This window comes from Eleginops maclovinus, chromosome 9, assembly GCF_036324505.1.
Source record: "Eleginops maclovinus isolate JMC-PN-2008 ecotype Puerto Natales chromosome 9, JC_Emac_rtc_rv5, whole genome shotgun sequence".
NCBI classification, from domain to species: Eukaryota; Metazoa; Chordata; class Actinopteri; order Perciformes; family Eleginopidae; genus Eleginops; species Eleginops maclovinus.
The window spans coordinates 9787641-9931819 of record NC_086357.1 but is presented as its reverse complement, the minus strand read 5'-3'; the positions used below and the strand labels follow the sequence as shown (position 1 = coordinate 9931819).

General features: G+C 39.2%; 2 protein-coding genes and 1 long non-coding RNA gene across 5 annotated transcripts; 1 reads left to right on the top strand and 2 right to left on the bottom strand.

The window, feature by feature from the left end:
* Positions 1–32013: 32013 nt before the first annotated feature.
* Positions 32014–32331, bottom strand: LOC134870021 (uncharacterized). Its single transcript, XR_010166486.1, has 2 exons — positions 32234–32331; positions 32014–32120 (listed from the first exon to the last, which is right to left on the bottom strand). It is a non-coding gene; the product is annotated as an uncharacterized LOC134870021 (long non-coding RNA).
* Positions 32332–45654: 13323 nt separating this feature from the next.
* On the top strand, positions 45655–91818 carry LOC134869787 (BMP/retinoic acid-inducible neural-specific protein 3-like). 3 transcript variants are annotated; one of them, XM_063891689.1, is made up of 8 exons: positions 45655–46186; positions 46516–46822; positions 62710–62900; positions 64933–65117; positions 79704–79809; positions 80224–80460; positions 84034–84256; positions 89921–91818. In XM_063891689.1, the coding sequence occupies exons 2-8, from the start codon at positions 46569–46571 to the stop codon at positions 91035–91037; spliced, it is 2313 nt and encodes a 770-aa protein (XP_063747759.1). In that variant the 5' UTR covers positions 45655–46186; positions 46516–46568; the 3' UTR covers positions 91038–91818. The 3 variants fall into 3 exon arrangements, with proteins under 3 accessions (XP_063747759.1, XP_063747758.1, XP_063747760.1); XM_063891688.1 differs by having other exon boundaries at positions 46512–46822; XM_063891690.1 differs by lacking the exon at positions 45655–46186 and adding an exon at positions 48205–48277 and having other exon boundaries at positions 46725–46822.
* Positions 91819–111909: 20091 nt separating this feature from the next.
* LOC134869189 (zinc finger MYM-type protein 6-like) lies at positions 111910–113907 on the bottom strand. The gene is made up of 2 exons (XM_063890648.1): positions 112486–113907; positions 111910–112347 (listed from the first exon to the last, which is right to left on the bottom strand). The coding sequence occupies exon 1, from the start codon at positions 113887–113889 to the stop codon at positions 112489–112491; it is 1401 nt and encodes a 466-aa protein (XP_063746718.1). The 5' UTR covers positions 113890–113907; the 3' UTR covers positions 111910–112347; positions 112486–112488.
* Positions 113908–144179: the final 30272 nt, after the last annotated feature.

The window sequence follows — 144179 nt, the reverse complement described above, 5'->3', positions numbered from 1 at the left end:
TCTACATCTTGATTTTCCTCCCCCGGATAAGATTTCAGTTGGAGCTGGTCAGTAGTGTCATGTGACTGCCCGCATACTGTCTCCTGTGTATGTGTTCTGTGTTCTGTGGGCTGTGTGTTTCCACTTTTACCAGCGCAATCTTCTTCCACTGTGACTCACAAGCTGCTCCATCTGCTGTAGACCCATTAAACAAACAGACCATATTAACTGCGTGGATTCAACAGCACTTCCACTTCTCTGGAGAACATGCCACATTTGATTTCCTTTGGAGCACATCACTAGCATTTCACACACACATACATGTACATCAAAGCTTCTGAATCTTTTCATCTGTACCACGCTTCCTGGGGGGGCAGGAAAGTCAGTCAGAATTCTCTTCGTCTATGCGTGTGTGTATTTCTGTCTGTGTAGTTTTTTTTAGTTTTTTTTTTTTATGCCCTTTCTCCTCAACCTTCATATGCCCACCTGAGGGAAGAGGCCTTACAGCAGGATGGGGATCAATGAACTGCTGTATTGCGCTCAGCCCGCGTAGGATCTTATTTAGAAGCCCTCCAGGTGGCTAGGATCAGTGGCGCACAGAGGGAGAGAGGCAAAGCCAGCATCCATTATTTATTTCCTCATTTAACACTGGCAGTATGTTCCTAACCTATTTTTTTTATTTGTTCAGAGTAGTGGTGTGTGGGGTTAATTCTGTATAGGCATTAGTATTGGGAACATAATTTGCTGCACTGGGAGAGATAGGAGTTTGAGAGATAAGGATTGTGCTGTAAACACACTAAGCCCTGTCGCTGATGAAAGATCTATTTGTGCCGCCTGGTCTTCTGCTTTAATGTCAGTGCATGCCAGAACAGGGAAGCCCATTGAAGCCTATTGATCTACCTTTACTTCTTCAATTACATGAATGAAGAATTAGTCCTTGCCAATAAAATATAACTTATTATCTCCACCACTGGTGCCCAACCCACTTGTCCATCCCTTACTCCATTCATGGCTCTTCTTCACCCTTTATCTGGTCAAGAAACCAGTCGCTGTTTTAATGAGACCTTAAGAACAAAATGCTTTGTGTTGTTGGAGGTTCAACTCCTCTGTAGAAAAATAAGACTTCCTGAAGGTAAAGTGACAGTATTGTCTGTATATAGGGTGGTTTTTGATATAACTTTGTACAGCCTGATAGTCGAGAGGTATTTGGGGTAAAACTATTTCAAACATTTTCTCTGTTTCTCTGGTTTAATGTCTGATATGAAAAGTTAGAGGGAATATTTTAGTTTCACTGCTTTAATTTTACATTTTTAAAGTGAGATGGAAACATTTTGCTAACCTCTTCATACGTGCTGAATCTCAAGGTGTCATTTTATACCATCATTATTAAAAAAATCCAGGTAACCGTATGGGAATTCATCAGCTAATTAAAACATAAATGTGGCGTTATCCTTCCAGCTACAAGCATCACATTAACTGTACATCGACTTTGCTAATGGCCTACATTAACTGTAACATAGACCGTCAAATTTGCAAACGGATTACAAAGTGGAGAAAATGACTGAACCAACCATCCATGTTAAAGGTTTTAGTCATATTTGCTTTTGTAGGAATAGCACAAATGATATTAAGTTTAACCATATGCCAATTTGCAGGACTTCTGGAAAAGTGTTTTTACAGTTAAAAAGGCTGCTACTTTAAAGTGTGATTCCTCTAAATGTGTGACATGTTACACTGCCAGTGCTCAACAACACCCTTTAATGGGATCCAGTACCTAAAATATGCTAAATTATCTGATATTAAAATACTTTTCCCATAATAATCAGCTCCCCTGCTCAAAATGGATGAGCAGTAAACGTTAAACTATAAAACTTTTATTAAAAAAAATAATAAAAAGAGAAGAATAAATTATATTTAGCTGCTCCCTCCAAGGGGTGAAATCCGCCTTCTATTCTGTTGTAAATTGAGCACACCTAGCAGCTCACTGCGAATAATCAGGAATTAGGGGATAAATGCACTAACTGTGACGAGTAATACTAGCCTGCATTGCTCTTTCACTCTGAGTTTATAAAGCTCTCTTCCGCCCTTAAGCTTGTGGCTGTGCTTCTCTGTTTGAATGCTGGATTTAAAAGTCTCTCGAGAAGCACAGTGGGTGAGTGAGAGGTGTTTTTATGTCACGCTATAAGCTTGCACTCAAGATATTTTCCAACCCTTTTTTAGATTATTTCTTTCTTTTCATCTGTGAGTGATATGGATTGTCCTTTTAAATAGCACAGAGAGAATGTGACATTCTGATTGCCGCAATGAGAGAGAGAAAAACACTTGCGGTTTCAAATGCTTTGACAAGAAATGAAGGGCAACTGTGCGCAGCAGACTCTAAATGGTGGCCAAATATTACAAATAAACCAATTCAGACACACCTGATTTAAAAAAGCATCATATATCAGCTTCTCCTTGTTCTTTCCTGTCTTTGAATTATAATTCACCGTCTGAGAGTTAATTATGCACTCTGATGTGTATATGTTCCATAGCATACCAATGACTAGAACTGTGGTAACAGCAACACAACTTAAATTGACGGCAGCACTGGTTTTGTGTAACTGTCCAAATCTTTTTTCCATTAACAACTATTAATGCCAGAGCCCATACTATTTTTCTGTTAGTGTTAACATCCTGTCTGTCTTCTTCTGCTGATTTCTCTGACATCCAGCACTTTCTTTCTCATGTGCTGACATTCTTATCTTCACTAGGGACAGTTTAGGGTTGGGCTCTTAATCTTGGAGAAGGGTATAGGCAAATAAAATCCAAGGAGCTTCTCGTCAAGTTTAACAGCATTTACTAATACAATGATATGATGTATCCACACAGGAAACACAGCTGTGGTCCATCCCCATGTCACTGACCACAGTCCACATCTGTCTACAGCTGCATGGAAAAGGCCTCGATCTTCTGTTTACATCATGCATTTCTACTCTCTGGTCCTTCTGGTGTCGTCTTCTCCCATTGGTTGGTAGTGGAAGGATCCTATTGGCCCCTTGGCGTCACAAGGGCATATGGCCCCGTCTCTTCTATTGGCTGACGTCTACGGAGGCTGGTCCAGGGCACGTTCTGCTTAGCCCTCTTATAAAGTCACCGTCGCCATCTGTTGATGTAGTCATGACGCTTCCCCTCATGATATTCTATTATACAGTTCTGAGGTTTATTGGTTATTAAACACGTAATAGTATTATTGCAGCATCAATGAGTGAGAGTTAGAGGGGGTGTGTTAGATATACTATTAGCTACATGCTAACTGAGGCTAAAAACAATAACATCCGGCACTACCAGAAGTACAAAAATCTGGTCCGTTGAGAAACAGTGAATTATATAATGTAATGTTCCATTTCAATATATTGATTTATAATCACTTTAGCCATCATGAATCCACAGTTTTGTACTGTCCACACATATAAAAATAAGTATTCCTAAAGTATTCCATTGTGTTTACTGATGCACGATAACTAATGTTTAATGTCCACAGCGGACTACTTTCTGCAGATTGATGACTCGTCCCTTTATCCTCCTTAGCAATGGCCTATTGACCTTACCAATGAGCTGTTGGTGTCCAACGTGACCAATCAGAGTCGAGTACTCAACTAAGCCGTACAACCAGCAGATTATAATACGCGACTCATATTGTTTTCTCGGGTCAGTCAACAAATTTAAATGCATAACACAGTTGTGCATTGAATAGAAGAGAAAGTACACCCCGGATTTTATGAAAAGCGTTTGAATCAAGTAATGTTTATAGTATTTTACATTGTGTTTTTTTCAGAAATGTCTGCAAGTATCACTTTCAAATCATTTAGGGTATGTTTCATGTTCTTATCCGCCTTTGTAAACAATTGATATGGAGTAAAATGAAACGTATCCTGCGTACTGCTGTATCTAGCACCTTATTACTGTATATGAATTCTCAAATATTTATCCTTTCTTTTAGTCTATAAATAACTACTACAGTCTGTATTCAAGAGGGTAAATGATGCACTTTGATGTGCAAAGTGTTTACAATATACGACTCATTGTATCTCTTGTCCTTCTTGCCACAGTAGATATCAGCAGAATTGACAACCCCTATCTTTAATCCGCAGAATTATACTCTGGTGTAAAGGTGAGGGACACGGATGACGCCATGGCCACTTCGCCCCCCTCACATGTCCTTTTGGAGATGGAGTTAACCCCGGTGCTGACAACAGCCGTCATTGCAGCTATGGACGTCCCCGCTGGAAATTGAGTGTCAGGTATTTACTTGAGCGGATTAAACAGTGGCCGAAAGATTGTACGGGTTATTTCTTTAATCCTTGCAATTCTGCTTCACCGTCACTGTCATGTAAACAGGGACACAAGCTGTTTGGACCAAACACAGTTTTTTTTCTTTTTTTTTTTTCATGGCAGCAGACATGACCAGACATGTAATTACATGTAACGCTCCATCGTGTTTATTAAGGTTTGTGTAATGGAAAAACACCATAAATCCTATGGTGTGCACATAGAAAAGTTATATTTGACATTCAACAAAAACAGCATTTGATAAAAGATTGACATTTTGAAGCCAAAACAAATGATTTATGTAATTTTGTGTCAAACAATCCAGAACACAATATTTACCTGTGGCTCCTGCTGAAAGAGGTGGAACATATTTTCAGTGATAAAAGCTTCTCTTATATCCTTTTTTGGATAAGCATCCATAAATCCGTTTAGAGCTCACATAAAGGCTTTTTTTAATGGTATCTTTTTGTCTTGCAGACATGTTCTTCTGCGTTTAACGCAATTCATTTGATTTTTGTATTGCATTTACGGTTATTTGCTAAAAGAATGGATGCATGGTAATGTGGCAGATTTAAACAAAAATCTAACAAACATATAAATGTTCTTTGAGAAGTAGAGCACCGAGCGTTTTCCTTTCAAAAGAAAATATTCAAAAGAAAAACCCAGCAGTGATGTCGTCCTTTTTTTTTGTTCTTTATTGGCAGTTTTAGGTATTAGTTAGGCATATGGCTATCCCTCTTTACTTATGGAAAACGGACATTCTCCCAAGTAATTAACATACTACCTTTATGATGATTCTTTCAAGATTCTTTAATAGTTGTTATTATTTAGACATGAAGTAAATTAAGTAGATCACAGACTACAAAGTACTGTAACAAGGGTTGAATGGTCACACATTGAAAATGATGCATTGGTAAGTCGCCAAACTTGACATTTATTATATTGATTTTCTTAATTGTATTTGCAGAATACGACATGACAACAGTTGTCATGTCGTATTCTGCAAATACAATTAAGAAATTTGCAGAATACTGCTTAAAGGTCCCTTATTATGCAAAATGCACTTTGTAATGTATTGATTACATGTATAGTATGTCTCCCCTGTGTGTTAAGAGCAAAAAAGGATTTCTCTCTTTCCCTCCTGATCCATGTATGTGAAACCCGCTCCAAAAATGGGTGAGTTAGGTTTCGGTTCATATGTGACGTAAAATTCATCTTTGACCTCATTTGGGGGATGTACGGCATTAGCAACAGACCAACAAAGGTAAGCCCCTGACCGACCCTCTTACCTGAATCATCTCCCGCAGCTCCTCTGTGTGTCTTTTTTATTTGGCCACCAGTTTCAGCAGGATGTCTAAGATGACCAGATTCTGTGCTGGATTCACCATAACAATGGAGCAGCTCGGGTGGGGGCAGGAGAGCCAGAAACACATCCGCAAATGGGCGCGGCCAGCAGCAGCAGCTGATTTGCATTTAAAGCTACAGACACAGAATCAGCACTTTTGGAGAAGGGTTTATGTCATGCAAATTTCATCATCTGTTTCATATTTCAGCAAAAGCTTCAGAAACATGTTTTGTTTATATCTGAGACGTATAATAGAGTGTTGAAATACAGTTTAATATGTGACCTTTAAACTGGTAAATACATGTTGGGCAAATAGAGCATCAAAAACCTATGATTCACAAGGTTAATTATTTTCATCCACTTGTTTTAGGGTGCTACTTATGCAAAAAATATGTTCTTGGTTTCAGCTGAATCCTTCAGTTGTCTCTGTCAGATAAGGGATAATTAGCATTGAGCCTGTACGTGATCCCCCTATTGGTATGAGTGGATCACTGCACTGTGAATCATTCAACTCATTTCACTGTTAATTACTAAATTAATATATCATCAATATATTGACTGTAACAAGTTTTTATTGATATCAAACAGATTACATTACTTCCGCTAAGAAAAAATGGTCTGTTCTACATCCTAGCAACAGCTAAACTGCACGACAGCAATATGACTGATTGAGGATTTATGCCTTGTAGCATTCCAAGTCTAATCAAAGGTTTTTTTTTTTTTTTTCATTTCAACCACTTCTGCTAGATTCTTCATACAACCCTTTAAATGTCTTAGCCGTCTTCTTCTCCGTCCATATTTCGCACTGTTTTCTTATTTCTTCGTGATCTTGTTTTTGGTCACCAATGATGGTAATTTGCCTGGACTTCTTTCTGCGGATAGATATGACTGCACATAGTCCCTTTATTAAAGTGTCCTTAGCAACGTTCTGCTTTCCATAGCAGACCGCTGAAATTTCAAATTGACCAATCAGAATTCAGAGTTAAACTAAGTAAGGTATGCACATATTATACATAACAATACCAATCTTCCGAAATCTATACCAATCTGTTGATCGTTTTTGCTGTACTTAAAACTATTTCTGTTTACCGAGTAAGAGTACACCTTGTCCCACCAATCCTGGCATTAATTTGTGTTTTCTTGGCAAGTTATCATGACCACAGGGAGGACAACAGTGCCAGGACTTGGCAGAGCAGTGATGTGGTTTCATAAAATAAAAGTTGTCAGACAGTCCTGCAGACTAACAGGGTGCAACCACATTAATCCTTGGAAACTACATTATACTTACAGCAATAGGAATTACATCAGCAGGTTGCCGGCTAGGTCTCCAATCAATCTAACCTTGTTCTCACAGCCTACTATTTTAAACAAAAAAAACATGCTGGTATATTTTAGATTTTTGCATTCATTTTAACCTAAAGTTTGAGGCACCCCTATTCATTAAACTACACTGTGAAAATCAATTAAAACTTTCTCCAGCTCTGCAATCCATCATAGGACATGAAGTTTGCATTAATATTTGTCAAAGTTACCTATTGTTGTTTAATAATACAGTGCAACCTTTTCCAATCAGTCCATTCGTTTAAAAGCAAATGTATGTATGTGTGTTCTTTACTACTATCACCATCAAACAATAACTATATATATGTTTGTTTTATATTAGTTTCTTTAGTCGAGTATAGTCCCTTACTATTTTAATTTTCGTGTATATTTTTCTTGACTGATACCAAGCAAATCCTTTTAAATATGACTTTGCAGAGTGAACCTCTTTTGCTATTCCTTGCCTTATTTTACATATACACAGTCGCACACACACAGGTGTAGATGTGGAAAGATTGTACACATGCATACCATACACTTCAAATGTCCTTTGTTGTCTCTTAGTAAAATTGCTATTTTTCTGCCCACGCACATATAACAACCACTCTTAATATTCACATAAACACAATTTCAGGTGACTGTGGAGATGCAATGCTAATTATATGCTCCCTCATCTCCATGGGAGTGACCCACGGTCATCACTGACAGGCATGTGACTCATCATAGAGCAACAAGTCCCCCCTACCAGCAGCAGCAGTTGTGTGTAGTTAATGTACGTTGCGAGAACACCCCAGCCCGTGAACACTTCTCAGCATGATTTCGAAAGAAGTGGAGCCAGTGAGGCACATATGCAACATGACCACAGCAGGGGGGCCCACAAATACTCAGCATGTCACTTTTTATTTCAGAAATCTGTCTGCAGTGACAAACTTCAATTCAACCTTTCGCAACGGAGAAACAACACGTAAATATAGTATGACTTCAAACACTGCGACAGATAGTTCTCTGACTACCATTCCCATAAACAACACAACGACACAGGATTGGGGTGACTTTAAGTAATAGTTGGCAGCTCATGAATGCAAGCTAGGAGAGTATGTTTTTGCAGTTTTGTTAATGCTTTTTGAAATGCATACTCCTGCAGCAGAGCGCCTCGCTCGGTCATTCGGGCATGACGAATTACTCACAACTGTATACACTTTCATTCCCGCATTGCACATTAACAAGAAGGATGGCAGCTGATGCATTTTGAAAAGAAATGTAATTGAGACTGTGTGCAGTGGACACTCAGATATTAATTTCTCCGAGGGCAGGGCCTGCTGCGGGGCATCAGATAAAATATAATTAGGCCCACATTTCATTTGAGAGTGTCTGTGCAACAAACATAGTCCTGAGGTGAAATCAGGTCACTGCTTTGATGATAACTAATATTGCACGCCCAACGATCTATCAATCAGAGCTGCAGGTTATTTAAAATGTTTAAATCTAAATCCCTTTCTGTAGATGGTATACAGCAAGAACAAAAGGCTTTGAAAACACATCGAGAATTAATACTTCACATTTGGCACTCTTCCATTCTAAGTGTGTACAATGTACAAAATTTATCTTCCCTATCTTCCCCACAACTGGCCCTCTTTAACCTGTTCTCCTATTGGATCAAAGCATTTTAATGGTCATTATAGTGACAAGGCAAAATAAGAAGTTTAAGGTTTAAAGACTAACGTTCCTTCAGCATCAACCGAATGAAATTAGCTTTAAAAAAATCTGTTGAAACCTATAACACGCAAGCATTACAGTCCAAGGGTTGTATCTATTTTTTCTCGAAGGCTCTTTAAGAATGAACTGTTCTCAAGTACACTCCTTTCAGTCCCAGAAGAACATGGGATTGGTTAAAGGCTGCTTTTTATTTAAATTTCTCTTTAAAAGAAAACACTCAGTACATTACACAACAGGTGCAAATGCGCTACAATGGCCCAAAACACTTCCATTAGGAGAAACACGATGCACTTTGAAAAACAGTGCAAATTTAAAAACATGAATGTCACAAAACACATGCAAATGACTAACATCTTCATCAACTTAAGAACACATGTTCAGCATCTACAAAAACATTCAAGAAATTGACGAAAAATGCACAGAGTTTACTCAAAGCGCTGCATAAATGAAACGCTGAAAATCACAATGCTGCAGACAAATACATCAAGAAGCTCAAAACAAAAGGAAACAGGGACACTAAAAAGTGCTGCCCCAAACCGGGACTGGAGTGCTTGTTGACATTCAGGGATTATAAAGTGTTCAAGCTGTCACAGCGAATGGAAACTTACCTCAGATGTAAGTTTTATTGGCTTACTTTAACAATGTGATCGCACGATTCCATCTGATATAATTGCAGATCTAATGCAAGCTAACACTAACGTAGTTAACCTTCTTCATGCAGCCCTCTTGGCCAGGTCGCTCTTGAAAAAGGGGATTTTAATCTCAATTAAACCTTTTACCTGATTAAATAAAGGGTATATGAAGTAGATATTTCAAATATTCTCACTGAACACCTACAATTATGAATCAGACTTATAGACCTAAAAGGGTTTTGGGAATTTAATTAACTTTTCCTCATCAATGGTTCCACGGATAGGTACATGTTGTTCAAGTATGCCGAGATATTCTGTTTATGATGAAAAAAGTAGTCGCTGCCATATGCTAGCTGGCAGCACCTGGTCTTAATTTGTGAAGGCCACTGTTCTTCAAAGACTAAAGTACATTGCATTACTAATTATTGATTAATCATTCATATATTCATAACTATATGTATATATATGCATAGATAAAGCATTTATATAACATTTCAGGAATACCTTTTCCTTCCTGTTGAGTTATGTCAAACTTTCATCTATTTACTAAATATTTCTGCAAATGGCAGTCCTCTCTGTCTCATTGCTGCTGGTTGGAGCCAACAGGCGTTTCCATACTTCAGTGCGCAGGGTAATGACATTTATCATAAACAGCTGCCTGCTCATGCCACTTATGAATGAGGCATCAAAAGACTTGTCCCTGTAGTCCCTTAATATCGAACAGTAAATAATGTTTTCACCTACCGACAAAATAGGCACTGCATAATCCCAAAGTTGTGCGTTCAGTATTGGATAAAATGCATTTCACTTTAGCTTACATTGCACTTGCAGATTCAAAGGCATTTTGTAAGACGGGCTGATGCATTAATCTAAACGCCACCCGCCTTTCCCTCTCTGCACACAAAACAATCTACAATCTGTTTCCCCCTTGGTGGCTCCTCCTGACTTATGCAGAACTCCAATCGTGCCAGAGTTATTTATCACTTTCCATTGCGTTGGGCGAATCCCCATTCTGCAGTATATAGAGCCAGCATAGAGGCCGAGATGCTCCTACATCCTTACAGCAGTACAGAGATAGTGACCTGGCACATTGGCTCTTTTGAGCTTTATCCATATGAGCTAATTCAGGAGGATTTCTACCAGCTCTTCAACGGTGTGAACATTATGGCTCTGACCCTTGCACGGTTCACTGGCTTCACACCCGTTCAGCACTTCCAGAGGGATGGAATGTCATCACGTTCCTTTCATGGTGAATCACAAGGACACAGTGAATCATGATTAGGGGTGATAACTGGGCCTGTGGATGCAGGAATAAAACGCACAGCGTGTTGGGAACTGGCAGTTACATACATTACAGTATGTCCCAATGAGTCATAAAAAAAAATGTAAAGGGGAATACCATTTGCATATTGTTGAATGTTTGGGATTAATCTGGCTCCTTTTATCCTGCTGCTGTGCAAATACTACTTATGTGTTGTGAGCTATTGTCTGGCCCCATTGGAATGTTTTCCGATGGTGCAGCTTGATTTAAAGAGGATGCACTGATGTGTTCTCTCGTTCTGAACTGTAACTGACTGTCTGCGTTTCAATGGACATCATTGTCAGATCAATTGCGTTGGCCTCTTTGCTCAAGCTTTGGGGACAAACAATCGATGCTCAACTGAGGAAATAAAACCTGTTTTTACCTCTGTGGTTACCTTGCTGCAAGTGTCAACAGGGAGTTCAGTTTAGGACAAAGGGAACAACAGGTAATACGTACATACAAATGTTGGGGCTGCAGGCCACCAAAATGTAACTCTGTGTATAAAGTATTTATTGTGCATTGATCAAACATGTGTGATTCTAAAGATTAAATAAAAAACATAAATCAGACGCTTATTAATTCAGGATCTTCGTGTTCAAAGATTTTATGTAAATACAACTCAATCCCGCAGGACTAGAGTGGATTTCTCACATGAGAATAATGTTAGCCAATTTTGCAATTTGCAGTTGTCAGACTTCCCAGATAACCAACATTACTAGCGGCTACTGAAAAACCAATGATCATGAGTGCATTCGTAAGAATGATGGATTCACACAATTATTTTACTTGGGAAAATTGAATGTCTACATTATGTTTTGCAAATAAAATGTCAAATACTGCTTTTATTGGTAGACTTCATAAATAAAAAGCCAAGCTATACACAATTTCAAGGTTGACTAGGTGTGTTGACATTACTATCATTTTATTACCTTCAGAGAGGAATTCAAACAGTCCAAATGGAATTACACTCTTGAAACTTCCCTACTTATGATACTGCAAAGGCCCACATCATGTAGAGTTCTTCACTTCTTTAAAGGAAACCTACACCAGTGTAATTGAAATGGCAGCTGACTGTTTGATTGATTATCATCCTGAGCATCAATCGCTCACCAGATGCCTGCCGGGAAAATGCATTTCAGGTGTTTTGTAATTTAGAATTCCCTATCCATCATACTTGGAGGCATCGCCACCAAAATGCATCTATAAAGAAGAAAGTATAGGTGAAGTTTTGCCCGTACAAGAACATAATGCAGTTAAGCTTGTTCCTCTAAAGAGGTAAAACATTTTCTGTTAGATCCTGTGAAAGGGGTGTGTTGCTGTGAAACAGTGTGACACCACACATGGAGGCACCTGGATTTAAAGGTTATTCTCTAGCATTGCAATTCCGCCATTCACTGCAGAGATTCAAGAGATACGCGAAGTTTTATCTGCAGGTGTCTCAGACTCCAGGAGGGTCACAAAGATGAGACAGCCTTGTTGTTATGATTACTGATGGATTTCAGAGAGAGAAACAGATAAATACAGAAAGAGGAATTACAGTGGAATGCCACAGTGTCGTACGACATTTTAATAGTAGCTACACAGAAATATGGATGCTCTTGGCTGAATTATTACTCGTAATATCAGGAACGGAGGATCTGGAGAATCAGGAGTAAAGATAACAATAGCGTGGAGGGGGTGGGACAAAGAAAGGGGGAAATGCCGCCTGCACAATCCTTTTAATGGAGTTTGTTCAAGTCACATTTCTTCTTGCACAATAAGCAATTTTTTTCCCAGTCGATAAAAGGCGCTGCAAAATTGTTGACTTCCCTTGCAGGTAAATCATTTCAAAATTGGTTTGATATTAAGGCATATCCCTGAGAGCATGTACACAGTGGATGTGGGTGATTACAAAGCAAACTGCTGCAACCTTTCTGGACTTGGTAAGGACCCCTGTACTCTTTCTAATTAGCTCTCCATCCCCTCCAGGACACAAGATAATGGCCAGGTGTGAATTGAAATTTGTAGGTGGATTTTTGCCCTGGGCATGTGTCGGATGCTGTATGTGTTAGGTGAATGAAAGCAATTCATTTGTAAAGACTCAGAGTCAAGTCGGAGCAAGTCATGTTATTAAAGCATAATCTTGTTTCTGCCCTTGGTAGTGTCCCACTGGCTCCCAAGGGCTGAAAGAAAAAGGTGTGTCACTAATGTATGCTATGCAGTACTTCTATTAACAATGGAATGGAGAAAAAGAAGACACTCAAATGTGTCACCAGTGGCGAAGAAGTACTCAGATTTTATACTTAAAGGGGCCCTACTTGCTTTTTGGAGTTTTTGTTTCCCTGTAATGTGTTGTAGGCCTACTGGTTTTTGTGCATGTAAAGGGCCTACAATTCCCAAAGTTCCTTCCAGAGGGAGTTTCTCTCTCTGCCTGAAGCTCCTTGATTGGACCCCTTTGTTTACTTGTGTAAATGTGGTGAGTGGAGTAAAACTACAACATTTGCTTTCAAAATGTTGTAAAGTAGAAGTATAAAGGGACATCAAATTAAAATAATCAGTTAAAGTACCTCAAAATTGTACTCAAGTACAAAAATTAGGTAAATGTACTTCAATAGATTCCATCACTCTGTGTCACTATGCTAACTAATCAGTGATCAGAATCAGAAATATTTTATTTATCCCAAATCTGGAAAAGTTTGATGTGCTGATCCTCAATGCAATGAGCGATTGAGGATCCTCTCACAGCTGGATACAATTAAAGCTAATTGTGAATGGTGATGAGACAGCTCCAGGAACATCTGAGAAAACAACATTTTGATACAACATCTTTGGAAATACATTGTTTGCAGGTTAAGTTTGTCTTCTGTTCAGTGATTCAATTTCATCTTGATGAAGTTACCCATGCTGCTATGCAAACTGATTTTCACCCACGCGCTACTGTGTGCCTCCTTCTGTGCAGCTGCTGAAATATTACTACCATGCGCACATGGTGTCATGGTGACCCTCTTCATCTTCTACTCCTTGGACACAAAGACACTCTGACAGCCTCGGGCACTCTACTCATGATCACCGGCAGAATCCCCTCGCACCAGCATGCACCACTGCTTTCCAGCAGAGAGAGGGATAATGGTTAACCTCATCCAGTGCAGTGTTGAATACTGCTCAGATTTTATATGTTTTATTAGGTTTGCCTTTTTTTAAATAGGCAGGAAATCTTCGGATGGAGATTGCAGTAAAACATATTTCATGACAGGTGAGTTTTCGTAAAGCGCCTTTTCAAATCATGCAGGTTTAGTGCATAAGGGCTAAGAGCATTATGATGGAACTGCATTGTGGCTATTCAAATGCTTCATTATGTTTCATAAGTTGTTACAGCAATGTGTTGGTTCATACAATAAGCAACACCATTTATAATGCCAGCGATAACTTCTGTTTTTGAATTTGCTCACACCCCTCTTCCCACCTAGAAATCTGTACACCCTTTAAAATGCCCAAGGTCTTTAGTTTGTGGTTATAAAGTTTTATTAGGCTGTTATTATCATGGAGGTCAAAACTGGTTTTATACAATGAGGTCAAGCTTCAAAAATGTTCTCTGTAAAATGAAATGGCTACTATGGGCACTAGCATTATCACATATGAATACAAATGGGTTCATTGTATCCAAAAGAGTCTCATATTTACATACACACCAATACCTATGCATTTCCAAGACTATTTAGGAGCCACAGTGTGCAGAAAACATTTTTAGATGCATGGATTCCTCCCAAATCAGCACAGGATTAGCACACATTGGGTGAATCTGTAAAGGGGAGAATCGTACTACGTTATATCGTTTTGTTTTACAACGGTACCATTACGCTTTGAAAATAAGCCAGCTTGAGTCTCGGACAGACAGTAAAATCCTCCTAGGAAGCAAAATACAACAAAGTTAAATGTTACCCTGTACAGATTACAGATCAGCTATGCAATAATTTAGAGGGGAATATTACTGTATGCCCATTTTGAGGTTCACAATTGTATTTTGTACCTCTTCTGTGACATGATAAAATTCCTTAAAGGTCCCCAATTATGCTATATTTGAACAATATATTGTAGGGCGATATCTACAAAACATGTCTGTGAAGTGTTTTGCTCAAAATACCAAACAGAAAACCATTGTAGCATGCCTCATACCCTTCTATTTCAGACCTGTTCCTGAAGGGCTGTCACTTTAAATTTGAGTTGAGTTGAAGCTGGCCACGCCCCTATAGAGCGTCATGCAGCTCTCTACTCTCTGAAGTTTTCTACCGGTAAACTGATACACGTTGCGCATTGTTTCTGATACAGCACTTAGCTTGACATGTTCTTTCTTCAGTGTTTACCGCGAGATAAATGCGATTTTATGTATTATACAAGTCCCTCCTTCAGACATCCTGCTGAAAAGATAGACACACAATGTATAAGGGAGACGATACGTTGGGTCGTGTCACGTGGGTGGGACGTTGCCGTGAGTTCAATCTAAAGCCAGCCCACATTTCGGTCAAAACGTCATAAGGAAAGCAAATCTGGATCAGTTCGTGTGTACCCACGTTTTTAGAGATGTGGCTACGAAGGAAAAGAGAGAGGGTTGTATTTTCTGACACGTCTTGAGTCTCCGTACACACCGGGGACACATTTGTATGTATAAACAACATCAAAAAGTGCATTTTGCACAAGTGGGGACCTTTAATGTTAAAAAAAAACTGCTTAATTTATCTCATACTGCCAGTGTTGCAGCACCTCTTTTCACCCTCTGTCTGAAACCAGATCCAAATCAGCTCTGACTGGTTAGCTGGCTGGCTCAGTTGTGACTGTTCAAGCCATAGAAGTGTGGGTGGTACATAGTGATGTAAATATTTTACAGTTAACAAAGGAGAACAATTGAGGCCTTTCAGGCAGGGGATGAGTGTGCCAGTGAGAAAGTCCCTCTGGAGGGAACTTTGGGATTTTACCTTTTTGAGACAAAACCCCAAAAAGCGTAATAGGGCCTCTTTAAGGGCTTTTTGACTCTTCAGTGCTCTAACATCAAAAATGATTCAAGGTATCCTTTTCGAACAGTTATCATGTGTGAATCATATGATGTCGAATTGGCTTTGGGCTAAGCTCTTAGCAGTGACAGTTTAACTCAGACTGCTAATCAGCCTAACCTCACATTAAGACATTTGTGTCTAGAATTCCTAGAATTTCAAAGCATTCAACAATCAAACGTCTTCGAAAGACTGCTGCCTTTGGGTCTTTCCTGTGGCTGGTGCTTTTGACTTTTTGTTGCCAACAATTACATTTTTAGATCTGCCATTAAAGAGCTTCTCAAACGGCCTGGATCCTACAGAACTTTTCTGAAGGAAGAATTTGGAAGTTTATGGTGTTCATCGGAAGGAAAATGTCTAATAGAAGAAAAATGTTACGTTTTATGGCCCGCACTAAGCAATTCTGTATATCACAACTAAAGAAGGATAAGGGTGCAGGAGATTCTTTATGGCAGTCACAGAGTTGCTGTTGGACATTTTTATTTACTCCTCACTGAAGGATTCTTCTCTCCCTTTTCAGTAGCCCTCTATATAACACCCCTACCTTTTCCTGAAGCCTATCAGATGTAATTCTTTCTGAAGGATTCGGTGTAGTTAAAAGATGTTTTTTTTCACAAAAAGGGTGGTGCCTCACCAAAGTCAGCCTTGGTTTACATCCTGCTGAACAAATATTCCCCTAACCACCAGGTGAATGAGGGATGCTGGCAAGATTTACAGAGTGAGTAGGTGCGTGTGGAACTGGTGATTATTGAGCTGTACCTTTTTTCACCTCACTATGCATTTGTCTTGTTAGATGTTCATTCATAACAAACAGGGCCCTGTAAGTAGTTTGTCAGCTCTATTGCGATGGTATTTTTTCACATATTGCCTACATTTTTAGTATGTGCCCTCGTAGGTGACTTATAACTCCAAACAAAATACACATCATGCTTTCACTAGCGTACATGAATTACGCATCAGCGGGATTTATCCTGTTGCAGAGGAGTATGCAGTAAACAGATACCAACACAACATATACATTTTGTGAATTATTCATTTTCAAGCATGCAACCACATATTAAAAAAAATGTAATATCTAGTATGCTTTTCAGCGCTCTGATGGATAAAAGGCAGGCTCTGCCAGAATTATTGCTTCATTGTGTTCAACACTGCAGGGACCTCTAAAAATAAATGAGGAAGCACACTGTAGGAAGAGCGCTGGGTGGCTATTTAATCAGCACGCCTGTATTATCTTACTGTAGGTTTCAGTGTTTCTTAGTGTCTCTGTCATGGCTACAAAAACGTGATCGGCAAGTAAATGTCTTTTAAGGTAAACACGCTCAGTATAGAGACCACTATTTATTGCTTGTTGTCACCTCTAATTGTTTGGATTGCAAAAATGGAAATAAGTTGATGTTCTGTGCCAATGTGCAATCTGCTGCTGTTTGATAATTATATTTTAGTATTTGCTCGCCAAAAGAGAAAAAATAAATCTGTTTTCTTTTCACAATATTTTATATATGCATTCATAATGTCCTTCTGGAAGAGCTTAATGTAAAAAAAAAAAAAAGCCAGTGGAAAATAGTGAAAATGGAAAACAAGATATATACTTACATATGATATTAAGTAATATTGAGAATGATGATTATGAGAAAAATAGTAAAAGACAAAAAAAACCAAACCAAATGGTTGGAAGTAAAGGGGTGACATACAGAAGGACAAGATAAAGAATAAAAACTAAAGTCTGAGGATCAAGAGAAGATATTCAACATAAGAATAAGCTAAGAACATGGCAAAGGAGAAACAGGGAATGGGGAAGAGGTGACAAAAGCCAAGCAATAATTAAAAATGACACAAAGAGGGTTGAGGGACCAAACAAGCAGGAAAAAAAATTAAGACATGAGGGAGTCAAACAAAAATGAGTCAAATCAAAGGTTGGAACGGGAAAAGTAGAAGCAATAAGTGAAAATAATTATAATTTGTAAAAGCCGAAGAAAAAGGAAGAATATGAAAGAGAAGAAGAAACGGGAGGAAAATTCAATATCAATACAAAGCCAGCTTCTTCGTGTGTGTGTGTGTGTGTGTGTGTGTGTGTGTGTGTGTGTGTGTGTGTGTGTGTGTGTGTGTGTGTGTGTGTTTCTGACATTGTGAATGTATGCATATGGTGGCATGGCTAGCCCTTTCAAAATCTCTTGCTCTGAACTCTTTCATCTCGAGTAATCCCGTTCTCTTTGGAAGTGCGGATTACATCCACATATGGTGGACTAAAGTCTTCATCCAAACAGAAACTTGATAACCTTTCAGGCTCACCTTCAAAATCACCCAGCAACGGAAAACTATGGGCACCACGCAGACATGTTCGGGCCTGTGAAGGAGAGAATGTTTATCTTGTTCTGTCAGTGCGAGACAGACGGTGTCATTACACATGCTGCTGCCATCGCTGCCAGAGGCACGGCAGCAGAGCCAAGCACCGCTGGTTTCTACCGAGGTAATCTGCAGTGGCAGAGGCAAGCTAGATTATGGATAGAAGATGAGACTGCGGGCTGGCCACGGGCGTCCCCCCAAGCTTTTGTCTGTCACGCTGTTTCGTTGAAGCGCAGGGCACCTCTTCGGGGGATGAAAGGATCTATCTGTCTGTAACTGAGCTCACAGTGAGGATGAAATGGATTTGGCTGGAAACAGGCTGGTTGAAACATTTAAACATCTCTACTAGACCCGAGTCGGAAAGCAGATACACAGAGCAGGGCCGCTCGAAACAGGTGTCCAAAGCAATCTTGTAACACTAAATGAAGACAACAAGCCCCGTGCAAAGCCTACACACGAACCTCTGTAAAGGATGACAGCGTAGAATCCACACCTACAAATCCAAGTGGATTAATGTTGTAAAGCAATTGAGCATTTCCAAATCTAGCTTTTCAAATTGTGTTTACAGGATTTTCATGCTGCGTGTTTACCATGAAAAAGAAAATCTATTTTAGCACAAGCAACCTTATTGACCTCCCAATAATGCTACATTTTACATCATCCCTCTGCGTCTCCACTTTATCACCTCTGCGTCAAGACTCTCTGTTCCTTCTGACAGATATTATACAGACATGCCTGAGCATGAAATCCTCCAATATTCATCCAGCACTATGTATTCTATGAAGCATAATTTGAGTTTTGACTTCAAAAGGATGTCTGTCTTTAAGTGAAACGTACATTCTCGTAGAATTCATGCACCTTCAAATGTTGAACTACTACTTACATAAAAAATTGAAAATACACGTGTCACTGAGAATAGGGAGTATTATTTTCACGAGGGCATGAATCCAAGAGAGATGCTCGAGAAAATACGGCAGGCATAAATGCTGCTGAGGGATACTTTTCTTTATTTACTTTGGAAGTCCAAAAGTTTACAAAGTAATGACTGCGGCAAAAGACATGACATTTTGATTTCATTTAATATAAAGAGAAACGACAGCCAAGGGAAGCTTCCGAGGAAGCCAAATAAAATGTATCGAAGAACAATGCAATAAAAAAGGAGGAAAAAGCTACCTTGCTCCATCTACAACAGCCCATAATTTCATTGAATGTTCAGTAAAGAAGATTACTATTTCATCACGCTGCATTTTATGAGGTGTATATAATACAAAAACGGTATCTGTATTTCATAAAACCGAGGTATCATGCAGGGCTTGAAGACTGTGCATGCTGAGACTGAGGACAAAGTTCGCCAACCCATCTACTTCTGCAGTTTTATATAGGTCTAGTGTGGTAGAAATCCAACCCCTGGAGGATAGTGTGTCAGGGGTGGTATGCATTAGGAAAGATTTTGCCTGTGGGTTTGAAGCATACAAGAGCATGAAAAGCATTTGTGTTGGAGTAAATTGTGCTGTAGTGTTGATGAAGTTGCCAACAAATCTATACTGCAAGGCATGAATTATTTGAATCCCATAGTTTAATCTACCTCTTACAGCCATCCTTGACTCAGTTTGTGGTCTTCATCCAATAGAGACATGGTCAGGTCAGGGTCATCTGTAGAGGAAGTATTGAAAATATTGAAAGTATTCATTTGAACATAAACTATATTGCCTGGTTAAAATGTTTTAAAATATGAATGTAGAATTGAATAAATCAATTATAACCCTGGCCCCAACACTGACTATGCAAGGAGGTGCAAATTAACTTCACAGAGCCACTCTCAGTTGTTAACATGCATTCATGGTGCGTTGACGCCATGTCAACAAGGTGGGAAGAAGAGCTTGGGAGTAGCCTTTTCACTATGCGTGTTTGTGCTTCCTTTTAGATAATAGAACCAAGAAGGCCACGGATATAATATTGTTGTTAGTTTAGTTTTTGTTTACATTTAAATACAAATTGGGTCAGATGTTACATATATCATTGTGTTTATGGTGAATGTTGTGGCCCTTGTTAATATTAAGGAAAATAGGCAAATAGTTACGCTATAAATGACGTTTCAGTAAATTCAACGGAATCATTATTTTGTTTGCGTGCACATACATTTGGTGATAGTAGTCAGTGAGAAATCCTATAAATGTTTAGTGAGTTATGTTAAATCATTTTAAGGCTTGATCGTGGATTAGCTTACCCTATACCTTTCTGGAGAGGTGGTAAATTCAAGTTTAAGAGAGCTCAAGAGGTAAAATAACATGTATTATAGAGGTGGAGAGATGAGGTGGCAGCTTGCTGTGCGGCTGCTGATTTTGTTTTCCCATTTAATTATGTTTTGTTGAATTTAACATTGACTTTGGAGATTGCATCTCATTAAAAAAAAGGTTAATGTTGGTTTCTTTTAACTATAACCCCAAAGTATCTACATTTCTGTTTATTTAGGAATACAAATGGGGTCTTGGAATTGTGTGAGTAAAAGTACTAATATTTGCTTAGTTGCTTGTAATTATCTATCAGTACACACCAAGCGTCAAGAGCAAAAAACAGCAGAATAAATAATGAGTTAGCCCTATTTAGAAAACAAACGCAGCCTTTTTCCTTGGGGGACTGTGTGGTACACTTATTTGATTATTTGTAGAAATAGCCAGCCAAAACGCAAAACCACTTTACAATGCAACAAATAAGAAACAAAGGCAAAAAAAGGCATTATATAGGACAATGGAAATGGAGTAAGACAAATAGCTCATTAAGCCCCTTCACTCGATAGTTGTTCTTCCTATGCACTATGTCAAAACTAATGGCAAAAACACCTGAGCAAAACACATATCAAGGTGTCAAGAACAGGAGCCCATTTATTTATTGTCACTGGCCTCCTTTCTCTTTCTTTCTCTCTCCAAGGTGCTTTACTTTTGCCTTATAAATCTAACCAAGGTGAGGCATTGGCACAGAGTTGGATGTGGCAGATGGAACTCGGCTCAAGTCTCCAATCATCAACCAATCACAGATTCTGGTGATTTATTTTGCAGAGGAGTAGCTTTACAATATAAATACTAATAATACAGGAAAACAAACAACTACGATATAAAAGTGTAAAAAGAATAAGGAAAAGATTTCAAACGAAGCAAGAGTTAAATATTTCCATCATGCACACATTCGCAATCTTGTGTAAGATGTAGTGGTGCAGAGTGCTGCAGTCTTCACACCAGGCAGCTGTAATTTTCTCCGACATATGCTGTGAAAATGACTTGAACATTATGCAGGGACTTTGACTTCGTCCATCACAATGAGAGCTGCACAGTTTCTTCACCTTCCCATGCTCTCTAAGAGCCTTCGAAGGCGACAGAAGTGTTGGCACATGGCTCTCAAACCGTGCAGGGAGGCATCTCTTGATGGGAATGGTGATAGAAACCTTGTGGTGGTGTTGGCTGTTAGCCTATTGTGCTCTGCTGGACAGCCATTTTCTCACCAATTTGACACGCATGACATTTTGTTATCTGGCAAGCACTTCCTAGAGTTAGTGGACTAGATTACTCTCTGAATGTCGAGGAGGGATATTGTGTCCCGTCTTCCTTTAAGGGTCCAGAAATCTCAGTGACTCCTTATCTTTCTCTGTTATTTTTAAGCATATTCAGGGTATATAATAACGCTTGAAGTTAATGACATTACAGTCAGACGCAAATGTCTCCATGCCGTCAAAGGTAGAATAAAAATCATTTAAAGATGACGTGAAGGATTTAATTTAAAAAATGTTCAAAACAATGTATGCCAATGTCAGCAAAAGAAAAGAAAACTGCAACTAATCCAATGGTCCTGAGCAAAAGCAATACACCTTGATACAATTTCCATAAACCTTTTGACAGGACCATAAGGTGAATATTAAACAATCTACATTTGACTATAGACTTTTTAAGTGCATGTTTCTGCAAAAGACATGCTACACATTTCCCTGCTTAGTTCAATAAAGCTTTTCATTTTGGAAAAACTAACCAACGTTGACTTTTTCTGAACATTTAAAGCATTTCACCAGTCCTGCAGGCTTGAACCCCCATGTTAGATCCCAACCTTCAGGATGGCAATCTTTAGGTTTTGTAAGAGAGCAGAGACAATTTTGGAGCAAATCCACAGGAGTGGAAACCTTTACAGTTGCTGCTGTGGCCTAACAAATAGTCTTTCATTGGCAACAGTCAGAACTCAGCACTAAAGGCAGTGACATTTCAGAAACCTCTGGAAACAGAATCAACAGCTTGAGCTGGATCGAACAAAAATACACAGGATAGCCCCTTAAAAGAGAGTTTAGGCTTTAGTGACTTTGGTACCGGAGACTAAGGCATGTTATGATACTGTATAATAGAAATACAGATAACTCATCTACTCTAATAGAACATGTATTGATGTTTTAATGAAGGTATCTTAAAGAAAACATTGAGGCTTTGCACATAGGTGAATTGTATAATATGTAAAAAGTCAAAGGGTCAGGTCGCCATAGAACTCAATTAGTGCAGCTGGCAGCCTATAATGGGGCTCGGTCTCCATGCAGATGACTTGAGTTTTGAATTCAGCCCTTGACCATTTGCTACATTTCATCCCTTCAGTCTCCCTTTCAATTATATCCAGAAATAACATTTAGAATAAAAAAATGTTTTTATTTCAAGAGTTGATTTAGTTTTCACTGGTTTCACTCAAAAAATAAATGACATTTATTTAAAAATGGCAAGACTGATATTTTGAGACTGAATTGAATGTTGTATGCAGCAAATGTATGAATACTAATTGAGCCTGTAGCTGTCATGGTGAAAATGTGCTTTGTAAATTGAAATTCCAACTTTTGGAAAAGCCTCGACGGAGGAAAACATCTTCCCCTAGTTAAAAAAGGTATTTCAAATGAAGATCCATTTGTAATTCTTGTAGAATGGCTGCAAAAAACTTCTAATTAACCTTCATAAAAGAGTAATAGCATAAGCTCTTTGTTGCATGCATAGATATTGTATTCTCTCAGTGAGACAAGGATATATAAGTAAATTAATCAAATTGGGCCACCCAAATGGAGCCATGGAGTAATCATACTTTATGCAAGTGTATATTTTAAAGGCAATACATTGAATTTGTTGATGTTCAGTGTTTATGTTTACCTATTTTAGGATTCCCTTCAGCTGTGCCCTAAAGCACATGTACTCTTCCTGGGGATCACATTTCAAAACAGTCATTAAACATTGTGCTGAACATAAATCAACAAATTTGGTACATGAATTTAACATGACAATCAACACAAATAAAAACAAAGCATACTTATTCAGCATAGTTCTCAATAAAAAAAAAACCCATCCATAGCATCTTACACGAAAACGTTCCAAGGTTATTCCCTATTTCCCTTTTAAACATTGATTCCTGTGTTAATTTAGTCAATAACAGTGTTTTCCATTGCTCCGTATGCTACTTTGGGTTTTGGTAGATTAGAGTGTGCCTTGTGGAGTGAAAATTGGCCTTCTGTTTCCTGTTTGCAGATACAGTCAATATAAACCTTTAAAAACTTTGCATATACACATAAAATATTTCCTCATGCGGGTTCAAAATATGTGATTAGTTTTTTTAAAGACATCATATCCAAAAGGACTACCTTAAAGAAGCAGAGAAGGTTGTGAAGAGCGGAATCTGTTTTATTCTAGGGTTGGACATTTTAAGCTATTCAATACACTTTATTATTTTTTCATGCAATCCATTCATCAAGAAAAATAATAATAAGACATGAATGAAATTACATATTTTTAGGCCGTTTCAACAAGCAAAAGAAAACAGTCAAAATGTTCAAAAAAATGTTATTGTGCATAGGCTAATGTACATAGGCTTACATATGAAGGCTAATGTATGCAGTGTTGCTTGATCAAAAACAGGAATACATTTTTTTTTTTAAATAGGGATAAAATGCAACAAAATCCCCTATCTTTTTTCAGCTACTCAACTGTTTTAGCTGCTATGTGTTTTGTTAGTGTCTGATTAACATGTCTAAGAGTGACAGATTGTTTTGTTTGTTGTTTAACTGCCCAACAGTTTATCCACCATATTGGAAATGCTAATACAGTGGACTTGACTTCTGTGTGTATGTGTTTTTTGTCTGTGTGAGTGTTTAATCCACAAGATATTTGTCTCCTGGCCAGCCACCTAGCTCGCTAACTATGCAGTCTGCTCACACCCGCACAGCTCTCTCCTTTGGACAAACACAGCAGTCTCCTCTGTGATGGATGTGGAGTCTAAGTGCCACCACTGTTTTTAGCCTTCTAAATATTTCTGGTCTCGCACAAATGCTTCCATGTGCTTGACACTGCCTTCTCTGTTTGGCCTCTTTGTTGGCAATATTTGCACCTGCTCATCTGTCTCTCTGCACGGCATGCTTTCTTTACTTTTACAATTTGTTTTTGTCTCAATATTTATTTTCTTCTCTGTGTGTTTCTTAGAGAAAATCCAGTAGATATTTACTGTAATGCTATGCTAATTTCCCTGACAATAGTATGAGGAAAACATACTGCCTGGTGAGAAAATGTGCCTGCATACAAAATAGCATGCATACATTTTTGTGGGCATCCATATGTTAGAGTATTATTCTCTTCCTTGTCTGTATGCAGATGTGTTCTGCATTCTGCTCCAACATTAGCTGAGTTTGAGTTTATTATGGCTCATGTGAAGCAGCATTACAGGAAACCCGTGGTGCCTGCGGTGCCAGACACTGTGCTCTCAGCAGCCCTTTTTCTGAGATTTGTCCGAATAAAGATTGGGATCTGCTGCAGAGGGCAAGCTAGCCGACATGCTTGCAGACAGGGAGGGAAGCGGAAAAAAACAAGTTTTTATGAGGCTGAAGAAAACGTTAATTCTAAATCTTATCTGTGAGAGATCAAAAAAATGTATGCAACATCCAATATTATTTAAAAGGTTTAAAATAAGGTGGACTACTGCAAGTACACGTTTTAAAAACTATACTGCTGAATTTTAATTTGTAGTTACCGTATATTTGAAATATACTTATTCGTTATTGTGTTAATCAGAAGGTGTTAAAGCTGATAAATACATGTTTTATTTAATTGAGTATGATTGTATTCAGCAATATAGAAAACAAATGTTTGATTCAAACCCACTGTGCTCAATCAGTGCTGTGCCAAAAAAACACCTTGTCATTAACTGCATGACATCACTGGAATGACACAGCAGGAGTAATAACACAGGCGGCTTTGGCAAAATTGGATGGTGGTCCAGGCCTGAACCTTGCTCAACTTTTGGAATACAGCAATTAACACATGTTTAATTCATGATTAGAATACCATATTACATGAACAGTGTTAGAGAGTAAAATGTATCCTATGGAAGAGAATTAGGGCCACATTTGAGATCTGACCAAAAGTGATTTTTAATTTTTAGTTGTGAGATTAAAGAATCCTTCTCACTGCGAGGATGGGCATAGAGCCTTACGGTGAAAACAGCTAGTAGGGGAGAGTAGGGTAAGACGAAGCAATGTTTACTTATGTTGTCCTCTGGTCAAACGACAACAACAACCTTTATTTCAGGATGTCTGCTGCAATCGAAATGAAAATAATGCATCTATCACAAATGGTGATAAAAATATGACTTTTTAAAACAATGGTCTCGTAAAGGGGTAAGTTGATACACATCAAGGGGTAAATTGAGCCAATTGTGGGTAAATTGGCTCAATTTTTTAAAGTTTCACCTTTTTGAATTACAGAAAGAAAAACAAACATGAAAGAGCCAGATCGGAATCAGAATGAACTAAACAACCCTAATAAGTATTTATTGTCAGTCTGATTTCACTTGTTTATATACTGTGGGTGTTGTAATTTGGTATGTGTTGTCTTTGCCTCAGGAGACTGCACGTAAACAAGTGGCTCATTCGTAGGTTTGCAGGCCATTCATACTGCTTTTCAGTATAGGACACATATCTAGTTTTGTTTTTCATTTTGTTCATATCACCTCCCAACAAGAACACAACAGGTTTCTGAGTTTTGAGATATCTGTTCGTGTCGACGCCTCTGTGACCTACGTTTATTTGAAACACCAGCAGACACCTGCATGTTGGCAAATCATTGTTCCGACCTAACAAGCAGAGAGTAGCTTGTTTTTAACTGTGAGCGTCAACCTTCCCTGACACATCGGTTTCAGGCTTTTGTTTTGCCAGATTCTACTGCCACTATTGGACAAAATGCATCGGCAAACGTTTGTTTTAGGGTTATAAAGACATACAATATTCAGTCCAAATGTTCAGCTGGGTTTTCAAATTGTAAATACATATACACACCGAAAACCATAAAAGGAAAGCTGTGTCACATAGTTTGTTCTCATTATGTAGGTTTGAATATTAATATATACATGTGAAGAAACTCAGTTAGAAATTGATGACAACAAATATGATGTTTTTCCCTTTTTTATTCAGCATTTACAGGCAATAAAAACATTCAGGCTACTGGCGTGGCCCAAAGGCACAAGTCTTGATAGTAAAATGTTTTATAGTGTCACGTTGGAGCACAAATCAACCTGGGAGACATGATGTTCCTGAAATGTTCAACCAAACAATATTCCACATTTTTTGTCCTCTTCCTTTTTTAAGTGCTGATTTAAAACAGAAGCGGAGGGAGTCAGACTCCGACTGCGACATTCACAAACAGACCATGAAGGGAAGACATCAGTGCTGAGCTGTTCCCGTCATCTTTAGGGAGGAGAGAGTAATGCCGGGAGACAGCCTGAGAGTCAGAGATGCACTGAAGGGTGTCAATACAGTACAAAATTGAATTAAAGTATAATTAGGGAAATCATTACCTGTCACGTCTGCACTTGGGGGATTTGGTTAATTTACTGAATAATCCTTCAGCGAGTGGGCTGCATCTAAGAAGATTTTTATGTCAAGGGTGACAGAGTGGTTGTGAGTGGTAGAGGATGAATTCATAATGCAGTCCTTAATAATGGAACACCCATTAAATCAAATCTGATTTAAAAGTGGTTATGCGGTGTAAAAGATGACAAAGTTGGTTCTGACTGAAGCATTTCCTATCCCTTGTTTAAATATTAAGCATAATTGTGAGGGGCAATGCCTTGCTGTATGCCTTGCTCTATACGCTTTTAAACATTAGTTTAGCCTCCAAATCAATTCAAAACTTTAAGATATTTTGTTATGATAACGATTCTGAACCCAAGAGCAGACAAGAGACGGTGTTGAATTGATGCAAGAGGGTTTATTGAATGAGGTGGAGGAGCAGGTAGAGGACGCGGAAGCCGGGGGGAGGGTGAGGCAGGCGAGCTGGATTGCGTGATCCGGATAACTGCAGGCAGAGGGAAACAGAGTTAGGTTGTGGTCAAAGGCAACAAGAGACGAGAGTTCGGTAGCGAGGTAACAAGGTAACAAGGTAAACTGGAGCCAGGCACGTATCATTACCACTGTAGAGCGAAGTACGATCTGGCACCGACAGCAGGGAATCCAAGGGTTTATGAAGGGGAGTTGATTGGAGATGACGACCAGGTGAGCATGATTGCAAATGACGGCCAGGTGTGAAGTGAGACAGACAGGGGGAGTGGCAAACCCAGGAGGAGGAAAAACACAGCAGACTGCTGTGACCACAACAGTACCCTCCCCTCAATGGACGCCTCCAGGCGGCCTAGGCCTCTCTGGGTGAGCCCGATGAAAATCCCGGATGAGGGAGGGGTCGAGGATGAGGCCCCGCGAAACCCAGCTCCTTTCCTCTGGCCCATAACCCTCCCAATCCACGAGGTACTGATACCCCCTGCCCCGACGACGAATGTCCAGCAACTGCCGGACGGTGTAATCTGGGTGGTTGTCAGTCAAACGGGGAGGTGGGGGGGGAACGTCCGGGGGGGAGAGGGGACTGGTGGAGACTGGCTTTAAACGAGAGACATGGAAGGTGGGGTGGACGTGCATGGCTGGAGGCAGCTTGAGTGTGACCGCTGAGGGATTGATGACGGAAATAATAGGGAAAGGGCCAACAAAACGAGGGGTTAACTTCTTGGAGCCAGTTTGTAAGGGGAGATCCCTAGAGGACAACCACACCTGTTGACCCACCCGATAGGCAGGAGCGGGAGCCCGGTGGCGATCAGCAATGCGCCGGTTCTGCTCTGCAGAGCGCAGCAGAGCGGTGCGTGCGTCCCTCCACGTCCTGCGACAACGGCGGAGATGGTGCTGGACCGAGGGGACGGAGATGTAATCCTCCTGAGCAGGAAACAAGGGTGGCTGGTATCCCAGGGAGCATTCGAACGGGGACATGCCGGTGGCAGCACAGGACATGGAATTGTGGGCATACTCGATCCAAGAGAGATGGTCGCTCCAAGCCGAGGGGTTGCGCGCAGCCACACAACGCAGCGCGGTTCCGAGGTCCTGATTGGCTCTCTCAGCCTGCCCATTAGTCTGCGGCTGGTACCCTGATGACAGGCTGACAGAGGCCCCCAGCGCTCGGCAGAAGGCCTTCCACACTTGGGAAACGAACTGGGGACCACGGTCGGAGACGAGGTCAGCGGGAATCCCGTGGAGGCGAACGACATGCTGCACAAGCAGCTGGGCAGTCTCAGTGGCAGTGGGGAGCTTAGGAAGCGCAATGAAGTGAACCGCCTTCGAAAATCTGTCCACAACGGTGAGTATTACAGTGTGGCCCTTAGAGGGAGGAAGACCAGTCACAAAATCAAGGCCAATGTGGGACCAGGGCCGACCAGGAACAGGAAGAGGGCGTAACAGACCAGCAGGAGGTTGATGGGAGGACTTGGCCCGAGCACACACCGTGCAGGCAAGCACGAATGCCCGGGTGTCAGCGTCCATCGCTGGCCACCAAAAGTACCTCTTCAGGAGGGACAGGGTGCGGCCCACGCCAGGGTGACAGGCAAAGCGCGATGTGTGGCCCCACACCAGAACTTGAGAGCGAACCGAACTGGGGACAAAGAAACGGTTAGGAGGGCCGTTGCCCGGATCTGGTTCGGTGACTTGGGCCTTCCGGATGAGGGACTCTATCTCCCAGGTGACAGCAGCAACCTTGAGGCAGGAAGGAGAGAGGATAGTGTCAGGGGAGGCCGGTGTGTTCCTAGTGTTAAACTGACGAGAGAGGGCGTCAGGTTTGACGTTACGGGATCCGGGACGGTAGGTGAGGGAGAAATTAAACCGCCCAAAAAACAGGGACCACCGGGCTTGGCGGGAATTCAAGCGCTTAGCTGTCTGGATGTATGACAGATTCTTGTGGTCGGTCCAAACCACGAACGGCTGTTCTGCCCCCTCAAGCCAGTGCCGCCATTCCTCCAATGCCAGTTTCACAGCCAGCAGCTCTCGGTTACCAACATCATAGTTACGTTCAGCAGGTACCAGCCGGCGAGAGAAAAAGGCGCAGGGGTGAATCTTCTCATCCGAAGCTGAGCGCTGGGACAGGACCGCCCCCACCCCCGTGTCAGACGCATCGACCTCCACGATGAACTGCCTGGAGGGGTCAGGTTGGATAAGAATGGGGGCAGACGAGAAAAGTCTCTTAAGACCAGAGAAGGCAATCTCCGCCTCAGGCGTCCAGGCAAATGGGCGGGCAGGAGAGGTGAGACGGGTGAGAGGTGCTGCAACCCTGCTGTAATCACGGATGAACCTCCGGTAGAAATTGGCAAATCCCAGGAACTGCTGTAGTTTCTTGCGGGAATCGGGAATGGGCCAGTCTGTCACTGCACTGACCTTCTCGGGACAGGTCCTCACTTGCCCGCTCTCAATGATGAACCCAAGGAAGGATACAGAGGTGACACTGAACTCACACTTCTCGGCCTTCACATATAATTTGTTCTCCAACAGCCGCTGAAGAACTTGCCTGACATGCTGGAAGTGTTCCTCCTGGTTGCGAGAAAAAATAAGGATGTCGTCTAAATAGACAAAAACTGAGCGGTTGAGAAAATCCCGGAGGACATCGTTTACCAGGTTCTGGAACACGGCAGGGGCGTTAGTGAGGCCGAAGGGCATGACCAGGTACTCAAAGTGGCCGAGGGGGGTGTTAAAAGCAGTCTTCCACTCATCGCCCTCCCGGATACGCACCAGGTGGTAGGCATTGCGTAGATCCAACTTAGAGAAGACTGTAGCACCCTGCAGCGGCTCAAATGCGGCACTGATGAGGGGCAAGGCATACTTGTTTTTGACTGTAATGTTATTGAGTCCCCTGAAATCAATACATGGACGAAGAGACTTGTCCTTCTTGGCAACAAAAAAAAAACCCTGCACCAACAGGAGAAGAGGAGGGTCTCATGAGGCCAGCCGAAAGAGAATCCTTAATATACTTCTCCATGGCCTCCCTCTCAGGACGGGACAAGTTATACAGGCGACTACTGGGCAAAGGGGCGCCGGGGAGGAGATCATTGGCACAGTCATAGGGGCGATGGGGAGGCAGGGTGAGTGCACGACACTTACTAAACACCTCTCCCAGGTCATGATAGATGGGGGGAACCAAGGAGAGGTCGGGGGTTTCCTGGGGCAAGGGGACACCACCCTCTGTTGGAAACAGGGCAGACTGTAAGCAGGTGGAGTGACAAAAAGTGCTCCAACTCACCACCTTGCCAGAAGACCAGTCAAATTGGGGATTGTGCCGCTTGAGCCAGGGGTGGCCCAGAACCAGGGGAGTAAGGGGAGACAGGATGACGTGAAACTGAAGCATCTCGTGGTGATTACCAGAAACAATTAACTCAAGGGGCTTAGTACAGTGAGTAATAAGGGCCAGGTGGCGGCCATCTAAGGCGGTAGCGTTTAATGGAGAGGGTAATTGTTCCAACTGAATGCCAACCTGAGACGCGAAGCCGGCGTCGATGAAGTTCTCATCCGCTCCCGAATCCACAAGGGCCGATACCGGAAAGGGATGACCGAGGGACAGCAGAGTGGCATCCAGCAGTGAGCGTGCATAGTGAGGAACGGGGACGGAGGGGGCGTGGCTCAGCAGGGCCCCGAGTCTCACTGCCGAGCCCTGTCTTTTGGTAGAGACGGACAGGTGGAGATGAGATGCCCGGGCAGCGCACAGTACAGACACACTCCGGTCTTGATCCGATGACGCCGCTCCGCTTGGGTAAGACGAGTGCGCCCCAGCTGCCTGGGCTCCTCTTCATTGACTGCATGTGTCACGGGGGCAGAGAGAGCAGCTCTCGGGAAGTGAGGAGAATAGGACGCAGCGAGTGCCGGGGGTACGGAACTGCCTGTCCTCTCCCTACGCCGCTCGCGTAGACGATTATCCAGCCGGATGGAAAGGGAGATCAGTTCATCGAGAGTGTTAGACTCCTCCCTAGTAGCCAGCTCATCCTTAATTGACTCGCTGAGAGCGGAAAGAAAAAGCCCACATAGTGACCTGTCGTTCCAGCCCGACCTGGCTGCATGGGTCCGGAACTCGACGGAGAACTCGGCTACACTGCGGGAGCTCTGTAGCTCGAAGGGAATTAAGCCGCTTGGCGGCGTCCCCTCCCTCTACTGGATGATCAAAAACTTTCCTCATTTCGGCTACAAAAAGCTCAAAATTATCGTTGACTGGGGAATCACTGTCCCATAATGCTGAAGCCCACTCTAATGCGTTACCCTTAAGTGACCCCATAATGTAGGCGATCTTAGCCTTTTCAGTGGGATAGGTGAGGGGCTGCTGACTGAAAACTAGTGAACACTGGATCAAAAAGGCTCTGCACATACCCATGTCCCCAGCGTAGCGCTCAGGCGCAGGAATGAGAGGCTCACGAGCTCGTGGCAGGTGTGTCGGGAGAGTGGGGGCCGGCGGAGGTGAAGCTGACGGTGGAGGCGCTGTGGTAAGGGGGGCTAGTAAGTCCAATTGCGCACCCATCTGAGTGACTCGGGTAGCGAGATTCTTAAAGGCTTCCATAGCTTCCCGGAGGGCTTGGCTGTGCTCAGCAACCTGAGTGCCTTGGGCGGCGAGAGCTCCGCGGACGCTGTCAATGTCCGCTGGGTCCATTTTGGCCAGATCGTTCTGTTATGATAACGATTCTGAACCCAAGAGCAGACAAGAGACGGTGTTGAATTGATGCAAGAGGGTTTATTGAATGAGGTGGAGGAGCAGGTAGAGGACGCGGAAGCCGGGGGGAGGGTGAGGCAGGCGAGCTGGATTGCGTGATCCGGATAACTGCAGGCAGAGGGAAACAGAGTTAGGTTGTGGTCAAAGGCAACAAGAGACGAGAGTTCGGTAGCGAGGTAACAAGGTAACAAGGTAAACTGGAGCCAGGCACGTATCATTACCACTGTAGAGCGAAGTACGATCTGGCACCGACAGCAGGGAATCCAAGGGTTTATGAAGGGGAGTTGATTGGAGATGACGACCAGGTGAGCATGATTGCAAATGACGGCCAGGTGTGAAGTGAGACAGACAGGGGGAGTGGCAAACCCAGGAGGAGGAAAAACACAGCAGACTGCTGTGACCACAACATATTTTCCAATATGAAAACTCTGAATGACACAATCTATGCCATACATGTATTGTAAGACACATCTGGCCAAGAGGGTGGCATTGAAACATAGTTGCAACAATATATGCAAAGAGTGAAAACTAGCTAAAACACAGCCTCTAGTGTTGTTCAATTTTTACATATTTATGTAGATGTAAGAATGAAACAATCACACTTGAATAAAAAGGAACGTTAATGGAATGTAAGGGTCTGTAAAGCACAAAAGATAACGTTACCATCATTACAGAAACGGTACACAGCTTTGACCAGTTATAACAAAGACTAAATGGTAAATGACAATGGTCCAAATGTAGAGCCCTGAGGTATGCCCATTGAGAAAGAAGCAGGTATCTTTGTCTATAAAGATAGAGCAAGCACATTTTTAGAACAAGTTTATCATGGCAAAAGTGGTTCATAGCTTCTCTAGATAAGGCAATACCGTGGAGTATATTAACCGATGAGACATATTCAAATGTAATAAAGCATTGGCCGTTAAATTCATAGGTTTTAAACATGCTTGTGGATATAAATCTAATCTCCTCACATTTTTGCTTGCTACACACAGATCATTTTCAGTCTAAACAAAGTAGCTACACGCAAGTTACATGACCGCAATTAGCTACAGCGGGTCCCTCCGGGGGAGAGATTTATGAGCAGGTGCATGCTTTTGTGTGTTGATTTGTATGTGTGTGTGTGTAATCTTGAAAGTGCTGCACAGGGGCAAGACATTAGGGTGGGTGATGCTATTATTTTCACAGAGGAGCTTCATTTGTTGCTCCTTCTCAAGTAATTAATTTATTCATGCCAGTTAAAAATAAAACCAGGAGAGGACCCTTGTGAGAATATTGAGGCAGGGGAGAAAGCTGCAAGGGTGTCAAAACATATGCTCTTCGCACTGCAGAGCTGCATCCAATTACAATCAAAAACACCAAAAATGTTACTTTCTGGGCTCTTCGTGGTGGTGATTTCTTTGGTAAAATAAATAAAATCTTAAATCCAGAATACTGATGTATACCTGAATTGCTCTTTTGGATTTGCAATGTAGTTAAAACCAGCAAGATGTCCAAGTTAAGATATGTGTATGTTCCAATGGAAGCTTAATTGAAAAAATGCATTAAGAAAATAGTAATAAGTGAGAGGCTTGGGAACCTGGTAAGCAACACCTTATTCAGCGAAGGTGAGGGTAGTTGTCAACAAAATGTTCAAAGTGCACATTCGCATGAATTATTTAATCACCCAGGGTAAGGATACGACCAGTGTGCGACCTGTGGGTAATGATGCATCATCAAATAAAAAAAGACTGGAAACTATGACCTTCAGTCTTTGAATTATGAGGTAAACAACTACCAATAAGAAAAGGAAAATCAATTATTCTTTCAAAACGCATTTGTTTTTTCTCTTAAAATACCCTTCGCACTAGTACATCAACATCCTATTTTGAAAAGTCTTTAAATTAACCGTTAAATTAGATTATAATGCACTAAATCAATGTATGTGCCACATCCCACTAAATCTCAGTGTGTGTGGCCCTGCAATTATAAAACATTGTTTTACTGTTTAAGGTATCAGGCTGTGTCCTGGGAGAGGGAGTGGGTTGTTGTATAAATTGTGGCAAATAGTGTCCATGAGCATGAGACTAAACCCCGGGTTCCTCCCTATCAGGAAATCCAGCACCTTGCATGGCAGCTCATCCGCTATCTGCCTTTGAATGAGAGGCAAAGGGCTTTGTAGAAAAGCACTTTATATATATATATATATATATATATATATATATATAAATATATATATAAAAAAGTGTCCAGCATTTATCTTCTCACACATCTTGTGATTTTCTTTCTTTTTTCCACATCTCCATGGCCTGAGTTGTGACAGCTCAGGTCCCCGAAGCCTCCCCTGGTGTCAGTCATTTTACAGCAGCACCCTCAAATCACAACATTCCATTTATTTGGTAAGTGTTTGTGATCACATGTAATTTGGTTTTCTCTGCACTGTCCCAGTGTTGATGGCAGTTGATGAGGTCTTAGAGAGCCAAGCCTTTTATTCTCCCGAGAGTTTGTCCCAAAACAGCATCTGGCCATGCCTCACAGCCAAACACACACAAACACACAAACAGTCTGTCCCACAAACTGCCACACACACACTGAATATACTATATTTAACCAGTGCAGTCCTTTTCAATGCTGCATTATCTCTAACCATTTGTCCATCTGCAGTCATTCCATTAAATCTGACTGCAGTCTGTTCTCTGCTGTTTAAAATCTCACTTTTGAGTAATTTCAGCATTGCAGAGACATATGGTCTTTGGTAAAATCATGACATTATGATGTTCTATATGAAAAGCACAATCAATTCATGATTATGTCTTGAGAATTATTCTCATAAGACACATTGGAGATGTTATAATGTGTTCGCAATATTCATGCCTTTTGGATGTTGTTCCAAAATAAATACCTACCATAAGTCAATTTCCCCGTTCTATTAAGATTCTGATAAATGTTAAACCTCAGCCACCATATCTCACATATAGCCTGCAGCAAACGACAGAGCAATTCTCACAATCTTTTAAGGTAATAGTCTCTGAATTTTTTAAATTATTATTTAATTTATCTGGTATAACTACAGAATATAATTAGTGTGAGAGAGGAGAGAAAATGAGGTTAAATTCAATGCTATCAAGAACAAATATTAACCAACCAATGAAAATCTTCTTTCCACTTATTGAAATTGCATGGATTTATAAATTAACGCGTCTGATTTTCTCCCATAATGTTTGTGGCCCATAATGAGGTCATTGAGATCTCATGTGAGCCAACAATGACCGTAATATGTCTGCAAACATCTAGCTCAGCACAATTGAAGAACTCAAAGTCTAATATTTACCTCATTATTCCCAAGCGTATTATTTCACCACTCACCATGCAATTGAAAAACGTACTACTGCTGCTGCTTCCACCTTCGCCTAGGATCTATATAGGTCCTTCTTTTTCCGTTTGTCAGCAAATAACAGCAAAACTAGTGGTCCATAATAAGAAACCTGGTGGAAGGGTCTAAGATGGACAAACAAAGAAGCAACTAGATTTTCAAGTGGATCCTAATTCTAGGCCGAATACACACATTACTTTTTGCTTATGGAATAAGCCTTTTGGTTAATTAATATGAACATTTATTTAGTTTTTGCTCTTGATGGTGGCTGAATATCGGTAAATCCAATCTTAATGTGCAATCACCTTATTGTCTATTTACACAGATAGCAAAATTGGGCTACAGAAGCAAAGCTGTGTCTATGCAGTCTGATGAATGTAAGTTTAATGGATCACTCCCTAAGCTCTGCAAGGTTTCCTGTTTGGTCTCCGCCAATTCCTTTCTTTAATAGCTTTTTAGGTTTTCAATTTAGTACCAGACAACTTTTACACTTAAAATAACTGCCTATAGCAGCTGGAAATGAGGATGATTAGAGGTGTAAAAAATGTTTCTATTTGGTGTATGACTAAAAAGAGTTAAAAGAGACTACAACAAGCAGCAGAAAGGAACTACAGAGCTGTTAATACCTTCCTGTTGGTTCATCAAGATGAGCAACATTGCATGAAGTCATTTGATCCAGCAGTGGCTCAGTCAGTAGGGGCTTGGACTGGGAATCGTAGGGTCGCCGGTTCAAGTCCCCGAACAGACTTGAAATATGGAAAGTGGACTGCTACTTGGAGAGGTCCCAGTTCACCTCCTAGGCCCTGCTGTGGTGCCCTTGAGCAAGGCACCGGACACCTCCAATCCCCCCTCCCCATTGCTCCCCGGGCGCTGCACGATAGCTGCCCACTGCTCCTAGCACTAGGATGGGTTAAATGCAGAGGACCAATTTCACTGTGTGTGCTCTGCTGTGTGCATGTGTGTGACAATAAAGAGGGTTTCATCCTCCGATTCTATCTATCTTGATCCCCTCTACATGTATATATAATTTAACAATGATTGAAGCCTTTATACTTTTGTTTAAGTCCAGGCTGAAACAGTTGATTGACATCAAGTACATTGACAACATATTGGATAATAAGTTATTTATGCAAGCCATTTCAACCAAATGTGAAATAAAGTGCTTTCGAAAATGTAATTAAATCAATCTGGGTCTAAGACTGATGAAAGCTATATTGGAAATTAGAGTTCAATGCCCAGGAATTGTTTCCAAGTATACAAGTACTTGATGAATTTAGAAAAAAAGTATAATCAATGTCCAGCAAAGACTTTAGTCTGATTAACAAAGTACATGTTTCATTTTGGGGATTATCCTGCTTTTTGATCGTAAAAATGGGAATGACTCATGTCTTACATGCAGTGTTGACTTTTTACCAGAAGGCAAAACTAACTGATTGTAATAAGCCATTTGCAAACTCCAATGGCAGTTATACTGACAATGGGTGAGCAATAGCAATCCAATCAGGCTTGTATACAATATGTTTGCTGCACGGAGAGGATTGGATCAGAGCTCTTGGGTATTTTAGCTGGACGCTGCGCAACACTGGAGGCTGTTGGCTGAGGTCATTTATCAGCAGCCAGCCGCACAGGCTGAGGCTGGGCACATTCTATCCCTGACCTATGTTCTCTATAAACTAAGACAATGTCCTACTAAGACTGTTTTTTTTTCCGTAAAAAGTCTCTCTATCACTGGTGAATTGTTTCTTTGTTTTTCCCCAGGAGGGAATGGATCGTCCTTGGCCCCCAACACCCGCACCCCCCTGCAAATACAGATCAGCATCAAGGGAGAATAACTGAAAAGGTAAAAACAGGAGAGGGATGAAAACATTACGTTAACAAAGTGTATACAGTACAGCGGGTAGTGCAGGCCAAGCACTCTGCATGGTCAGATAAGCATTCTTACCATGTTTTATGAGACCCTTAACAACATTCAGCCATGCTGGACAAAAATGTAACTGGTTGTGATGCTAAAACGTTAGCAATGGTATAATTTAGGAAGATAAGTAACCATTTTCTTCAGTCTATTTTATATACACCACTTTAAAGGCAGGATTTAGATAATAAACAAGTACATATTATTTAAAATATTTAATAGGAGAGCCATCTGAGTTTACATATTTTACTTTATCATTTTCTTTTTACTTATCTGTACTTTCTTTATGAATGATTATTATTCCAATGGCATTTCCCTAAAACAAAAATCTGCAAGTGACTAAATTACACAACTGCTTAAAAGCATCTCAATCATTTCCGAGGAACGACTACGTTGATAAAATCCCAAGCTCCATTATGTACAAACATAATTAAGGGCAGAGCTGCACTTCACACAATGAAAATCAAACATAACTATTGATAAAAAGGAATTAACAACAAATAGATTACATAAGGCGGACTTGTGAGTCAGCACATATAACACATTGCTTACTAATGCTGGAGTCATGGCAGGATAAAGATGGTGTAAAAAGGACTTTTATCCATTCCTGTAAAGCAGAAATTACAGGGTTTACTAAATTATTAGACAATGCTTTTACGATATGTATTTTGTGTTATTGGTTTGATGATTACCGGTAAAAAAAAAAAAATTGTTCTGGATAAAGTACTATCGTAGTATTCTCAGCATCTTACATTGTCTTTATCCACACTGTAAAAGGGTGAGGCAAATTTGTTTTAACAATCTGGAAGATTTAGTCAATACCAGACTCATTGTTATTCTCCAAACCAGTGACATGAAAGATATTATGGACAATATAATTGTTATAATATTAGCCAGACAGACAGAGATTGCACTGGTATGCCCACTGTTGTATCTCTCAATAAAATGAAATATTTGTACCATTTATACAGTGTATATATTTCAATCGCTGAAGTTAATGCTTTTCCAAGTGAAGTGGCCACATTTGCAAGTAACAATGTTGCTCCTGCAAATGAACTCAACTCCCTGATGATGTGAAAAGTCTACGAGCCTTAACAAAGACGAACAATTTCACAAGAGCCCCTTATCATATCATAGACACACACGCATGCATGAACGCACACAAACACACCGTCTGTCACTACATTCCTGACTGAATATGTTAATGTCAGAATCATTCAATGAGAGGAGCAACAACAGGGAGAGGCTGAGCATCTGGGGAGGCAGTACGGAGAGGAATGAGCCTCTCCCTCTGTGCATAGACTGACACATTTTATTAATTTTCTCACCTCTCTCTTTGTATCACATACTTTCCTTTTGTTCCAGTATACTATGTTTGCATCAATTGGTATGTCACTTCCACAGGATGCATTTTTGCTAGACAAATGAAAACCAATGACAACGAAATACATACGAGTCTTTAAAAGAACATACCTAAAACGTGTCCATGATTAGATAAGAAATATATATATATATAGCTTATGCATACATTTTTTCCAAAACACATATTTATGTTTTGTATGAGCCACAATATTGTGTCGTGCTTTGTATATTGCAGGGTTAATATTAGAAATGTTTTCTCTAGAGAAAAACTCAATGCAGTTGTATACAGCTAAGACGCAATAGCAAATATCTTGTATATAAGCAATGCTGCCTATAATGGAAAAGTAAACCTTATTCAGTAGGCAATTCCATTTCCTCTGAAACCTATTTGCTATTTTGTAGGGGACATGCTTGAAAACAAATCTAAAGAAAAAAGACTTTAACGAAATGTTTTAGGAACCTTAATATTATACTATGCAACAACAACAACAACTACAACAATGTGTTATTTTTGCACCATATTAGACCATACACACATCTCTATAGATTCACATATTGTCAACACGGTCATGTGAACACATGTTGTATACGTATATGTAAATATATCTGAATAGTGGGTTAACAGGGTGTCATCAAACATCTGTTATCATATGGACTGATGAGAGGTGAGATTAGAATCTGCAGACATTTCTGTTATTTATATATTTTCACACTGTTTAATGCACACCCTCTCCGCACAACTGAAGTTGCAGATTTTTCACACATTTACAACCTTCGAAATAATGAAATCCTAGAGAAAATAACACACATGCCCTAAACTTACAGGGACAAAAAACAGTGCTTATTGGCGGAAAGATGAATATAACTATAGAAAAAAACTAAGTTAAAAAAAGATACAATTGAATTTGCTAATCCAGCAAGACATCTTCACCACAAGAAGAACGCGTGTAGCAGAGGTGGGACCAAGTCACTGTTTGGCAAGTCACAAGTCAGTCCCAAGTCTTAGCAGTCAAGTCCATGTCAAGTCCCAGGTAAAGACAGAGAAGGGCAAGTCGAGTCCAAGTCCAAGTCACGTCGAAACCAAGTCAAGTCCAAGTCCCGATCTTTTTCAAGTCTTGAACAAGTCATCATGTACTCTTCACTTAATATTTCAATTATTAGACTATCGATCATAATTTTAATTTCATCAATCTAATCTACAGTCTAATTTTACAGATTGAAATACGTTCCAGACCGTCAAAGTATCTTAGAGAAGAAGTGAGAGTGAATATTGGGTTTGAATTGTATTAGCACGGAAGGCACCAATGTGACCATAAAGTTAGTAAAGCGCCTTGACCAGAGAGGCATATGAGCTGTGTGGATGTCTGAAAGCAGTGCTTGAGCAGGCCAGTTACAATACGTAAACATTTTCCTTTAATTACAATGAGACTTAATATTTCAATAAACAATTGAGTGTGTGTGTGTGTGTGTGTGTGTGTGTGTGTGTGTGTGTGTGTGTGTGTGTGTGTGTGTGTGTGTGTGTGTGTGTGTGTGAGAGAGAGTGTGTGAGTGTGTGTATGTGTTTGTCTGTGAAAATAAAAAGATGTCTGATGAACTTAAGATGAATAGCATTTGTAAAGTCAACTTTGACAACAGTGTGTTTGACATCTGTGCACAACTAGAACATCTGTGCAACAAAAATCAGTAGAGTTGAGAGAAAAATACGGGTACAGTTATCAGGAAAATTTATTTTTCTCTGGTTGTGCCTCCAAATGTAAGGGTGTGTGTGTGTGTGAGAGAGAGAGAGAGAGAGAGAGAGAGAGAGAGAGAGAGAGAGAGAGAGAGAGAGAGAGAGAGAGAGAGTGAGAGAGAGAGAGAGAGAGAGAGAACTAACATGTGCCACAGCAATGAGAAGGTTGTTTTTTCATGCAGACTGGACAGACAGCTCTCGACTAGGCTTCCCTTCCGCGGCGCAATTGCATCTTTTCCGTAGGTGAAATCCAGAAAAATCGTGAATATTAATGAGGGGAAAACCGGGTATTATCCAATCACGTTGGTTAAATCCCTGATCCAATCCAAAAAGGCCAAAATCCGCCACGGCTCTCGCACTACGGTCTTCGGGGTTTCGGAAGTTGGCATTGCAGGGAATGATGTCCATGACCAGGAAATTTAGTTTTTGACTCGAGACATGTCAAGTCATTAAGTAAAAGAGGCAAAGTCCGAGTCAAGTCTTGAGTTAATAGTATTCAAGTCTAGTCGCAAGTCATGCCGAATTCGATCAAGTCAAGACTGAAGTCATTAAAATGACTCGAGTCCAAGTCATGTGACTCGAGTCCACATGACTGGCGTGTAGGTTGTAGGAATATCACCCAGGACACTGGAAATAATGTCTCATGTAAAACCAAGAGACAGCACAATGTATTATTTTAAGTAATGAGTGAAACAATTTCATCATATATGTAACATAGTAACTATGTCACATAATTAAGTATCTAACAAATATCATCATTTTAAACAGAACCGTGATCTTTTTCTAAAAATAACCTAGTTGTTTTTTGCCCAAAAAAAGGTATGCAAAGGCTACAATAGCAACCCCCCCCCAAAAAAACAAACCCGATGAAAAGGTTCAATTGATCAACTTTCTTTACTTGCATAACGTAGTGACATCACTATGTAACATTTGCACTCCTATTGGCTAGAGCCCCAAGGTATTGTATGCAATAGGCTGAGGTGCGGGACATCTATGAGTGGTTTGACAATCACGATATATGATTGACCAATCAGAGCACACTTTGCTCTCATTCAAGACAGAGGGTCAAAAGTGCTTTATATGAAAATAAAGCACTTTTTGAACATTAAGGCATGTAAAAAATGTCACATTACAAGCATAAATTCAAACATGAATTAGAAAATGAGCATAATAGAGCCCCCTTAAAAAAATCATGCCAGAAAACCTTGAAACAACATCAACTGTTAATCCCTGAAACAGCCTTGCAGCCCTGATCTATCTATTGACTTTTGTGCGCAACACAATCATGTCTCGTACAGTCAGAGAACAACACAAGTCTTCACAGTGAACCAGACAGATAATTAGAAACCATATTTATTGTACTCAAACAAAGAAAAACATGTGCAATCCTGCTCAAGTCTAAAACGAACCTCAGCGTTTTCCTAAGTTGATTAATGGCGACTTGGGTGACCCAGATGAGCAATGGTAATGCAGATACTGATTAAACGCTGTCAGGCAATTGGCTCTTTTAATCACCACATTATGCATGCTTCTGGCCGCGCTGACATCTATACTCTGGACAACATTAAGTAAGGATGAGTTTCATTTTTCACAATTTTCTGTTGGCAATTTATCATAAAAACAAGCAGTTAGGCATTCTGCTCTACTACTTAGTACTGCTTATCCGAACAAAGAAGACGTTGTATCTGTCAAAGCTTGTAGGTGGATGACTTTGAAGCTTTATTTTCTGAGAATGAACACATCTGCACATAGTTCAATGTGGTGCATATTTCATCTAGCACCTTGATGTGTCAAGCAAACTCTAGATTTCTCTCCTCCCGTAACTCAAAATGAGAAAATGAGTAAAGCCAAAACTGCTACAACAAAGCACTGACAAAGGCTGTCAGGTTCTCAGGCTAATTAAAACCTCAGCTTCACTCAGTTCCCTGATCAGTCCTCACAAAGACCCTCGAGTGGCGTCAATGAGCACGCCCAAGCTTAAGTGAATGTTTACCTCCCCTAATGACTATCTGTCTCAGTGCTGAGTAAATGCAACTGCCTCGGTCCTCTCCACGACTTGTTAAGGTTACACACTCTCACGCAGAGATGAAACCTCAGCCCGAGGTCTGTGCGCCAGCTGTTTGCCAACATAAAAACAATTTGCAGGTTGTTATTATTTTCCCGTGAGTAATAATTGCTGGACTGCATGGAGGCTCAGTTGTACACAGTGTTGCTTAACAAAAAGAATGCATGTTTCTTTAAAATTGTTCCAGTCAGGTGGATGGAAGATGGCTCTCAATGGCATGTGTGAATACAGTAGGAATGTGAATGTTTCTGTATCAGTGGACACACTGTGGTGGGGTGAAGAGCTTACCGGGGATTTTCCTGCTTGCTGTACTTTAACCCAAAAATTACTGGTAGAGCCTTTGATGATAAGGTTAAACCCGGTCCCAGTGGCTCGATGAACTCTAGATGTTATTGTGTGTAACATTGCATTTATTATGTACTCATACTTTACTATCTATAAGAAACTAAAAGAATGTCATACAAAAGTTTAAGATATAATTACTGACAATTACGTCCTTAATACAATTGCTGTTATGCAGAATAAAATTATCAATTAATACTTAGCTGTTCCTGATAAAGATCTGTTACTCTCACAGAGTTAGTCTGTTTCATAATTGTATGTGTTTTGACGGTATACTTGTAATGACTAGGTTTGCTATGTTAGCTAGCTAGCTTACAGTAGATCTGTGATACAAGCGGAAGGAATCATGCAATTGCAATGTTAAAACAAACCAATACAACATTTCCGTTTAGTTTCCTGTGACAGTAAGAGTTGGCGAAGCTATAACCCCCGTACATCAAGAAGCCCTTAGGCCCCAGCTGTGTGCATCACTTGTTGGTGTCCCTGTTGTGTTTTGAGCTTCTTGGAGTGTTTTTTTTTGTGCAGGGCTTTTAGTAAAAGCTTCATGTTTCCTAAGATGTTGATTGTTTTCTACGTAATTGTGCATGTGTTGTCAAGTAGGTAAAAATGTTTCATCATTTGCATGTGTTTTGACACATTTGTGTTTTTTTTATTTGCATCGTTTTTGAAACTGCAGCACGTTTCTCCCTATGGAAGTGTTTTGGGCTGTTGGATCGCATTAGCACTTGACCCCACCGTATTCAACCCCTTGGAAGGTTTGTTGACCCTACCAACCATTGTGTTCCAACTTCAACTTTTGTACTCTTTCACTATGACCTCTAAACTCCGGAGAACTTGCCCTTAAGAACTTAGTACTGTAGAGAAGACAACAGGGCTGAATGGATAGTGGTATTAGAATAACATTAAGCTTGGATCTTAATATGTCTATAATTGCATTCATAACTTGTTTAAGCTGCCCCCAAGTAGCCAACAAATAAATGTTCTTGCAGGGGTTGGTTAGCATACATGTTCTGGTCACTAATAATGGCTGCAAAAACTCTTTGCTCCTATATAGCTCCTATAGTAATATGATAGGAATGGACATGTGTGGGGTCTATTACTCGATAGTACTAGAATTGTAGACTTCCAAGTTACATTTCTTCATGGTTTTTGCACATTTCTAAACCTCTGCTGAGTGCGGTTGCTAAGGTTCCGCTTTTGATATCTCTGGTCAGTGGCCCTCAAAGAGCATAAGATGAATCCTTGTTATACTGCAGGTCACTGCTCAGCCACTGTGACCTACACATTTCTTGTACCGTTCTGGAGTCATAATGATCCTTTTGTTGGGACATTCTCTTTTATCTTTTCAAGTGAAGTGCTGGTTTAAATCCAATCTTTATTGCAATCCTCATTTTGCATCATTTGGCAATCGATGATGTTGCCTTGAATGACACTCCTGAAAAAAAATAAACAAGCAGAGTTGCTTGCACACAAACGCACACAAATTGATGAATGATTTATTTAAGACAGTAAATATGCAGGGACTTGTTTCTACTCTGCTCATTTGAGTTTTGGGGCGATGAAACTTGAAAACAGCATTCTAAAAATTGCTTAAAATGCTATATCAATCCATGTTATGAGCCATGATACTGAATTAACTTTTATACACTGTGTGTTTGCAGACAAACTTATATTGGTCAGTTCTATTGCGACGTAAAACACAGAGAAAATTCCTCCTGCAAAAACAACACTATAGACCAAAGAATGTCTCTTCCTATTAGGTAGTTGTCCTTCACAAGTCTTTATGGCTTCAAGGCAGGGTCAGAAGGAAAAGCCACCGAATCCCAAAACGTGATGATGAAACCATGACAAATCAACTCATTCTTTCACCCATAATGTGCAAGTCCCAATGCCACGGGATTTCAGTTTCTCTTTGAGTTTGGGAGTCAGTGAATCTCGCGTCTCAATGGTGTTCATTTCTCTAATCCAATCCCTGTATAAACCCCCGCTTTGAACGTCTGCAGGAAAGCTGAAAGGCAGCACATATCCCTCCCTGCTCTATGCCTCTCTGATCCACGCTGTGTCCGACTCAGGCGCTCGGATGGAGCGGGGATAGAGCAGATCTAATTAAGTTTGCTGATGGTGAAAGTGATGATTATTCTGCAGGAAGAAAAGGAGAAGGAGGAAGAGGGCAATGGAGATAACGAGAGTAACTGCAGGGGGCTGAAAAAACTCTCTACTCCATCAGAATCGTCATCATCACCATCTTCAGCATCATCATTACCACAACCATCATTAAAGTCATTATTCAGATGGCTCAAACTTTTGATTGAGATTCATTTACACAAAATTATATCCATTTGAACAATCTATAATTAGTAAGTGACTACATCTAGCAGAGTAGAATATTAATGAATTTAATCAAATTACACCTCTTCTGGTTCTTTGAACAACTTCACTTCCATTATATATAGTGATTTAAATATATATAATTATGTTTTCTTATTATAAATTAGAACATTGATTTTGCATTTTTCTTTTCATCTATTTTCTTGAAATGACGAAAAATAATACATTTAATTGCCTAAATGGACATTCACTGCTTTTATCCTGATCTCATGCTGTTTCCTGTTGTCCACACTTTAATATATTTTAATCTCAACAGCAGGTAACTTCTTCACATTGGCATCCTCTGACCATTGCCTCATCCAACATGTCCCCCCCCCCCACCACCCTCCCTCCTTCTTCTGAACACCTCCTACTTTCACTTCCTTCAGTTACGCCTCAGCCAACCGGGAGTGTGCTCGTTGCTGGAATACATTAAAATGCGGGGGTATGGTACAGGGGGAGGGGGAGAGCGCCGCGATATCCATTCACACATTCAGTGCGCTGGGAGTCCAGGCACCGTCAGCAGCTTCAGCGGGTGTCCGTGCGCCTTGCATGTGCACAGAGCGCGACTCTCCAATAAGGAGCAAAAATGAGTTAGAAGGCAGCACCCAGCGACGGCTCTCATATGCGGGTGGTCATTTGGCCCCTGCACATTCACCGAATTCCAATACCTACTGGCCTGTTAAATAATTAGTCCACTTGGAAGGTTTCACCCTGCGCGCTCTGGAAGCCGAAGTGTCCGCTGCGACTCATTCCGTTGGATTGGACCTACATAAACTACTGCGCCTCGCGTCTCTGCTTGGAAATACGCCACTTCGAGAAAGAGGAGAAGAGTGCACTCTCGGGAGGTTGGATGACATGTTCTGTTTAGCTCAAGTTCGGCTGCTCATAATTGTGCGTGTGTGTACATTTCTGGCGATCATCCTCACCTAAAAAAAAGTCCTTTGCCAATGTCGTCGCGTTTTTGCGAAGAACCGAACCTAACTTCACGGTCCTGTAAGGGGATTTTGAGGAGACTAGCCAGGGACCACAAAACTTACAGAAAAAGGTAAAAAATAAATTAAAAAAACACTCTTAATCTAACAACAAGGTTTTTTTTTTCTGTGATTTGGAATATTTTCTACAATTAAAATATTAAGGTAAATTACTTTAAATTGTATTTGCATTTCAATTTAGCCTAGTCGACATTAAAATGTCCTTCCTTTAGAAAAAGAGAAGCTTTGAAAAGATTTCTCACCCTGCCATGCTGGAGAAAATCCTCCCTCTCAGTTCATCTTCCTACTCACGCCCAAACCAAAATTACAACCTTATTGTTCTCTGTCTCTGCCCTGCTTCAACTTCTCTCCCTCTTCTTCTCCTTCCTCTCTTCCCAGCAAGACTCATCCAGAGTGCAGGGAGAATGACGAGTCACCGGGGCCGGGGGAAGCAGCATGAGTGGCCCGTGCATCTCCACTAGACTGACGGCCCTCATGTTTCTATGGAAGTGGTTAACACTAAGCCTGCTCCAGAGCTGGGTGACACTAGGGGCCGGAGCAGCGGACCATGCTGGGGCTGGCTTCGGGGGCTCAGGTGGGCAACTGGGCTGGCTCCTGTCAGACAAGGGACCCTTTCACCACTCCCAGGAGTTTGTTGATTTCACAGAGCGCTACCATCAAGGATTCACTACCAAGTACAAAATATACAGGTGAGGAACTGTGAAAGGTACGGTCAAAGGTTGACTGTCTGCAAAGCTGATTTGTGAAATGGACCAGATGCAGATATGTGTATTAAAAGCCTTTTTTTGTTTTTTTAAATGGGATTCCAGAAAAGTATAGGCAAGCAATCAACTAACACTTTTCTGTAGAGTATAAAAGATGAAGATTAAGTAGGTGGCACCCTGTGGGATGAAGCTTTGAGACAATTACTTAGTGGAGTTTTGCATGCAAAGCTCTGAATGTATGCTGAAGCATCTCTGGGTGCGACTGCTTCCTTTTTTTGTGGGCAGCAGAGACATATGCTTTGAGTACGATACAAAACCTCCGAATGCTGCATATCAGTTGAAACTCAAGCGGAGATACCGCAGGAGGGTTTGGGCAAAGCGGCGGGACGTAACAGATATCTGACTGAGCCAGTTGATGTGTGACTGTGGGAAGACAGGTTGGCTTCAGAAGTGTGTGATGTGAAGTATAGTGGGTGTGTGCTTAGGAGCTGCAGGGGGATTGTTTCAACGCTTCATACCAAGACGTTTTTCTTCAGTTTCTTATTTTAAATAGAAATTTAAAGGATTACGGGACAGCAATTCAAGATGCAAATTCCCATCAATACATTCTCAGAATATATGATAAGCTAGCAACTTGGATGTCATTTAGATATGAAAAATAACAACTATGCTGTTTCAAATATACCACACAAGTAAGAATAGAGTTCACAAACCACAGTGTATCAGCTGAAAACATTAACTGCACCCATCAGGCGTTTTTAAATGGTAAATCTGTGTGTGTGTGTGTGTGTGTGTGTGTGAGCGTGGGTGTGTGTTTGTGCTGGTATTTTCCCCCAGTTTTTTTTTCTTTTCTTTTCTTCAGCATTTAATCTTAACACTGAAATTCAGACTGATGAAATATTTTTTTGCCTTTGGCTAAGTGTCTGTTTAAAGCAGCATGACCCACACACAGTGTATAACTGTAAGGACAACAGTGTGTGTGTGTGTGTGTGTGTGTGTGTGTGTGTGTGTGTGTGTGTGTGTGTGTGTGTGTGTGTGTGTGTGTGTGTGTGTGTGTGTGTGTGTGTGTGTGTGTGTGTGTGTGTGTGTGTGCGTGTGTGTGTGTGTGTTTGTGTGTGTGTGTGTGTGTGTGTGTGTGTGCGTGCGTGCGTGTGTGTGTATACGTGATGAATATATTTTAGTTGTTTTTTTTACAAATTTGCCGTGATAATTAGATTTTCCCTTGGTTCCTGTTTTCACTCAAGACTGTCATGGTCCTCTAGATGATGAGAAATGTTTCTTATCTAGTGAAAACTTTTTATTTAAGTAGAGCAGCCCAAAAATGTTAGTGGTTTTTTTAATTTCACGAAAAATTTAACTGTTTTCAGACAACAACAACATCTGAGTGTGATAGGGCGTGCATACCTGAGTGTCTGTATCTGTGGCTGTTTGTTGTGCCAGGTAAGTGTTGTGATACCCGTTGATGATAGTGGATGCTTGGGGAGCGTACACAGCCTTGAAGTGGTGGGGCCGATGCCAGCTGAACAGAGCTTTGAGTGACACTGGCATTTAGCAGCTGACAGGAGTGACAATACCAGGCAAAGATAGAAAATGTAGCGCTGTTGGCTCCCTCCCATCTATCACTTCCTCCCTTGCCGCCTTTCTGCTGGTCCCTCCACCTCCTTTTCTCGCCTTAGGTGTTTTTGTCTTCCTGTCTCCACCCTTGGCATGCAAATCTAACAGTTATTTGCATACACAGGATTTGCAGTTTCCATAACACCGATTTCATCTGACTACTTTCCAAACTATACATTTATTTAAGCAGTCTGTGACCTACAGTACTGACTTCTATGAGCCAATCAGAAATGCAATCTTGACAAGTCTATAACCCTCATTTCCCCTTGAGCTACAGTGGCCTTTTCGGTTTCCTCTTAAGAGAACTAGGCTGACCAATTAGAACAAGAACCCAATAGTAACTCAAGAGAAGAGGAAGGATATCACCATTTCAAAAAAGTGGAACAATGTTCCTGAGTCGTCAATTCGCTTCCCTTGCCTTGAAAAACAAGTCCTTTCAGGCTTTAAATATCTTGCAACCCAAGCTCTGTCATCAATCGCTGAGATGTCGAGGATGCCAGTTATCTGAGAGCTGAAAAGATCAGAAGTGCCTCTGAAATTCCATGGGCTGCACAGCTTTTTATTTGTGTTGCCCCAAAACAGAATTGTTAATTTAAATAAAAAGCCAGAAGAATCTAGGCAAAGTAATCTATGGGTCCTTCGTATTGATCAAATGTGTCTTGCAGACACATTATGTTTCCTTTATGGGTCAGTAAAAGCTTTGTTATTGGCTCTTAAATTGTCACTTCTACTTGTTGTAATGCTAAATCTGAAACCCAAACTGGTCTCTTATAGAACTAAGGAGCATTTTCGACATTTTTGGAACAGATGTGTGGCTCTTGTAGCTTTAGAAAATACTATAAGTGCAAGCACATACTGAGATGGAAACATAGAATCATTTTAATTAACAACTGGGTTAAAATAAGTTTAAACACAGTAATTAAAATCCACTCCTGCCTCTGCTTTTATCTCCATGTCTTTCTCTACTTTCTCCCTTTTTCCCTGACTCCCTTTTGCCATCCCCCATCCTCCCTCCATCCCTTGTCGAATGATCTCAAACCAATTGCTCTCCCTTGCTCATAAATATTCTCCAGAGCTCAGTTGGCCTTTCCCGTCAGGGGGCAGGGGAGGGAGCTGGGGATGAGAGGGAGGACTGGAGGAGTTTTAGTACAGAGGAAGGGGACATGAGAGGAACCAGAGCTTTACCCCCCCCTGCTGGCCAGCCACTGCACAAGAGCAGCTTGTAGTCATTTCTAATTCTAATTAAAACATGACATTTAAATTGATTATTGTTCGGAGTAGAAGTTAAAGTGTTTCTTTTTATACTTACAACCTTTTGTCTTCTGTATGTTCTGCTTTAAAAGGGCAGATATAAAAGCTTGGAGAGTTACAGCTTTCTGTCCCAGCGTAATTTAGTGAGCAAAACAATATTTTAAACTACAAATCTTTTGAGAAAGGAAATGAGATGAGAGCAATACATTAATGGATTTATCGGCTTCAAAGGCAGTGAATAAGAGGAACAGAAGGCACTTAGCATTATTACTTAAGCTGTAATCGCAGGAAAATGCATGTGTTGTGTCAGTCAAAATGGCAGTTTTAAAACACATCTGTTAAGTTATTCTATTCTTTGTATTCTTGCGGTGGGATTGGCAAATATCTTAAAAGCTTTGTGGCTTTAATGTTAGAATGAATGCAGTCAGCTGCTTTCCCGCACCCAACAGATACACCTGCGTCTATTTGAAAAATACACAATTAAAGCAATTAGTGGAATTTCTTTATCGACTGCTATGCTAGTTCACAATGAAAAGCATGACTTCCAATTAAATATATTTTCATGCAGTTTGTGCAGAGGTGGAAATGGGTGTGTAATGAACAAAAGCATATTTGATTTTCCAATATAGAAGCTCTTGCTCATGGAAAATTGTTCCTGTGAACGTGACAAGTCCTGGTTGCATGGCTTCTAGTAGTCGAGCCATATCCACAGACAGTAGCATATTAGTCAAAATGTCAGCTCCTCCTTTCTTCTTCTTCATGGGCCATAACTTTTATATCACGCCTCATCTCCCGTGTTTTCTCCTATCTTTTTCTCCTGTCAACCCACTGGCTATTACATTGACTTTATGTGAAGTAAGGACACGTCCATTCTAATTATGGAGGGATTATTGTTTCATTATATGCACATATGTTTGTAGAGAAAATAAAATGCAAACACATTTGCAGAAAGAACGTAATGCCAAGATAACAGTGCTGCAGTGTATAATCATGTCATTAAGAACTGGAGGGAGTATTGTGCTTTATGTGTTTGTTTTTTTCTTTTGTTTTAAATGCATTAGACGAGAAAACGCATTTAAAATACATTATAATATTGGATGGATGTACAACTGCATGGCTCGTAGGAAGCGATGTCAAAAAATGAAAAGGGAGAATTAAAGAACATTATGTCACAGTATGCAGGGATGAAAAACAAATCCATGGTAAATCGTATAAACAGGTAAGTAGGTGTAGAGGAAAGTATGCCCTTTTAAGACAGATATACAGCTCCAAGCCTTTTCAATTCTGATAACATTTGTCCTTTTTGTGTAAATTAATCAAATCAAAATGAGATATATATATATATATTTATTTTGCTTATACTGTTATATTGCAGCATGCAGATTAAAGTTACGCTGATTAGTGGAGGTAAAGGGCATAAACGCATAGCATTACAGGCGTTTGTTAGAATTTAATGCAAGACACAACATGTTGGCACTTGGTTGTGGTGATTAAAACGCCACAAAATACATTTAGGGAACTCAGCTGCAATTTCCCTATTCAGAAATCATGACATGTTGCTCAAAATAATCCACAGACCTTTTGTGAGCAGAATCATGTAGGGACAATTTTCTTTTTTCACACCTGATAATAGTTTCAACATCTATTCAGTTTGCTATTGTTAAAACTCAGCGTAGAATATAATCATTCATTTCTTGAACTCGTCCGTCAAACCTCTGGGCCATGAACAGATGCTCGTCGATGTGGCTTGTGGTGGAGTTCGGTAGTTCCATTCTGATTTAGAAAAGGCAGGCGTCGCTACGGCCAATACCTCAAACACTCGACCCCTCAAATAAAAAAAATCTAGATGGCAGCAAGGCAAGAGGAAATGCATGTATTTGGATTTGCAAACTACATTTTGTTCACTCAAATGCTTAAAATTGTTCAGTTCATGCAGACCGTTGGTGTCCATGAAAATAGCTGTTGCCTCTCGAATCCAGGGCTATTGCTATTATTGCATCACAAAACCTCCCATAAAAAAGGTCAGGATATGGTCAGCAAGACTTTTACATGCTGGTTAATGGTTTTGGAAAGCCTTGACATACAGTTAATACTCAAGATCAACAAAAGACTTGAGAAGGAAACGATAAACCGAATTAGGTGTTTAGTTTGGAGAACATGTTGGGGTGATTGCCTTAATGTAACCAATAATTTTGACATACATCTTTCCCTCTGACATTGGAGGGGTCAACTTCCGATAGTAAACAAAGACAATTTGTTTTGATGGATGCAGACCCTACAAAACCGTTGATAACTTGCTTTTTAATAGTGTAAACAAGACACTTTTTGCAAGTGTATTTAACTATATATGTCGGACACACTTTGTTCTGGAACCTTGCTTTAATGTTTTGTGCTCAGATGGAATGGGACAAGAACATTGGCTCTCTTGGCTCAACGTAACACAATTGCACACAAGCCCATCCAGATTTGTAGTAATATAACACTGCAGCACTGTGATCCTTGTCCCAAAATAGCACACATAGATTATTCCAAGCAATTTCAAGATAATGAGATTTCTGGGCAAGAACAGAAAGGTAAATAAAAAATCTAAACTCTTCTTTTAAATGCATCAATAAGACTATCCTGCCTTGGTATAATTACAATAGACAATTAGCCAGTCGACATCGGTTCATTTCACACTTCATTTATTGTTGGTGCTATGTTCCTTTAAATGCAGAACACATTGCAGCTGATCCCCTGTGTCCCTCCACTTTCCTGGCATACGTAACCAAATCAAATATGACCTTGTTGCACACAATGTAGAATGCAAATGCAGGTGGAGGATGATGATCCTCAGTGCAATATTCTTGTTTGTTTAGGATCAATATATGAGTGTCTGGAAATGATTATGGCAAAGATTTTTTGCAAACACATGATGGAACAGGGCCAGAGAGAGCAGAACTGTATAATGGGTGGTCATCGAACTGCAGTTTTCTCTCATGCATGCCTTGTTCAATGACATTGTTGTGCTAGAGACAAGTTTAACGTCCTCAACTCAGAGGTTGAATATCTCTCCAGGACAAAGGCTCAGCACTCTTCTTCATTTTGATCACCAGCAGCCATGGCAGTGACTAGGACTTCACCCAGCGCAGAGCTTATGGCTTCTGACAAGTGTGTGATGGGGGAGTTATCAGGGCCAGAGGTCCACGGAAACAGCTTTTATGAGAGAGTGACTGCATGAATGTTTGAGCCATGTTCATTGGGGTAGGAATTTCATGACAGTTAGAGTAGGTACAGGTTATTTTGTCCCCTAAAGGTCTCACTATAGATCAGCAAAACAAATCTTGGATAGTAGATTACCAAATTTAAACTGGTGTCATAAGTGGTCAATAGAAGGATATATTCTCAGTGCACCGGAAGAAATTAACCAATATTGGTTTTAACTCCCAGTGCGCCACAGCAGTGGGCGTCAGCGTCTTAATATTGACCCATTATTCATCATTAAGCATCAAAAATGGATGCTACTACCAATGCATAAAGAGAACTGGATACAACACTGAGGTGGGACTTCGGTTATCCTTATACAAGTTGCTCAGTGGCCATGAAACAAGAAACGGCCAGACTGGAGTACAAAAGCACCCATATCAAGACCCATAAAGCATGTGAATATGCATTTTGCAGACATACCTGCCTCCAACCTGGACCATCGTGTCGGGTTTCGGCTCAGTCAAATGAATTGAGATAGAAGAATAACTCTAAAAATGGCTTTCGGCACATTTTTATAACTTTTAGAGACCAATGATTCAAGTATTGGCTATAGAAGTGCTGTACTGGTAAGTTGATTTACTTTAAAAAAAATATCAGCTCCTTTAAAGACATCTCTCTTCCAATATAAGTCAATGTCAAAAATAAAGTCATTCAGTGTATTCAGGTAGTCAGCTGACCTCATTCTTTGGGCACATAACGTTGCTGAACCTAGACCAGACCAACTGCAGCAACCCCAGATCATAGGGTTAGGGAACGTTTTTTTGGCCAGGCAGTGTATTAACGTCGAAAAACTCCACTGTTGGTGAATTTGAGGTGTGGCTGATGGGTAAAAAATAGCCTGACCCACAATGATATGCAAACGAAAACAAAATAAAAGGTTTAAGGTACTATTCATACTGTCCATTTCCTATGCAATTCAATTTTCTCATTCAGCACACCTTTTATACCATATTGTCACCACCTGAAGCGGACACATTATAGAAAAGAAACGCATTAACCAAATTGAATCGTTGCAACATTAAACACGTATGTGAGTGAAAGAAAAAAATACTTACTTTCCTTTAATTATAATTGTAAAGATCCAATGCCAGGCATTGCATTGACAGAAAGCAATTGTGTCACGAGGAGCTGGATTTAGCGTAGCTGGTGGCACTTTTGTTCCAGTTGTTTGTGTGTGTGTGTGTGTGTGTGTGTGTGTGTGTTTTATGAGGTTGAGTGTGTGCACAGCGTGTATTAACAGTATGCTCATGCCTCATTATGTACACAATGTGATTCCAGGCATTCCTTGTTCTCTGTAAGAAGACGAGTCTCTTGTCAACATGGTTGTGACAAATCGCAGTATAAAAGGGATCAGCAGTCTTCATGTCATCAAACCAACCTGCAAATCATGCTCTCTGTCTCTCTCTATCCTCAACATCCCCTAGCTTTGTATTATCATAAGTGTTGTGATATTCATTGGAGCTCCAAATCAATCAACAAAACCCACCCTTTTATTTCATTTTCCAACACTGCACAGCGATATACAAAATTGGCTCGGGTTTAAAATGCCTCAGCTGGCTATAATACAATATAATTGTAAGATTGTTGTTTTTTTCTTTTCATCCAAGAAAAATGTAGATGTTTAAACTATATTAAAAAAAAAAGGTGATACAGTTTTCACCATTTTATATAAAGGGTTCATTTAAAATGTTGTTGGGAAAGCAAGAAATCAGTCGCGTCAAACTCATTCAAGTCAAGTCAAGTGACCATTAATAGGATATGGCAGTATTGGAAATGTGTCCTTTAAGTTTTTCAAAGAGAGTTTTTCGAGAATCACGGCAACAAGGGTTCACTAACCAAACACACAATACAATGTTACAATACTAATGTCAATATTAACAAAACATACAGTAAAAGGAGGTGGCAGCAGAGGGAATAGGGAAAAGAATCAGACACTGTGTCTTCTAAAAATATGATTTGATGTTTCAAGTCATTTTGTAGCCAATTAGCTGATAAATGAGCCACTGACGGTAATGCATGAATGAAGCAGCTGATGCAGATCACCTAATTAAAGCTTGACTTTAATGCTCTGCCCTAACTTCGTTCACAGCTAACTTCATAATTTAATGAAAACACAGACTTGTTTGTGTTAATTTCATTAGTTCTATAATTATCCCACGAAGAAACATGTAAAATCAAAGATGATTGTTTATTTATTCCAATAAATTTGGCTCCAATCATGTTTTCCTGACAAGGTTGTGTCTGTGAGTCAAGTGCCCAGTCATGCATCTTGACGTCTTTTTATAAAGAGGTTTTGGCGTACTACTTCCATGTGTACTTCTCAGAGACATTTCCTTTTTTTCTATCTTCTACACTCGACCCAGTCCTTTAAATAATTTCTTTTTTTTTTCTTTTTTATCCACGGAGTAAGCTGAGAAGATTGTCATTACTTCACATCTGTATGCTAGCTCCTGCCATTAAGTGATTAACCTAGGATAATGCTTTTAAGCAGGGACTCGCTAATCTATAGCATGGATCTTTCCAAAGTTGCGAATAAATCATTATAGCAGTACCTCTGTAGCTCACTAATTAATGCATTATTTTATAAAGACAAGCTTTGGTTTTATCGTGAGTTATGCACCTGAGTATTTCTTGGCAGGAGCTGTGAATTTATGGCTCTTGTTGTCATTGTAAGTGTTTGCAGGCAAGCATGGAGTTTCCTAAAAAGAGTTATACACAATTTCAGTTGCCAGTTTAGTCAACCTTATGAATATTTGTTATTACAAATATTTAAAGTGTAATATTTATGTATGACGCTAAAGACGCAAAAGTGTGACCCATGCATTACAGTGTCTTTATAGAGTTCATTTAACATCTATTCTGTAAAGTACCTTGAAAATGTACGTCAGCCCCTCAGCATATTTATCTTTGCTTTTAAAACCATTTAACATCCCCAAATGCACTTCATCCTTATCCTCGCTTTCAAATGTCCGTGGCAATGGTCACAGTTTTACGCCATAATCAAGTCTTTGAAATGCACACTTGAACCCTTAGTAGCATCAAAGGCAAGAAAAAGTGAGGAAACAGTAAGGGGTCTTGTTTATAGGACCTCTCTGCAGGTTTAATAGGATTTTCACCAATTAATGGTCTGATGTTTGTTTGATGTTGTTAGAAGAACCGTCGGAGTCAATTTCGTGTAGCCTTCATAAACCAGCGGCTAATATGATATCATTACACTCTCTTCTCCCGTGTTGATCTGGCTTTCGTTGTGTTTCTTTTCACGCTGGGTGGATTACAAAATGACAAGAGAGTCTTCATCTTTTCTCCACTCATCTTACTTTCATTCTCATTTGATTCTCCACTTATGATCATCAGAAGCTCAATGAAGACAGTTGCATCTGAAGGTGCCTTTCAAGAAAATATCCAAGATGCAACTGGCATGCATAGTATTTCTTTTGACGATGCACCAATGAAACGCCTCCTTAGTTTTTTAATGTATCTCTTGCTGATGGTGCACACATATTGAGAAGGATCAATGTTCAAACCAAGAGTATGAAAAAAAATAAGAACATTGAATCCAGCAGAGCAGTAACAGCTTGCTTGCACTGTCTTCCAACATTTTTTTTATTTGGTTTATCATCCTGAATGAAGCATGAAGGACCCATTTTGTGCTATGCTCTTTGGGGATGTCCTTGAAATAACATTGAGTCTTGAATCAACCAACTGTTTTGCACAACCGGTTATTTTGGTATCTGGGGTAACGCAGCTACAAGTACACACACACACACACACACACACACACACACACACACACACACACACACACACACACACACACACACACACACACACACACACACACACACACACACACACACTCCTATATGTTCTCACTTCGGTCTTTTTATGATGAGCACATTTTCGTCTATCAAGTTACAGTAACTGTGAGATTGGATATTTGTCTTTCTTCTCAGTGATTTTTAGAAGCTTTTTTCTTTATTTTATTTAATTGAACGCAGCGTTCCCGAAACTTTGATAACATCTGAAAAAAACTCCAACTGCAAAAACATTGCAAACCAGTTTGCCAACCTATCCTATTATAGATATTCTGGTTCAAACTTCTGTCCTGAGTTTGAGTTATTACGTTTTGCTATTATTTGAGAGATGCAATCACATTTATTCTTAACATATCAGATCTTTGACAATGCATATATATTCATTGTTTTGTTTTGGCACTCAGAGCATTTTCAAAAAAATAAGGAATGTGGGGTTTCATATTGATAAAAGTCAACCATGACAAACAATAGGGACTGGATGAATAGTTTCTTCAACATGCGACCAAAGTGCTTTTGTTGCCTAGCCTTAATGTATGTGGGACTCAGGATGATGTAACACTTATTCACTGAGGAAAATTGTCAGTGATCATTCATAAACTAAATAGTCAAATCTAAATTTAAAGTACACATAAAATATAATTCCTATGAGATGGGGTTGTCTGTTTCTGCATGTAAAGGGATTTTTGGGTACAAAGAAAGACCAAGCTGAGATTTAAAAAGGCTAAAGGCCCAATACTGAGTGAAGTCAGTGTGAAATTAGTATTTTCTGAGTCAGTTGGGTAATTTAATTAACTTCCTCCCCTCTAAACCACTGATATGGCTCAAAATAAATGTGCATTATTAAAATATGAATAAAAAAAAAAGAAGAAAAGCCTGTTTTGCAATCCACAGTTCTGCCAGAGTGTAAATATTGTGCATTTGCTTTGTTGATCATGGTTCAAACCAAGAGTTTTTGATATGTAGAGCACTGATCTGACCTAACTGCTGTACAGTCATTATACCGTATCTGTAGTGAAACAGCGAGGACATGACAGATGGAAGAAAACTGTATTCAGAAGTAATCAGCTCGCAGTCAGAAACATAATATCCCGAACACCTGCGAAGACAACTCTCCATATTATTGCTTCAGTTAAAATGAGAATGCATTGGAGCTCGCCACATTAACATTAGCATGATTGAGACAGCAGCAATAGAAAACATTATAGAGCTCATTCATGCTAGACTAATTAACAGCCGAGGAGGGATTTTAACCTTAAATGATAAATTCTTTTTAAATACAAAATAAATCTACTCAATGTATGCTACACAAGATAAACTGGAAATGTCAGTAGGTTTCAATATTAATGATACATCATGATACAGAGCTGTGAGAATTTATTTCATATGATCTTCACCCATGTTAAGTGGTATATGACTTTGTTATGTGAAGTTTTTAATGCGCTTAAGAGTTGTTTGGGCTAGCAGGAACACACTACTTCATGTGTACATTTCTCTAAAGGAATTTCTAAATTCAGCATGACTTTACCCTCATGCTATTTTGCCCCAAGTTTGAAATACATGGCATTGCCCCGTGTGGTTTTCTATCATAACGGCATTGTTAAACAGAAGCAGCATAGCTTGTGGGCATTTTTGGGGGTCAGCCTCTCACCCTGCAGAAGGCCTTTTTATAGATGTTCCCTCAGCTATTTTTCACAACGAATAATGACACCAAGGGTGATCTAAACAATAGTGTATGTAGGGCAGGACCACTGTTATTGTTCATGTGACATGCAGTTTCGCATAATACAGTTACAGTAGAAAAGTCAAAAGGAAGTGCTTGAACACATGAGGAAAACAATGAAAGAGATTGTGTTGATTGCCTGATAGTCCTCTCAAAAGTTGGAACTAAATGAAAAAAGGTTACTATAAGATAAAAGGCAGTTATATATTTATATTGCTGCCATTAAATTGATTTTCTTTTGCACTCTTTTTAATATAATTTTCTAAAGATAATTTCCCCACCTTTGATATAACATTAGCAGTAGCACCGTCCCCATATAGCCTGCTCAGTCACACGCTGTAGTCTACCACACAACCTGCATTGCTATGCATGGTAGCGTGTTTCGACTTCATCAGGTTATCCGCTGGGTTGACTCCCTGATTTGTTATGTTGGGCACCAAGCGGCACCCTCAGGCAGCCTGTATGCTTGGATGGATCTAAGACACCTAGGCGGTGATGGACAGGTAGTAGCGTGCCATTCCAACGCTCTGGTCGTGGCCCCTGTAAGCTCCTGCAGCTCCTCACATCCTGCTGTACGGCGCTCTGGCTCGATCGGAGGGGGGGCTGACAGGTATATGTGCAGCGAGCCCCCCGCTGTATTGAGCTGCGGGAGAAAAAGAGCTGCATGCGTTTGTATCTGATTGACTATTTCAGTCACTCAGCGTCTCACTGAGAGGAGTTCAGGGTGAAATAGACCAGCAGTCTTTCGAGAAATGCATAGATTTTTCTTCGGTGTGTGAGGGGTGTAAAATATGACGAAAATAAGTAAAATCTTATAACATTACAATTGAACTTTTCAATAATACACTTGAAATATATAAGCAGATATTGAAGTGTATTCATTTCATGCTGGTTTGGATATAATGCTAAAATGCAACGAAATGTTTGATTGCATTAAACATTGAACTGAAACCCAAAAGGCTCAAATAAAAAGACAAACAGATGATAGTTAAATTGTTGAGTGCAAATGTGTGTCCCTTTTAGCAACTAACTCAAGAAACCCCCTAAGATAAGTGTCATGAATTTACGAAGTTTTCATCGCAATGGGGATATGAAAAAAATAATCCAGTACTGTATTGTGTAGCCATAGTGTGTATCTGCGTAGAATGCAGGAGGTGAGGCCAAGTAGAGGGTGTCAACAACAGATCTGTGTGTGTGTGGGTGATGTATCCTCCAGTTTAGCTGCGGAACCGTTCATAAATGTCCATCAGGGAGTAGCACAGCCAGGCATTGTGTCGATCACAGTTAAGTTCTCCCCCTTCATCTCTGCAATGCTCCGTTCTTCCGCCGGCCCCGGTGGACGGAGAGAAACACTAATGGCTGCTCGTTATCGAGAAATCCAGACATGAAATGGGCCTTAATGAGCTGTTCTCTGCTTTGTATTTTTCTCTGGGGGTCATTATTATTGGTTAGAAATTGATTGGCAGCTGGCCAGCTCCCAAAAGGGGCTTTGCGATATTCTGGGCAAAAGCAAAGTTGTTGCAGCAAGGGCAGCTTTGTTTAGATGTTTGCAGCTGCAGGCTTTGTGAATGCATGTGTGTGGGCAAGTGTCTTTCCATGAGGGAGTTGGTGTGTGTCGTGTGCCGTGTTGGGGGTTGGATGCATTTTAGAGAAATGTATAAAGGAATATTTACCTTGGCCGCTAAAGATCTGAAAGAAAAAGGCAAAAAGACCTGTCTATGCGATTAGAATAAATATGTAATTTGACATTTGACAAAAAAATGTCCTATCTCTATCAGAGATAATACCTCTCTATGTGAAACTTGGCAAAAAATTGAATATCCTGCATGTCCAGCAAGATACAACATACAATGCTTGAAGAGCATAACCTTGCCAATACTCCCCCAAATTAATCATTTATAAAATCAATCATCACAAAGCCATAACCTGCCAGGAGCTGAAGCCAGAGAAGAGTCTCCTCAACCTGCTGGTTATCAACAAACGAAAAGAAAGGTGATTCCACATATTGGAATAAAACCAATATATCTCCATAGCAAGAGCTGGCTGCAAAGGGAGGAGGATCCCTTAATAATAGGAGTCAGAACTTCATTTCATGACCTCTCATCTGATGTTCCAAAATACCAGTCTCTGAAAAAAAGAGAATGTCTCAATATAATGGAAACGGACCCTTTTGTTGCACACATAACACACATAGATGAACCACCATCATTCCTCGGAGAAATGCCCAAATGTGATATTTTTTACAGCAACATTTATCACCTTAAGTCATGACCTGAGGACAGTCAGTGAACCTTGAGAAGCAAATCTACATTAATTTGTGTAGTTATGCTTTAGCATGATTTCCTTAAATCGTTGTATTATTATAATTGGGTAAGATGCACACACACAAACAGCATTAACACACACCACCACACTGCAATGGTGCTTTTTTTTGCTTCTTTTAGCTTTTTTTCCTACAGCGCGAGTACTGTATTGTTCTGTCTCAGTGCCCTCATCAATCCTGTTTGCAGCAGCAGCAGCGGCAGACAGCTGTGTTCAGCAAACAAGCCCAAATAAATCCCCTGTAAGCTACCTGCCCAACAACAAACAGCAGACAGACAAAATTAACTGGTAAAAGAAGTGGAATATTTAGGAAAAATAAATGCCAGATATTTTTTTCACAGAAAATGGTGAGGACAAAACCAGAGTTTAAGGGACGTCAAGGGAATACCAATCACTCATTCAGTATATCAACTCCAAATAAAGCCATGTCTGCATGAGTTATTTTTGTTTGTAAGACATTATCCATTGTGAAATGCTAATAGCTTTACAGTAGTCAGACATGTCAAGAAAAAAAGTTCATTACATTACTGTCCAAAAATTGATTGATTTGATGTTTTTTCAGGCATTTTGAAGTTGTCAAAGTCATGCCTATTGTTCAGTTTACATTAAAGATATTTACTCCTCTCTTTATTTAATCAGCAAAATGAAAATACATTTAATTTTTTGATCACAGGACAAACATAAAAAAGTTAACTGCATCCTAGTAATTTCTTAACTGCTTCAGATTACATTTTTAAATGTTCGCTTCTCTCATTTGTAAGTTCAACAGACATCATTACATTCGAATAAGGAAGGTAGATGTAACATATTGAGGAGAGAGCATTTGTGTTTCAGCCTTTTCTTTCACATAACATGGCGTGTTTTCACAGCTTCACGAAGCAAAAAAAACCTCCAAACTCACATCCAGGATTATACTCCTGTTCCTTTTCCCAAAAGGCAAGTCCACCAACAACCAAAAAGTGATTCAAATGTCTTAAATATCTCCCGTGCTAGGTGGGAGTAGAACCATATTTATTGAAAGCTGCATTTGCATAGCACTAATCTATGCATCAAGCAGCAACACTCTGCCTGCAATTGGTAGATAAAGGAAGCTGGCATGCTCCAAGGCCAGGCTGAATATCAAACGACTTCAGATGAAGCCTGTTCCTTCCAAGAGAGGCCCTGAAAACAGCAAGACTCCATCCGTGATTACAGCCCGTCCAGCAACAGCGTCTCCATTTGTGTCTCAAGATGAGAAAAGATTGCGCAATTATTTAAAATTGCTGGAGTAACACAATGTTTTCCGCTATGTTGCAATGCAATTCTCCGAGCCGGAAGTAGAAATGGCATCAGTAAACACCTTAACTTGAAGGTCCGACACTTAGTATTTTAAAAGCAGTATTTAAACAGCCATAACATATTGTTTTAACATTTAAATACAGTTATACGCAGCTATAAGGATAACTTGTTAGGGTTTATTAATGTAGCGTAATTGTCCAAAATGTCACTCCTTATGGTATTTTGCCACCCAGCCTCAACAATTGTCTGCTCCTCCTAAAAAAACATTGTTTATCCACCAATTTTAAACAATAGCACAATCACTTTTTTCCTCTTGTTATTCAATTTGAGTTTGTGCAGGTTTCAAGAGTTTTTCCATAGCCTCTGCAAAGGACTAAGGACAAAGGTTGTCATATGTTGTATACTGTAGATTGTATTGTAGATGGTGTGTGAGATCTGATTATGAAATAAAGATTTTTCCACTTCATAATCCCAATAGGCTGCCTATTGACAAAAGCTGAATACAATTCCTCAGTGACACTTCCAATTTCATCTTGCCATTGTTCATTTGGATGTGGTTTCAGCGCCTGAATGCGGTTTAATGTTTTGTGTGTTCACTCTTAGCATGTGTTTCTGTGATATTGCAGGGAATTTGGCCGCTGGAAGGTGAACAGCTTGGCCCTGGAGAGACAAGAGAACAATGGCTTTTCCTTGCCACTGGACCCCGAGTTCCTCCAGACCATTAGGCAGCTGGGCAGGAGGCCTTGTATCAGCTCCATCACTGACAACATTATCAGGAAATACGGAACCCACTTCCTGCTCTCCGCTACACTGGGAGGTAAATAAAGTAGACAGCTTGTTGTTCTCTTTGTTTCTTTGTTGTTTTTCTTAATTGGCCTATCTGTATGTGATGGAGTAAGCTATGTGGCCCTATTCATAACAGGACAACTTCCAGAAACCTTTTTAATGATTTGAGGATACCATAGGTCACAGGAGAAAATTGAACAAAACTTGTTTTTTATGTATCCAACAATAAAAATAAAAACAAATACAAATGAAGAATACTTAATAACTAATCCTATAAAAGAGGTAACAAAAAGCACCTTTACAGGTGTTAACTGAACAAACTGACCTGCCACAATGACGCAACATGGAACTTATCGCCAAACCAAATAGTAAACAAGGGGTAATTAAAATTAACAGAATACAAAAGGACACTGAAAAAACTAAAATCCCCTTTTGACATGGAAGCATTTGGTTTGTTCCCATTTGGCCATATTGGCTGCTTGCAGTCCTCAGCCCTCAGCCAAGTCTTTTGCTGAAGCAGGAAGTAAGCCCCTCCAACGATCACGATAATTCAAAGACAAAGACAATTATTATTACAAACAAATACCGGGAAACTGTCCTAAAATGTATAGAAATTAAGTAAATAATATAAGGTTACAAGCAAATAAAAAGTTAAGTATTTAAATCAAATGTGTGGTGTTGATTGTTGGTGTGGCTGCTGCCATCAGGAGACCTTTGAACATCTTCTATCCAACCCTTCAATTCATGTCCATAGTCATTCAGCAGTTAATTAAATTCCAGAACCAAGCTCCTATCTACTAAGCTGAACCCCAAACAGTAAAGGTCTAATGGGGCTCTTTTTCCCATTCTGAATGTATTTAATCCTGCCTCTCTTATTCCTTAAACTATTTGTATATTGATCATTGTGTCTACATTTTGGACCGTGTCCTACATCTTATTTTCCACACAGTTACTGTAGACATTGAGCTTTCTGAGATGAAGATGGATTCCCAGAATGATCTATTTGTTTGAAAGTTTGAAAGCTTGTATGCTCAAACAACAAAATATTTGCCTAAGTGGTCTCAGTTGTGACTGTGGGATTGTTTGTTGAGGCTGTGTTTTTGGGTTCATAATATCTGATTCAAGATGTAAAATCTATGTTTGCAGTTGTTAAACAAGAAAGTTAGTCGATTCCCTGATTCCATAACAATAGGTGTAAGATGTTAGTTGGCCAGACTATGTGCTGCAGAGCTCTCGCGGTTATCCGCTGCACAATCTCCTCCCGACTTCTCTGCTGGCTCTTTTCATCGTTGTCTCTAGTGAACAAACTCTCAAAGCAAAGATAAATAACAACCGTACTTAAAATAGATTGGCAAGACAATCCTGTATGTCATAATATAACCTCCCATATGACCAGTAGGCAGTGTTAATGGATATAAAGTTTAGGATTTTAAATGTTTTGTCTTAGCATCTTATTGCAAGTGTATTACAGGTGATTTATAAAGCTTTTTAATCATGATTATGTCTTGAAATAACTGATGCCTGTTAATAATTTGTCTGATTAATTAAATGTTATTCATATTCATAACAAATCAATGAAGCAATGCTTTTTAAATAATATTACAATACAATTAAGACAATTATTATCCCTGTCTCTCAATTTTGATTGGAAAAACATGGTTGTTAAAAGTTTCTAAGACTCAATAATAGACAAAAGTGAGTTATTATATTTGAAATGTACTGTATGTTCACTCTAAAGTGTCTCCCAATTAAATTCCCCATAAAACCTAATGCTGTTAGAAAGGATTTTATCATCGATCTTAGTCTCTTTACTCTTTGTCGATACATTCTGCTCTGTTAGCATTGAGAGACTTGTTCCATGAAACATCTCAATTGCACTCTAGCTGCAGACGTATCACCAAATGGACACAATGTAGAGCACAGTATAAATTGCCTATGGGATTGTATAATTAGCGCTGGCAGGTATTAATGGGTTAATATTTACCAGTACATCACTTTATGCATGTTCACAGGGGATGAGTCATTAATGAAGTGTGTGCATGTGACTTTGTGTGTATTCATAGGGGAAGAGTCGTTAATGATCTTTGTGGACAAGCGGAAGTTGAGTCGGACGTCTGAAGTGAGCGAATCCAATGGCACAGCTGTGACTTTGGAGGCTCTGCACCAGCTGGCTGCCTCCTACTTCATTGACCGGGAGAGCACCCTGCACAAGCTGCACCACATTCAGATCGCCTCCACTGCCATCAAGGTAAAAGGCTTGATCTGAATCAAACACAAAAGGTTGAAGATTCACAAAATCATGTGCTCCTTTGCCAACACTATTTTTACCACCATCCATTTAATGCGTTCAATTCTATTCTGTTCCAGTGGATACATCTAATAATTGCATTTTTAATAACATGGCAAATTATCTTGATTAGCTCATTCACTAAAGAATCAAATAAATAATGGCCAGTATTAAGCATTTGAAATGGAACCCTACAATCAGCAGGTTCAGCTGATTTTAATGAGACAAGCTATTAAAGTGACCAATCAGGGTCCAATGTTGTATTCCCTCTTTAAATTCACTCAGTATACAACAATTATTTCTTAAACGTTACGAACATTGAGGTTATTGGGTTGCTGACCTGCATGACAATGGAGTTTATACAAAACATTATGATGATAAAAAAGTATTATGGGATGTTTAATATCTCATATCCTTTGACTGTACATGCAAAAACCTGCTTCCCTAATGAAGGCAATAACATTCACATTGTCGTTCTGTGGTTTTACTGCTTTGTTAATTGTTCTGTGGGAAGCTATTGACACACCTCCAACCATACATGAGACAATCTTTAAAGTTGAAAATTCCAAAATGTTCTGTACAGTAAATACAATACTTGTTCTTGATGGTTTTTTACTTATCTTCTTATGTTTGCGAGATAATTATGGTACTTGTGCTCCCTTTCCTGCATAAGTATCCGAACAAATTAAGAAAATCTGACTCTAAAGCAGTCAGTACATGCCAAGTTCTTGCTGCTTACTACCAATTACTGGAAGCAGTTGGCGACCTATCAACAGGCACTTAACCGACACTCTAGCCCGCTTCATATGCAGAAAATCATAATGCTACAGATTAATAATACATAACTTTAAGGGACATAAAGCAGACTCAACCCTTTGTATGGAACCGCTACTTTCTTTTTAATTTATGAACCCTTCATAGTGAATGCACTCTAAGACCTCACCTAGTGTTTCCTATACTCTGTCACAGTAGAAGCAGTTTTATAGTTTCAGGTCTTCAGGAGCAGGACTCTAGATTTTTTAGAAGGGATGTCAGTTAGAGTTGGGGGTGCTGAGAGAAAGTCTGTCTATTTGAAGATGCAGTGCAATGCGGTGTGACATTTTAATGGCAGTGTCATTTATATTTAAAGGTTTCAACTTTTTACACTACTTTTAGAATGGTTCAGACCCTATATAAGATATGGATGTCATCATTGTTATGTCACCAATTGGTTTGTTGACTACTGTCTTAAAGCCTTGATTCTGATTTCATGGCCATTGCCATCTTGACCATCAAAGCATGTGACCACTCAGATGTTTTTTAGTTGCTTGATGTCTTTGTTGGCCATTTTGTTGGTCCATGAGTCCTCCCTCTCCCTTTTTATTCTGAACAGACCAGTGTCATTATTCACATGATGGCTTGAGGTATCTTAAAAATTGTCACTTAAAAATGAACATATGTGGTTTCAGGGCATCTATTTCCTGCATATGGCCTATTCTGCTGTGCTACAAAAGCTTACCCTTCTAACCAAAACCAGTAGCTGCCAGTGTTCTGTCTCATATTAGTCGCTTTGGTCGGCTCAGATCTACTTACTTCTGAGACTGTATTGAGATTTATTGGAATTTCTATGCACTATATTTGACATTTGTACATTGAGATATAATTATGGTGCTTATTTTGAAGGTGGTGTTTTAGTGTCTTTGCACCTGAAAACTTGGGTGCCAACATTTTTTTTTCTAATGAAATAAGATGTTTCTGCTGAATTGAATAGCATGCAATGTTTTTTTTCAGATTATTTTCTGTACGTAACCTACAGTACTACGTCATACATCTGTCATCCCATGCGCTTTTATGAAAAACTGCTTTTTATTTAAAACAATCAGAAAAAAGGGAATTTAAAGCAAATATTATTTTTAGTAACTAGATCTACTTGAAATTCTTCATTTTGCTGGTTGGTTAAAACCATCTTTTTTCTTTCCTTGGAGAGAGTTATTTCATGTGACACTGAAGTAAACATGTTCACCTGCTCACTCAATGATCAAATGAGATTCCAACCAAGAGAAGAGATGAAGCGAGCAGTACGGTTTGCTCTGGTCCTTGCTCTTCCACCCGGGTGCAGGCTTTTTATATGGAACAGCATGCAATGCATATTGAGATATGCTTATGATGTAAATATCACCTTGCATCTTTTACTGCTTAATACCTTCGGGGTGTGTTCATTCATCACTCTGTCAGTTGTTATCAAGCAGAATGAATTGAATCGGTTGAGCTTGCCCTTCGCACCGCAGACTGAATTCTCTTTGCTTTCTGAAGAATCTATTCCCTCGCGTGGCTTTAATGTGTTTGCACTGGCTTGTGGTAAACAACAGATTAACGTCACAGAGTCCAGGTTATATCATCTACCTGCAAAAACACCATCTGAGACACTGTCAGCTTTTTCAGTCTGCTTGTGTTGTATACTGTGTTGACACCTGCTTCTGCAGTGGTAGTTTTCTGATTAGATTAACCTAAACCCAACACAGGACGTGGCTCATATATCACAAATGTATTCTTTAATTTAGAATATGTATAGATCTGTGTGGGACTTTTTTACATGACATTAAACCTGACAGAATAATGCCACAATGACAACATCTACCTTTTGAAAATGAAAACTCTACCGCGACCTTGGAAATGATCTCAAATCCAAAATTACAAAAGATATTTTAATGAGCTTTCAGCAGCTTCTCAGTTCTGATATACAATATGGCTCAGGTTTCATCATATGACCTAAAAATATTGCTTTAAAATTGCTTTTGGAAACATTTGTTGCTGTCAAATAAACCACGTATTTCAATCCAGCAGCCCTGTTAGGCTTAATATGATAATCATAATGTTTTTTAAATCGCCTATTTAGCTTTAAATAAAGGAAGCTCATGAATATATTTTGTCCTTAGGATGAGGATTGTGTAAAGCTTTATTACTTTTGTTATTCATCATTATGTAGAAAATATTAGATAGCATCCATCATTTCCCTGAGCCCAGGATGGTGCACTCACATTTCAGTTTTTATCTGAACAACAGACCACATTAGAATAATGACGAAAACAAGAAATAGCAAATCCTTTATTAAAAAGGAGAAACAAGTTTGTCATTTTTGCTTGATCACCTAAATCTTTTAAACAGTGAATTGATAATCATAATGATATATTTATTAATTCAGTTATTCAAACTATAATCAATGTAGTGCTTGTTTAGACACTATTATTTTACTTGTAACCCAATGAAGTTCCACCCAACCAAGTTTTGAGACATAACACGTAAAATGTGTTGGAGCGATAGCAAATAGGAGCATGTGTAACATAGTGATATGATAACGTTACGAAAGTAAACAAAGGAGTCCATCGAGGCATGTCAGATAGGGGAGGAGTATGTGGGGAAGAAACTCCCCCCATTTCATCTAAAACGTTTGATCAAATGATTAACTGGGTGAAATTAAATGTAAAAGGAAATACTGGCAAACCCTAGTGTAATATTCTTGATGATTTCTGACACAAGCACATAGTTATCTATTTATTAAAGGCCTCGATTGTACAAAGAACATTAAACAGTCGTCAGCGAGTAGAGATTTCTTCCTCCATTGAAGAAACTGAAAATGGGTCTGAATCCCTCATTCTGACTGTGTAGCTGCAGCTAAAACATTAAGTGCTTTACTTTTTTTCTCAGCTTCAGCCCATTTTTCATCGACTCATCCTTTGCTTTACAGCGCATCGGAGATAAAACTGTACATTCTCCAAAGTGAATTGGCAAGAAGATATTGAGCTGATTTGGCAGCTGCTACTGAACCAAAGTGCTGCTAAAAACCCCCGTGATTGAGATGAATAGAGAAGGAGTCCTCTGGGGTACATTTGTTTGTGAGGAATTTCAGGTGACTGATGTAAGATATGCACAACCTCAGCAGCACTTAATTGGGAACATGTTTTTTTTTTTACCTCACCCAGATGAAGACAGATGCCAAAACAAAGCTGCCTTGAAGAAGAGCACAGGTTCCCTGGTTCCAAGAGATAACTATTTTAAATCGTAAATATGCCTGGCATTAAGGCCTGAAGTAAAGCAAAACCTGGGAAAAAATCAAAGACGAGGGGCAAAGGGAGAGGAGTGCCAAAATAAAAGGTGTCTGCTATTACATAGTGTCATGAATCAGCCCTTCCATTTCTGTAATTTCCTTTGAGAGCCTCCATCATTTGTCAAACGTTTTGCAGTATGAGTTAAGGTGTCATATGCGACTGAACAGGAGAGATGAGACGGGGATAGACAGGTCTTATTTAAAAAGGCTTCTCAGCCCAGGATGGAGGTGAGGCAGTTTCGCAGGAAAAGTGGCATCAATCAACACGTTTACCCTTGATTTGCAGCCCAGGCTACCTCTGTATTGAAGATTCATTAAAAAAAGTTGGGAGGAGAATATCATTGACGGGGAGGAGAAGTGATAAAAAATGTTTGACCCAATTTGCCTTGCAAGCCTTGTTTGTTCAGTCAGTCGTGCGGCGTCACGGTTCATTTCTTGGCGTGGAAGGAAACACACGTAAAAGTCGAGCTTTGGAAATCAGATAATGGCTACTGAGGAGCGGTGGCAGGGAACACGTTTCCCTGAGTTCGGGGCAGTTTTGACGGCAAGATAAACAAAAAAAGCCCCAGAGTTATCGAAAGCACTAATGAATAATTCATTACAGCAGATTTCTTTTGGCATCCACATTATTCAGAAAGAAACATAAACATCCTGCTTTTTGTCATTTCAACTCGTCTTTAACATTTAACAAGATCTATAGGTTTCCTTCCTTGATATGTGTGGGAGTGAGAACGAATCCAAAGATATTCCTCCATATAAATAGATGTATGATAGCTCATGGCTCTAGTCTTACGTCTCACTTCCGATTCTTTTTAGAATTGTAACTTCTTCCAGCTATTTTGCTTTAATCTGCAGCTGGTTCAAAGAAGTGAAGCCTGGAGAGCAAAAATAAATAGACAGAATTTTGCTCCCTTGGCCCCTTTTCAAGTGACTGGTACTTCCTGTAAAATTGCATAGCTTAGCTTCCCTTAGAGAGTCTCAGTGAATATAACACCACATAGAGGATTTAATTCCACTTTCTTCTTCTAAAGGTTGCCCTCTCTTCCCCTGTGGCTTGGAGTGACATTTTTTTTCTGGTAGACACATAATTGCTAATCATTCTGATGCTATTTTCTTCCCTTTCCCCCTTTCGTACTTATAGTAAGCTTATCCCTCACTGGTTGACATTAGTCTGAAAGCCATTGCAACAAAGTGGTCTTAAAACATGCATCGAAATCCTCAAAGTCTAAATAAACAGCCAGAAACATATCTGAGATGCAAATGTGGTTTTTGCACATCTACTATGCCGTGGTGATTAAGCCTTCGACAATTCTGGAACGTGCCGCGAATGAGGCGATTCTGAAATGAAAGATGATTTTCAAGAAACATTAATGCTATCTTGTAGGCCTACTTTTTTTCCTCCAGCAAGAAGAAAGTGCAGCGATTTAAAGCCCAGTGTTGCTCATTCTGACAACAACAGCTCACTAAGTGACATGTTATGCTGTTTATGCGGAATTATTCATATGAGGAATTTGCAGCACTGATAAATGTTCATTAGTAACATGCTTTCACCTAACTGGCCTACAATAATATTAAAATCTTCATTTAGTTTTTTTAAATAATGGATGTGCCTTGGGGCTATAAATATTAGTAGACCATGTTAACAGGATAAGTGCTGCATTGCCCTGTAGATAACACAACATCTATCATCCAATCTAAAAATATGTGCATAAGGGATGAGGCATTATCTTATTTACATGATGCAGCTGTTTAACTTATCACTTTTCAAGCATTACTTCTTTGAATTATGTAATTTATTTTGAACGCATAAGTGCTTGGAAAGGTGCATTATTTTTAAAAGCCAGCTGTCGTATTAGAAATCTATGAGAAAATGACCCTACTTCTTATCATTACCCTGGTGGACATTTTTCTGATGAGTTCATGGTTTCAAATGCTAGTTTCAAGTGCTTTTTTCTTAACAGCATGATACTTTTCCAAATCATGTTTTCATTAAAAGCAAAACAAAGCTTACATTTGAAGGAGGTGCCAGCGTGTGACTGTGGCATAGTCAAATTATCGCCTTACAGCTTTATTTCTTTCACAGTGTATTTAATATAAATTGTATTGTTGTGTCTAAACATATTCAGTGTTCAGATATCTCCACACATTTAAGTAAAATACATAAAGAAAGGCCAAGATGGCGACGTCCGAAATGTCAAAACCACAGTCATGTAACTTTCTTCTTACCACTCTATGTGTTTAATTACTACCTGCTATGTGAGAGGGAATAGTGTCATTTATTTAATCTAGTTAACATTCCTTATTTATTAATACTGTGTTTTCATGTTCCTCCCAGTGTTCAATCAGAATCAGAATCAGAATACGTTTATTCGTCCCATGGAAAATTTGCATTTGTTACAGCAAGAAAAGATCCAAAGACAACTTAGGAATACCCAAGAAGCAAGCAACACATTATTAAAGATTCAACACTTACATTTAAATAGAAAAAATTACACAATTTACAAAATACATATAATACACATCCAGCTAGGTTATTAACGGCTAGGTTATTAACGGTATATATATACATATATATATATATATATATATATATATATATATATATATATATATATATGTATATATATCTATATTTTAATATGCTTTTGCAACAAAAACAAAACTAATAATTCCCAAGTAACAGTGTTCTAGCTGGAACACTTGTCCCAACATTACCCCTCTCTGCTGAAGAAACTCAGTTAAACTAGCAGCTGAGTAGTGTTCAATCCAGTTACAATGCCAAAAACTATCTCCGGCTCTCACCTGCTCCAACTGCTGAAACGACTCGCCCTGAGTCACCGCACTTGTGTGTTGGGCCACTGTGTAGTCTGAGAGTGGAAATATGTCAACTTTCCAAGCAGGAGTTTTCCCTGAACAGTTTGTCTGGCAGAGCTACTCTTTCAGCGACAGAGTGCAATGTGAAGTTAAAAAAGGATGCCTTCAGGGCTCACTTGGGATTGTTTGCTTCGTGCAAAAAATACACAGACTGGTGACGAATAAACCGAAACATAATAAATGCTGATGCTTCCAAGCAGGGCACCTGAGCCCAGCGAGTGGTTTTATGACAAGGATGAATGATATATAGTATGCTAATTCAATGCTATGGCAATGTTACCAGATTTCACCTCAGTTGAGCTTTTATTTATCAGCCTTCACCAAAAGAAGAAACTAAAGAAAAGGGACATTTTAGCAAAAACGAAAGAAGCAAAGGAGGCAGTCAGGACATTTGAAGATCCAGTAACAAACAGAAAACAGCCCTTTCACCCACGAATAGTTTGAAACAATCCAACCATGAGTCTTTTGCCACCAATGTTACTTGATTGGTAGCCAGTATTTACTTCTCTTTGCTCTGTTTTTGTCACTTGTGTCACAGCTCAAATGGTTACACTTGAATACAAAAAACCTACAAAAGCAGTAGCAGTATCAAACAGAGTTTATTTTTCTCCAAATGTTTTCATGTTCGAATGAAAGTTGAATGACATGCACCTTCGTTCACCCAGCAGGCTGGTGTTCGTGCCCTAAATGAAACAATAAAGTCATGTTTGAGTTGATGAATGTACGTTTACACTTCGTTTTACAAATCTAGTTTTTATAGTTGGGTTTTTAAGAACGAAACTAGTTATACAATAGTATGGTTGCAATAACTTCAAGGAGTAATAGCTCTGTGGCCTAACCCCAAATAAATTATGCTTGTGCTCAAAATGTCACATTAGTTTCCCAGCACATTATTTTCATGTTTTGTATTCACTTTGACAACTAGTAGTTGCCGTTTTCAAGCCTGAATTATTAGATCCACAACTATAACCACTGATATATCAAAGGGGGCCCGATTAAGCTAATTTACAGTGACGTGTTTACATGCTATAATGTTTAAAACGTGCTTTATTTCCCTCATAGCCCCCAAAAGGGACCGTGTAAAATGGCAGATACCATATGAAATCGGGGACAGATTTAAGATGCAGGTGTTGGACCACACTATTCATTATTACACCATGAGACTGCAGTTTATGTGGGTAGGATTGTTTTCACCCTTCTGATAGATTTTTGGAAATGTACCAATGAGCAACAGCTTGTGGTAATCAAACACCTTTCTAATACACATCATGTGAATATTTCCAGTATAATTTGTCATCCGTCTGTAGTGGGCTTACTGTCTGTTTCCTCCCTTTTCATCGTTGATTTGGGACAACATATTAAAGGCCTATATACAGAATGTGAAGCTAAGCACTGAACTGATGCCAATGAGCTTTTTTCCCTGCCAGCTTATGAGCCTGCAGGTTTAAGGATTCTGTTCACAACGGTGATCAGCGGAAGACAGACAGTAACTGCAAAAGAGTTTGAAAAGGACAAAAAAAATCTCAGCCTAATGGAAAACTGAAAGAGGCATTAGCATCTGTGAATTTAGGAAAAAAATTGCCATTCGCTTTTTCATAGATTAGTTTCTGTTAAGCTGCTACTCCACCAGGATTGATTAATATGATAAGTCATGATTTTACCTTGCCACATTGTGACAAAGTACCCTCTTCTATTAGTTTGGTGATATTAATTTCAGACAGCGAAATAAATGTATTACAAAGATTAGATGTTCAAGACTTTCTGCTTTATTTATCCTAAAAGTAGGTATGTTGTGAACTCTGAAGAAGCATTAGGACAGAGAGGAGACATCAAATGGTATTCCTTGGGGGCATAAGAAAGTTAAGTGATAAAATAAACAAGTTACGTCCTTAGTGTGTGTAAGCATCTCACTGTGCTTATTCTAGGAAAGCCTTAAAGTGCAATTAAATGTTCCATTACATGCAGCTGTTAGTTATTTCAACACAGTCAGCACAATTATCGTGTACTCAATTATGACACATTAATCATTCCCCTCCAACTGATCCATGTCATTTGCATATAATATTCTTGGAATAACTGTTTCTCTCACATATAGGATCAAAATAAGTGCCCAGTAGGGTCTTGGAAGTAGTGAAATATAGAAAAAAGATTTTTCATTTCGGGGTCGATTTCTAATGGCGAAGGCTGACTGTGCACACATGCTCTGCTCCACTGGGTTCTCTTTGCAGATGGTCTCATTGCTATGCATGGAAAAGACATCTTAGATTTGCATTTGGTAAATTTTCCCCTTTAAGTTGGACATCTGTCTGTGTTAAAAATGTATCTGCTGATCCCTACGGAGGTCGCCGGGATTTTAATTAATTGTGTTAACGTGTCAAACATATAAAAAAAAAGAATGCAAGTCAGTTACGATCCCTCTCCAACATACCTCTGTCTGACTGTCCAGTCTAAAATGAGTGTTTAAAAGACAATATTTGAGGAAATAGCAAGTTGACAAAAACGTCCAACTATGAAGTATTTTAAGAAGGAGACCAAAGAGACACAAAAGGTACATACAAAGCTCCCAGCTATTATTCATCCCGAAGTCTTTCTGTACTTAATTTCCTCTATGACCTTGTAGTTGTCAAAAGTAGATGTCAAAAGAATGACAACTTTTCTGCCCACAGCGGCAAAAGTCTTCCATTTCCTCCTGGCTGGATACCATAGTTTCTGTCATTAATCTAGCAAGGAGATGTTGTTCCCGTTATTGGACCTTTGGGGAAATATTAAAAGAAGACACCGTCATGGTGTTTGGCAATAATTCGCAAGTGACAGCGAAGGAGATGGATTTCCCTTCAGGTTGGCAGTTTATCTTTGCTGCCCGTGGAGCCTGGATATATTCGGGCTCCAAATCAGGCTTTTGTCAAGGATGATTGAGCAGAGATTGCGAACAATCTAACCATGAGCTCCAACCGAGAGGAGAGACTCCAAACTGTTCTTTTGTGGGGGTTTTGTCAGCACAAATCTTGTGTTGATGTCTTTGAAGCTTGGATATGGTTGCAACTTTCAAGATGTACGTCAAAAGTTTATGGATATTTATATACCTGCCTCAGAAGGTATTCATGTGTTAGTTAACTTTAGTTCCTCGCCTGCAACTTTTTACCAATTAATTTCAGTTGAATTCATGCAGTATGTCTCTTTGACCTTTATCTTTAGCTTTTCGGCTTCATTTAATTGACTTTCCGAACTTGGGGCAATTATTATGGTCCGTACATGACTCATTTTTATAGGTTTGCTGTTTGCTTGTTGGCAGTGTTACTTTCTTTATTGCTTGCCCTGTGTTTGCTCTTCTTCACATTTATTTTGGATTAAAAAAGTCATTGTGAAACCTTGGTACAATTAGCAGCTTTGAAAAGTGTAGGTGCACTCATGCTCTATTGTGAGCAAGCTTGGCATTCAACCTAAGACACTAACTCTGAGTAAAGTAGGAAATAAACGATTTGACTGTCTAACTATAGAACCTTAAAAAAAGAAAGACCTTGACAAATCCTGCAGTGAATGCAGTTTTTAAACTACTTTCAACAAAATGCCCTTTAAATGAACATGGTATGAATATATCGTGCTTTAGTTCTCAGTATAATATGTAGTTATCGCGTTACTAAAAATATATCCAGACTGACCTTTGCTACACGGCCAGCTTAGGAAAAGTAAAATATATCTTCTACCCATGTTTGTACAAACTAACTGTATGTCTAGGTGTCCTTTTCTACGATGCAGAAGTGTGGACTAACACAATCTAGGACATTGAACCAATCTGGCTTGGATCTCTATTTAGACTTTAAAACTAAAGACTTGTGACTTCCCTTGGACTTGAATCTTTTGACTACCATCTAGCAAGCCCAGAGATTAAAACGTATCTCATTCAAAAAGTGTGCCATTTCCATTTCCTCCATCAACTAACATTATACATTGACAGAATGCCTACACTTAATACCCCAGATCCACTTTCTTTGAACCAACCCTACAGTATCCATTTATGTGCGTAGGAAAACCATGTTAGAACACATGTAATTAGGAAAGATCATGTATTGTTTAACACTCAAAACTCAAAGTAAGACTCAACTTGGGAATTGAATGCAAATAATTTCAACTTACTTACAAATGACTTGGTCCTTCTTCTGTAACAATCTATTTTAATACATACATTTATGATTAATGTTGACAGCAGGGTGAAACCTAATAGCTTTAGAAAATGTAAGCGCTTTGGATGAAGATGGTTTGCTTCTGTACATTATTACTGTATTCAGTCAACCCACACATTGACTCACTGTGTTTTCATTTGGAATACATTAAAATCTCAAATTTGTTTTGACGTTTAGTGAGAACAAACTGAGCAATGAGCTTTAACAGATCACCTAACTGGTAATAGAAAAATAATAAGACATTCAGCTTGAGTGGAGCTGTGTATCAGTTATCTGCCTGAGCAGCTTCTAAAGTTTCATTTTTGCTAAGAAAATGATTTTCTCCTGGCACACAGGAGGTTCTTTTATTAAAAACAGGATCATTCTACTTGTTTATTAAAATCCGTGCAAGCAACAGATTCTATAAAACTCTGTTAGGTCTGCTGTCATTTAACTATTTTGTAAGAAAATGTTACATTCAATGCTTTAATTCCACAAGAAATGACCTTTTCTCGTACTTCTTTTTTTGTTTTTTTGTTAATCAACAAGTTTGAACCAATGACACAATGACAACATATGATTTAATGGAGAGTTTATACATACAAATAAAGCTTCTTTCAATAGACATCACCTTAGCACAATCATCCATGATGTCACAGGCACGCTAGTTTATAGGTCTTTGCAAATGAATCCTTCAATTCCCAACAGAAGTTGAAAAATTCTGGAGTGCGCCAATTGGATTTTCACTCCTAACCCTCTGTGGTGCCCTTGAGTCAAGGAGAAATTCAACCCTACCATTGCACGGTGTGCATAAAGCGCCATACTCTCCATCTCCATATAGGTGTTTAAATCGGACCATTCATGTGTTTTTTTGTGCATGTGATTTATGGGGATTCATCCTCCACTATACAATCCTTAACCTGTAACAGGAAGGTTCTTGATTTCGCATTGCATTTATAACATCCTTGGTTGATAATAACTGGACTGGTACATAATCTTCTCTAGTGCCAACAATCCACTTGTTTGAACATTTTTTGGCCTTACTTTTCCACTGACTACGTTTTCATTGTTATTACAAGAGTTACATCTGCTGGAGTCATAGAAAAATATGGACAAAGTGTTTTTAAATTTGCATACTGCATGTAATACAATTACTTTAAACCTTAGATTGCATTTAGATTGTTCACTCGAATGAGACTCACAATCCTGCTAGCATGTTATCTCTTTGGGAAATAAAAACAGGCTCTCAAACTGCTTGATTGTTCAAGTTGTCAGACTGTCAATAAAAGTGCAAGTCCCTGACGAGAGTGTAAAAGAGAACTTGACTCATATTGATTATTTACACATCATTACATGCGCCTGAAATATGCATTCCATTCATCAGGTTCTGTTTTCAACAATTGTCCCACAGACACTTGTAATTTGTGGGAAAAATCAATTCATTGAAAACTATATGATACTACCTGTGACATTTGGGTTTGTTTCCACTATTGTTTGAAATATAACGGGTTTTTTGATGGAGCTTTACCTTTAAAAAACCCAAACAAGGTTTGATCATGGAGAAGTTTATCATCACAATTATCACCAAAATAGAAGCTATACTTTCAATGAAGAACTCAACCATTTAAAGAGGCAGATACAGTATACCCATGTATGTCCAGCAGTGGCTAAGTAAGTAGGGGCTTGGACAGGGAATCGTAGGGTCGCCGGTTCAAGTCCCCGAACAGAATTGAAAAAATATGGAAAGTGGACTGCTACTTGGAGAGGTCCCAGTTCACCTCCTAAGCCCTGCTGTGGTGCCCTTGAGCAAGGCACCGGACACCTCCAATCCCCCCCTCCCCATTGCTCCCTGGGCGCTGCACAATAGCTGCCCACTGCTCCTAGTACTAGGATGGGTTAAATGCAGAGGACCAATTTCACTGTGTGTGCTCTGCTGTGTGCATGTATGTGACTAATAAAGAGGGTTTCATCCTCCGATTCTATCTATCTATATCCGAGGTTATTCACCCTTGCTTTTATAACATGTGCGTAATTGTTTTGCTTTTGGAATGATTCTCGCGATTGCCATTTTCATACATCCTTGGTCTGCATAAATCACACTGACTTTGGTAACGCATCAAATGTTACTCTAGTGCCACCACAAATTCCACATTTGTAGTTTTGAGTAACATTTCTTAAAGACCATTAGAACATTTTCCCACTAGCTTACTTTTCATTGTGTAATCGTCACAAATGTTAACATTTGAATTAGTCTGCAGTAGTTCTTAGGTTTATGAAAAATATGGACAAAACGTGTTATCTTTAACATTTGGCATACCAACATGTCAAAACAAATTGGACATTGTGAACAATCCTGCTTAGCATTAGCATGTTAGCATTGTTAGCATGCTGTCGTTTGAATTGAGTACCTCACAGATCCGTTAGCATGGTGGTAGACTCTTCGTCTTGATGAAATACTGTACCAAACTGGGATAAACAAATCAATCCACCACTTGCATTGATGTTCAGTTGTATAACAGCACATCAATAAAAATGCTGTTCAAGCCGCTGGCAGAGTGATAAATAAAGAAAACCTTGTTATCTCAAAAATAATTAATTATTTAGCTAACATCATGTAACATGCAGCCTTGATTAGTTTATGATGCATTCGGCCAATTTCCCACATCAGGGTCTCTTTACAGGCAATGAGAACTACAACGAAAAATGTGTCTAAAGCACATTCATATCACTTGGTGGCAGGATTTGTCAAGGAAGCAAAAAGCATGACATCAATTAGAAAGACAATATACTGTAGCTAGCTCTGCTTCATCTATTCTGATACTTTGTCTCCATATTGTGTTTGAAATTATAACAGGAGTGAAATTCTTATTTGATGGAGTCTTCTTTTAGCTGCATTTGAAGAAAAATACCCAAAACATATGGGTTTTGTTTTTTGTGCCAATCCTCTCATTACACTTCAGTGTGTGTCCTGAAACAATATTGCACACCCCATCTAAAAGTTTGCACCAAGCAATTACACAAATCCTCAGGTGCATGTATAATTCAATAGGACATGCTTACACCAGCATCAAAATAGATTTTAGCATGTTACGGGTGTCAGGGGGGCTTGTAATGGGGAAAAACAATGTTGAGACGAATTTGACAGATGACACAACTTACTCATTAAGGTTTACTCCAGAGATATCACAACACAGTTTCCAGTCCACGTCATTCTCCTAGTTTAGATTTTCATAATATACATCTCAGTATATATAATGTGTTTATAAAGGGGAGAGAAGGTTAATATTATTCTGCGTGACAAGTCAAACATGATCTCCCTTTTCTTTTTCCTTTATTTCACTCTCTACCTGTTTATATGTAATGCCATTGGGTGGGTTACTTTTTATCAATATTGATTATTGTTATGTTTCTTTGTATTTCTCCGTTTAGGTGACCGAAACAAGGACGGGCCCTCTTGGATGCAGTAACTATGACAACCTTGACTCTGTCAGCTCCGTTTTGGTTCAGAGCCCTGAAAACAAGATTCATTTGCAAGGTTGGGCATCCATAATTGAACTCCTCCAATTTTTGATGGAATTGTCGCAGTGTCTGTTCTCCAGTGAGCTTATAACAGCAGCATGAGCGTGTCAGAACGAGTTTAGCTTCAATCACTCTTTTTTTTTGCCCATGCATGCTTGCAGAGTTCTGAAGTGAATCCAAGTAATGATTCACAACAAAAGTAGCAGCACTGTGCAGTAAAAATAAAACTTTAAGTGAATCTCAGCACATTGTATGTGACGCCAAGCATATGTCAAGCTTGGCAAGAGAAAAACAGAGTAAACTAGCGTAGGCCCTTAGTGATTTACAGATCTAGTGTACAACAGCCATTTCAACTCATGTACTGCTGTACCTGAAAAGCTCTGTATTCATTCAGCCATGTGACATTTCCGTGTTTTTGTTCTTGCCTCAGGCCTTCAAGCCATTCTGCCCGAGTACCTGAAGCCAAGGTTTGTGCAGGCAGCTCTCAGCTACATCGGATGTAATGAGGAGGGCCAGTTTGTGTGCCGGGACAATGACTGTTGGTGCCACTGCGCCGTGGACTACCCGCAGTGTAATTGCCCGGAGGTGGCTCTGAGAGCTATGGAAGCCAGTGTGCTGAAAATCCGAGATTCCTGGAACATGGCCAACCAAGATTTCGAGGAGTCAGGTCAGTGTTGTCCTTTTTGCACTCATTCAGTAGGGGTGGAACTCCTACTGACAGAAAAATAAACCCCATTGTTAGTGGGCAAAAAAACCCAATGAAAACAAGGGACAAATTCGAGCCAATCGATGTAATGGGGGTTCAACGGTACACAGAGAACTTGCCTATTAACTTTAATGACTTAGATTTGGTAGTTTTTGCCAAAGTCCCAGTGTTATGTACTTTCAAAGCCAAACATGTCTTTCGCAAATGTAATGTATGTATGAATGTGTATCTATTTTATTCTCTCTTTGCTACACTTTGACTGATGCATCTTGATATAGACTGAGTCATGATGTCATTTTATAATATCATTATATACAACCGCGGAAATAATTAAGAGACAACTTCAGAATTATCAATTTCTCTTGTTTTATTATTTATAGGTATGTCTTTGAGTTAAATTTGTTCTCTTACCGACACTGGAATGGCTGCCATACATGTAGAGATAAAGATTTATCAAAACATTTCGAGTGGTCTCTTAATTTTTTCCGGAGCTGTATTCCGTAAAATAACAGCAATTTAAATTTAGAAAATCCTTTAATTTAGTCGTTGATGGTTGTGATGATATATAAATTAAGTTAAAGATCCAATACAGCCTGCCCTTGATTTGCAACAATTTCCTCAGTGACTTGATATAGGCAGATATTAAAGGCATCACTGACTCAGTAGCATGGATGATCTCTTGATAGTTGACAAACCTGTAATCTCAGAGTGTAAGTTGTCAAAACACCTAACGCTCTTCCTCGCCACTCAAACAACTACCCTTGGCTGCCATTTGAGCCTAGCTGTGTGCTGAAATTGCATGGAGAAAATCTTGATGTCCAGAAAATGAAAGGGTAGCATTTGCTGTAATGTGACTAGGTCAACAGTGAGTCAGCCAGATGAAGGTTTTTCAGTACCGTAGGGGGGAAGCTGTCACCTCAAACAAAGCACCGTAGCTGTAATATGTTAGCAGACTATGATGTAACCTGTGATGTAACACTTATTCACATTTTACGAGTGAACCATATATTCTGTTGGAATGGTAAAACAGGCAGCTAAAAACTGTCTTGTCCACTTCAAGATTTCAGCTTAAGCTTTTTGCAAGGAGATGTTATTTTTAAATCTGGTTCACACGTTAGATTTAACCTCAAATCGTGGGCACTCACAGTGTATCACATATTTCACTGAATGTCCCGACATACCGTAGCTCTTTCTCTTTTCCAGTCATTATTGAAACTATGAACCTATCCACAGGCTCTCAGGGCATCTCGCTGTTTCAGTCATTTCCAGCCCAGCCTTCAGCCGTTCTTTGTGCACCTCGGTGGCTCAGTGTGCCATTACTGGCTACATGCTTCTGTACTAAGGACAATTTGATTAGTACACAGCTGGCAATAACTTAAGCAGCAAGGTGCCCTGAGAACTGTGGTTGCTGTGTTGTATTAAATAAAGAAACATAAGTAAGTTCCTTTGAAAAGCCCTGGGGATCCACTTGTATATTTAATCTAATAGAGAACAACTAACATCAGCCGCAAATAAATTAATGATCAGTGACTTGATGGCGGACGTCATTTGCTTTGACCTTTTACTGTGTGATGCTTTAATTAGGAAAATGTATATTATAAGAAAAGGTCTCTTCACTACTACACTTTTGTTTTTCCCTTTGTGTCGTAGAAGATATTGGTTGTGTAAATTTCACTCGGGATGATTACAGTTTTTATCTTTCTATACTGTTCGGTATATAATGTATGTCATGTCAGCTGGTAAAACTTTTGCGAGTCTATACTTATCGTCCAATTTACGCAGCATCAATGATAAATAAATTATGTATTGCAACCTTATAATTTAGCAATTAAAGAAAATCGACCAAATGAGCCTCTTGATACACATCGTTACCATCCAACCCCAATTTATTTTTAACAATGCCCAGAATCTGTCTGTACTTGTGCTCCTCCAAATCTCCCAGTGTTTTCTATTTTTTTTAAATCATACCTAAAGGGGAAGGCTGTTAGTGTCCTGGGTTCAGCATCCGACAAGATAATAATGGTGGGCAGAGAATGAATTCCCAGGGATGAGTGATTGTTGTCCTGGTGATAAAATAATGGTCGAGCTCAGCAGTAACCCGGAGTATCAAGCTTCCGCAGGAAACTGGAGACTATGAATAGATATAGTCATCGTTTTGTGTACTGCACTTAGTCAATATATTTTTTGAGCAATGTTTCTTTTTTTTTTTAACCATGATTAAAGCTATGATCTTGAATCCGTAATTAAGCTGAGGAGAAGTCTTTGCTTTTGTGACAGAAACACATTTTGAGCAAACAGTGCCAGAGGGTTTCAATTAAAACAATTCTGCCGACTGATTATGCTTGATGAATCAAATTTTTATGTAAAAAACCCAGAACAATAGTTTTCATTTCTGATTCCTCTCTGCATGGCTGCAATTTTATTCATTCATTTCCCCCCCCTTCCCTTACTGCTGAATCAATATAGTATACAACCATGTATTTTTGTAACTTATTTGCATGGTTAAAGGTTACCATTCAGAGTGAAGTATGTACAAACCTGATTATCCATGAAGTAAAGCACTATATATATGACCATGGATTTTCTTGCCACAAATTCCCTTATTATGTGTTTCATTGCAGCCCTTAGGGAAACATAGACCAATATTGCCTGTGTCGCTTTTAAAGCAATGGACATGTACTGCCCTGCAATGCCCCCTTGGTCACATTGACTGAACCTATTTCTAAGATGTAAAGTATATGACCACAAAACAGTGGACGTCTCATTTTCAGAGACTCATTAAATGTAATAGGTCTTTTCAGGGGATTGGAAAACAATAGGAAAACTATTATCCATTCAACCCCCTTATGATGTTGTAGTACAAATGTCAAAGGGTAACATCTGAACAGAATTTGTGGAATCATAGCTCGCGTTTTAAAAAGCAGACCATTGAAAGCTCCCCCCAAACACTCTTTTCATATATTTTATTACAAGCTGTTAAATCAACTTATTAATTTCACAGGAACATGTAATACACCTTGCATAATCACCAGGGAAGCCAATGGCACTTAATTGGTTTTATAATCAGATGCTGTGTTATCAAGATAACGTGAACTAATTACAAACAGTGCAGTCATTTTCTCATCAGTGCTGCACTTCACATTGATTTTCCATACAACCGATCATGATTACAACGATGACAATATTGTTATTGAGTGCCTTGGAATGTAATCTGTTTGCTGTGCTGTGTGTGAGCAGTGGTTTTAAAAAATGTTTTTTCTTGCTTTCCTTCAAAACAGAATAAGCCCTGCAAAAACGGTTTGCTGTTCATTATAGAGTAAAAACTCACTCAGACTTCATATTTTGCTCAGCCCTTTTGCATTAATGTATGCATCAAACAAGTCACATCCAGTATGCCCTACAGCTCTTCAGCCCAGGTGGCCGTTCTCTCATTTTGGTTTGACTAAATCAGCCAAATATAGTTGGAAGGAAGTAGAAAAGTTAGTTTGGCGGAGTAGTTTCAACTCTAAAATTTCATCTCTCCCTGACTTGCAGATGAGTTTCAGAACTTCGTCCGAAGGCTTCCCACGTTCTACGCCCTGAACGCAACCGCCATCCAATACTTCTGGAAGGCAGAGCCGACCATCCACCAGCGTTACAAACAGCTAGAGCTCAGCACCAAGCAGCTCCTGAGCAAAGCCCGACGCATCATCAGCAAGCTTTTCGCCCTCAGCAAGAGGTGTCAAACTCAGCCCAAAATCATTATGCTGAGGGAGAGGTGAGAAGCTGATAAGTATTCCTGCTGACTTTCTTGTTAATACGGATGTGCAAGTGTGTGTGCGGGTGGTTGTTCATGTATGGAATTAAGCACAAACTCCCAAAGCTTGCAGTCACATAGCAATTCCTTTCAAGCAAGGTCTGAACGGCAATGCTCATTTATTTTCTTCCGCACATGCTTTGCTATGCCCTCAACCTCACATTATGCTAATAATGCACACAATGTACCAGCGCTTTGATATTCCATTGAGGTCCTGCTAAAGTGAGCTATAGTGTCACACCTTGATGACTTGGCTGTACTCCCAGCACAGGTCTCCTCTACACGCAGGGAATCAAAGCCACCCTCCTGTGAAATTAAAATTTGCTGTGTTTTAAAAGAATATGCTAAGTTTGGGAGATGTTCTTGTTGGTTAACTAGCCTGAGATGAAATCATGGACAAAAAAAGTTTTTCTCGTCTCCTCAGTACATCATTCAATCGATTTTATTCCTCATACCGAGTCAAATAGTCTGCAGACTCCAAGCTTATGAAAAAGAAATGTGATTTAGGCAGTACAGTAAATGCAGCCAGGCTTATTTTAGGGGCTATTTCAGGTGAAAAACTCTGCAGATGGGATGTTAGCTGCATCAATTTCACTGCCCAACACCTAAAAGAATATAAACCAGTTCATTATTTTTCTCATATTTTACCATAACTTATGCAATCATATCAGACCCAAAATACCTCTGCTGTTTCAACGTCTTAAATATTTTGGCTTTCTTATTGACTTTTAAAAATAGCAAAGACCAATGTTTTAATGTGAGTACAATAGCCAGATATATTAAGATACTTTTAATGATTTAGTGCCCACTTGTCCTTATTTTCCTTTAAAAAATGTGCCAAGTAAAATTGCAAGTTTGGTCTCATGCAGTATGTATGTTAAGGTGATCATTTTTAAAGGTGCAAATATTGAACACCATCTCTCTTTGGTGGTCATTTTGTGTCTCTTTGTAGATGTGACAGTTTGTGATCATTCTGTCTATGTATATGGTTATTTTGCCTTACTTTACCTTATTTATCTCTTTGTAGTCAGTTTTTGTTTCATAATTCTTCAAGATTCAAGACTTTATTGTCACAGTAGCTACAGTGTAGATATGGCAATGAAAAACATAATGCCCAGGCTCCTCCAACAATGCAACTTGAACAGTATAGAACATAAAACAAATAAAACAAATAAAAATAGGGAAAGAAATAACAGAATATAAATCAAAGTTGATTGGTGTATCCTGCCTGTACCTAGTAGGTCGCTCAGTAATTCCAAAACGGAACCGTTATACAAACAACCGTTAGACATTATTTAACACCTTAGTTTAATCGAATTCTACAGAGGAAAATGAAAAGTCTGAGAGAGGACACTTTGAAATGTATCTGTAACAATGTGAGACTACAGCCAGGCACAGTGAGAAATAGATAGATACAATATTATGCAATACACTGTTATTTTATCTCCTTTTGCGACCACAGAAGAGGAGCAATGCAACACTTGTTTATCTCTCACACTACTTTTTGTATACCTACTCTTATCTAGTACAATATGATTGAATGAGCCAGTTATCGTCATTCAGTTGGCAGCTTTACCAAGGAACAATATTTACACATCTTAAACCAACAACAGATCCTATTGATGAAGCACATATCATATCCCTCATTATCTCATATTGACTTATATTGCTTTGAATGTCGTAATTTGCCTCAAATTATCAGTTTTTATGACTAATATTACATTTTACAAAACTGAATAGATTCAAGTGTTTTTCTTAAGGATGTGTTTTTATTTGTTTGGTTAGTTTCATTATTTACAGTTTAAATTTAAAAGGGTGATTCTAGTCGGATGCAAAAAGACTCCCTGTTCAAAAGCAAGTGCCAGTACAAATGCTTACCTATAGCACTATTTAATTACAATGAAATAAGATGATGCAGTTTTAAGTGACGTGTAAGTGATGAGCTAATAAAAAGGCACACCCATAAGTGCATTTGTATTAAATCCAGCTTTAGAGTATCTGAGGCAAATTTAGAGGGAGCCGTATTAGTGCAATAAAACATATATTAGGAGTGAGAGTAAATTCTTAAACTGGATATTGTGGATCCTGCTGTGATATACCCTGGTGCTCTCAAAAGATCTAAGCAGGAGTCCATTAGTTCATTAATCAGCCTCACACATTTTTACGGTAGGAAATCATTGCTTTAAAAGATTTGCACAAAATGCATTACTAAATTACATGTCAAATGTCGACAAGTGTGATACTACACTATTTTACATTGTGCACTGATTGTCAATATTCTACAACATCGTTCCTTAGTACCTAATGACCTTTTTAATGAATGAACGTTTTTTTTCCCCATCATTATTCAAAAGAAATGTTTATGTATCTCTGCATCAGTATGAACAATGAGGAACAACATTAACAGAAATATGAAATGCTTATGACAAAGTGCACAGATCCATTTCTGGGGTTCTACAGTAGTGTAACTCCCTGGTCTGGAAATAATAAAATAGTAATTATTTTTCCGGAAGCTGCACTGTCTGAAATTACAAGGTGTCAGAATATTATCGATGGAGCCGCCATACTAATGTTTTTTTGGTTCACCAAGCAAACAAATATTGCTTTTAAGAGGAAATAATTGAGTGTATCTTCTTTAGGGGAAAAGTTTTGCTCCCTAGTGGAAATTGAATCTGCAGCAGAAGGAGAAAGATAGTGTGATGCATTGATCAGTGTGAATTGAGCTGGCAGACAATGAACAGATTGCAGAATGAACACCCGGCTTCTCTTTGGTCCACACTGCATACTGCGTCTGCATGACAGTTTACATGTCCTGCTGACACGATGCGCTTTGTGATGGCAGGAAGGCTTCCTCTCACTTGCTGTGCACAGCCTCCACTCTGGAAGTGAGATATGCACAACTGACTCTAACTGATGAGTTTCAGAGGAGCTGGGTGATGTTAGCACATTGTATCAACTCAGGGTTCACACAGGTCATTAAAAAGTTTTAAAAGGCATTGGTTTTCTGAATCCTAAATAGAGTCAACATTCCTAAAACCAAACTTCTCCTAAGACATGGACAGTAGTATTGCATGAGTCTATTTAAGGGGCCCTATTCTGTTAATTTTCTGGTTTTATAATTGTGTTTTACTGCCTCTGCTGCACCTGTTTTTGCCCTCGAGAGCCCAGTGTGTTCTGATTGGTCTGTTGTGATCGACAATCTCAAACCCTTAGAGATGTCCCGCCCCTTAGCCTGTCACAAACAATTTGTTGTAGTGCTAGCCAACAGAAGCGCAAGTGTGTGTCACTATGTCGCGGAAGTAAACAATGGACTATAATTGAGGTATTTTCAGGCAGGAGGGAGTATGTGGGAGAGAAACTTGTGAACTTGTGGGATTTCAGCCTTTGTGGACCAATTACATGTGCAAAAACCTAGATAACACATTAAAGGAAAGGGGAAATCCCAAAAGAACAATAAGGCCCCTTTAGAAATTACAGAATGCCTCTTACTCTCAAATATTTAAGGCATTGGAATAAAGACAGTTTTTCTCAATTGTTTGTATTGCTTGATAAATGCAGCAACAGAGTCATTCGCAGTATTGGAGACTGAAGTTGTAAAGTGGTATATGTTAAACATACAACATGCAACTGAATTGAAAATGTTACTTTCTTGTTTTTTGTACTTCTATCATCAACAAGCATACAGTAGTATGGTGTTATCACACTCAGTTTGGCATGTCTATGGAATAATGATGGGTTCCTGAAGCTGAGACAATAGTGTTTCTTTGTCATACAGTTAATTAAAACAAATTGCATTTAAATATGTTGTATAAAATGAAACAAAAATGATCACGCTAATAAAGGACATTTTTTTCTGCACTCATTAGCTATGTGGAGCAGTTTTCCAATTTAGAGCTTCATGTAAAATGTATCAGAGTAAATTCAGTCATTAGTTGAGTTTGAGCGTTCTGTTATAAACGATTGCAAATTGCTTTCATTTGTTGTACTTGGCCATGGCATGCTGTGTGCACTCGCATGCATTTGACAGTTTTTATTGTTTCTCATCACATTTTTGGTAAAGAAAAGTCAGCACCACACACTGCTTTAGTATTTATTTCTGTGTAGAAATGGGAAATGCACTGATGTAGACCCTGTTTAAAAGCACTAAAATATGCCTTTTGTTTGCTCTACACTTGGTTTGTAAAGTTGTGAAAAGAAACATGTCTCACTTTGGATGCCTTTGATCTAATATTCATCATTAAAGGTAACATTTCCAGGGCCACACACACTCTGAAGCCCAGCTTTTTAAATAGTCACACAACTGCTGGGAACAATGTTCAAAAATACATTTGTTGAATTTAAATGACTTGTACATGCACTTTTGTTTGCCCTAATTTCATTTAACAGCTGCAAATGACCAAACTAACAAAACTGCTTACTCTGCACGAGAAGAAAAGGGAGGGACTCAGAAATGTGACAGATGTGGAACAAAGTGAATGAAAAGACTGATCTACAACATTATATTCTAGGCATGTCGGCCATCTGCTTTCATTTTTTTAACAAAACAAACCCAGGCATTTTGATTTTAAAAGATGAGGCTTTCTTCTACAGCATCAATCAAAGTGTAACAACAAAGTAATCAGAATCCGAATGAAAAATCATTGTTCTGCGATGAGCTTATCACACCCTAGGAGGTATTGTCATTGTCATTTGATAATTCAAATTGGCTAACTTTTTAGTGCTAAACTAAAATATAGAACTATGGACTGTTATTCTCTAACATTACATCTTTAGACTTGTATTTCTGACCAAAAATACCCGAAATATGTGGGCAGAGAAGCATTTCTAGAAGGATTTTATGGTGTTACGTATTTTCTATGTAACATTTAAATGTGGGCTGGTGTGAATCTCTGGAGAATATGAAGCAATACAGATCTGTGTAGGACGGTTGACCTTCAGCCATACTGCCCTCACCCACGTCGTTATTAGGAAGCTGACTAAGGAGATGTTATGCTGTATTTTTTATTACTTAAAAATTCAAATGTAAACACACAGTACATCTCAAACCAATTATATCACTTGTCTTAAAATTACAACACGGAAGCTAAAGGTTAAACTAGGTTTCATATAATTAAAGGCATTAGTTGGATGCCATATATCACATTTAGCAATATGTTTTTTTAAACATATTTTTTCCTAGTGCAGTTTAAAATGAAAAAGAAGTGTTTACATTTTGAGGTGCCTTGGTACAGTTTTGTTTATGTGGTTTTGAGCAATGGTTTATTTCATTTCATTTGTACCTTTTATGGATGTGTAATAAAAGTAACTTTGTGTTTACGGTAAAAGCAAAGACAGAACTTGATAATTAAACTTTTACATTTTTAATTAACTTTTTTAAATATAGATTATAGAAAAAATAACAAAAGGGGAACAGGATAAACACTAATTAAATTTTAAACAAAAAGAAAAACGTGTTTTTAACTTTTGTTTTCAGGTAAAAAGACCTCGTTACACAACTCTATTTATTATATTTCTTATTAAATCCCATATACAGTTAATACTTGTATTCATGTGGTTCTAAGGAAGAGGTTATCTTGTATTAACTGTAAATCTTACATACTTCTATTTTATTTTTTTTTGCAACAGGCCCTTCAGCTACTGGCTGAACTACATCCTCTCCATCATGTACTGCAGTGAGAACAACCACATTGGCTCCTACCTGGAGGATACCCGGAGTTGCTCCTGTCCCTACGAGCACCCCCCCTGCCAGGGTGTGATCCCCTGCACGGTGGGCGAAGGCACATCCTGTGCCTCCTGCTCCTACGAGAACCGCTCCCGCTGCGCCACCTGTAACCAGGGTTACATGCTGAGTCAGGGCTTGTGCCGCAACGAAGTACCTGACTCCACGGATCACTACATCGGCTTCGAGACGGACCTACAGGACCTGGAGCTGCGCTACCTTCTGCAGAGACGTGACAACCGCATCAGCATCCACGGGATCTTTGTCAGCAACGATGTCAGGCTGAATAACTGGTTTGACCCATCATGGCGGAAGAGGATGCTGCTGACGCTGAAAAGTAATAAATATAAGTCAAACCATGTCCACATGCTCCTGGGGATGTCTTTACAGATCTGCCTTACCAAGAACAGCACTCTGGACCCCTTGCTGTCTGTGTATATCAATCCGTTTGGGGGGAGCCATTCAGAGAGTTGGATCATGCCCACTGAACAGGACAACTACCCAGACTGGGAAAGGACTAAATTAGACCTTCCCTATGACTGCTACAACTGGACTTTGACTTTGGGCAACAAGTGGAAAACATTTTTTGAGACAGTCCACTTTTACCTGCGCAGCCGGATTAGAGGGCCCTCGAGTAGTGGGAATGGAACTGTATATTATGAACCCTTGGAGTACATGGAACCGGGGAAAAATCTTGGCTACATGAAGATAAACAGCATCCAGGTGTATGGCTATAGTATGCATTTTGACCCAGATGCGATCCAGGACTTGATTTTACAGCTTGACTACCCATATACTCAGGGATCGCAGGACTCGGCCCTGCTGCAGCTGCTTGAGATCCGGGACAGGGTCAACAGGCTCTCCCCGCCCGGAGCTCAGCCTCTGGACCTTTTCTCCTGTCTGCTGCGCCACCGGCTCAAACTGTCCACCACGGACGTTGCCAGGATCCAGGCAGCGCTGCAGACTTTCAGTGCCAAGCAGCCCAACTCGTTGGAATACGAAACTACCAAATTATGTAGCTAATAAGTGGGCAGGAGGCCAGGTGCACAGATGGCGGAGAAGTTATCACACAGGCATGATGACGGTTAAGAGCAATTCTGGAGCCGAGGAAGGGACATTTGGGGGACATTTTTGTTGTTTTCATGGATCTCAAGAGCGCATTTTAGATCCTCATGTCAGCTTTCGTATAAATTTGTACAACATTGTAGATTTAAGGAGCACCAAATTTGCCTCATGCTGTAGCTTTTTTCCGTTCCTCTACGGATGAAAATAATAACTTTGACAGTCGATAGTATAAGTTTAAATCTCTGCCATCACTGATATGTTGCCAGTGTGATGACGTTTGTAGGTTGCACAAATTGAAATCGCTCACGTAAGTAAACAAAAGCTTTTGCTGAAGTATTACCCAAGCAATGTAAGCATCTCACAGATATAAACATCTCAACACCAGCATGTTTTTTTGTTTGTACTTTTCTCATCACATTTACTTCCCCCTCAGTACAAAGATAAACATATATCCTTGTTTTACTACCATGGACCTCCCTTATAACCTGGCACATGATGGGCACCTCATTGTTTTTAGCTTTCCATTCGACAATAAACTCATTTTTTAAAACTGTAATACACATTTTTGTAAGAAAATGACAAACAACAACTCAATAAACAAACAAATAGACAATGTATTATTCCAGATTTGCTGATAAAAACGACACCATGATCACAGTATATGTTACATGTGCTTTTATTTTTATAATGCTGTTGTTTGTGACAAAGTAAAAAAAAAACTAAAAAAAAACAGTGTCTATAAAATGTATGATACAATTTGTTAATACACTAAATAAAAACATTTTTATGTGTGGTCTATAGATGGTGTACTTTTTATACAAGGAATACAAGTACTTTTTCACAGCAGCTGTCACTCCTCAAGCTTGATTGCAGCAGCTCGTTAAGGGTATTAATAACACCTGTGCTTTTTCTGCTATCGCACGGCACTGTCCGTCGTACAGCGCCACTTTAGCTTGACTTCACATAAAGCATTTTATAAAAGCATTTCTCTGTTATGCTGGCACTTTCAAATGCATCTGGATCTGTTGTCAGGGCACCAGCTCTTCAAGGCCAAACATGCAAATGCAATGGCTTAATAATAATAGATAGAATCGGAGGATGAAACCCTCTTTATTGTCACATACATGCACACAGCAGAGCACACACAGTGAAATTGGTCCACTGCATTTAACCCATCCTAGTACTAGGAGCAGTGGGCAGCTATCGTGCAGCGCCCGGGGAGCAATGGGGAGAGAGATGTCTGGTGCCTTGCTCAAGGGCACCACAGCAGGGCCCAGGAGGTGAACTGGGACCTCTCCAAGTAGCAGTCCACTTTCCATATTTCAAGTCTGTTTGGGGACTTGAACCGGCGACCCTACAATTCCCAGTCCAAGCCCCTGCAGACTGAGCCACTGCTGTCAAGGGAAAAATGTTTTACAACTCAAAACATTTCTAGAAAGGAATAAACATGCTCCAGTTTCGGAAACAGTGCCAATTGAAAATCACATACAGAAATTCAAAATCAATACTCAGAAACATGCTGCAAATGTGCTGCAAAAAAAGCCAACACAGAGAAGAACAGCCTTTAGGAGGAGTGCTACGTTGACTTTTTTTATTTATTAGGTGTCACAATATTGTGAAAGAACAGATTGAAGTCTAATGCCAAATGTCTAAGGTGTTGTATTTTGATTACCCTAGTTGGGCAGGTCACACAATGTTTGTCAAATTTGAGCTGAAAAACTAGCAAATATGTAATGTATCCATATTTCCACAATAGGTTCATGTTCAGATAAATCAATACACAATAGACACCATATCCACAACGATAATCAACCTTCTTAAGCAACCAAACGATTTCTGTTTGTTGAGCAAAAGCGGTTTACAGACCTTTTGGGGGCTCGATTATTTATGATAACATGACATTTTTTGGATGAAGACGGATAATGTTATTGGGAAGCCAATGTCATATTTTCTTTGTGATTATGACAATTTCAAGACTTGAAATTTCAAAGCTTAGGTGTTGGTTACTAGCTATGTTTAAAAATAATCAAACATTAAATTGAGTTATTATAAAATAATAGGCCTTTTGTCATCATCATGCATGGTAAAAAAGACGCAGAATGTACTGTCACACTTAAAATGTTGCTCTAGTGCCCCTTAAACACATTCAAGCTGGTTGTAAATCTTGACTGGATTCCACCTGTTGTAAATTCAGTTTATTGAAAGCCAAACCTGTATACTGTATATGAGGTTTCACAGCAATAATGCTTATCAAAGCAAAAACCACAAAGCATGTGGTCAAAGGACCAGCCTGCATAGCTCAGACACAAGGTTGTATCGAGGCACAAAAGACAATCCTGCTGCATTGGAGGTTGCCAAGAACACAGTGGGCCCTAGAAAGTACTTAACCAAAAGTACTGAATAAACAGCTAAGGCAGCAAGGGTGGCTTCGGGACAACTCTACTATTGTCCTTGAGCCCCAGCCATACTCTGAAACCAATCGAACATACAAGTGCGGAGAGGAACGGCAGAAAATCCCCAAATCAAGTTGTGCAAAGCATCAGGGATGAAACCGCTGCCAAATAAGTACTGAGTTAAGCATCTTAACACTAATGTCCATGATGTGATCTTAGAAAGCCATAACCCTAACCCTAACCCGTTGTCACAATAGAGTATTGGGTGGTTTCACAATTGGAAAAAAATGGGTCTCAATGTGCTGTGTATTGATCAACCACCTGTAATGGACTTTTTTCACAGCAACGATTTTGACAACTCATGGTGGGAGAAGCACAGTATTTAACAACCTTAATGAGCTACATTACACTTAGGGGAGGCCCTGGTGTTGTGCATGCTGGTTTACTTGAATAGCTTACTGTGTCACTTTATGGACTGTGTCATTGTTAATTATATCGATATCACCTGTGCTCTTGCTACTATGACAATTCAAATTCAGTTAAAATGCTCGTACCGTAGAGGCCAGCTGTTATTAATGTGTCTTACACACATCTGTAGTGTGCAACATAAGCAGATTAAAGTGTGAGAGGATTGTTTTTTTTTTATCATCTGCTTTTTATAGGAATTATATTTTTGATGTTGATGTCTACTGGTATTTCTATCTCATGAGCTCCTTGAGTGAATTTATTCAAATTTAGCACACTTGTAACTTGAATTGTCAAGAACTCACAACAAACCATTTTTTGGCCCTCTGTCTCAGGCTTACATTTTCCAGGGAAATATTCCCTGATCCGTCCTAAAACCTATAACAGAAATGCTCAGAAGTCTCTTCCAATTCTGGGAGGATACAATGAATTCAATATCTAGGAGGTGGCTGTTAATCCAGCCAGATGAGGAGTTCACATGTTATACTTAAGCATATTATATTTTGTTGTTTAAAGCGGCCATAGAAAGCATCTATCTGGTATTTTAAATTGTTCTCTGATATCTGCAAAGAAGGTATATAACTTTAGTTGATCCAAAAAATGTCCAGATGCGGTTTTACAGGCCCATTTACAACTCTATGATTTGGTCCTAGAATGAAACAAGCTGAATTGCCTTATTTGGGGCTCATTTAAATAATTTTGATGAGCTCTGCTCTGATGGCTGGTTTATAAGGAGTGATCCATGGCTGCCTCAGAGCCCGCAGAAGTAAGTGAAGTTTGCGAAACTGTGAGAGATGAACCATGGAGGCTATTTGCATCCAACCTTACATGTTTGAGCCTTTATCGGAGGAGGAAACCGATGAATTTGAAGAACCGCCAGTTGGTCGGAGATTGGAGAGCAACGTTACGGAGTGGTAAGTGTTAGCGTTAGTGTTTCCAGCAGCTGGTGTATGCAAATGTTGGGGCTGGACTACCGTGTGTGACGTCACACACAGGGACTGTTGTAATTCGCCCGTTTTACTGCTGTGATATGCATATTCATGATGTGCACGTGAAGGAGAACAATTGTGTCTGAGATTCACAGTATGTCAGTTCAATGTACCGAACTCTCCTTATTCAACTATGCCAAGGTAAATACAGGTTTCCATTCTATGGCACATTTAAATGTATACAAAGAGTAATATAATATTCAAAGAACTTGTTCAATCAGAAAAAGAGATGTTTCACATCAGAGAGATTAAGAAAAATAGCCACAATTGAGACAGCAACATTTAAGATTCTTCTCATACTGCAACAAAAAAAAGTGGAAAGTGAATATAATGGGGAGCCATTCCGTTAAGAGCTCCCTTTTATATACCTTCCTGTAGTAATATTCAACAGTCAAACTTTTCTTCTTGAGTGAAAATTAGCTGTAATTTTCTTTTCCTGCTTTAAGAGGTCAGGTAATCTATGCAAAACAGATTTACAGAAAAATAATATGTCAGCCTTTCTTTATCATTAAAGTGTAATTCATTCCTTTGGACATCAATTCAGTATATGAGGCAGGATAAAAAGTGTTCTTTTTCGTGGTGTGATAGCTCTTTACAGAGCATGTGATACTATATATTTGTATTGTTTTTAGATTAAAGCTACAGACTACCACATTTGGCAGATTATCAAGATATTCAGCAATGCATATGATGCTTGTGGTAACAGGAATAGGATTTCAGTGCCTAAGATTATATTTTGGATTTGTGCGGATGGATGGCTGCTGCAGGTGGGGGGTGGGGTGGATACTGCATCAAAGCCCGTTATCTCAGGTGGTTCTTTAACTGGTTTGTAGCAGTCTGTTGTAATTTGCTGGGGTTTATGTCTTACTCCATAAGCCATAAAAATAAACCATCACTTCCTGTGACCATAAATTGCTCTGTGCTGTACACGTCTAGTATGCAGCTGCTCCTCACAAAGCCATTCTCTTTCTCCCCTTGATCTTTAACCATTTCAGAGGATGAAAGCGGAGACTGTGGAAATGCAGGTTCAAAGACTCAAATCGCCCAGAGTGATCCCTATCACACGATAAGACGGCAATAATGCCTTGATGAAAACACAAAACAGAATCATTTAGCTCTCCAGCCAAAACATTAATTTTGTTCGTTCCAATTAACAGAAATTGTATTCAAAGCAAATGCTGATCAAGGTAGTGTCAATATGTGAACAGATTTTCCATTTAATAACTGTTCAAGATTTTATTTCCTGCAAGGCTAAAACAAATGTGATTCATTCAAGTGCATGTTTTCTCAGAAAATATAACCATGACACACATAAGGCTTGCTCTAGGTTGAAAACATATTCCAGACTGGAAGTGCCTCTATTAGCCAGCAGGGGGCAACTTTTCTGGTGGCATAATGAAGTACGAGTGTATAGAAATCTATGAGAAAGTGACCTTACTTTTCCAAAATGTTATACTTCGGCAAACGTGTTACTGACAAGTTCATTGTCTGAATCGCACAGCATGTTGTTTATTTTTTATTTAGAGTAAATGAGCAAACAGCTAATGGCTAAATTGTGATGCGCACGTCCGGTTTGGGTGCACTCTGTGTATTTGTCTGACAACATTAATGCTTTCACAGTGTGTTTTCAGTTCATGAAAGTTAAATGGAACCTTTGAGTAATTCTGCAATACAGTGTAAAGGCTAAACATGTGTGTCAATTCTGCCAAATTGCCAGACTCAAGGCTTAATAACCATTGACCAACAATTTGACATAACGGTGACAGCATCCACTTCTTAAATTTAAATAAAAATGTTGAAATTGTAATATTTTCTGTTTTTATAATGAATCCTTTCTAGCTCCTATACAAATGTTTATGTCTAGATCTTAGTTCAACACAACAGTGGGTACATTTTTTGTTTGCATGATGGGCTGGAAGTAGAACCATTTGCCTCCTCAAGAGACAGATGTTCTGCGATTTGAGAGTCAAAATACTTCCGCAATCAGCATGTGCTGCTTTGCTTTTATTGTTCAGCATTGTGTTGTTTCTCCTCAGCCTAGTCCTAGCCGCAGTTCCCCACAGAGCAATCTGCATGGCTCTTTGAAAATGTACTTCATAGTTCAGCACACAAGCTGCAATCAGACACAATTCCCAAAGTGACCCAGAGCGTCGTAGCCTTTTTCTCCAACAGAAAGAAAACACTCATGCATGCTCATAATGCCTTAATAGTAGCACTAAAACATAGTGTGAAAGGATGAAAGTGAAAGAGTGTCATTTGTAGAGAATGCGGTGGGTGAAGGTGATAATATTATCATCATCTCTATGCCAGATCCTCAGAGAAAACATTCCCTCGGAAACAAAGCAAGCAGAGACACAATGTCCTCTCCTGTGACTTTAAGAACTGCAATCTAAAAAGAGAGCCAGAGTAATTTGCTTCATATAACAATAAATGTCTGAAACATGAAGGAGTCGTGAAGGTTATTGACATTCAAGTGGCCCACCTACAGTGTACTTGAACTGAATATTTAGAGAACAAATGTTTAGGGTTATAAGTTATTTTTATGCACAATGTGCTTCTTTGCTAGAGGGGGTAAGTGAATCTAATTTAGCGGCAATAAAACTAAATTAATGGACTGCGAGCATCGGAGCACATAAAGAACTAATTCTATCTGAAAGTAACATTAACATAGAGAATATGTAATTGCAAAAGGGGGTCTATAAAAATAGTGATTTGCTCGGCCAAATGCAAATTTGTCCCTCAATCAACTGCCAAATTCTGTTCAAGCGTGATGAAGGCTAAAAACTGGATCAGGGGCAAGTATTTTATCCTCACATCATCAGATTTCAGAAAAGCCCTCAAGTGAATAAAATATTTGAGATAATGGAGTAGAAAGATAAGCACAGCTTCGAGGATTTCCAACTGCAAACTTCCCTATAGTTACAGCAATGCTGTGTTCCTCCTTGGTTGCCTTTAGAGCTGTACCGACGAGAAAGTCATGTTATGGACCCACATCAAATTTTAATTAACTCCAAGGAGTATGAAGAACCCTAAACGTTACTTTTTAGCACATCTTTTTGGTTTTTCTTCTGTCAAGAACTTCTCTCAGCAGCTTAATTTCCAGTCACTAAAAGCACTTTTTAGCTAGCAAGTTCTGATAAACCATAAATGCTTAGCAACAATTGTTAGACAGACAAAGTAAAGCAACTGGCCCATCTTAGAGCTCAATGTCAACTGTCTAAAGAAGATGAGCTTTTGGAGCATGTGGCGATATCTCTAGTTTTCCGGGGCAAGACTGTGCCGGGCAAATGTTTATAGTCCAATGAAATACTTCAGGTGCAGGGCTGGAGTTGTAATTGAGACACAATTTTTAAAACCACATTTCTTTTTACAAGTTTAGAAGTCAATTTTAGGCTGAATCATCATCAGACAAAAGCTAATGGTTTCCAAAACTGCAATCCTCCAAATGCAATATACATAATTAGCGTTTCTAAAAGGGATCGTTTACATTCATAAAACCAAAACCTGCTCAAACCAAAGTTTTCGGATAGATCTTCTCCCATTGCATTGCATCATTGCAGAATCAGATTAGCAACTAGCTGGTGAAAATAGTCAAACAGGTAGCTGCTAAAGATCCCAACAGTTTTTTAGGAATTAAAAAAATGACAGTACATGGTGGGTTTAAATCCATCATTTGGTCAGAAACACTGAGGTTATAATATTTCTTTTTAACCAACTGTTTGATTTCAGTCTGGCATTTGAGTGTTTTTGTCCGTAAACAGCATAAACTCAAGCTAATCAAAAACTCTGATAATGCTTGTGTAATGTAGTGCAGATGTGTTGTGGACAATTGAGCTATGAAGAACTAACTACAGAAAGACACAATTAAGAGTTATTAGGCAGAGTTATAATGTGATTATAAATCAAATGACATATCCTCCAGCAAACCCATCCCATTAGCTAGTACCTGTAATTGTATTAAAGTTGTATCATGGATATTAAGTATCTGTAGGCATACATTTCTTTATTTCACATCTAATTGTGTCATCCTTTCTTTCTTTTTGTCCACCTCCTTTCCCAGTGCTGGTGAGCCAGGTGTGAGAGAAAGAGTCAAATACTCCATGCTTAGTATCACACCCACTTTCCAGCGATCACATTTCTCAATCATTGATAAATCCCATTTAAAATCCTAGTAACATGCTTGACTTTGCAATGGAAACGTAGATCCGGCACTTCACTCTGTCTTTCAATATGGAACATGTGTCATTATATTTGTTTTTTGATTAAAGAAAGCTGACGCTCAGATGTCTAGTATACCATCACACTTTTGAAAGAGGTTTTAAAGCTCTGATGTGAAAATGGAGCTATTTCTGCTCAAGGCTTTGAAAGCTCTGTCACTGGGAGCAGGATGCATAACAAAGCCCTTACTGTTCTTTTTAGAATTTGAATACCATTTCTCTGATCTCTTTTTATTCTTTAAAGAACCAGAAAATAGAAATGTGAGGCTCAAAAGGAAAAACTACAGTAATAAAAATATACTAACCTCATTCCTTTAGGAAATAAAACACATCCCGCTCTTTTATCAGCCGCCCTTCTCAACATCATAGCTTGCCCTCTTGCCCGACCTAATTATGCATGCCAGCAAAAAAGTATTTGGTGTCCATTTCTATTCCAATTGCTTATGATAGCAGGAGCACCATGGTCTCCTCTGGGGCCAGAGAAATGCTCATTTGAAAAATTGCCCAGACGTGCAAGGAGGTTGCCAACCTCAATTTTTGATGCAGTAGCTCATTTTGTGTGTCTTCCTCAGGAGTCAAAGCCCAGCCCCACCGGAGGCCCGAGCCACACTAGCCAGCCAATTATCAAGGCCTTTTCCTGCACCTGCCCACTGCCGCCAAATACAAGTCTGCAGCTCCACCGCAGGCCAGGGAGCAATCAAAGCTGATGGCCCACTACAGCCCAACTCTGACAGGCTAACGGAGCTGTGGTGGCATTTAATGACAATAGTTCAAGTGTTTTTCCTGCAGTGACAAATCATGCATCAAAGACTCAAAACATCGATTAAAAAAAATTAATAAAATGACAGACCTAAAAGAAAAAGATACATCTTTAGGGGAAACAATCTGACTCTATATCTAGTCCACAATTATTTATTGATAGACCTAGTCCTCTTTAACATATGTGTGTTTCCTTCTACCTTAGATTTGTCCTAAACTGCCAGATTTATATTCAAGTACACTTTTGGCTTGGAAAATAATGTTTGTAGTAAATGAAATTGTGTTGCAATGTTCACTCCCAGCTAACCCAAATCAGTAATCAACCCTATTTCAAAATCCCAATTTCCTGCTTCCTCCCGGCCTCCACACTGTCCTTAATCATCTCAATCATGCATTGCTGCTAAACACTTCTGTAGATAATATTTTGAAACTTCCGTGTGTACAGTGTTATTGCAGCAAATGGAGTGAGTAATGTGGTGGATGCTGTCGGACTGGCAAACGCATTATTGGGCATCTGTCCGTGTGATGGAGTGATTTGAGAGCAAGAGAGAGCCCAGCCAGTGTGACTTTCCAAAACATGTCATCTCAAGGTAAAATCACAGAACACTTGCTCATTTACCCAACCAGATTGAGTGTCTTGGCAACAAATAAAGGCATCATTTAGTGTTGGTGTATATCAAAAAACTCAAAAATGTTGCTAAAGCCCAAATACTCTTTATGTTTCACTTTCTCTTGAAGCCACTTCCAGGGATGCGTTGCATTTGCAAATCACAATAATTCAGCAAGCTGATCAAAACAAGGCAACTGATTGAGCGCTGTCCTGGATGTAAATTAGTCTAGGTCTTTTTTCCCAGCCTCCTGAGACACAGGAGATTGAGTGTTGAGGAGATAAGAGGAACAAGTTGTCAGTGTGAGGCGATAGACTGATTGGAGTCTAGATTGGATGAAAAAAATGGTCTGCATAAGTAGTTGCTGTCGTTTCCAATCAGTTGGACAGCAAAATCCAAACATACTTTGTTTGTATACACTCCAGTTTTCTCATCACATTCTTTTTACGAAATGCAAGAGTTTTACCATGTATCCTTGAAAGAGGCCCTTCATGGGGGACCACTGTTCTTGATAAGTAAGGCATAATTTACATCAGCATTTTATTTTGTCCAGGAGATTCAAATATTAAACAATAATACAGCTTTAAAAAAGTGCGAGTGGTTTTCTAATCATGCTTTCACATAGAACAGAAATGTTGAGAGTGGCAGCCTTTCCTGAGATCATAAAGTTTAAATATTCATTTTTATTAAGGAAACACATTTCCAATTACACTTTCCAACCTACGTGGAATTCATGCATCGCATGAACTGGACTTAACATACTGTAAGTAAAGCTGGGGCTCATTAAATTGTCCGTAGTCCTGCAGTCAAAGCTAACTGACACTTCACCTCCTGTGAAGTGTCAGTTAGCATCAGCATGAACGTTGGGTATTTTCATCATGGATGTGAAACGTGTGCCTGAGTAAATGCAGGATGTTCCTGAACTAATACAATATTTTAGTGGGAACCATTTCTTATAACCAGCAAACAACACCAATCAGAGTAACCTGGGGCAACATGTATAAACTACAGAAGCATAAACGACTAGCCGAAAGAGGAGATTGATATGATGGTAATAAGCTCCTTGTTACCATCATATTCCTAGTTAGTTCTGAGATAATTCAGCAGCTGATCTGAACACAGACACTGAAAAAAACTTTCCAATATTGCACTTTGTACATCCTTGATTCATTAATTTCTTGGGTTACAGACCGACACACAGGAGATGTAAACATAGGGGGTGAAAAAGGACTCTTTAAGGGGAGCTGAGGTATGAGGCATTATAAATAAGATTCCTTTCCTCGGAGCCGTCAAGTTAAAATATGATATGACGTGTGGCACAATCGCATCAGATGTCCGTTTGTTTTGTTATTCCTGTGTATTTTATGATATCTGTCAGATGAATATAATAGCGTTTGTGACATTATATATATATATATATATATTTACTCTTTATTCAATTCAAAATGTCTCAATGTGACATGAATGTGAGCTTTCGATGTCGTACTTTTTTTAAAAGACATTTCTAAAAGAGATGTGCAGTGTGGCATTTATCTTGACAGTCTTATGCTCTGAAATAAAACCATATTTATTCAATTTCTGCATAGTAATGGGAAAGATTTCAAGTCAATACGATCTCTTCCTGATGATCTATGATGACCTCGATCATTTGCATGTTCCAAATTAGTGTATATATCATGTTAACCTACGAATAAACAATCTCTCCGTTTGGTGAGCAAAAGATAGAAATGTGTGTATAATAATTAACCTCCTACCATCTGAGAAAGAGTGCTGTGTGTGTGCGTGTGCGTGTGTTTGTGTGTGTGTGTGTGTGTGTGTGAGAGAGGGGTCTATTATTTTTTTGTAAGTCAGAAAAGTGCAAAATAAATAATCAAATTGTAATTTCATTTAGACAGACTACTCAAACATGCTGCGGATTGAGCAAAACAAATCACAATGTTCTGCAGTTCCTCTGAATCACTGATATGTTATTCCTACAAAAACAGAATACAACACCTTTGCTGAGGTTTTCACACTTGCTTCCAGAACATTTTTGAATTGATTTTAAAATGTTGTGTTTTTAGACCCTACATGGTCCAGCTATATCTCTCTGACATGCTTGTCAGCTCTGAACCGGCTAGACCCCTCAGGTCAACTGGAACAGGCCATCTGGTTATTCCCTGGGTCCCAACTATAATTGGTGAAACTGCCCTTAGCTTTTTATGCTTCAAGCTGCTGGAACATCCAACCCAATCATGTTAAGAGTGCTCCGACACGATGGAGCACATGGAACACTAAGGGTCTCTTAAAACTAAAGTACTAACATTCCTTTAAGCTGTGCCTTTCGCTTGGTGTGGTTAGCTGGACTTAATTGTTATTTTATTAACCTTTTTTATTGGTTTTCATTTCTTTATCCTATTAGCTGTTGGTGAGCTGTTGGTGTATATTCAATTATTCAAGTTTATTAAGACTTTTTCATTGATTATTACTCTACTTTCGTGATGAGTTACTGATATCATTTGGTTTAATTGTATTGCTCTTTCTTTATGGTTTTAATTTCATTGCATCTATATGTGCATTTTATTTCTGTTTACATCTGTTATGTCTCAAAAAAATGTCTTACACCAGCCTTTTTCGGCTAGCAGCTACAACTTTTGCGGTACCTTAGGCTCAGAGTAGCACAATGTGCTTCCACTTGGAATGACATGTGGCATAAAATAAAATGTTGCTTTCATTATTCAGTAGAACTTGATATTCATACAAAGCACTCACTTTATTATTGTTCCAGGACATGGATATAGGGTCGTATACAACCTTTTATTCTTATTTTTTAGAAACAACCGCATTTCATCTTGAAGCATCTATAGCTGAATATTTCGGACTTTCTTTATAAACTAACTGTGTATGAAAATATTCTTTATTATGGGCAGCATCATTTTGTTCTGTGACACGAGTAGTACATTCCTATGATTATGTTCCCAGCACAAGAAGAAGAATCTGTCATCGTCTCCAAACAAAATGAATCCATGCTGTTTGTCATCCATGCCGAGGCCATTCCTCCGGGGTATTTTTCCATTTATGACAGGATTTATTCTCTCACTCTCTCTCTCACTTGCTCTTTCTATTTCTTTAATATATGTCCTGACTTGCGGGCACTTTCTCATTATTCCTATCTTGATATCTGCCACTGTTAATGAGTGGAGGGACTCGAGTTGCAGAGTTTGAACATTTGGATTAATGTGGGCGCTGCAGTGGGGAAGTTTGGGAATAGTACGTGCTCTCACAGTTCATTACTGTGGATATATGACATTTTAAGGCTGTGAGACGCCTGGCTAATGATGCTACTCGGTAAACACTGGAGACTGCCAGCCACTGCACCTGAGCATGTTCCTCTAATAACAGGGATGTCAGCATGGTGACAGGTCCACCTCCTCTGTACCCACTGTTCAGCAAGTCTTACTCCTTCGGTTAATTGATAATGGACACATTTTTAGAATGCATGGGGTGGATACAATAACCTCTTCTCTCCATAATAACACCCAAACTGAACATGTGTCAGAAGTGACAGTGTTCAAATCTTGGGTTATTTTTGTGAAAAGTTGCTCTTTTTTCTCTCTGTATGTCATCACCTTTACTGTACAGTATGCAGCGAGACCTCGTGTAGTTACTTTTGATGAGCAGCGCCACAAGTGACTGACAGAATAATGCCACATGTCATTCCCTTTAACTCCCTAGTTTCTCTTTAGTCAGCTTCTGTAAGGATTTCATTAGGCTACCTGACTGTCAGAGGGGACTAAGTTGCTCGCCCGGCCCCTTTGCTGAAAATGTTCTTCAGGCATCAATGCTTTTCATCCCATATAGCCTGAACATGAGAATCGTTCAGCTTATTGCCCACATGGCCCTCAATTAATATACTGATACGGCTATTTTTCCTTTTTATTGGACCTAATTGGATTGACTTTTAGATTGTGTTTGCATTTTATATTTTAATTCTGGCCCAGTATCAGTTACACAACACTATCTCATATTTGCTAAAATTGGCACATTATACAGAGGGGAATTGCAGCAGCTCTCCCTGACAGGGGCTTTATAGATGCTTAGTGTTGGAAAATTGATGGACAATAATTCAGAAATCCTGTTATGAAACAGTAAAACCTAAAACAGAAAAACTAAGATTTCCCTTTCAAATTAGGAGTGCACTACTTTGTTATAAAGAAACACATGTATCTGTTTTATCTCCCCCAAAATATGAGTGCGAGTATTTCAAACTTGTGAAGATTATTAATGTGATTGATGTTTTTACATTTTTTAATCTTTGATCACTAGTTTCTAGTGGAGGAGCTGTGTTTTGTTTCTTCTTCGTTCAACCTGCTAAGTGGTAATGTTCTCACTTTACACATGTCCAATGTATTGAAGTTCAGCTGTTAGTATTCAATTTATGGTTTTGTATGAAAACATTAAGACAATAAAGTCTTATTTGACCAAAAGTTTTGTCATTCACCTTTTTACCTGTTAGCTTTGACTCTTGATTTAGCCATGCAAACACAATATGGCCATCAAGGTATTAGTTGAAAGACATTGATTACCTCAGAGGCTTGACAGCAACCTTTCCTTAATTTGAATTAATGTCATTGGGCAAATGGAGGTCATATTTCAACTGTATCCAGTCTTGCCCCATCAGCATGGTAGCCCATTGAGTCAGCATAAAGAAATCCCTTCGGATAGCAAACCAAACCTCTCTTTTGGGGATAAGATCGGCCAATTGTACACTTGAAGTATTTATCAGGCATCAAATTGATAATGTCAACAGCCAAGGCGTAGCCAGCGGCAACCACTTCACATGTGCAGCTGACCTAATGTAAGTTTTTGTCTCACAAAAGCCTTTATTTGAGCGGGAGACAAATGATCTTTTGATTTGAAATGGACCATTTCCTTAAATACCTGTATTCCTAATGAGTCCGCCCGCCCCCCCTCTTTGGCTCTCTGCTTGTCTTGCTATTAGTGTCCAGGGAGCTGGCAGCGAGCTGCCTGGCTGCCTGAGTGATTAACTAAGGCTTGCGGCTGACAGGGTAGCCCTAATAGAAGCAGGAGGGGGATAATGTGGGGCTCTGTTAAGGCGGAGAGGACAGGAGAAAATAGTAGATGGGTTAGAAAAGAAGCAAGGAGGAGGGGGAATACAGGGGAGGCAGAGATGATAGAGAGGAGAACAAATGGTCAGAGTGAATGCGGGTTGAGAGGCGGAGAAAAGGAAGGGAGAGTTGGTGGAGAATTGAGGATAAAAATATAACAAAACAAAGCTGATGAGATGGAATAGAGATGAATAGAAAGGCAGCGGCAGTAAGGTAAAAGATGATTGGAAGGCACACAGTGGGAGAAGCGATGCACAGGACTGCAGGTGGGAGTCCCTTGTGAGATAACGGTTAAGTCTATGTAGTGATAGGGGCTCAAGCTAAACTAATGATCTCGACCAATCGAGAATAGCCCACCTGAGACTTTCTTGTATGTAATGGATGGTGCAGTAGGCTGTGCAGGTGTTTCAGATAGCCTTTAGCCACGTTTTCCCTTAAGAATTCATGCATAGCACATCAATTGGTATCATGCTCCACCGCATCATACATTTATGGGAAGCCAAAAGCATGTTGTTACTTGCATTTCAAGCAGGACAATTCTTATAGCAACCATGTATGAAATAGACAAGAGTTTGACATTTTTATTTTAGTCAATACAATAATTAAAAATATTAGTAACAAATCCTAAACCTCATAAACAAGATAAATAAAAGGAAACATATATAACATCACACTGGCTGTACATTCAATACTTTGAAGCAAAGTTTGAAGAATTTGAGGAAAATGTCTTAATTGAAGAACAACTCATTCGAAGATTAAATTGATGTTTTGAGCTTAATGAATTTACATAAGAAATTCCTCGAGAAAAGATGCAACCAGACCTTCCAAAGAAATGGTTTCTTATCGATGACAGGCTTAGGATTCAGCCAGATACCCCAAGACTGGTTTCATCTACTCTTGATTCTGGGTATTACATATCCATTCCACATGTTGGAGACCAGGGGTACTCTGAGATTGCTCCACCATTGTTGTATAAAGAAAAGAGCAGATATCTTCACACTTTGGAACAACATACCAACCTACATTTGATTCAGTTCAATAGGCTCTGTAAGATGAGTACCTTAAACCAAAAGCCTGTTAGAATATAAGGTGGTTCAGAAGGCCTAGCACAGTTTGGTTCACTGTCCTCTGTAAGTTAATCCTAGGGTGCTTGTTATTACCGTGCCTATTAAACTGCGTTGTGTTTATGTTTCCAATGCTAGGCTGGAGAATGTTGTGAATCAAACTGACAGCTGCGGGGTTGAAGTCCATGAAGCGCTGATGAGCGAGTGCAGTTTTAGAAATGATTCTCCCGTGGATACGGAGCTGAGAGTGAAAACAGGTTCATTAGCACAATGGAGCGTTAAAAATAAATAACAATAATCTGCTACTTCTATGCGTTGGCCCAGACGCGTCATTTCTGTTCTGGTGAACACGTTTCAAAACAACTGTGTCTCCCGGGGTGTCTTAATTGACATTTAGTATCAAGATGCAGCAATTACAAATGTCCATTTATAACTTCAGCTTTAACATTGGCCAGGAGAATTCTGACTTTAAAGTTACTTTCACATGTTTCTTATGATATGTTTGCATGTTTAAGTCACCATATGGATCTATTTTCCTGGTTATTTGTGAATGTATACAATTCATGAGCAGTCTATGTGTGTTCTGTATAGCTGAGGATGCTAATTTTCCATCACTTTCCTGAAATAAACCAATGCAAAAAGCCATTGGTCATGAAAAGATGAAAATGACTGTGCCAGCATTTTTCTGAATCATTATGCATTAGCTGCGAATAGAGAGCATATCACACAAGTTATTTTTCCTTCTAAAAGGGCCTGGAGAAATCTGCACATTTTTGGAGGCAATAACTATTGAACAATTCTGAGAGGACAGATAAGATTCAGGATTGCAGCAGAGCACCACATTAATTTTCTTTTCCATATGAAATCATGGTGGCAGCATTCTACCCCTAGAAAATGCTTAGCGCTGTATTTTGTCACCTTATTAGTGTCTTCCTGTCCTGCTGCTGCTGCTGTGGGTACATTCTATATATGACAATCTGACAAGCTGTGGAAAGCCACTGGGCATTATAAGAAGAGGAACTGTCACTGAGGAGCGATGAGAAGTAAGTTTAAAAATAATAAATTCTGCACTTAGTGAGGCTAATGGGGGCATATATTTAGTTATGCTTCAAAATCCCTTGTTATCATACTTTGTATTAATATGTTATAGGTAGATAAATACGGTATAACCTGAAAACAAACCAGCAAAAAGGAGAAAGCTGATAAATTCATAATTTAAGTTGCTGTAATAACAGAAAAAGTAATATTTTAGAAAACTAATTCGCCCTTCACTGCATTTGTCTTTTGTCTGTATTAGAGCAAAATGAGAGCCTAGAGCTTATACAGAATGTACACATTCACTCACAGACTTCCTGTTCTGATTTTATTAAACATCTTTTTTTCTCTCTCAAGTTAGAACCACATGAAACAACCTCAAATGAAGCAAGTAAGGAAAACTCTTCACCAAGAGGGAATAAAATACTGCAATCTGTCATTTTGCCACTCAAGTTCCTTTCTGGTATTGTTATTTTGAAGTCTTCTCTGAGGCATTGAATCATACATTATAAGGGTTAATGGCAGAAGTGCAAATCACAACAATGAGCAACCATTAGTAGGCACACATAAACAAGGATAGGCATTGATCAAAAGGAAAAGTTGTTGAGTTGCAGCGTGAACAAGTTGAAAAGTTTATTTTGCTTGTGGACCTTCATTTAAAGTGTTTTTATTTTATTTTATTGTAAATAAACACACATCTAAAGAGAGGCAGTGTTGAAAGATGCACAACTCATAGACGTTATCCCATCCATAGCAACACCGAGGAAGACTGACATGTATGCCTTTGCTCAGTGCAGCCAATTATTTTCCTCTCCAAGCGAGTACTGCTGTGCTGACTCTCAAATACTGACACATTCAGCAACAGTGTTTGAAGAATATTTCCCCACCCTCACCTTCACTCTCTAAGGAAGCAAAGAAAAGAGCTGCTCTAAGTGTGCGCCTTTGGAATCTACTTATTTCAATTAGTTTTGCATGGAGTTCTCTCTGGGTTTTACTTCAAATATCTTAAAAGCTGCAATTATGTTTTTTAATCTTTCGCATGTGTTGTTGCTGTTGCTGGAAAAGCCTGGCGGAGAAACGCAGAAGGTGGAGGCTGTAAAGAAGCAGAGTTCAGGGATCAGAGATGAGAGATGACAAAAGGAAATCAAGCCTCGAGCCTAAATCCGCTTCTGTTTGCGCGTCACATGCAGAAATCGGGTTCACATAAACCTCATTGAAGCGTGAATCCATAACCACATAAACACCCTGAAATCAACCTTTGGCACTTTTCATTGTAAACAATTTAAAACAGGGCCTGATGGGAAAAGGCATGAAGGCATCTGTCACCGCTGTGCTTCGCTCCCTCTAAAGCATATTCAAAGAAGCTCTAAATCTGCTTGACTAATCTTCAGAATGATGAGAGATTTTTTTAAAGCGAGGATCACACAACGGTTTTGCCTGTGTAGATGTTTTTTTCTGTTTTGCCTGAGGGGGGCCCAGGAAGATCTGAGGACAACCATCTCCATACCCCTCCACCTTTAAAGTATTTTTGTTCCTTGATAATAATAATAATAATAATAATAATAATAATAATAAAAACCTGCTCACATTATCACACTGACATACTGTATGTCAACACCACATGTGCTTCATGTTTTTTAGAGAACAAGGTTGCATTCAGTGAAAATACTTATTCCGTGAAGTTCTTTGCCATTGTGCAACTTCGTAATTACTTGTTGTGTTTTTCCAATTGAGAAACTTTGAACAACTTTTTGCCAACGTCAATTGATTGATAGAGTTTATTTCACAGCATAAATTCACCTTCTTGAAAACAAAAGCAAGGCCATACAAGAGATACTTATTCTACATACGAGTGAGCAAAACATAAATTAGAAGGGTAATAAACAATGACAAGCTGTCGTTGTTGAGCCTTCATCCACCTACCACAATGCACAACATGATCCATCAGTTGGCTGCTTTCTTCTGACTAAATGCTGAATGTATGAGTCTTCAATGAATACTTTGAGGATGGGTGAATTTACATCCGGCTGTAGTGATATAAAGCGTTTTGTTGAGCATGTGTTCGGGCAGGATGACACTGAAACTTTAGGATTCCTCCCCATTTGTACCTACAGAGCCATTCAAACTTTATGGAGCACACTGTACAACTCTACAAGAGACATCAAAAAAAGCACAAAAGTTTGTATTGTAAGTTTTTTAGTGCTACTGCAATGTGTGTCCATTGACTTGTTTGCTTTCTCGTGTCTCTCTTGAAAAAATAGTTTTCTGACATCTTTGCTGAATCTGCATACCATTCAGAGAATGTTTCTGCACAAGGCAAACAAAAAAAGATGAATGCTAGGAAAATGTGTGTCCAGATGTTAAGCATGTCAGATTTGGGATTTAGACAGGTCAGACTTAACATTGAACCCTGACTAATTGCATTTGAAGACTTCTTCAGACCAGTAATCCTGCTAATTGCATCTATACTAGACAATTTGGCACGTCACAATTGCTGTCCATTACCAACATACCGTATAAAGCCAGTGCAGGAAATAGAATGACCTTTTAGGAAGAGAGAAAGAAACCAGTGTAGGCGCAGGGTTGTATTACACTTAAGGATGACACCATTGTTATGTCACACACCTTCAACAAATGTCTTTACAAATTCAACTTACACATTTTTAATCTTAACCATGGTTGAGTTGTTGATATTATAGTTGCCACGGAAACATGTTGTAGACAGCTAAAACAAACAAATAAGAAAATGGCATGAAAGAGAAATACCTTCTATCAACCACCACAGCGTTCAAAGCATCAGGGAGCATATAGTTGTTATCAAACTTTGACAAGAGAAAGTGTCATAAACAGCGAATGTATTGTGTTATGCTACATAAGAGATTACTAAAATGTGTCATCTGTAAACCACACAAGGCTATTTGCCATTTTTGGCTGAAACTGTGTCCTCCCACCTTCCTTTAGAGGAGGTTGAACACATGACCTAAGTTGTAGAATAGCTTTTGATATGTATCTAATTAACTAATTATCACTAAAGGAACACAAAAAATGTAAGCCACCACTGCTGGATGTCCCCAAAAATCAATGAAAGCTACAATGCTAAACCAAAGGTTCAAAAGATCGACCAAGAGATTGACCAGATGAACAAAAAGTAGAACTATATGTACTATATATAACAATTGTCTTACAAACACAAAACCCACTTACTATAAAAAATGTCAAACAAAAACCCATTTGTGTGTCTTTGTGCTCAATAAAATTTGTGCAGCCTTTATACTTCTACTGAGCCTAATTGATTTAATGCCATTCATTCTGTTGTTTTGGCATTATTGTCTAAAGTGCTTTGATATTGTCCTGTGTACAAAATGTGATAAAGCGTCCTTTTCGTTTCAATGTTGTATGCAGTGATGGCCTAATTGACTCTCAGAAATCATCATTTCATACAGTCTACCATCATATGAGCTCAAGGACCTTCAGCATCAATGACTAGGGGTATGCAATGAAAAGATCAATTTATACACTGTCAGGGTCACTGTCGCACAAGATCTCAAGCAGGGGTGCCCAAATACTTCCCGATGGAGGGCCAAAATTGAACGTGAGGGGAGGGCCGAGGGCCAAAATGATAATTTTGCAGTACATTAAGTGTGCGGTAAATATATGAGTGCAGTACATTACGTGTGTAAGTTAAGCATACGTGTGCAAAATAAACACTATATCACAAAGTCATTTTGAAAATGAATTGCACTGTTTATTGTGCTTCACATTTAGGTCAATAACATTTCATAACATCGATCTGGCTTCTTTAAATTAAAAAAATAACTGAAGCACTATGAAATATTTGTGGACAGGTGTGGAACATTACCAGTCCTTGGGCCTACCATACTCCCAGGTGACACAATGGGGGCCTAGGGCAGGCCTACATATTCTGCCTGTAGTAGTCCAATCAGTGGGAAACATGAAGCCTGTTCTTGGTTTTTAAAAGCCTCTCAATATCAGGTTCAAGCTGACTAACTGACAAAGTGAGAATGTCATGTAGGTGAGAGTCAGATAAAGCATTCCTCAGTTTGGACTTGTTAAGATTCATCAGGCTGAAAGCCTGCTCACAGACATAAGTACTTCCAAAGAGGGATAACATAACCTGGGCATGTTTGCGGATCTTGCCATATCTGTGTGCGGGAATAGACCTGTAAAAATCTTGTAAGGCAGGGGTTTTCAACTGGTTTTGTCCCAGGGACCACCATTCGGACTAGAAAGCAATCCGCGGCCCACTGATGTGCCTGCGCGTGCGCGTGTGTATTTGGTGTTACATGCATAGCTCAATGCATGAAACATGAAAGAGAGGCCACGCAGATTTTATAATAATAAAAGTAGATTTATTAAATTAAATTAAATTAAAGATTATTTTAAAGAAAGAATAAAGAATAATAAAGTGTTGTGCAATTCAGTATTGGGAAAAGTAACTAAAAATGTCATGCAAAGTCAGTCTAGGTGTGTGACAAAACAACAACGGAGAACAAAAATCCAACAACACCGGAGAACCAAAATCCAACAAATGAAGACCAAGGCAGCCTCAACTGCTGGCTGGTCAGGGCTTTTATAACCCAGCCAGGACAGACCTGTCACCAATCACCTGCTGTAGAGACAGAGAGATTGAGAAAAGCAGAGAGAGATTGAGAAAAGCAGGGAGAGAGAACAGGCTTACCATTAACACAGGGCGGGGCCTAAACCCGCCAGGGTCGTAACAGTGAAAACATGGGAGAATTAGGCCTACCTGTCAGTGTGATATCTGGGCGTGGTGAAGTCCACACAGCCTGTCTATTCGTGGCGAAATGGTAGACAGAGACAGTCTCATGTCATTCTCTGGATCAAGCCTAGCCCTGTACTTATTCTTTAAGTACGCCAGTGTAGAAAAACCACTCTCACACAGGTATGTGGTTGGAAAGGGCAAAAGACACCTCATTGCTTTTGCAGCAAGCTGTGGAAATTCTGTCTGGCAACTTATCCAGAATTTAACAAGGGGCTGTGTGTCGTACATATGCCTCCTGACAGAGTCTGTGGACATCTCAATCAGCTTATCCTCTTCCACAGCCGTCAGACTTGACCCTACTGATGCATCGTCACTGAATGGGAGCAGGATCCACTTGCTGTCACGGCGCCACTCTTCCGAATCAGTGAAGTACTTTGCGAATTGACGCACAAGCTTCCTCAAATGCTCACATATAGTGTCGTTGATGTCAGTGCTGTCAGGGTATTCCTCAACTGAAGGAAACATCGCCAAGTTATTGCTCTCCACTCGTTCGATCCACTTTGACATTTTTTTCACAAATGCGTCGAGCTTCTCGTAGAGCTGCATGACGTTTGCATCTCTCCCTTGCATGGAGCTGTTCAACTTGTTCAGCTCTGCAAAAACATCTGTGAGGTACGCCAGCTTAGTTAACCAGTAACTATCGTTGAAATTGGAAGCCAGATCAGAATGCTTCTCGCACAAGAACTCGTAGATAGCTCCGCGTAGTTCAAACACACGGGCGAGCACAGCGCCGCGAGACAGCCAACGCACCTCTGAATGATAAAGGAGAGAGCTGTGTTCACTTCCCAAGTCATGGCATAGGGATGAAAACAGGCGTGTATTCAATGCGTTTCGTTTTATGAAGTTGACCGTCTTGACAACGACATCAAACACACCACTGAGCTCAACACTGAGATCTTTGGAGGCGAGAGCCTCTCTATGAATCAGGCAGTGTGTCCAAATTACCCCCGGAGCCACCCTCCTTACATGCGCAAACAGTCCAGTCTTGCTGCCACTCATGGCTCGGGCCCCATCGCTGCATAATGCAACGCACCTCTGCCACGAGATATTGTGCTCCGTGAAAAAATCGTCCAGTGCTTTAAATATTTCTACACCGGTAGTTCGCCCGGGCAGTGGTTTGCAAAAAAGAAATTCCTCGCACATAGTGCCACTGTCCTCGTATCGCACAAATGTTAACAGTTGCGCATCATTAGTAACATCTGTCGTCTCGTCGATTTGAAGGGAAAACAGAACTGTCTGAAGTTTTGCCATCAGCTGGTCTTTGACATCATTTGCCATTTCCCCAATTCGTCTTCCGATTGTGTTGTCTGACAACGGAATAGTTTTTAATTTGTTGGCACATTCTTCGCTTACCATAGCTCTGCACATATCTATGGCTGCTGGCAATATAGAGCTCCTGCAGATGATGTCATATATGCTGGTCACGTGACGAGATACGACAGGGGCAGCCATTTTGGCAGTCATCGCGGCAGTAAATTGACAGGCACTGGCAGACTGTCAAGGATGGTGGATAACTGCTGTGCACCAGGTTGCACAAATAGGCGTGGGAAAAAGAAAGGTGTATCGTATTATCGCATTCCTAAAGACGCGGAGAGGAGGGAGAAGTGGATTGGAGCGATTAAAAGAGCCAGGAGCCTTCAGAAAAAGACTGAAAGATGGGACCCCCCGGCCGTTGGCTTTCGCTTATGCAGTGATCACTTCATATCAGGTGGGTGAAGGAATACAGTACAATGCTACAAAAAGTTTCTGGTCAGTTTAATTAAATTTAATTAGTTTAATTTAAGAAGTAGCACCCAGTTATTATAGCTAACGGACACTGTGATGTCCCTGTCCCCGGATGACACTTCCGTAGCTAGCCAAGCTAATAAACAAACAATGCTAACGTGACACTGCCTATCAAACTGGAATAATTTAATACTTACCCTTGCAGTGATGATGCCGAAGTTTTTGGATGTAAGACTCCACAGTTGAATGTTGTTTACGAAGCCGGACTGACACCATTTGTAAGCCTCCAAGCTTTTGTACGCTCTGAGGGAGTCTCCTGAGTACACTGATGGAAAGCTTACAAGATAGCTGTGGATGTCTGCGTAGCGCAAGTCGGGTACATCGTCTTCAGAGCAGGAGGTTATGCTCTTGAAAAGCACACCGGGTGAATTATATGGGTCGCTTATATTTAATCTCTCTAATTTTGTACTATAAAGCCGAATTTCACTTGAATTAAAATGAGAAGTATACTCGCTCGGTAAGAAAACACTGGCACCGGTGGTCATGTTGACTGCCAAAATGGTGGCTCCCAACCAAAAGTCACGTGACCGCAGGAGCTCTATAAGCTGCTCTGCAATGGTATGGGGCTTCTTACTTTTTGCAACCCTGAGAGCGACCAGATACGATGCTTTCAGTGCGTTTTCATTTATTTTTGCACTCTTCCTCATGGTAGCCTGCTGTCCTTTGAAATCACGCAACATCTGTTGCATGTACTCAACGGGTTTGGCCTTCAAGTGGACGTGATGCGTCTCCATATGCCGCGTAAGTTTCGACGGCTTCATAGCTTCATTACAGAGAATTGTTGAACATACGAAACACAGTGGTACCTCCTCTCCTGCTCTGTCTGTCGTCACTGTGAATCCATATTTAACATATTCCTCATTGTATTTTCTTTTTCGTCTTTTTTGCGAAGTTGACGCTTCGGAAGCCTGTCCTTGCCCTATCGTGGCGGCCTGTCCCTCTGTCGTGGCAGCCTGACCCTCTGTCATGGCAGCCTGTCCCTCTGGCACTTTCCTCACTACAAAACGATCCATTGGTGCTAGATATATAGCTAGACTAGTACATATGTAACAAATGTTTGCTGTACTACAACCTATCTTAAAATACTCTCGTCGGCTATGCTTATAAATGTGTGTCAACTTTGCTCGCAAGACTGTACGTAATGAATAATAAGTGAGGTTAGCGACACAACTCATTACCATTAGCGAATCACAGGCTACCATAGACTGGATAGGCGCAAGGCTACATTCTGTCAGCTTGAATTTCCTTTATATTATTTTAAACATATTTTTCACGATATGTAACGGTATTCTGGAAATGTGTTGAAATATCAAAGCGAATTTATATTTAAAAAAAACAATGGTGAACTGATCAACATAGGCTCTTGTCACGGACCACATGCAATGCCGCCGCGGACCACCAGGGGTCCGCGGACCACCGGTTGAAAACCCCTGTGTAAGGAAAGCTCTCTGAACCTGCTATGGAGGTCTGAATCAGACTGAAGTTCCATAAGTTCCATTTGAAGCTCCTCACTGACTGCATCCACATAGCCCGAGTGGCATTTTCTTGTGCAGTCGACGGCTGAAGTAGAGTTCGCTGCTGGGTGGTTAGCTTTGTTAGCAAGTCTGCTAACTTGACCTTGCGATGTTCTCCAGTGTACTTTGCGAACTCAGCCGCATGCTTAGTTAGATAGTGACGGCGAATGTTGTATTCCTTTGAAACAGCGACCCTCTGCTTACATACCAGACACACTGCATTGGAATCTACCTCGGTAAAAAAATAGTCCTGTTCCCAAGTTTTTTTAAATTTTCGTTTGTCTGTGTGCCACAGCCTACTACGCTCCATCCTTGAATCCTCTCACTCACTAGTCTTGGGCGTTATCGGATAGCTAGGAGCTGACTGGAGCTCAACAGCGCCATCCTATGGCAATATTTGGTAGTGCGCCAATAAATAATTTTCAACGAGAGCTTTTGATCGTTTATGGTGGGACAGTGCGGGAAGGCACGGGCCAAATATAATCGGTCGCGGGCCAAGTTTGGCCCGCGGGCCCCAATTTGGGCAGCCATGATCTCAAGTGTTCAACTTCAGATTACCAGCAACACCCGCTACTTACTGACACACACCATGGACAACCGACAGAACAGGGTTCAGTTGCCACTCCTGCTGAAATCAAGCCAATATCAATGGCCTTGTGGACAGTAGGGCTGTCAAAATTGCTCTAAAAAGGACGTTCGAATATTCCTCCTTAAAAAAATACATATATTCGAAAAATTTGAATATCTGTATTTGCACATTACGTCAACAACAACACAAACTAATACAACGAGCCATAAATACTTGTATAGGTAGATTATTAAAGTTTAAACATATTTGACAACATATTGCCTACACAAAAACCAGTAAATGAACTAATGGCCAAGACCGCAGACTTCACTCGCTCTCTCTCTCTCTCTCTCTCTCTCTCTCTCTCTCTCTCTCTCTCTCTCGCCCGCAGTACGGTGCCTCGGTTCCAGTTCTTGACAGAACTCCCTGAAGTCTCATCAATGACACTGATCGATCTCATGTCCTTACCGAAATTAATTTCTGCGTGCAGGCCTCTTGTCGTGCTGCAGACAAAGAGCTTGTGGCGGGCGGTGCAAAACATGTGTTGAGACGTGGCTGTTTAGTTGGAGTTCCACATACTAGCCTATACCATGCTCATTTGGGTAGCCTACACATTATCAAAATGTCACCTCATGTTGGTCGAATGATAAGCTAACTGTAGCTTACATAGCTTGCATAGTACTTTATCTCGAGGCAATTTTACCGTCTACCGACAAAAATACGAAGTATTTCCAGACAGAGCTTTTTAGATTTCTTGGGGTTAAAATCACTTTCCCTGCTGCGGTCGAGTTGGGCTCTGCACTTTCTGCCATCTTCCACGCAAGTCAACTTTCAGCAGTGACGCTGTGCCAGACAATGCGACTCCTGTGACCTGTCCCTGACCCCTCAGGCAGCGCGCCCACTCGCAAAGCAGACAGCCGCGCCGCTGCTGCCGCGGGTGTGTTTTTCCACATTCGAATATAATTTTCACCTTCGAATGTCTGTTTTTTAAAACTAATCGATATATATTCGAATTTAGAATATTCATTGACAGCCCTAGTGGACAGTAAACACTCAAAGTTGTCATAAGACAAACATCTCAAGAACTTGACATTCCAACATCGACTTCAGTTAATCACGCAGCTGTTCAATCTACCAGCTCCCATACAAATGTTTTGCTGGCTACATTACTTATTACACTCACTTTCCATAACTGGTTTTCAGTGGTTAATCAGAATACCTTTATACCTACATATTCAATGCCCATTTGAATCATTATAGACCATTATATCCCTCAATACCACCAGCTCATACAACTCAAACACAAATAACCCTAAAATCATCCACCCTTGCTGCAAGATCAATATCAGCCTTTTTTTCATACTACTGGACAGAAAATATGTTACCAAATGCTCTGTTTCAGAAACAAATACAGTGTTTCTTGTGCATTATGGGGGTCTGAAGCAAACAGAAAATCACCAACGGCTGCACTAGCTAACAGTGCTAGCAGCTAACACTTTTAGCAGATAATGGTGCTAACAGCCCAAACATAGCAAACAGTGCTCACAAATTCAACAGTGTTAACCTTAGGTGGTCCATCAGGGCCGCATTTTTAGTAACCACCTTATGAGCGCAGTGCAGAGCAGTGGCCATTACCTGCCCAGTGGGGCACACACACATTCGGCCGAACATGCAAAGCACAGGTAAACTCAGTTTACAACCCTCACGGATGGACTTTAAACTCAGATTTGTAAGCAGCAATTGCTGCAATTCTCTGTAATTGACTTTTTAGACAATGACGTAAACATCTGAAGGTCTTCAGTTATTTCAAAGTATAAGGTCTCTGAAGAGGATCTACATTAGGCCCTGTGCCAACTTCTGATCACTTCTCTGGGAGATATTTTTCCCGACTCCAGAACTTTGAGTCTTGAGCTTGGGACGTTAATTCCAGACACCAGTGTAATAGAACATATTTGAAATGGCAAAGATCAGTGTTTTTCCAAGGCAAAGACACTTTTTTCTCCAGGGTGATAACAAAGGTTGGCAGCAACTCAAAAATACTGTTTCAAATGTGGAGCACACAGACAGGATCAGGATTCAACAAATAAGGGTAGATCTAGGTCTGTAAGGATAGAAATTGTGACAAAATCTTCACAACTATTATCGATAACATTAAGATAAACTTGGCAAGTATCAGAAGGTAAATCTGCTTGGAGTTGATCACAGAGATACACTGCCTTACACAGAGATGTTTGGTGATATTACACTTTTCTTGCTGATGATACACAGCTGTATATTGAGCTCAAGCCTGTCATTAACAATACCAGTTATACAGTAAGTTGAAAACGCAATAACTTCTTGAACTAAAAGCCGATAAAACTGAAATACCTACACCCAAGCTAAAAGATCAACTATCATGCATTTTGCTAGCAAGATTACATTGGAAGTAACATTGCTCTACACCCAAAGCTTCTAGAGTTAAAGTTGTCTCAACAGATAAAGAAGGCAATCATTTATCATCTTAAGAGACATTACCAAAGTGTAGACATTCCCTATGCTATAAAGATGACGAAGTATACATGCTATGATTTCAAACAGATTATTTTGAATTGTATTTTTTGTAGAGCGCTCGATGAAAATGTTTGTTAGAACTTTTTGTTTTGTTATAAAAAGCAAATGATAGCATGCTTACATGTCAAACTGCATTGTTGAACCTAAGTAAATATATATTTCTTCTACACCAGCATGTTTGCATTGTCATTGTGAGCATGTTAGTAGCTGATGTTAGCATGTAGCTCCATGTGCTTGCAGCCTAACAGGGCTGATTGCATGACTCTAGTCCTGTTATGGTTTTGACATCTCTGATACTCAGTGGATCCTTGAACATCATCATTGGTGAGGGAAAAACTCACTCATGTGCTAGACATCACTGGAATGAGGGATTAAAACATAAAACAGATTATCCATCACATCACGACCCACTTTCCTTCTGAATTTTCTCTTGACCATTGATAAGTTGAAAACATCACGTGTTCTGTTGTTTAACATAAGTTAAGTAATTATCACTGACACATAAAAACATTATGCTGGTCAACTGTCAGCACACTCCACACAAACAATATCCTATTTTCCTCTTCCTCAGGTAGGAACTATTCATTTTGGAAACGATGGCTTTTTTCAGAAAAAAAAAGACATAAACAATCACATGCATAATAAACAGGTTGTATCAATTCACATAAGCTTTGTTGAACATTAAAATAAGATTGTGAGACATTGAAACATTAACTTATTAAATTGAAATCTGATGTCAAACATGGTTTATATATTATTATTTTACAACAATGTGATGGGATAGTTTTGTTAAGTGGGAGTTACAGGCTAGATTACCCTTAGCTTTATTTAAGAGACACTTAAATACATTTGTTCCAGCACTAAATGAAAGTGGAGCATAATATTGTTACCCCTGTAATTTCTTTCAGAGCTTTTCCATCTATTCATTCTGCTCAGTACAAGTTCTGCTTCTCTAACCTGTTCGTACTAATTCACATTAGAGCACAGAGCACTGCAATCACTCACTACTGTGCTGCAGTGACCCAGTCTCAGGCAAGCAGAATGACTTAAAGAGCAGCCAAGATTATTTCATGAGACTGCACAGTCCACCCACCTTTCACTAATGACTTGGAAATAATAGCCTCCAACAATTTTATATTTTTCACTGACAGTCCACATTACAGCCAGCAGTGTTATATAGAAATTACGCTGTGATAAAGGAAGACACAGATATTCTCATTTGCAATATAAATTAGATTTAAAAGGAAATGTAATGGTGATGAGATTACATTTATTTTTAACATATCAAAGACACAGTCATGTTGAACATATCTGTAAGTAACTATTAACATAACATTGTTTTCCCTATATATTTCTGGCAACTAAAGCTTTGATTAAGCGCTTTATGATTATCTTAAGAAACTCAAAGCACTTAGAACCTGTTAAACCCGATTGCCCCCGGTCCCGGGGGCAGATGAAGCAACTTGTGAGAAACAGCGTCTCAGGGCATGTTAACATTTAACAACCTATTACTGTGGCATACCCACTTAATGGGAAGCAACTTAGTTACCAGACCATATTAACCATTTTTACCAAAACGAAACATAATTCCAACACCAACCGTCAAAATCAGCACTACACGAAAACGACCTAATGCTACATTATTACATGAGTGGCCACGGCGATTTTTCTACATCATGCTATCTGCACACAACGACATATCATATGAAAGCTGAGATTCCACAGATTCCATTGGTATGAGTCTCATCACTGTCAAAGCTCACTGAACTGGAAGCCCGGAAAGACCAACAAACAATTTCACTTTTACAGAGCCTTAACTATAAACACGTAAATGGGTTTCAGAGATACGGGCCTGCGTGATGCACAGGTCTGACTAGCAGCAGGCATACCATTACGCTTTGTGGCGAAAAAAGGTATAAAGGTCACGTTGAATTTTCAAAATGGGTCAAAAACAGTGGTATTTGGATGGAATGAATACCTATAGCGATATTTCATGGCAAATTTAAATGAGTTTTACAGTCTGGTACCTGAGAAAGTTTAAATGGCACTGATGGCACCCTAATGTACCCAAAGGTGAATCCGCCTGGAGCTACCTGTGCTAAAAATCTCTAAAAAATGTCAAGTTTCATTAAATTAGCATCTATCCTGACACAGGGTACTTGTGATATATTAAGGTTTGGATCCCTAAATGTTCTGGGCTACTATCCCATCATTCTAGTGTGGTTGTCACTATAAATAGTTGGGTTTTTTTAAGGCGGAGATTAGAATTTACATTTCTTTACTATGTTCAATCTGAATTTACTCTGGCACAGCAACATCTATATTGATTCTGACACTTCTACAGCCAACTCACAGGTGTATCATTGCTTTGATAAAAAAAAAGATTATTCATATAGGGGCCTATCCCATTTAGTTGTGAAGATATACTTCATTCATTCTGGGCATGTCATTTTGGAGCCTGAAGCCTGGAAAATAGGCTCAGGGTTTAAGAGGTTTAAGAAACTCAATGTGGGCTTGCATTGAAGACTGAATACGCTGACGTTCTTCAATAGTTAACCCAAGATACTGTTCACCCAGGAAAAGGACAGCATTAAAGAGGTTTTAGTAAGACCAATGTTCTTTTCATTTGTTCCTCCAGTTTACTTCTCACTTTTCTTCATTCATCTATGCATTTCAATGAAGGGAATCTATAAATCTCAGATATCATGCAAATCTTTTCATTTAAAACATCTTCAAATTGCACCGAGATATCTTTACCCCAATCTAAACCACCAAGAGCGAATTTGCATCTGTTTGCTCCGACCGACAGCTTTCCATTTTCTTCATACTTCATTTTTTTGGACATGCCCGAAGGGAGAAGGTTAGGATTAAGAATGACGGAAACAGAAGTTGACACCACAGGCCCATTGGTTGCATAATGCCTTTTTAAAATTTTATTGGACCATTACCATAATCTTCACCTAACAATAACAGAGTAAATTCAGTTATGTCAGTATAAGGACATCTTACTTTGTCTATATACATCTTCATTGTTGGAATCATTGGTAATGGTGCTGGGGGGCACTGACTAAAGTTAAGTCATATGAAAGAGGAATCAAATCAGATCCTTTGGGAACCTTTGGGTATAACGGTAGGTATGATATGTTGAACCAAATAATGTTCTCACCTAATCCTTTTGGGGAAATACTGTATGTCGCCTCCACCTTACAACATTTCTTGCAAAACAGAAAGCATGGGCTTCCATTTCCATTACTTGTCCCCCCCAACACTTACCCTGACATACTCTCTTCGACTTCTCTCTAGTAAGTAAAGATTGTCATAGGTTGGAAAAACCATGCTAGAAAATATAAACTAAGAAGGTATTTATGTCTTTTCATACAAATAAATAGCAGCATATAGGAGACAGGGTTGTTATCTGGTGTTCATTCCCAGAGTGATGCTTCTGGATGATGGCCAGCCACTGAGGTAAACATTGATTTAGAATAATTAAAATTGCTCTCGCCTCAGACAAGAAGATCTTATGCCAGTGAATTAACATTACTGGTATCATCATCAAGCTTGAGGCTATGAAGTTCTTTTGTCTTAAGTATGTACTTTTTCCACAGCATTACATTGAGAAAAAGAGGTGTGCTGTATGAATAAAACATAGTGAGTATTTCTTAACACATTCATGCAGACCCACAGTTCAGTACAGTGCTGTGGCACCTTTGCCGCAGGAATATAAACACATTATTGGAGCATATTTCTCACTTAAATGTATTTCCAAGATATTCTACTCAGATCCTCACTCTCATTTGCTCTTGCTATGTTCTAATTTTTTTTCCCCCCAACACTGTATGAGGAATGCAAGTTACATTTTTCATGTGGTTAAATTGCTTTGATTTTCTTTACATTGGGTTTATTGTCTGCATCTTCAGTTAAGAAGGGCTTGGAAACGTTTGCAGGGCTTAGAAGCTTTCTGTCCGAAGGAAGACATAAAATATTTTTACTCAACTTAAAATGGCAAGGTCAAAAACTATGTTACAGTCCTGCTACGTATATAATCGATGGATTAAATGAGTAATGCGAAAATAATATTTAGACTGATGAACACAGAGAGTTACCAACCAACTCTGTGGTTTCATGATTTTTTCAGCTCTTGTGGTTCTGGTGTGTGACTCATCACTAGAGCTGTCTCACACTCTCCCACCACTGTAGATAACTTTATGCTGGACGCATAAGGTCATATCTTCTTGCACGTCGGCTCTGCAAGTTGGTCATGCACCTCCGATCTTCGGTAACTATGTGCCCACTGCGCACAGTGGACAGAGATTTATCCAGAAGGAGAGAAAGAAGCTGGAGAAATAGCAAACACAGGCGACTTGTAGAAAGGTCACCTTACATAGATCAATAGCCACACAGTACTGACAATCTTCTGTTTGCACCAGATCATTTAGAGACAATGGAGAGATGAAGAAAGCAGGGCATGCAATAACAAAGTCAGATTCTGGTATTGCAGAATACAGTAGGGAGAAAAAACGAGATGTATTGCGGAAAAGAACACACTTCTGTCCATTTGGGACACCTACCTAGTATTTAATTGTGCTTTTTTCGACCACCTTTACCTAAGTACTGTATCTGACTTTGGTATGGAATCTGTGAAAAGGCTAAATAAAGTGTAGCCTGTTGTCTCAAGGTCTCATTGTCACTTAATTCCTGCAACACGTCTTATTCGGTAAATGATTTATGAAAAGCAAACTGTTTTGAATGAAGGGTTTTTTTTTTTCTCACCTCCAGTTCCTGCATGTTTCACAGGATGGAATAGAGTGGGAGTTGACCTTCATTCTTTAGGGAACAAGGGATCTGTCATCCCTCATTGTATCCGTCATTGTATCTCTACCAGGTACAATGTATCCGACAATGTAATGTCTAGTTTCATTCTCATGATATGTTTTGCAATAGTGCACAGTGCGTTACACTCATGTGCAATTTATTCATCATTACCATAAGTCTGGTAGCATTCTAGTTCTTCTAATACATCTGTGGAAATATCCCCGGGAGTTGGTTTGGATCAAAACAGAGTTATAAGAATAGAAACATAACTTTTAATGTGTGTTTTTTGTTGCACTGTTGTTTTTCTCAGTGAGTTCCTCTGTATTGTGGGCAAAATGTCCGTAAATAAACAATTTAAAAAGTCTATGTCGGCATCATTTAATTGTTTTACTTGGCTAAAATGGACATCATTTTAAGTACTTGACATACTGTTGGGCAGTTGACGAACACGTGTTTTGTGTGCATTATTTTAATTTAAAAAAAAAGGATGTACCCACACTTTAAAAATTGTGGAGGAGAGGGAATTAATGTACACATTACTTGAATAACTGTTACCCCCATGTCTTTAAACCACACTCTAAGTATAAAGCCCAAGTAAGAAACAGAAGGCTGAATGAAGCAGAGGTATGGAAAGAAACAGAAGGCCGATAGACAGAATGTAATACATGTTAACCACTCTTTAGGGCAGGTTCTGAACACTGTTTACCACTTTCATCATGATTTACCTTACATGAGAATATTAAGAACACCCAGAATTGGTCCTGTGGGGTCTAATTATTGCACCAAATGTACTGTTCTTAAACATGTTTCTTCTCCTTGAACCTTTGTTTTGGTTTTGCGGGCGTCTAACATTTTTTTCTATTATCAAATTTACCATTCCTGTTCTTGCATTATTTAAAGAGTGCATATGAATCTCTGTCTGATTATTTTGTTTATGTTTGCATGAGCTGGAGTTATAGATCTTCTGTGTTTAACAGGGGCAGAGGAGAGCACTTCTATCGCCAGTGTGTTTTATCTTCCCCTTTAAAGGTTTATGTGTTAATACTGAGTAGGAACCAGCAGAGTAAGATCAAGGAAAAAAAAGATTTAATTGCTTTTTAGAAAGTGTTTTTCCAACAATAGGTACATTTTTTTCATTTCAGACTGGAAATAAACTGAGGACCATAATTTAGAAGACAGATGAGAAGGTGCCTTGATAAATGGAAGTATTATCAAGCGGGGGGGGAAGCACATTATGAAGCACATTATAGCTATTTTACTTGTCTATCTTGTGTTTGACAACTACTAAAAATGGTAAAGTGATGTTTCCCATTTTTTCTAAATTCCATTTAGTTACCATAACCAGGTTCATTTAATAAAGTGTCAAACATAAGAAAACATCGGCTTGATTTTTAAGAAAAATATGAACTTGGTAAGACTTAGAATAAGAATCACATATTTTAACAATCAATGACTGGTGTTTTCATGTTTCTTACCCCAACAGAAGGCAGCTTCCTCCATGTAACATCATTATCAGTTACTTTTTTTTGGTTCCTTCAGTCAGAGTGTATTTTTAGCCCTTCAATATTCATGACAGCCTTCTGTCAATACTAGGGTACGGTCGAATAGTCAAAAAGTCAGCTCCTATCGTCTATTCCTATCTACTATTCCTTGACCTTTGCGGAAAACGTCAGGGGGTTAAGGAATAGTGGTTAGGAGAACTCAAAAGGTCTTAGGAAAAGAGACCGCGGTGCTTTGAGAATCCGACTGCACTTACAGTAGCCCACAAATTTATGATGTGCCAGCGGACGTTATTAATGTGCATCTGCTGTGGGGAAACTACAGTTTCCTATAAAGCGGACTACTGAAAGCGCATCTACTCTGCAATGTGCTCTCTGATTGTGTTGTTGTGTATGCTTTATGAACGAGGACAACAGTGAGATATATATTCTTCAGGACCAAGGTTGGAATTGAAACAAAAAAGGAAAGTGAAACTTATACTTGTCACCCTCACCCTCCGGTCCACAAATATTAATCCACATGAATCCCAATACATATGATTATATGTATCCGTTCCCCCCGGCTGCACATGCGCGAAAACAGCGCATGCGTAGAATTTAACCTCTTTTACGACAATACCCCATCCCTTCCACGCATGCATTTTTTTTTACGTCGCTTATTTTCGCGTGAGTACAGCATCATCACCCGCTACGACCACCAAGTTGCAACGCATTATGTGGAACATCATCGGAATCAAGTTGATTTCCCGTAGTCAGACACCGTTCGTTTGAGCTTGCCAAGCAGTAGCCAATAAAAATTTTAAAAAACTTGAAAAAACAAACGGGCTTGATCCATATTCCTTTCATTTCTGCATTAATTACCATGTTAATTTAAACTGGCAAAAATACTCCCATCAGATCAATATTGCATGTAATATTACTAAGCCTATGTGTTTTCACATTATCAATAACAAACTGTTTCCGATAGCCAATATCAAGCAATAAACTCTATATACAGACAGTTTCTGTGAACTACCAGCTGTTTCTGCTTAGGTAAACTAACTGGCTGCCGTCAAGCACCATAAAATGTAGACATGCGTGGTAGCTACAAATCGGGAAGGAAAACGTTGAGTTTCCGCCAACGTCATTACGCGCATGTGCAGCCGGTGGGGAACGGATCGGGCACTTACAAGCTAATCATGGGGGCCACTTGGGTACTTCTGGGTCATTTTGCTCGTCAGGAACCTTCCTAAACTAAACTTGCTATTCGATCGAACCCCTAGTGTCCTTGTTGGCTAGAGAACGCACAATGACAGTGATAGGATAACACTCCCAAGCCTGTGAATATATGAGTTATCATGATGTCTTTGAGCAATGGAGTTTCTTTATGAGTTTCTCAGTACAGCTGCCCTTTAGATATCTTGTTAGAACTGCACTGAGTTGGAAACTTTGTTTTGTATTTGTTGTGTTGTTTCTTGGGTGGTCTTTCCCGCCTTTGCCCATCTGCACACCTGCTCTGAATCAGCCTTGTTAGTCCTTCTCTGCTCCTGGAGTGTCCCCTCAGCCAATCAGCTAGTTTCTTGCTCCAAGAGATTCTCCCTAGCCAATCAGCTCCATGCCTCTTCTCCTATTCATCCTAATCATATCATTCCCTTCACCAGGGCTTTTCTTTCAATTGCTACACCTGCACCTCGTCATCCCTTCAAGTTAGCTTGAGCCAGTGATCTGCTCAACCGTAAATAAATATTATGTATTATATGACTGTCTTCATAGTAAAAAGTCAGTGTTAAAAAAAACATTCCGAAATTTCGAGAGCAGAAGCAATAACGCAATGAATAAAACATTGTTGTCTGTCAAAGCCCTGTGTTCAAAATGCAACCAATCAATATTTAAAAGTCCAATAGATCAATGACAACTTGTAATGTGAAACAGTTGCTTGCAGTAACAAACACTATGGAGAATTATAGCTGATTCTCTTATTTTCTTCGGTTGTCTGTGTGTTTCAACTTTTTATTTTGGTTTTATGGCCTGCAGCCTTACTTTTTTTCAGAGATACTTATCTCAGGAGTTGGTGTAAACCCAACCAAAAGTTAGAGAGAGAGTGAATATTAGAATTTCATCTATTTCAGGTGAACAGAAACACAACTCTAATTGAATGCTGATATAACCCTGTTGAATGTGTAAATAAATTGCTGTTCATTAACTAGCTTAGCTACTTGTTAAGGTCATTATATGTCAGTGTCACAAAGCTTGTTCTTTGTCCCCAAAGTTAGCCAAACAGTCAATAAAACAGCTTGAGGGTATTGAAAGTTACTGTGTTAATAATGGCTCCTTTCTTTGCAACCAATTTAGTTGTAACCATTATTGTGAGAAAGTGATTTTGGAGTTGTCTGAACATATATAATGGACAGACAGAGCACAAGGGTTTTGAGATATTCATTTGGAAGTGTTGATAATCATCTTATTTAGAAACTGGGTTGCGATTACAAACCTTAGTCCTGAAATGAAAGCTACACAATTTTCAGAAACACATTTAAAGTCTTCTGGGGTTGAGCGTTTGATGAATTTATGCCTTTGAACTGTAACATGGAAGCTTATTTTTCTTTTAAAGTCAAAATATAAATTAGCACAAAATGGAGACATTCAGGTAAAGGACAAATAGCTCAAATTAGCATTCATGCATCATACTCAAATACAATGTTCTGAGCCAAAAGAGTCCACTACAATACTCTCTCTAAGTAGCCGTCCACAATGCTTCCAAATTTAAACTGACTGTGACATATATTGCTGGGCTTTGCTGTATTACACTTTATTTTTTCACATAACAATTAATAGGCTAGAGAAACTGAGGCACGTGGGGACACATTTGTCATCTCACTGAGCAACATGAATTCAACTCGGTCCTCATCTAAATGACCAAAAAAGTAATTTATTGCTGCAGCTCCTCCTGACGTCCCTGCTGGGGATCGGATATGACAAGAAAATGAAAGCTGTGACGGCGTGTCTGAGCTTATTTGCAGTGTTGTATTGCATCTTATGATGAAAAAAAAGAAAATCCTGGAAAGGGCCTAAATTGAGAGAAAAGTAATTCGTTTTTCTTTTCTAGTTGATGAAGCATCATATTTCATCAAGGTCATCGAGTCCAAGGCTGATTAAATTGATCTGAAGGCAATAACATTTTAGCTTTTGAGAAGAAACAAGTCACTCAAAATCAAGCTATGCAAATGGTAGACATTAGATGGATGGCAATTAAAGTCTATCAGTGAATGAGGAAAAGAATGTCAACACCCACATAATAATAAAAAAAGGATATTGTCATTGTTGAAGCATATGAGTGAGAGTTGTTTTTAAACTTTGTTAGTAGGAGTCCACCTATTGAATTCAAATCAGCGATGCTACACAGACGTATAGAATGGGTCAACTCTGCATAGTAAGTAACCTGGGTGGTAGTTCTTAAAGATCAAGCAAATAAAAAGTGTTTCTCACAGTAAATGAGTCATGATGCTTTCACAGATCACTGATCTACTGCACTCTGGATGAATTAAAAACAAAAGGCCAACAAAACAGCAGTAGAGTTTATCAGTCAATAAAACATTTTCATAGGCCTGGACCTCTTAAAACAACACAAGCTAATGTAAGCTAATGTGTTTGAGCGCACCATTGCTGTTAAATGCAACACACTTTCACAATGTTGTCATAAGTTACATGTGCATATGATATGAATACTTTACCTATAAATGAACAATAACAGTGATGGAAAACTTTGCTTACACAACAAAACATCAAGTAATTGCAACACAACTAGACACAGCGAGCCAGCTAATATTACTAGTGGTGAAAACATTCCCTGATTTAGTTATTCATTCATTTAACAGGGTCAGCGCACATCAATCAACATTTCTGTAAGTGTGCCAGAGTTAGCCAAGAGGCTATTTTTCATATGTAATCCCTGAAATGATTGTGTTAGTCACCCAGACAGCAAGGCTAGTTGAGCTAGCAGCTAACTAGCTGAAAGCATCTGCAGTTAGCAGGAGCTATCGTTAGCGTTATTTTATCAAACAAAGCTTTCGGTAATCACAATGTGTGCAGGCAATGCAGGTAGAAGTAAGAAAACTGGACATCCATGTTCTCCGATAAATATGAGTCCGGTTTACCGTATTGAATTTTACGGCATAAATTAAGTATTACAAACGTTAAACTGTACTTGTACTTTTGGATACAGAATATCACTGACAGAGACACCATTCACCATATTATAATGACTAGCGTCAAAATATTTTTAAAAAAAAGTAATTTTAAGAAAAGACTGTCAGATATTGTTGCTCTAAGCATTGGACATCTGTAAAAGCATCAAACAATCAACTGTCCTTTTTAATTACTAAAAGGAAGATGCTAGTTTTGCCCTGTTGTAAAATGAAATGTTCCGGGTTAAGTATGAAAATCATGGAAGGTAGCTTATTAGCATAGCTGACCTTCCCAGTTCAAAGTAACCACACATGCCAGAAGCTATTGGAGCTAATTAACTGCCTTGCTAATACTTTCCACAATCACTGAGTTCAGTAGATGTCTGTGTCTTTTAAACTTGTCTATCTAAGGCAAATACAAGGATAGGTGGTGGCAATAACCAGGAATGTATTGTCCACAAATCTCATGAAAAGGAAACACACTAACGATGTGTTAACACAGGTTAATAGTGTTTTTGTCTGTGACAATTTGTTAAACGCTTGATTAATCCACATTTGGTGCTTCAGTGGGTAATTAGGGCAGCAGGCTGGTGTATGTTAGAGTCAGTCAAAAATAAGCTAGAGTTACCATGTAACAGGGTTGCTCACCGTTTTAGTTTGTAATGGTTTTTGGAAAACAACTTGGCTCTAAGCACACCGTTTTTGCTTTGACTCGAAATGTTTATTTCACCTTGCTGTAGATGTAGTGTGTTGTGCAAACTTCCTAAAGCCTTCTCTATTTACTATATCTGTGATAACATGATTTCCTCTGAAGCTTCCAAGGTGTTTCACAAATCACAGGCTGGCTTTATACAGTGGCACCTAAACAATGGGATAAAACACCACATTGAGAATACAAGAGAAAGAGATTTTGAGAAAAAAATGTGAAAGTGAGAGATTGTTCTTTGTAGTAGGTTTGAATTATTTGCAAATGTTACATTTTCTAAAAGGTTGTTTTGTCAATACAGTACATTTCTTAGTTAATACTCAGTCAGAAAGAGAGAGGTTACATGAAGAAATCCATTGACTAAGCAACACTTCAGCATGCTGTAGAGACCACTTAACGGTGGTTTGCCCTGCTCACAGCTTTCTTTCTTTCCATTAATCCCTCTCTTGTCAGTTCAAACCATGACAAGGATTTCCATATATCTGCTCTTTCTGCCCTGATGTGATCAAGAAGTATTTCGCGCTGGATTTTCAAAATTGGTGGTAGTCTCTGCATGACACAAAAACTGAACTAATGCTGACCCAAGGGAACCTAAACTGTATAAAGGCAACATTCCATATTCAGGCAATATCCTTTTTACGTAATTGAAAGTGAATAAGAATTCTCCGTCACAGAAAAGTCTGTGAACTTAATCCTATTTTGACTGACAGCAAAATGTTTATGTGTAGCTATTTATTCTCAATGTCAATGCTTGTTATTGGAATCTAGGATGTTATACGAAGCATTGTCCATGTCTCCAAATGTCTCTATCCTGTGTGGAAAAAATGGAAGAAGAAAGACATGTCAAAGTGATTTGTGTCTGTTTGAAAGTCCCCGGAGGGAAGCGCTGTACTGTTGTAAAGCCTGTAAAACACTTCCCAGCTAGAGAGATCTGTCTCCAGAGGATACACATGCAAAAACCCTGTCAGCATGCGTGCTAGAAGAAAGCAAAAGCAAACCTTACTTTAAAACTTGTTTTTTTATGAGAGTGGCTCAACGCATTAAGAACAAAAGAAAGTGCTGACAAAGGTGAAGCACTGAAATGTGTTTGCTCCTGTCTTGTGTGGTGCATTAAAACGCATGGGAATTTATGAGTGAGTGCAGACATTCATTCCGTGTTCGTTTCTCCACACCAATGTTGCTGCGGGCTCACTGGATGTATTAATGAGGAAAGCATGAAGCATGAAACTAAAATGCAGTATGTTTCCTCGAGCACTCGAGATGCAAATGCAAATATTATTAAAAAGCACATATAATGCTATTTTCAGGTTCATATCTGTAGTTTGTGACTCTACTGTGACATGTTTACATGCTTTAATGTTCGACAAGTGCTTTCTCATACTGCTTGTGCTTCGGCACCTCGTTTCACTCTCTGTCTGAAATCAGAGCCCGGTCTGCTTATATATACCACCCCTTAACCTATATAGGTTATATGCAGACCTGTAAAGTGTTGCATACAGTACAAGTATGAATGCAAACTCATACTTCATACAATGTGTTGGAATGCTAAAAACATATTATTAATATTGAATAATTATTTAATAATAATAATAAAATAAAAGTGAGTGTTACATAGTTGTGTCACTATGTTAATGAAGGGAAATTAAGTCTAATGAAGGTGTTTCAGCAGATAACTGGTAAATGACAGTAACTCTGATAGACCAACAACTCTTATGTATTATTTCTTCTACAGTATGGCCATGATGCATTAAAAAGATGCTGAAATCAGCTGTACAAATTGGTGCAGCAGAGGATGTTGAATGGGATAAAAATATAAAAACAAAGTATGTTTGAAAACTCAAGAACACAACCCAGTGGAGCAAACCTTAAAACAATTGCAGTTGAGATGTCTTGAATGTGTTTTGGGGCCATTGCTCTTCTTGGATCCACGATTGAAACATGTTGTTGTGCAAACTACAAAATAAATTGAATAGAAGAACCTAAGGTCTCACAAGTATAAGTTCACGGGTCATCAACAGCCTGCATTGGAAATATGCTAAATGATAGCATAACAAACATCAAGTGCCAGGATATCTTGACTTAGGGTCATTAAGTGAAGCAAATACCCAACATCAAAATTCTCAATATGTTTCAGTATCTAATAGATTTTTCAGCCTGTGACCTTTTAAGAGCTTTCAAAAGGGACTCTGCTTGTACGTGTATGGTCACTGAGCTGTCAGCTACATGTAACAAGCACATGCCAGATCGTGTCAGCATGATGGATTGCACACTTCAGGGAATGGGCTGGTGGTTCTACTAAAAGAAGGATGGAATTGTATGTATTTCATTCACCAAGTCATCCAAAGTAATGACCAACCCCTTCTGAGTCATTAAGAAAAGGTCAGAGCATCATGGGCAGTAATAGGGTCACAAGGACATCCTGTAATTTAGATTACATTTCAAATGAACAGCTATTTCTTTATAAATGCCATCACTAAAATAAAAAAGAATTCTGAACATATGATTCATTTTGATTCTAAAGTGAGATGTAATCTAAGTGGATCCTGGTCATTTCTGACTAACAATACATAAAGAGGTACCAATTAGATGTACACACTGACACAGATATAGACTAAACTAAACATATTTTAAACAGATGGTGTATTTATTTGTTTGCAATACATTATGTCTTGACATTTAAAGATCCTGATCATTGATTGAGCGGTCACGTAGTTCTAGCGTGCAAGTATAAAGAAGGATGTAATCAGTGATTCTAGCCTTGGGGGCTGATACTGCTTGGACTGTTGACATGATGCCTTTGGAATTCACCCATTACTGTTTATGTATAACATTTAGCAATTTGTGGATGTTTTGCTAGGAAAATGAATATGTTTAAATAAATTACAGTACAAAATTATGAGTAATGCATACATCCTGCATTTGCATAATGTGGTAAGAGACACCAGACTAAATACATTAGCATAATTTTCACATCAGGGATCTTTAATTTGATAGACAGCTGACTGACATCCAGGTTTATTCAGGCACATGCAAATTAGTTCATGAGAGTGAACAATGAACATCAAAACATCACTAAGTCTGTGCCAGCTGTGAAGCTGTATCGGCTTATAATTAGAGCTGTTCCCGTCACTCTTAAAATGGCTTACATCAGGTGAAAAGAACTCAGACGCAGGTGAGTAACAATACATACCTAGCAGACTGCAAACATCATTTATGAAAACATTAGCAGAAAATATGAAAAAAAAAAAGATATATTGTAAGTGAAATCCATTTTTATCAAAGCAATGAATGAGGTTATTGGACCCTATGATTTGAGAAAGAATGAAACGGTTCAAACTCCTCAGCAATCAGATAGCTCGCATTAATATTTGTTAATGCTTGCAGCTGCAGGAAAGATTTACTTGACAGTGTGATCAATATTTTTCTAAGTATAGAAAGTTAGCAGAGGGTTTGTGTGCCAAAGATTTCTCAGCAGGGACTGATGTTCTTTAAGTGGTGATTCATCAAATGATGTCAACACAGGATATTTTATTTATTTTGTAAATATAAACAAGGCACAGGCAAACACATTGTCCCCTGCAAATCATGCACTCCATTAGTGACAATATGTCTTGCTGTATTGACCTGTAATGTAAGCACCCCCTCTAGATCCATTTTGAAAATGGCATTATACAGTAGCCAAATGCACCATTTCACATATAAGCTGTACTTTGAATTAATGTGCAAACAATGTCAGTTATATAAGCAGCTACATTTAACCAACACAAGGCCAAGTTAGGCTATCAAAAAAGGTAAGGGTAAGATGGAAATTTCAAAAGACAACTTTCCATGACCTTAAGAAAGTAAAGGTGAACCTGAATGTTTGTATTGAAATTAAAGTTAGCAACTAATGACAACATGCTTGACTCTACTTAAGGAGCTGCTCTACTAAATAATTGGAATTCAGCATGAGTATGGGAAAAGTGTTGCTAATTTTATTGAGCACACAGAAGCTATATATTGTATCAACTCGTTAAGATGCTGAGCCTGCAACTTCACTATGTAAGTAAGCAAATGTTTGCTAACATGTTTGCTATATCAAATTCAAAGTAGTTTACACCTTGTTTCCCCTGCCATTAAATGGCCTAAAAATAACTTATTGCAGATTAAAAAAAAAAGCTATGTGATGACCAATGTAAACAGCTTAAAGGGTCTTGGCAAGTTGAGGGCATACAAAGACGCCATTTTCTGTTCAGCCAACAAAGGTACCTGTCTCTGCTTCCTGACATATGACACGAGGTGGCCTTGGTGTATGCACTCTGACTGCAACAAACATACTTACTTACTGCTGACTTGCTGCAGAGAGAATACAAAATATAGAAATCTCTTACCAAGGATGTGTACTATATTATTGTATTATGAAGATGTTAATTAGGTTTTATTTGAATTTTTCTATACAGGAGATGTAAACATACAGCTGTAAACAATCCATCACCCCTGCAGTCAGCATGTTGTTCACCCCAAATTGCTGCTGTGGGAATTGCTCACAGTATTGAATAGTTTCTTTGGATAAAAGTGTCTAACAAGTGACATGTAATGGAAAAAAGAATGAACGGACAGCTGCTAGCCCGATACCTGCTGTGCGTTTACTCGGTGGGGGACCTGGGGAAAACTAAAGAGTATAGAAATTACTTTTCAATAATGTGTAGCAAACAAAACAACAGTGTAATATAAGTCCTAGGTTTAAAAAATAATGGGCATGTTTGTGTTCATCCAAGAGAAAATTAATCAACATGTCAATCCATTAGCTTTCGGGAACATACTTACAAGCAGGTACGTTCTTCCAATCATGTTTTTCTTCAGCATGCTCCACTTACCTTAAACAAATGTAAACTGCCCTATAGGACTACATGTGATTGAGTTTGTAGATTGTTTTGATTGACGTTCCTGCTTTCTGCCCTACATATTTGTTTTAACCCACTGGGCTCCAGAGCAATAAGCTGTCAGCCCTTGTTGAACCATATTCCAAATATTTCCTTTGCATTGTGTGTATACCTTGTCAACCTTAAGGGTAGTCATCAAGAACTACTCACACAGCATAGATGGAGGCTTCATTATGCTTTGTCTACAGCTCCAGAACCCAACCAGCACTCTTGTGTTTAAATATTAATGGCCCCTGGGTTTCCTGTGTTTGAATACCTTTGTGCTAATTTGATTTAATACGAATGTATTTGGGTAGGTGCATGTAACCATGTAAACACAATTTAAAGTGACCTGAAAACCTTCCTCTCTACAAGACAGGAACTCATCAATATTGCATATGCCCCCACCACTACTTATATATATATTTCCAAACAAATGTGCAAGTAATAACATCACCACAACCAATTGACAAACAGTACATCTGTGTGTTTAGCCCCAGGTGGGTCGATGGAATTTCCCTTGTGGGAAACCCGGCCTGACATCCAAAGGTTAACAATAATCTCATTGTTATGAATTGGAATAACCTGTGGAAAAGGTTTTGCAGTATCATGTCCCTTTTGTCAGTTATTAATATTCAGTAATAAGTAAATGTATTGTGTTTACCTTGTTCCACTTGAAGGTCGTGAAAAGTGGAATAAACAGTATATTTTGTTGAAAGCAGGAAGCTGAACACAATTTATAGCTTGCCTTGGAATTACTGGGTAAACATTTTCTTTTCAAACTAAAACACACACCTCTTGGCAGTTTAGAGTCTCAAATCCCCTTTTATGTATTTTGGTATAATTGAGTTACAAACAGTACATTGCCTACAGCTTTGCTGATGTAATTGTAAACATTACAGAAAAAAAAAATACGCAAGAGTTTTGAAAAACCCATCAAGTCAACCTTAATTTGTTGTATCCATTCCATACACAAAGAACATCAGGGTGTTCTTTGTGTATCAGGTATTATTTAAAGCAAAACATGTCAACAAATGTAAACATCAGCAGAAGTCCCTAACTCAGCCCAACCTTTTTAATGTGATATAACATTGAAATGTTATTGTTTATAGTGCATAACATTACCTTTTTTAATAGAAATACCAACAGAATGTCAAATGTTGTTTCAAATACAAAACTTATTTTTCATATTAACTGAATTTTCTAAAATGTTAAATATCTCTATTATTTCTTAGAGTTGCTAGAGCTCTTATAACAACCTCTTAGGGCATATTGTAGAACAGATAAAAACAGCCTAACAATAAAAAACACTGGACCTCAGGTGTATAATTCTTATCAATATTAATATTTTTTTTCTCCAGATTTAAAGCTGCAGAAAAAAAAACACCTCTTAATAAAACGTTCACTGTTTGACCATGAAAAATAACCTTGTTTATAATTGATTTAAAAAGACCAGAAAATATGAGCAAAGTTACAAAAAAAAAAAACACCAAAAGGGGGACCAAGGGCTTTTGATTTACCAGAAAGATAAAAAAAAAGGGAAGCCTTTGTTCTCAAAAATGCAATTTTTAGTCATAAAACACTGATCAGGTAGAACTTGTATTTAATTATGCCAGATGTGCATATTTATAAAAAGTAAATATCAAGATTAAATCAGTTTGATCTGTGTCACGCAAATGATTAACAAAAGCAAGATGTGAACACTAATGCACTGCACAGACGAGACTGATTAAGAAGATTAGTTAAGAGTTGCTAAGATGAGCAACTCACTGAAACTGATGTCATGTCAACAGATTTACGGGAGGGGGGATGTTGCCCATTTACTATCTGACACATCTGAAGTGAGATTTGATCCTATTCTTGGAGAACCTTTGGCGTGTCAACTGAATGACATGTTGATGGATCAACCGAGGCTGCAGTTTGAAGATGTTGTGCTAATTATCACATTTGTCAACTTCTACCCGCATGGCACTTATTACTTGAGATAGCATCTGGTGGTGATGAAGCTAACAGCACATATTTGTCAGATGATGTACATATCACCATCAGACTTCACAGGTTTAGTCTTCCGGATGATTATCCATTCCAAGGATTCATCACGGGGCATGAACTTCTTGATCTTGAGTATCACTTTAGTGTAAGCAAAATATCATTTAATTACATCCTATAATCATTGTGGTGTCATATGGCCATGAATAATAATTAGAAAATTATTTCTGGTAGACTGTAAAAGTTCATGCCTTCACTTGGGTGGCAACATGATCCTTTCTTAATTGAAAATTCGGTAATTATCTGGGCCAACAAAAAAAAAACCTTCTGTAAAATACAAATCTTCTATTCAACATTACTTGGTTTCCCATTGTTTTTGTTGTTGGAAAAGCAAAGAATTACAACACAATTTGAATTAAGGTTGATATAGTACCATATAAACAGAGTCAGACTTGAACATGTATTATATTGCAGTGGATTGCGCAATATTTTGCATTGGTGTAATCAAACTAGCACTTGTAAGTACAGAAGTAGTCAAGCTGAGACACAGCACGCGGCAAACAGTTAGCCTACATGTCAGTTTCATTCTATGTGTAGTACAGATTGATACATGTCTTACCCAAAGTGAGAGGAACTCTTGAGCAGATTTAGGTGAGATGCTTCCTCTCAAACTGTGTGTTTTGTCCTTTTGAAGGTTTCTGGTCGGATGGAGCTGAGTGCCATCAGTGAACGAGAAACAGCTGGCCACAGTATCCACCTGCCTGATTCTTGTTGTACGGAGGCTCTGTCCTCACATGGACCACCTTGTTTCCCTTTTGCATTTTTGGTGAAAAGGAATCCACACTGTGTCTTTGAAGCTTTTGTGAGAGGTTGCAAGCTTACTGGACGGACCAAGGAAACCTAGTGCTGGTCTTATGTTTGGGAAAAGGGAATTGGAAAGCTGTTTATGCTCTGCACTGTTTTGTCCTATGAATCTGTTGGTGTTTTTTGTAGTGGGCGTTTAAGATGGTTGGAGCAGTTGGCTTGGGAACACATCCCTAATCTAAACAGGAGTGTCAGCGTGCTGGCTGCTTTTATTACACCAGTTGGTTAATTAGGCTCGTAAAGAAGAAGTTTGAGTTTTAACAACAACTACTGTACATTGTTAATGTACTAAGGATGTCATAGTAATTTTGAATTCACTCAAATTTAAAAGTTGCATTCATTTGGAAAGTGTAAATAAAAGGCAAAATCACGCATACACAATGAATAAAGAAGCTGTTGTTAAATCACTTATGGGGTAGACCATGAAAGAGTGAAGGGTTTTAAGAACCACAGAGCAATATCTTATTTATTAATAACTAGTACTCATGGTAATACGTTATATTAAGGTACACAAATTCACTATCCACTAGTTGTTAAATAAGATGCATATTAGCAGTATATTGGCTCTTTATTAGTCATTATAAAACACTTATTAATGCCTTACTCTACATGACAATATTCTACAAGTAATAGGCCATTAGTTAAGATTTGTTCCTCAATAACCTTCTAATTAGTGCTTATTTATAGCAAGTAAGGAAGTTATTGTACATGAGTTGTGGTATTAATATGCTCTGCTTAATGTGGGCCTATAATGCAGTACTACCACAAGCATAGTCATTCTCCCATAATAACACCAAACAATGTGGTCTCTTCTTATAACAAGACATGAAACTGCAAGTGTTTGTGTCAAAATAACTCAACATGTGGTATATATATCTAGACAACTCTGTCTGCTAGAAACACTGCTAAAGAACAATTAAGCCGTGAAAAGGTCTTTGTACATGTAACCCAGTGACAAAAAGAGGGTTACAATACGTATTAATATAGATTAATGATGATTCTGCCTCATTTAAAACAAATAGAGAGGGGTCAGCCACTCAGAAAAGGTGGTTCGGTTAAGTCCCGCCTCTAGCTGCGATTGATTGACAGGTCATGATGCACTTGCGTCAGTGTGTGACAGACGGAGAAGAGACAAGAGTCGCTTATGATGAGGATCGGAGCAGAAACATTGAATGAGCAATAAAAGCTAACAAAGTTAACTAAAACTAATGTATCTACAAGCTACTAATACATTGAAGGAGACCAAAACAAGAAGCAACCGGGAGCTTTGAAAGTCCCTCTTTTTCTTCTCAACTATCTCTGTAAGCTAGCAGGATGATGCTAATGTTACTAACGCTTGTTGTTTTATGGACAATTTTCAAATGTATGGCATGGTTATAGCATGTTAATCTTGTCAAAAACACAATAATCACCTTTCACCTAGTGTGTAAGTTCCTACAAGCAGGTCTCACAGAATGATCACAAACACATAAACATGGTGGGAAATCTGTATTCTATTAAAAAGTACAGACATGTGCCTTGGGAAACTTGAGAAATTTTGGGATTTGTTGGAACATCTCTTTAGTGGGTCATAAATAAAAGAGACATTTCAATGTGTGCCTACTTTATGCATGTACTGTTGAAGTTCATTTCAGTAGTTGTGCGCTATAATGTATTTACGAAGTGTGAAGAGAAGGCAACTTTAGAATAGGGAACCTGTGCAGGTCAATTATAGTCAAACTAGTAGCTTAGTAGTTGTAAACAAAACTTCACTTTAGAGCAGGGAACATATTCTAAGTTAGAAATACCTCATTCTGAGTTATTTTGACACAATTAACATGTGCAGTTGAATGGCTTGTTACATAAGAATAGACCATATTTGTTTGGTGTTATTATGGGAGAATAACTGTTCTTGTGGTACCACTGCATTATTAGGCCCATATTGAGCAGAGGATATTAAGACCAAAACTCATATACAGCAACTTCCTTACTTGCAATAAATAAGCGCTAATCAGAAAGTTATTGAGGAACAACTCTTAACTAATGGCCTATTACTTGTAGAATATGGTCATGTAGAGTAAGGCATTAATAAGTGTTTTATAATGACAAATACAGAGCCAATATACTGCTAATATGCATCTTAATTAACAACTAGTTGATGGTGAATTTGTGTACCTTAATATAAAGTGTTACCATAATCATTATGTTTGTATTGCAGATCTCAGGCATGAAGCTTTTTTTTCTATTTTGTATGAACATTTGAGCTGGATTGTGAGATTAAAACTTGATCAGGAAAAACATGAGTTGGTACTTAGAATCAGAACATTTGATGTGGCAAAACAAATTAAGTGCACTATAATCCTCTTAACCAATCGGAAACTAAACCGAGTTCAAAATTCACAAATTCCGCTCGCTGACCATGCCCCTCTATTTCACAAATTCCCAATGCCCTGTTGTCTTTTGGTCTAAACAAACTTAACTGTCTGACTCCTATGCCTCCAGGGGCTTCCCGGAATAATTACAACTGTATGGCTCCAGAATAAATGGGAGACTCACCCTGTGACAAGCATGAAAGATTATACTTACAGCAGTATATTTCTTCAAGACATTATAAGGGCAATGATGTATGAAAGGGGACACTAGACAGGGAGCATTTTCAAGGTATAGATGCCTGAACCTGCCTATCCTTCAGGGCCAGCGGGACACGTGGGAGTCTATTCTTCTATTCGCTGAAGATTAAGAGACACTCACCTCGCTATAACCTCTGGTGTCAAGGCCCGTGAAAAAGTGGGGGCTTACTGCAAGGGAAGGAAGATTTATGATTTTGATCAAATGCTTCCAAACAGCTGCTCTTTTCCAATATGGCTGCCATTATTATATTTTGAGCGCTCAAAAGGCTGTGAGGTTGTTTGAGATTCGACAAAACTCATGAACCTTTAACGGACTTGTTTCCATCAAAAATAAAACAATCTGAATCATCCACAACCTCTTTACATTTATATCACAACATAGCTTTAAATCGGTTGTGAGCTCATGCCTGTGAAAGGCCACTTCCTAGACCATAGTGCCAACAGTTATCCTGAATCACTCTTTGTCCGAACATTAATGTTTTACGGGTAATTGACAAATTTAAAAGGGTTCCTTCAACGCTTTCATTAAAAAGCCATTAAAAGCGGATATCAGAAGCAAAACATGGGCGTGGAGGTTAATTTCCATGGGGATTTAAAGACAATCTCCCTACACCACAAGTAATTCACTCATGTTGTAATGCCGGCTGTTAAAGGTCGATCTAGAAAGTCTTGGGGACCCCAAGCGCCAAAGAAAGAAAGATTAAGATCCAGGGTATTGATAAACTATCACTGGCAATACAAACAACCCGCTGGGAGCATGTGAGATGTTTTCACACACTGAAGTCTCTTACACCATCCCCAAGGGATGGCAGTGTTTAATTAAAGCAAACAATGTGAGAGTTGTGTGGCACTTATCTACACTGCTGTATCTTTTTTTTTGTCTGACATGTGGGAGGGCAAGAGTGTCATTCTTGTTTTCATTCTCTCCTTCTAATCAGTGTGTAACAGATATACTGTATTGTCAATCTTGATCTTTCACACCCTGAAGAATAAACTGACATTAAGTAGCTTGATGTTTTGTCAATAAGAAGATTACATTTCCTTTAAATACCTGAACCATTTTTTTTGGAAACTATTAACGATGTTTGAAACACCGCTTACATTGCGTACAGCGCCCATAAACTATGGTGAGCCACAAATTGAACTCTTGGCAACGGACCACCCACTAGACATGTCCCAACCTATCGTGCCCAATTTGCAGGATAGGATACCTTTAACCGGGGGAAAAAGGAAATGAATCTCATGAACAACAATAGACAATAACATCAAGCGACATGTCCAGCAACTCTCAGGTGCTTCCATAAAAATAACTTGGACAACACAACCTTCTTTCTACAAAGGCCTGGAAAGAATACTCACACACTATTCACACAGAATGAGAGAAGAGACGAGACAATAGGTAACCTGTCTCCTGCAGGATGAAGATACAGTTCCGACAGCGAAAGAAAGAGGAAGAGACAGCTAATGGTCCGGAACGGTAATGTGTTGATACTGAAAGAAGAAGACAAGAGAAGACAAGGGAAGACAAGGGAAGAGAAGAGAGGGAGGGACAGGCGGTGAAAGAGAGCTGTCATTTATATGCTATATCACTAAATACCACTTTTATCTATATTTATTCATACAAGTTTAATTGTATTGTCCTTGAGGGGAACTTGATCTCGCAGCAAGGTCAAACGTGAGAAAACTCGGAGGTAGACAGACAACATTAATATAAAATATTAATGTCATTGTCTTTATTTTGAGTTTTTTCATGTCCCTTCTTTCTTCTTAGGTATAGTTTTTTGTCGGAAAATCCCCCTTAGATGCACCATTTTCTTGAGGATCTCAAAAACAATAATATAATTTAACTGCAATTAGAGCAACACTTTTTTGAATAAAAATAGTAATACAAACAAAATGTATCAATATCAGATTGGACATACAAAATCATTATCAGACATGATATCTGTGAGACAAAATCAGGAGACTATACATACTACAGTATGTAACTGCCAATCTTATAGGTGCAATGCTCGTTATCCTAATTGGACTCACCTGTGTTTCTATGCTACTTATGTTAAGTGGTGTATTTAAATGTGCTGCTGATGAAAGCTAAGAAAGGTTTTCAGCTGTGAATAAAGTGATTCCTCGTCATTGAGTTCAATCCATAAGCAGACAAATGGCCATATTCATTCGATGGTTATCATATGGACTCCCCTTCTCTCTCACTGGCCCGTTAGAACCTGAACATGTGTTTGCAAGGAACAACTTCATTATGCTCCTGTTAGCAACACAACACATAAATCACAGTGAAGTCTGGCTGCGGTTCCCTACATAAATTCCAGTTCACATTAACACATTCACCACTGTAAACATCACCATACAACTGTGACAGTGGGATAAGGATTTACTTCTAAAGCTGGCTTGACTCTATTATAAGAGGGGGGAGAAAAAAATCCTTGGGTCAGCTCTTTATGTCTTTGGGGACAATCATGAGAGCTAAAAAGCAGATTGCTGCAGACAATTTGATCATGCGCTCTTGGGCATGGGCTCTCCATTACCTGACTGAAATACGCTTTTCCCAAAAGGCCTCAGGCCTCATTGAACAGGAGAGGAGGGGATGGTAATTATATCTTGGGCCAAGCCCAAATCGCTTCCCATTAGTCCGTTTCCAACACGTAGCTGCAGTATCCCCGGTACGTCGCTCGAGGCCCCCACCCTGGGCCGTGTTGACATGCTGGTGCTGTTAACTGTGTCCCAATTTATTAACACATTAATTGTGTGTTGCCATGTTGGCTTTGGCTGGTGTTCACTCAAACATCAGCATGTCCGGTTGTGTGCTAAAACAGAAGGATGGTGCTGAAGGGATTCTTGTGTCACTCCTCATTGGCATTCCCATCCTTATATCTAAAGATTACTCTGTCCATATTTTGCTGAAAACACCTGTTACTCAAACCTTGTCCAAATTAGCCTTGGTTCTGTACTTTTTTGTGCACACTTATGCAAACGATTTTAAGAACAAAATCATTATAATAACTTGGATAGATTGGAAAAACAAAGATAGTTGGCTCTATACAAAAAGCTTTCCAGTATTCTTTGTCAAAGACACACCAACAATGCTGAGGAGTGTGACCAATCAGAGAGGCTGCACCACAAATGAGGTCGAGGTAGCCCGGCTCCAGGTGTCGCAAAAAATCCCAGATTGTGTACCTATGGGTCTCCTGGGGTTGGAAGTGTACACAAATCCCACACTTTTATGTACACACATGCTTTTCTCTCGCTGAAACAGTGTTCTTCGCACTGAAAGAAAGGCACCTGCTTTCCCAGGGCAGTTGACCTGTTGGAGAATAGGGTATTGACTGAAACTCATCGGCTCAGCCAACCAGCAACACCATCCTCTGGGGGCAGAGGTGCATGTTGGGACTTTTGGAGGATTACCTTTGTTCATTTATTCAATTGGCATTTGAGATGACTTTTTTTTTGTTGCTTTGTTTTCTTCTAAGGAATAGTTTTTGAAAATGCCCTTATTAGTTTTTTTGCTGAGAGATCAATGATTGTCTAATGAATGCTAGCAGTTAGTAAGCTTTGACATTGAAAATGTTACCTTAGCATTCTGACTATTTAGGCCTAATGCTAAGCCAATTGTACGGCGTTCCTTTTTATTTACAAGACAATTACGACAGTAGCATTAACTACTGTATTAATGCTGTATTTATTTT

What these genes read in the sequence shown, in the direction of transcription:
- LOC134869787 (XM_063891689.1), top strand. Translation starts at nt 46,569, where the DNA reads ATGAGTGGCCCGTGCATCTCCACTAGACTGACGGCCCTCATGTTTCTA. An exon ending in ACCAAGTACAAAATATACAG is followed by an intron (nt 46,823 to 62,709) that starts GTGAGGAACTGT and finishes GTGATATTGCAG; the next exon opens with GGAATTTGGCCGCTGGAAGG. An exon ending in CCAAGATTTCGAGGAGTCAG is followed by an intron (nt 80,461 to 84,033) that starts GTCAGTGTTGTC and finishes CCTGACTTGCAG; the next exon opens with ATGAGTTTCAGAACTTCGTC.
- LOC134869189 (XM_063890648.1), bottom strand. Translation starts at nt 113,889, where the DNA reads ATGTGCAGAGCTATGGTAAGCGAAGAATGTGCCAACAAATTAAAAACT.